General features: G+C 37.8%; 5 protein-coding genes and 1 pseudogene across 11 annotated transcripts; 2 read left to right on the top strand and 4 right to left on the bottom strand.

The window, feature by feature from the left end:
- Positions 1-632: 632 nt before the first annotated feature.
- LOC140758554 (BTB/POZ domain-containing protein At1g67900) lies at positions 633-3,116 on the top strand. The gene is made up of 4 exons (XM_073094794.1): positions 633-874; positions 948-1,017; positions 1,107-2,282; positions 2,376-3,116. Exons 1-4 carry the CDS (start codon positions 816-818, stop codon positions 2,883-2,885), a joined length of 1,815 nt encoding a protein of 604 aa, XP_072950895.1. The 5' UTR covers positions 633-815; the 3' UTR covers positions 2,886-3,116.
- A 28,294-nt stretch (positions 3,117-31,410) lies between these two features.
- On the bottom strand, positions 31,411-80,236 carry LOC140763990 (uncharacterized). 5 transcript variants are annotated; one of them, XM_073102426.1, is made up of 17 exons: positions 80,096-80,236; positions 76,819-76,972; positions 76,574-76,695; positions 76,224-76,449; positions 75,866-76,117; positions 75,597-75,712; positions 73,856-73,951; positions 73,691-73,778; positions 73,118-73,347; positions 58,292-58,476; positions 57,894-58,093; positions 48,890-49,222; positions 48,525-48,626; positions 41,518-41,815; positions 32,799-32,947; positions 32,433-32,717; positions 31,411-31,941 (listed from the first exon to the last, which is right to left on the bottom strand). In XM_073102426.1, exons 2-17 carry the CDS (start codon positions 76,873-76,875, stop codon positions 31,753-31,755), a joined length of 2,928 nt encoding a protein of 975 aa, XP_072958527.1. In that variant the 5' UTR covers positions 76,876-76,972; positions 80,096-80,236; the 3' UTR covers positions 31,411-31,752. The 5 variants fall into 5 exon arrangements, with proteins under 5 accessions (XP_072958527.1, XP_072958504.1, XP_072958511.1 ...); XM_073102403.1 differs by adding an exon at positions 78,739-78,885 and having other exon boundaries at positions 76,574-76,972; positions 80,096-80,230; XM_073102410.1 differs by adding an exon at positions 78,739-78,863 and having other exon boundaries at positions 76,574-76,972; positions 80,096-80,230.
- Positions 50,215-52,802, top strand: LOC140759187 (uncharacterized; annotated as a pseudogene).
- Positions 80,237-88,658: 8,422 nt separating the features above from the next.
- On the bottom strand, positions 88,659-91,960 carry LOC140762924 (uncharacterized). Its single transcript, XM_073100913.1, has one exon. It carries the CDS (start codon positions 91,441-91,443, stop codon positions 88,783-88,785), a length of 2,661 nt encoding a protein of 886 aa, XP_072957014.1. The 5' UTR covers positions 91,444-91,960; the 3' UTR covers positions 88,659-88,782.
- Positions 91,961-105,904: 13,944 nt separating this feature from the next.
- LOC140761719 (protein PHLOEM PROTEIN 2-LIKE A1-like) lies at positions 105,905-107,966 on the bottom strand. 2 transcript variants are annotated; one of them, XM_073099167.1, is made up of 3 exons: positions 107,820-107,966; positions 107,040-107,125; positions 105,905-106,528 (listed from the first exon to the last, which is right to left on the bottom strand). In XM_073099167.1, the coding sequence occupies exons 1-3, from the start codon at positions 107,883-107,885 to the stop codon at positions 106,156-106,158; spliced, it is 525 nt and encodes a 174-aa protein (XP_072955268.1). In that variant the 5' UTR covers positions 107,886-107,966; the 3' UTR covers positions 105,905-106,155. The 2 variants fall into 2 exon arrangements, with proteins under 2 accessions (XP_072955268.1, XP_072955276.1); XM_073099175.1 differs by having other exon boundaries at positions 107,826-107,930.
- Positions 107,967-119,144: 11,178 nt separating this feature from the next.
- Positions 119,145-127,458, bottom strand: LOC140763285 (SUPPRESSOR OF GAMMA RESPONSE 1). 2 transcript variants are annotated; one of them, XM_073101410.1, is made up of 6 exons: positions 127,156-127,458; positions 124,913-125,051; positions 120,557-120,743; positions 119,973-120,475; positions 119,565-119,870; positions 119,145-119,476 (listed from the first exon to the last, which is right to left on the bottom strand). In XM_073101410.1, the coding sequence occupies exons 1-6, from the start codon at positions 127,161-127,163 to the stop codon at positions 119,423-119,425; spliced, it is 1,197 nt and encodes a 398-aa protein (XP_072957511.1). In that variant the 5' UTR covers positions 127,164-127,458; the 3' UTR covers positions 119,145-119,422. The 2 variants fall into 2 exon arrangements, with proteins under 2 accessions (XP_072957511.1, XP_072957519.1); XM_073101418.1 differs by having other exon boundaries at positions 119,565-119,861.
- Between the last annotated feature and the right edge of the window lie 16,721 nt (positions 127,459-144,179).

Here is a 144,179-nt window from a genome sequence, read left to right as displayed (position 1 = left end):
CTTTTTTATGTTTTTAACTTGTCTGAACATAAAAGGATTGCCTGCTTGTTTCTAAACTAAATCGCTAATTTCGACCGAAATTTTATATCGATGCATCTGACATGACATCCATATCAAGTTAAAAGCCAACCCATTCAGATAAATAATTTCCAACCTCAAGTCAAAGAAAGAAGAAAAGAAAACCAATCTTTCTTTTTCACCAAAGATGGTAGAAGCTCCACTCAGTCCTGTGATCCTTCTTCCCCTTACTTACTATTATGCAGTGGTTTGGTTAGAGGACAAAGAAGATCTATATCATTAGTTTTAGGCCTTATTACTGCTTCCAAGTATGGTTATTTCTGCACTTTGGATTGACCCAACTGATGAAGCTAAGATTTGTTTTGGTTTCTTGATCTCTTAACAAATTTGTCTTGCCTTTCACTGAAGCACTTCCATCTATTAGTTCATACGTCCAATCCGATTAGGTTTGCTCAGAAAAGATTGAAACTGACATACACATTCCATGGTGCATTTCAATTAATGCATCATTTACATATCACCTGGATCTCAACCAATTATATTAATTAAATTTTCACATTAACCCCCAAGCATGGCCCACCCAGACCTCATCATTCTATCTCTTCCTTGGATTCTTTCCTTTCCATGAGTTCCTCCTACTCAATTACTTCTCATATATCTTTGCTTTGCATCAAGGAATGAGGAATTGAGTGTGTAAAAAAGAAGCTGAGAGAGACTAGATCTCCACTTTTGTATGGAACTGAGAGCTCCTTGGTTATAATTCCCAGAGACTAAGAACAAGCAAAAGTGATCCAAAGATGAAGTTTATGAAGCTTGGAACTCGCCCTGACATATTCTTCACTTCAGAGTCTGTAAGGTGATCTCCTTGCTCAGTCCCTCTACTTATTTTTTCGCCAGCTTCTTATTCTTCAACTACTTTCGATATTCAGGACAATCTCTTCAGAAGTCTCAACTGATCTCAGAATCGAAGTTGACAACTCCCTCTATCATCTGCACAAGGTAAAAACAATATTCATCAAATCAGATAACCCATTTTGATAGTTACTAGCTAGTGTACTCAATCTTGTTTAAACTGTTTGCCACCGCAGTTTCCTCTCCTCTCCAAGTGCTTGCGCTTGCAAACACTCTGCAATGAATCAGCTGACACATCTGAGGCTGCAACCATCAAACTTCCGGCCTTCCCGGGCGGCGCCGAGGCGTTTGAGATCTGCGCGAAGTTCTGCTACGGCATTACAATCACCCTTAGCGCCCTCAACTTCATACCGGCCCGCTGCGCCGCAGAATACCTTCAGATGACCGACGACGCTGATCGGAGCAACCTCGTCGGCAAGCTTGATTCCTTCTTCAAGTCTTGCATCCTGCGGCGCTGGAAGGACACAGTGCTGACACTGCAGTGCACTAGGCAGTATGCTGCCTTATGCAAAGAGCTAGGCATGACCGGCAGATGCATCGATGCCGTCACTGCGATGATCGTAAACCACCCTGCGAAGGCTAACTGCTATCACAGAGGATGGTGGGCTGAAGACATATCTGAATTGGAGATAGACTTGTACTGGAGAGTCATGGTGGCAGTCAAGTCTGCTGGAATTGTATCAGAGAAGACAATTGGAGAGGCATTGCAGGTTTATGCAGTGAAATGGTTGCCAAACATGGCAAGCGAAGAAGGCCATCAGAGTGAAGAAGAGGTTGCAGAGGCTACCTTGAAGCACAGGTTGTTGTTGGAGAAAATAGTGAGTCTGATACCAATACAGAGAGGCTCTGTGACATGTAGTTTTCTTCTCAGGCTTCTCAAGGCTGCTAACATACTGAGTGCTTCTATGTCCACAAAGATGGAATTGGTTAGAAAAATTGGAGTTCAATTGGAGGAAGCAACTTTGAGTGATCTCTTGATTCCATCTCTGGCATACGGTAACGACGACGTTATTTACGACGTCGACATAGTTATGAACATATTGGAGGAGTTCATGCTTCAAGGACAAAGTCCTCCAACGAGTCCTCCAAGAGAAAAATTCATGAGCGAGAGGAGAAGGTCACGGTCCGCAGAGAATGTCGAATTCTTGGCGCAGGAGAATAGCAGGAGATCATCCTCTTCGTCGCATAGTTCTAAGCTGAGAGTGGCAAAACTCATTGATGGGTATCTGCAGGTGATTGCAAGAGATAAGAATTTGCCTATGGAGAAGGTGATTGCTCTTGCTGAAGCTATACCAGATTTCGCTCGGCCTGATCACGATGATCTCTACAAAGTTATCGATGCTTATTTTCGGGTAATGTAAAATCTACAACATTAGTCTTTCAAATTATTATCTTTTGATCCTTTTATCTTACTGAAGTGTTCCTTGTTTCTGTTCAACAACCAGGCACATCCAGAGATGGATAAGAATGCCAGAAAGCAATTGTGTCGTATTTTAGACTGCAAAAGGCTCTCTGTAGAAGCCTGTGTGCATGCAGCTCAGAATGAACTGCTTCCTTTGCGAGTGGTCGTTCAAGTCCTATTCTTTGAGCAGGCTCGTGCCGCCATGTCCGGTAGCCAGATGAGCGATCTGCCTACTGGTATCAAGGCGCTAATCGCTAAGTCTGCGATCGGAGATGAACAAAAGGATGCATCAAAGATCAGCAACTTTGGCAATGCGACGTCTTTGGACGACCAGTGGAGCATCTCAGGCTTGAAATATTCGAAATCGAAGATTGCAACTCTTAAGATGAAGCTTGCGGAAGACGAAGACATCGATGATGATTTCATACCTCGCGAGAGCCTCATGAGGAGCACTTCTTCGAGGTTCAAAGCTTTGTGCTCAATTCCTTCGAAACCGAAGAGGATGCTTAGTAAATTGTGGCCTATGAATAGAAGCATCAGTGAGAGGCACTGAAACCTTGCCTTGGCATAGTCTTTTAAGTAAATACAATGGTCATGTGTAAGTTTTCTACTATTTTCTATCAATTTTCTTCCTCTACTTAATCCATGAACAGCCTCCAGGTTCTTATGCTGTAGGTTATAAGCTTTTCCAGAGAAATGGGATGAAGCTTTTGCTGTGAAAATTGAGAATAAAAGCTCAAGATAGCTTACCGCTAGCAGTGATATCTTGTTAAAAAGGTCTCTTATATATGTGTGCATTGTTTTCCTCTCTGATGATTAATCTGACCTTATATAAGCCAAGCATTATTCTGGTCATTCATCGTTATCATGTTAACCCTTTCATTCTTTTCCTATATTTTTTATATGCATTTAAACCCTCTCATGTGAAGATCAACACTCATTTTCTTCTCTCGTTCAGATCATCAATTTAGTTTAAGAATACAAACACTATTTATTTAAAATTATATATAATTATTATACTCTTATTTCATAATACAAGTAAATATAAAAATTATTATTCCTTGAATAAATATTTTTTTTAAAAATAACAAATAAAAATATTTATTTTAAATTTAACCTAATTTCTATAGTAGGATACATTGAGAGAGAGAGAGAGAGAGAGAGAGAGAGAGAGAGAGAGAGTAACTCAAATGTTTCCCCTTGGTAACCAAAGATACCATCATATCTAACAATCATGGAGTGAGTATGATTTAAAAAAAGGTTAATATATATCATCCTTCTCTGATGTGACGAACCTCTCTATGGTGGAAAAAATAGCCATCAATTTATATTATAAACCCAAAATCAACGGGCACCGAAGGTACGAGATTAATGTGCTCGAATCTCCATGCGATCTCCCAAATGAAAGTTATTTAAAATTATACGTATATAAGATGTAAGAAGTGGAAGATGTCATCTTACATCATGCTTGTATAATATTGTATAATATCTTAAATCTCCACCCTGGAGTTTAAAGATGAACTTGCTACTTGTGCTGCAAAAGGGATCGTTTTATTTAGTTGCTGGGAATAGCTAGCAATATATATGTTTGCTACCCACCCGGGGGGCCAACCGGCAAAACTCTGCCCCACATCTCCCAAAGGCCAGACTTTTCCCTAGTCTTTCCACTTCATATGGTCTCTCCACTCCAACCACCTCTTCAGAAAATATATATATACTTTTCTAAAGGAATTTTTTTTCTATTTTACACCCTGCATTTTAACAACTTTAATGCTCACAACCTAAATCCAGTGTTTAAATTGAGCTCTTTATTTATTTATTTTTTTAATGTTAGGGTCATTGAACCATTGGCTCTGATAATAATTAGTATACATAGCATTATACCTATTATCAGAAGTGATTTTGCTCTTCTTAGGTGGTTCGATATTGCCAAATTGTAAAAGCGAATAAATCAATACAAAAAATATGCGCACAAAGATATATGTGGGAAGGTTTGGGATTTGGCATGGGCCAGTCTTGCTTGGGTCGGTTCGGACGAGCTATTAGATATACATTAACGCATTAATTGTACACATTCAATAACTTCGATCACACTTAATCAATTCCTTTGCCCCATGTATTCGTTTGGAATGCAATTGGAGCCATTGGATGTATGTATTCAATACGTTATTACACATTCAACAAACACTCGAATTGACTCAAGTAGATCAGCCTATATCAAAACTGCACTAAAGTGAAAAAACTTTCAACATGAAAAGAAAAAATAAGAAACAACCATAAGTTTAAAATATATAGTACACAAGCTCTAAATCATCCAAGAAATAAATCAATTCATAACCAAGATTATCACCCACTTATACAACATAGTATAATATATACAATAAATCATGAAAGAATTTTCTCTTATTGCCTTTTCATTACTATCATACGCAATTAGGTTATAGATCTTAAAATGGCGGCCCATTAATCAGTGCCCACATGCCTATCTTGCACCACTAATATCTTTTGTGCACTCTATTAGTCTCAACTTCGTTTGTGCATCTACTATGTAGCTCTTTATACACAATTTCATCTCTATATGCCTAGCGCATAGCCGCTGCAAGATCTAAGATATTTCTAGGAGCCTTTATTTACTTCAACGGGCCTCTGCTTGTCTCTCTATTCAGTCATCTTGAAGTAAAAAAAGAAAAAGAAAAAGAAAAAAAGTTAACTCTGTCTTCATATAGGTATTCAAACCCTATGTTCTCCGCTTAGTTAAATTAAGATAAAATTTTTGATAAATTTAGACACAATAGAAGTATCATACTCAGATAAATAAGTTTAGATTTTAACTATTTGGTACATTTTCTAGTATGACTAGAAATTTAAAAAAAAAAATTGAATTGACTATCCAAAGTATCCGTGCTCAAACCTATAGCTAAAAGATGGTCTTTGCTCCTCTTCCATTATAATTGTTATTGCAAAATTGTGCTAGTAGTAAAATCGTAAACAAATTAAAGTACTTATATTGAGACGTGGGTGATCCAAGTCAAAGGGCATCAATTAATATATAGTTCTGAGTATATATTAGTAGATATTGTAAGTAAATCTTATACCTATATTATTACTGTAATAAACTAATCCATGATTGAATCTTGTGGTAATTTTCTTTCTAAAATGACATAGGGTTTTCATGTAAAAATTATTGTGTTTGCATTGTGTTATTGTGTTATCTAATACTTTTTCTTTCTTATGATTTAGATCATACACATGATAATTATCATAATTAACTAGTACAATTACAATATAATTTTTTTGTTATACTTGTTAGTTGTTGTTAATGTAATTGATATTTTTTTAGATTTACATACATTTTTGAGAAAAATGGGTAACTCTACCAGTGAACTACTACGAGTTCCTGTGTCATTTCTGGATCTTATCTTTTGCCCCAAATTTTACCATTATTTATAGAGGTGTGGGATCACTCTAATAGATTTTGAGCCGGTTTTAATTTGCATTAAAAAGTTCATTCATTCCTCATCGAGCTGATTTAGCATGAACTGTTATGAGTTTGTGCGCCATTTTAATCTTATTTTTTACCCAAACTTTGCTAGTTAGATAAATTTGAGCAAGTTTAATTTTGCGTGGAAAATTCATTCATTCCTCGTCGAGCTAATTCAGCGTGAACTGCTATAAAACATAAAATCATAAAGGTAGGGTGTAAATTGAAATTCTTCCACACATAAAATAAAAGCAGCAGCTTCTTAAAAAAATTGTGAGCTTCTTGCCTTTCAGTAGACAACCTGAGTGAGAATCCTCTCTACTTTACTTCTACCAAATTGCATGCAGATCAGCACAGTGCTCTAGATATGTATATAATATATATATTTTGGAATGTTGTTAAGAGTAAAATAAGATTAATGGTCATCTAGCTCCTGACTTACAAAGCTTGTACAAAAAGACATGGATTGCTGGTTGGGTATGCACCAACTCTGGGGGCCAGATCATGACAGGCAAAACATAAGATCCAGATCTGCCTTTGAGTGATATCACTTGCGGATGATCACCACCCCATATATATATTAATTCTAACGCATGCATGCTCAATCAGCATGAGGATTCTTGGGAAAGAATAAGGCATCTTCCACTGCACACTGAGTTGGTAGATCAAACAAACACCAACCTATTAAGTCAAGGCAATATGTTGTGGATTGTGTATAAGGATGTTAAATAAGCCATCTAGTCCAACAAAAAGTTGCACGGCATGCAGTGGCACTTCTACTTGTCCAGTGAGTGGTCCTTCTCTTAATTACTCCACTAATAGAGTATACCACCTGGACTTCCTCAAGTTTTTCATCTATCTACTCATATAAAATAGTAGGTTATTGTCTGTAACACCATGTAACCTTGTCAGTGGAGGGTGGTGTGTGTTCCCCAGTCGTATCAACGGGCCAAGTTGGGATTATGTTTTCCTAGTAATATATATATATATATATATATATATATATATATATATTTTATGAACTGATAGAGCATGTAGGTTTGCCAACTCAATGGGAACAGGATACAGTTTTTTAGAGTTGGATTAGGTTATCTAACCTAATTATTTGGTGGCTGTCTTAGTTCTATGGTTTTAATAGTTTGCTATTTGATTTCCATGATCGTAAAATTTTATTTATATTTATATAATTAACAAATTATGCTTCAAATTGATTTTTATTTATATAATATGTCTAATTTTTATGTACGAGTTTTAACACAAGTTATAAGGTATTTGAAGACATAATGATCAACCATAAAATTAAGAAAATTATAAATTTATTATAGGAAGCAGTGCATCTTGGGTTCTTGCAGGCAAGACCTTACATATTTAGTCATAGGATCAATGGGCAATTTGTATATCTATCTGGTAACTACTACTGTTATTTAGTTATTAGTTTGGTCTACTTTTATAACCATAAGTTTTACCCAGGTTTTTTTTTTCCACATAGTATTTCTTATTTTTGAGATTGCTTATTTGCTTATTAAATATTCTGCACTTTTATTATAATAAGTAAGTGTTTGGGACATCATGCTAGAGTTATTTTATTAGTATTAGAATATTTTCTTCTAAGATAAATATGATAATTTATCTTGGAAAAATATGATGCATACTTTTCCATACTCAGATGAGACAGAAGATATTGATCCTAAGTTGATGACTCCTTTTGTGAAAATGATTAAAAAAATTTAAAATTTTTTAAAAGTGGTTCCAACAAGAAGCCTAAGAGCAAATATTAAAGAGAAGTAATTTAGTGTCAGGAATGAATACTAAGATTATAGACATATAGCTCAAGAGTACTCAAATCACATAAACAATGGCAAGATTGTGCAAGCTTCTAAGGTTAATACGTCTAAGGATGATAAAGTAAGCATCTTGGGATAATACTTCTGTTAAAAATTGGCTCAAATTCAATTTCAATAAAAATTCAGCATGTATCAGCATTTCTGTGCCGTGCGTTCGAACGCGCTCTTAGGGCGTTCGAACGCGGGCTCAGACAGAGAGCAGTCTGTGAAGCAGGCGTTCGAATGGCCCTAGCCACGTTCGAACGCGAGCCAACCCGAGAGCAGACTTTCTGCAGGCGTTCGAACGGCCCCAGCCGCATTTGAATGCGAGCCAACCTGAGAACAGCTGTTTCTGCAGGCGTTCGAATGGACCTCTTCTGCGTTCAAACGCCCCTTGAGTTTTGCTGTATTAACATTGGGCGCGTTCGAACGTGCCCCGAGTGCGTTCAGACGCGACACTAAAACTCCCCAAATCTGATCCTGACTATAAATACTAAAGGGGGTTTTTTAGGGTTGGTAGTTGGAAGAACATTAATGAGGGTTGAGCCACCATTGTATTGAGAGTGATTAGAGTTGTCAAACTCTTTGTAAGTGAGGGATTTGCATAATAAAGAAGATTGCTCTGCCCGTGGATGTAGGCACATCACCGAACCATGTAAATTTTGTCTCTCTCTCTCTATTATCTCCATTGTTATCTTTGTTGGTGTTTGCTTATATTTGGGTGTTAATCCATGATTAGAAGTTGCTTAGGGCTTTTCTATCACCATTAACATCCTTTCATTGGAGTTTTCAAGCTTTGCATTGTGTTCTCTTTCACTATTCTCATTTTGAGATATTTGGGGGTGAAGGTCTTGCTTCCGCTTCCTTCACCCATTTGGTAGTTTTTGCACAACAAATTGGTATCAGAGCCATTGGTTTCAAACCTAGGCTATTGAAATTGGGAATAGTGAGGATTTGAAGAAATTTTAGCAAAATAGGGGAATCATCCAAATCGGGCAAACTTATCTCAAATGCAAAGTTTGAAGTTGAAAAGTTTGATGGCACCAACAACTTTGGAATGTGGCAATGTGAAGTTATGGATGTGTTGTTTCACCAATAATTAGACATCACCTTGGAGGAGAAGCCCGAAGATATATTCGAAAAGGATTGGGAGAAAATGAACCGGCAAACTTGTAGTTCCATTCAGCTTTGTCTAGCAAAGGACCAAAAGTATTTTGTGATGAGGGAGAATTCGGCAAAAGGCTTGTGGAAGAAACTGGAGGACAAATACATGACCAAGAGCATTGAGAACCGGCTCTATTTGAAGAAGAAGTTTTTCAGATTTCAATACAAGATGGGAATGCCGATGGCGGAGCATTTGAATGCCTTCAACAAGTTACTTGCGGACTTACAAAACTTGGATGTTGAAATTTCGTATGAGGACAAGGCATTGGTATTATTGAATTTCTTGCCGGACACTTATGACCACCTCACCACTACCCTACTGTATGGAAAGGATTCAATCCATTATGATGTTGCAAATGCATTGATTAACAATGAGTATCGAAAATTGGACAAGCAAGCTACTCATGAGTCATCTTCAGATGCATTGATGGTGAGGGGTAGATCTGAAAATAGAAAATTTGGGAAGAGAGGTAAATCCTTCTCAAAGTCAAGGGGTGCATCCTCAAATAGGAAGTCAATTGCCTAAGACCAATGTTCCTATTGCCGCAATAAAGGGCATTGGAAGAAGGATTGTCCTGTTTTGAACAACAAGGACAAGAAACCCTAAAAGGCAAATGTGGCACATTCGGATGATGAGGACTCGGAAAGCGCCTTGGTAGGCTCAGCTCTTGCATGTAGCACGGATGAATGGATCTTGGACTCTAGTTGCACATACCATATGTGTCCAAATAGGAGTTGGTTCTCCACTTTTGAGAAGATCTTCGGTGGAGTTGTGTTTATGGGCAATGATAGCCCTTGTAGAGCTAAAGGCATTGGCACTATTCATCTGAAGCTCCAAGATGGGTCCGTCAAAGAGCGGAAGTTCGGTACATACCGGATTTGAAGAAGAAACTCATCTCCCTTGGGGTTTTGGAATCAAAGGACTTCACTGTTACTTTAAAGGGTGGAGTATTGAAGGTGATTTTGGGGGCATTAGTGGTGATGAAGGGTATAAGAAGAAGCAATTTGTACTTCTTACAAGGCTCTACGGATTTGGGAAGAGTAGCGACCGCCTCAAGTAACACGGTTAGTGAGGCTGACTCTTCTAGACTATGGCACATGAGGTTGGGGCACTCAAGACAGAATGTTTTGCAAAGTCTATCAAGTCATGGTTTGCTAAAGGGTGTGAAGAGCCTCAAGCTGGAATTTTACAAACACTATGTTTTGTGCAAACAAACTAGAGTTAAATTTGCCACTGCGGTACACCGAACAAAGGGGATCTTAGATTACATTCACACAGATGTTTGGGGGCCTACCCGGAAGGCCTCATTGGGAGGAAAACACTGGTTCGTCACCTTTGTTGATGATTATTCTAGAAGGTCTTGGGTATACACCATGCACCATAAGAACCAAGTGCTTGAAATCTTTCAGAATTGGAAGAAGATGATTGAGAATCAGACTGTCAAGAAGATCAAGAAGCTTAGATCAGATAACGGTGGAGAGTACACTTCAGATTCGTTCATGAGGTTATGCAAAGAAGAAGGGATTGAAAGGCATTTCACCATTAGAGAGACACCTCAGCAAAATGGCGTGGCAGAACGTCTAAACCGGACCTTATTGGAGAAGGTTCGGTGTATGTTGTCCAATGCTAGATTGGGCAAGGAGTTTTGGGCTGAGGTAGTCAACTATGCATGTCATCTCATCAACCGGCTACCTTCATCTGCAAATAATGGGAAGAGCCCATTAGAGGTATGGTCTGGCAAACCTGTTTCAGATTATGATTCCTTACATATCTTTGGTTGTCCTGCATATTATCATGTCAGGGAAAGCACGTTGGATCCTAGAGCCAAGAATGGGATCTTCTTGGGCTTTAGCACTGGGGTGAAGGGATTTCGGGTTTGGAGGCCAGAATTGAGGAAATTGGTAATCAGCAAGGATATTACATTTGATGAATCATCCATGCTGAAGCAAAGTCAAGCATCAGATAGCCCGGTTGATGACAGTGCTGAAGATGTTCCACAGCAGATGGAGTTTGAGACAGATTCAAGTCCACCACAAGATACACCTTCAGAAGGGGCAAATGAAGAGGAAGATCCTAATTTGCAAGAAGATGACAGTGTGGAGCCAGAAACTGATGATCAAGACTCCATAACAATTAGAAGGCCAAGGAGAGAAATCAGAAAACCGGCACGCTATTCTGATATGTTGGCCTATGCTCTTCCGGTGATTGATGAAGATCCCGCTTCTTTCAAAGAAGCTATGAAGAACACCGAAAGAGTAAATTAGAAAAGGGCAATGGATGATGAAATGAAGGCCCTTGAGAAAAATAAAACTTGGAACTTGGTGGAGCTCCCTAAGGGGAAGAAGGCTATTGGGTGCAAGTGGATATATGCCAAGAAGGATGATCCTCAATCAAAAGGCGGAGTTAGATTCAAGGCTAGATTGGTGGCAAAAGGGTATGCTCAAAAGGAGGGGATTGACTATAATGAAGTGTTTTCTCCGGTGGTGAAACACTCCTCTATTCGAATTTTGCTAGCCTTGGTAGCTCAGTTTGATCTTGAGCTAGCCCAGATGGATGTGAAGACCACCTTCTTGCACGGTGATTTGGAGGAGGACATCTATATGATACAGCCGGAAGGGTTAAAAATCAGTGGAAAAGAAGACTTGGTTTGCAAATTGAAGAAATCCTTGTATGGCCTGAAGTAGTCTCCTAGGTAGTGGTATAAACGATTTGATCAGTTTATATGGAGGCACAAGTACAAGCGAAGCCACTATGATCATTGTGTGTACTTTAGGAAGCTTCAAGATGGATCCTTTATCTATTTGCTCTTATATGTTGATAGCTTCTAAGAGCAAGGTGGAGATTCATAAATTGAAGCTCCAACTGAATAAGGAGTTTGAAATGAAGGATCTAGGAGAAGCAAGGAAAATACTTGGCATAGAAATTAGGAGAGACAGAAAATTGGGGACAGTATGCTTAACTCAGGAGTAGTATTTGAAGAAGGTATTGCAGCGGTTTGGAGTTGATAGCAAAACAAAATCAGTGAGTACACCGTTGGCACCTCATTTTAGGCTCAGTGTAGCTATGTCACCCGCTTCAGATGCCGAGAGAGAGTCTATGTCCAAGGTACCATATGCAAGTGCAGTTGGAAGCTTAATGTATGCTATGGTGTGCACTAGACCAGATATTTCACCAGCTATTAGCATTGTTAGTAGATATATGCATGCTCTAGGAAAAGGGCATTGGTAGGCTGTGAAATGGATTCTGAGATATATTCACGGTACTGTGGGTGTTGGACTAAAATTTATGAAAGATGATAGATTTGGTCTACATCTTACTGGATATGTGGATTCGGACTATGCAGGTGATTTGGATAAGCGTAGATCCACTACGGGATATGTTTTCACACTTGCTAGAGGGCCGGTGAGTTGGAGGTCTACCTTATAGTCGACTGTTGCTTTATCTACCACAAAGGCTGAGTATATATCAGTGACAGAGGCTATAAAGTAGGCTATTTGGTTGCTTAGTCTGACGGATGACTTGGGTATATACCAGGAGAAGGTGGAGGTACATTGTGATAGCCAAAGTGCAATTTGTTTGGCTAAGAATCAAATTCATCACACAAGGACAAAGCATATTAATGTCCGTTTCTACTTTGTGAGAGAAATTTTGGAAGAAAAGGATATTTCACTTTGCAAGATTGGAACTGCTGATAATCCGGCTAATATGTTGACAAAAGTAGTGACCAAAATCAAATTCCAACATTGTTTGGATTTGATTAATGTCACTCACTATTGATCAAGTTTGGTTTGGCGTCTTAGGACGCAAATTTGCAGGCAGAGCATTTTTTTTTGGATGATTAAGTCAGTTTGGAATGGTGGAGAGTGATTTGCTGAAGTTTTGAGTTCTTCGCCAAGGTGGAGAATTATTAAAAATTGGCTCAAATTCAGTTTCAGCAAAAATTCAACATGTATCAGCATTTCTGCGCCGCGCGTTCGAACGAGCCCTTAGGGCGTTCGAACGCGGGCTCAAACAGAGAGCAGTCTGTGAAGCAGGCGTTAGAACGGCCCTAGCCGCGTTCAAACAGACCCCTCCTGTGTTCGAACGCCCATTGAGTTTTGCTGTATTAACATTGGGCGCGTTCGAACGCGCCTCGAGTGCGTTCGAACGCGACACTGAAAATCCCCAAATCTGATCCTGACTATAAATACTAAAGGGGGTTTTTTAGGGTTGGTAGTTGGAAGAACATTAATGAGGATTGAGCCACCATTGTATTGAGAGTGATTAGAGTTGTTAAACTCTTTGTAAGTGAGGGATTTGCATAGTAAAAAAGATTGCTCCGCCCGTGGATGTAGGCACATCGTCGAACCACGTAAATCTTGTCTCTCTCTCTCTATTGTCTCCATTGTTATCTTTGTTGGTGTTTGCTTATATTAGGGTGTTAATCCATGATTAGAAGTTGCTTAGGGCTTTTCTATCACTATTAACATCCTTTCATTGGAGTTTTCAAGCTTTTCATTGTGCTCTCTTTCACTATTCCCATTTTGAGATATTTGGGGGTGAAGGTCTTGCTTCCGCTTCCTTCACCCATTTGGTAGTTTTTGCACAACAACTTCTACAGATGATAATTTGTCATTTTTCTATTATTTTCTATTAGTTCCTGTGATGCGTTAAATTTAGGAGAGAGAAGTTAAAGAGATTCCAATAACCATGACGTGATAGACATTTAAGCCACTTATAATGCACTATATCAAGAATCCTATAAACCGAAAAAGACAAATGTGAAGCTTATAGAAAAATTCAAAGTGGCGATAGATAAAAAAAGGCCAAGATGGTGGAGCAATATACGAACATGTTAAAAGATTTGGACACTTGATGCAAGTGAAAAAAAAAAAACTTTGAGAAACATTGGATAACTCACTTTTATCTCTCAATCTTTAATCTCTAATGATTGTTCATTAAAATTAATTTTTAGAAGTTATTTCCATGAGGTTTCTTTGAGAGAAAATTTATTTGAGAAAGTGAACTTTCTATACTCGTAAGTTGCAAAAACCTAAGTCAGCATTTGATAAATTTGATGCAAGTTCAAACTTGAATCAACTTCTTGAATCTCAAAAGAAGAAAAATAAGAAGGAAGGGCTAGGATTGAAAGGTAAAATATTAACTTCCTCTTCTACAAGAAAGGATCGTAATTATCACATTTTGTAAAATTTGTTCGTGATGCACATACTTCGCATGTGAATGATATTACTAGTATTAAGAATATTAATGTTGAACAAAATGATACGTACTCCAACATACCAACGAATGATTTTAATGCTAAATTACATATTCCTACATGTAAGGTTTTTTAATTGTTGGCAATTGTGTACAAAATATTCTAAGTGTATATGAGCTTCATACAAGTCTAGAATATCTCTGGTTTGAAGAATTGCAAGATTATTGGAGAAAAGCTGTTGAGTTCACATCGCGTTCACAAATGCATTCGAATGCGGGTACTGCGTTCACACAGACCGAGAGCAGCGTTCACAAACGCGTTCGAACACAGGTATTGCGTTCACATAGACCGAGAGCAGCGTTCACAAACGCGTTCGAACGCGGGTACTGCGTTCACACAGATCGAGAGCAGCATTCACAAACGCGTTCGAACGCAACCTGAAGAATTCAAGCTGTCACGTTCGAACACACTTGGGCCCGTTCGAACGCACCTGAGATTAAGTCAGGCCGTTCAAACGCACCCGGGCCGCGTTCGAACGCACCTATGAAGTTTGCAATTTATTGGATTTTCGTGAGTATGGATAAGACTTAGATTTGGCTCTATCTTGGAGATCATATATAAAGATTGTGATGCCCTATCTCTAGTGTGGTTGAAGAAGCATTATTGAAGGAGACTTCTTGAGGCTACATCTGTTCTTCAACGAATAAGGTCATTCTCATCTAAAAATCTGAATCTTTCATCTTAAGGGCTATCTAGACGAAAGATTAATCTCGAGGGCTACTGAGGTTGGACATCAATCACGAGATGCAGTGAATCGTGGGTTCTAGCGATCAAGATTGAGAAGAACAAAATTGTTTTGATCGACGGGTTGTTTTGTGAGTCAGTCTTGTAACTGCTACTATCATAGTGATTGGTTTTGATTCGAATTTGGATCCGTGGTTTTTTTTCTGTTTTGGGTTTTTCCACGTTAAAATCTTGGTGTTCATCTCTACTTTCGTTTTTAATATTTCTTCCGACTTTTACTTAAGCGAACGAACGATATCATTACCTAAAGGTTAGATACATACGTGTGTCTAGGGGTTTTTTCAATTGGTATCAAAGCAGGTTCTCTCACCCTTTGAGAGAGATCAGATAGGCATGGATTTTCATAGAGATGGACCATCATCTATTAGACCTCCTATTCTAGATGAATCAAATTATGGATATTGGAAAGCTAGGATGAGATCTTATTTGAAGTCTATAGATGAGCGAGTATGGTTGTGAACGGTATGAGTCCACCAATGTACATGGTGAATGATAAGTTTATTGAGAAACCGATTAAGTCATGGGATAAGACAGATTATGAAAAAGTTGGCTGTAATAGCAAAGCAATAAATGCAATTTTTAGTTGTGTTTCCTCGAAAGAATTTAGAAAAGTTTCTATTTGTGAGATAGCAAAAGAAGCCTGGACGATCTTAGAAATAACTCATGAAGGAACTATGGCTGTAAAACTTTCAAAACTTTAGAGGTTGACTACTAGTTTTGAAACTCTATGTATGGAAGAGAATGAGACATTTGATGAGTTCTATGCAAAATTGAGTGATATAGTCAACTCTAGTTTCAACCTGGGAGAAAAAATTCCTGAAAAACAGAATTGTCCGTAAGATCCTTAGGTCTCTTCCAGAAAGGTTTCAGGCAAAAGTTACTGCTATTGAGAAAAGTAAGGACATCGATTCTATGAAAGTTGAACAATTGGTAGGAAATCTACAAACATTTGAGTCCAGTCTTTCAAAACCGAGGAAGTCCAAAGGGATGGCCCTATCCACAGTTAAACAAAATTTAGAGGAATCTGATGATGAAAGTGATTTAGATGTTGAGATGTTGGCCATGTTTGTCAAAAAGTTCAATAAATTTTTCGGAAGCCAAAAAGTTGAATGCTGAAAAACTTGAGAAAAACAAAGCTTTTGTAAAAAAGAAGAATACTATGAGTTTGAATACAGGTGGTAGCAACAACAATGTCAAACAGAAAAGAATTCTGAGAATAAAGTTCGATGTTTTGAATGTTCTGGTTTTGGACACATCGCACAAGAATGCCCTAATCATCTTAAGAGGAAGGGTAAAGCTATGAAAGTTACTTGGGATGACTCAGATGAATCTGATGATGATTCTAAAAAAGACAAAGAAAACTTTGTAGCCTTTGCCTCTTCTCTGCTTAATACTAACTCTATTGTTGATACTGATAGTACAGATGATCTTGATATGCTACCAGCTGAGGAAGATAAATCTAAAATTCAAAAGACATATAATGACTTGTACCTAGAGTCATTTAAACTCAAGAAAAGCAATTTTAGACTACTTCAATGACTCAAGGTAATCGAATAGGAAAGAATTCAATTTGAGGAGAAGTACAAATTGGAACTTGAACATGTCAAAGACCTTTCTGAACATCTTCACAATGCGAAAAATAAAATGAAGGTTGATAAAATTGAACTAGAGCGATTGCATAAGGAAGTGACATTTCTAAAAGGGAAGAACAAGCTTGACAAGATTCTAAAAGCTCAGATTTTTAGAAAAGACAGGTATGGTGTTGGATACACTGATAATTCAAATAATAACAAAACTGTCTTCGTTTTGTAGATATACAAAAGGAAGAATACCTGAAGTCATCAACCGTATTTACAAAGCAATCCTAGATGAATGCTTCTAAACTGAAGTTGAATCTACAACCTGGTGAATCTTCAATGGCACCAAAGGTAAACTTTAGTCACACTCCTATCATTGCGGCATTTTGGGGCATATTCGACCTTGTTGCAAATTTTTGCAAAAACGTAGAAGTGCTTTCATTTATGGGATGAAAACAAAGGCCATATGGGTCAAGAAAATTAATTTGAAATGTTATGTTGTGCATACAGCCTTGAAAGCTTTAAATTCTGATTTGTGGTATTTAGACAGTGGCTATTCAAGACATATGTCGGGTGACAAGTCCTTGTTTTCTAATCTCGAAAAACATGAAGGGGGAGTTGTGACATTCGGAGATGGTAATTCATCAAAGGTAATAGGTAAAGGAAAGATAAGTACTCCAGGGATTCCTAGTCTCGAAAATATTCTTTATGTTAAAGGCTTGAAAGCAAATCTACTGAGCATCAGTTAATTTTATGATGAAGATTATGAGGTAAAATTCTCCAAAAATGATTGTACTATTTTAGATCATGATGGTAATGTTATATGCTATGGATCTAGAACATCTGATGATTGCTACTTTCGACATTACAGATCTTTGGCATCAACGTCTTGGACATGTGAATCACAAGGAATTGTTTAATCTGTCCAAACAAGAAGTGGTAACAGGAATACATAAGATGATGAAAATGTCGAAAAAAGTGTGTGGTTCGTGTCAAATTGGAAAACAAATTAGGATCTTACACAAGAAGGTAATTGCAGCTACCACTGACCATGTGCTACAATTAGTCCACATGGACTTAATGGGTCTAACAAAATCAGAAAGTCTTGGAGGTAAACGCTATATATTCTTAATGGTCGATATTACTCCAGATTTACCTAGGTTGCCTTTTTACGTGAGAAGTCTGAAACCTTTGAAATTTTTAAAACATTATGCTTGAAATTACAGAATGAAAAATCTACTACCTTAGTTAGGATTCGTTCTGATCATGGTAGAGAATTTGAAAATGAAAATTTTTCTATATTTTGTGATTCTCTTGGTATTCAGCATGAGTTTTCAGCTCCTATAACTCCGCAATAGAACGAGATTGTGGAAAGGAAGAATCGAATTGGGTAGAGGCGGTCAATACAGCGGTACATGTTATAAATCGTGTTTATCTAAGACCAGGTACAAAAATGACTGCTTATGAAATCTAGAAAGGTAAGAAACCTAGTGTTAAATATTTTCGAGTATTTGGTAGCAAATGCTATATCTTGCGTGATCGAGAACATTTGACAAAATTTGACACTAGGAGTTGTGAGGGTATCTTCCAAGGGTACTCTAATTATAGCAGAGCCTATAGAGTATTCAATCTTGACACTTCGATTGTTATGGAATCAGCTAATGTTGTTATAGATGAATCCACTGCTAATATAATTGATGCTACTCCTATTTTTGTTTCTGTAGGTACACATGACGAAGACATTGGAAAGGAGCTTGAACTGGAAATTGAGAAACAAGACGAGGACAGGATTGAAATGAATAAAGATGACTGCACCGTACTAGAACCATCTGCCAGAGTAAAACTAAATCATCCACTATCACAAGTGATCGGAGATGTGAATGAACCAATGAAGACAAGACAACAAATCCAAACTGAGGTATCATTTACTTGTTATACATCCTCTTTTGAACCTAAAAATGTGAAGGAAGCATTGTTAGACGATTCTTGGGTTAATGCTATGCATGAGGAATTAGAGCAATTTTCTAGGAATGATGTATGGTATTTAGTTCCTAGACCTAAGAATGTGAACGTAATTGGAACAAAATAGATATGTAAGAATAAAAGTGATGAACATGGCAGTATAGTTCGAAATAAAGCCAGACTAGTAGCATAGGGACACACTCAGGTTGATGGTATAGATTTTAATGAGACATTTGCTTCTGTTGCTAGATTAGAGTCTATTCGTATATTGCTTGCCATTGCTTGTCATTTAAAATTTAAATTGTTTCAAATGGATGTTAAAAGTGCCTTCTTGAATGGTATCCTGAATAAAGATGTTTATGTGGAACAACCTAAGGGTTTCGAAGATCAAAAATTTCTTTATCATGTTTTTAAATTGAAAAAGGCTCTTTACGGGCTAAAACAAGCTCCAAGAGCTTGGTATGAGAAGTTGACCACCTTTTTAGTAGATGCGGGGTTCACTCGAGGGGGAGTGGACAAGACATTGTTCATTAGATGTGAAAACAAGAGTTTAGTGTTGGTACAAATATAAGTGGATGACATGTTTTTAGGGCTTCAAATTACTCAATTGGAGAGAGGAATTTTTATCGCTCAAACCAAGTATGCTAAGGATCTTGTGACTAGATTCAGTTTAGAAAATACAAAACATGCTAGAACTCCTATGAGTACAACTACCAAACTAGGTAAGGACATTTTAGGAAAAAGTGTTGATCAGACACTATATAGGAGCATGATTGAGAGTCTTTTGTACTTAACTGCTAATAGACCTGACATTGCATTTAGTGTCGGTGTGTGTGCTAGGTTTCAGTCTGAACCTAAGGAGACACATTTGTTTACTGTGAAACGTATCATAAAATATGTCAGTGGCACAGTTGATTTAGGTATCTGGTTTACTTATGACTCGGGTGCTATCATATCGAGATACACGGATTCTGATTGGGCAGGTTCATGTGATGATAGAAAAAGTACTTCAAGTAGATGCTTTTATGTTGGAAACAATTTGGTTGCTTGGCATAGTAAGAAACAAAACTCGATATCTTTATCTACTGTGGAGGCCGAGTACATTGTAGCAGGGAGGTGTTGTTCTCAGTTACTATGGATGAAACAGATGGTCAAAGATTACGGCATTAAACAAGATAGTATGGTACTTTATTGTGACAACATGAGTGCTATTAATATTTCAAAATATTTTGTTCAACACTCGCGTACAAAACATGTAGACATCCGATATCATTTTATACGTGAGTTAGTTGACGACAAAATAATAGCACTGGAACATGTTGAGACAGAGAAACAGTTGGGAGATTTGTTCACAAAACCTTTGGATATACAGAGATTTGAGTATCTTCGTACTTCTTTTGGGATTTGTGCTTTGGACTGATTTTATTGGAATTTGTGTTCTTTTTAGTTTGCGAGTTTCTTTTTATTTCGTTTCGTTTTTTTTAGGTTTTCTTTTACTCTGAATTTCTTTTTAGGTTTCAGATTTGTCGAGAGTTTTATTTTGTTTATAAAAAAAAATTGATGCACTTCTAGATTCAAAAATATATTCTTGACATATAAGTATGATTTTTTTACTTGATTATGAGTTATTATAGTCAATTTTGTTATCTTGAAGTATATTGTATCAATTTTGATTTTGTCACTCCCTCGACTTTTATAATAATGAAACCAAATTTAATATACTCATAATGTATGTATATTCTTGAGTGAGCATGATATCATGAATTATTTTTTAAATAGCTCACTATTAACTTTGATTTGCACAGTTTGACCTTATGCTTAGTCATCAAAAATTTATTCATAAAAGATCAATGAAAAGGGCTACAATGAGTTAGTGTGAAAGCTGTCTTGTTTAGAGTACATTATTTACAAATTAAAAAAAATGATATATGTGAATTTCTTCTTGCACATTGTTTAATTTGTACTACAAGAAAAGGGTTACCTACTCATGTGTGAAAGCTATCATTGCACCTATATGTTTCAGTAAAAAAAAATTATAGGAAAAATTCCTGTCATGTTATGGAGAATAAGTCGAAAAGTGCAAAATTTTCTATACTAAGTCGGTTTGACTACTGTGTTGCATCATTGTTAAATAGGAAAGTTTGTTTAAGATGATAGTTTCATGTTATCTATGCTCAACTTGTATATACTTATTGTTATGATCAATTAAGATTAATTTAATTTTGAGTGATGCATTAGAATTGATTATAATATTCTATTGATGATTTGATTGATCTGTGTATGACTTATTTCATTTGATTGTCATATTCTATGTCTTGAATCTATTTTGAATTTTTAGAAGTGCATCTCCATAAATATTTTTTGTGTTTTCTACTGATTTAAAAAAAAAAATTGGCGTTCGAACTCAGCGCGTTCGAACGTGCAGACTAGTGCGTTCGAACGCACTCGGGGATTCTTTAAATATTGCATCCGAACCCAAGGGTTTTCATCTTCCATCTTCCAACCCCTAAAAACTCTTCATTTTCCCCCTCTCAAATCTTCAAGATCTTGCTCTTTTTTGTCAAAATTTTCACTTCAAATCTTTTTTGAGGGTGGTTCTCCTCCGGATCTAGTGTCTTTCGACCGAATCTTTGAGTTTTTCTTCATTTTTGCGAGGTATGATCATCCATTAATTTTCCTATTTTTTATTCAATAAAGTCTTGATCTTGATTGATTTTGTGTGTTTTTGAGTTTTGATCACATTAATGTTAAAACTTTGATGTTTCATGTGCGATTGAACGTGATATCTTTGAGTTTTCAAGAGAAAGATGGGTTTTATTTAGGGCCTTCATGGTTTCTAAAATTTTTTGGTATTCTTGGTTTTTTTTTTGTTTGCTTGGGCATGTATTGAATCTTGCAACTTGTTTCTTTCTCAAGAATGCCTAAAAAAGCTATAGTGACCAAGAAACCTAGGTTGCCTTCGTCACCATCTTCGGCTTCAAAGTTTTCTACATCAACGGTTGCAGGGCGATACAAACATAATTTTGGCACTCGACCTGTTATCTGTGAATGGCCCGTGGTTATTTCTGATTTTTCTGAATTGGGGATCGAACAGATCTTTACTGAGCGAGGATGGTTATCCATGTGTCGGATGAGCGGGACTGCATATGTGGAAGTTGTTAGGGAATTTTTCAGTAATGCCACGATTTTAGATCGATGTATACGTTCTACTGTTCGTGGGTTGTCGATATACTTGGACTCCGATGTTATTCGCGCTGAACTTCGTCTTCCTGATGGTGAGTTCCAGTATACATCGTTTGCTCCACTTCCTGATGTCAATGAATATGCTGGCACCATGCTGATAAAAGGGGAACGTTGGAAGGGAAACATGATGCCACATGCGAAGCTGACATCAGTGGCTCGCATGCTATACCTTTTTTGTCTGTACAACGTCACCCCCAAGACTCGACATTCTAGTATTAGTTTGGATCGTGCCTTCCTTCTTTATGTAATGTTGTCGGGAGTTTCTGTTGATTTGGCTGCGGTGATCTATGATTCCATTCTCACAACTGCTCAGAAAGAAGCACCTCGTGAGGGGTTACCGTTTGGCATATTTATTACAAATTTGTGCACTCAAAATGGGGTGCGTGTGGATGCCTCGGAACCTTCACTTATTTCGCAAAAACCGTTGGATCGGATAACTCTTAAGCAAAGTCAAGCTCACGATCAATCGTCTCCTCTCAAGCCGTCCTCTTCCGCCGCTGGTCGTTCATCTCACCTCGCCAGTTCTAATGACAGTTCTGACGATGACACATCTCATACTGAGGGGGAGTTACCACAGTACTCTGACCATTTCAATCAGCTTAGCACTCAAGTGCAGGATCTCCATTCGGTCGTGAATGATTTACGAGCTGAGCAAGCTCGTCAGGGGACCGTACTTGACTTTGTGTTGACGATTCTTCATCGTCAGCTCCCTCCGAGTTCCTAGTCTTTGGCATTTGTATCAAAAAGGGGGAGAGTAGTGTCTAGTGTGTCATGTGTGGTGCGAGTTTAAAATTTTAGGAGTTTACTGGTGTAGGGGGAGTGTTGGCATATGGAAAGTTTATTAGAGTCTTTATATCTTTGTTTATAATTTTGCTTAAAGTAACTGTGAATTTTGTCTGCTTAAGTATTTTTGAACTTATGCTCCCTTGATAACTTGTGTTTAGATTGTTATTCATTTCAAGTTATTTTTCACTTGATCTTGGTTTGGTATATTTTTATTTGCAGGAATTGATGTGCTAAAAGTACTAGACTTGTTGAATGCTCATTTTGAATTCTTTATAATATCTTGTAAACTAGATGTTTTGTCACAAATTGCCAAAGGGGGAGATTGTTAGGTTTTTTAATTGTTGGCAATTGTGTACAAAATATAAGGACTGTGATGCCCTATCTCTAGTGTGGTTGAAGAAATATTATTGAAGTAAACTTCTTGAGGCTATATCGGTTTTTCAACGAACAAGGTCCTTCTCATCTAAAAATCTGAATATTTCATCTTAAGGGCTATCTAGATGAAAGATCAATCTCGAGGGCTACTGAGGTTGGACATCAATCACGAGATGTAGTAATCGTGGGTTCTAGCGATCAAGACTGAGAAGAACAAAGTCGTTTGGATCGACGGGTTGTTTTGTGAGTCAGTCTTGTAACTGCTACTATCATAGTGATTGGTTTTGATCCGAGTTTGGATCCGTGGTTTTTTTCTTGTTTTAGGTTTTTCCACGTTAAAATCTTGGTGTTCATCTCTACTTTCGTTTTTAATATTTCTTCCGACTTTTACTTAAGCGAACGAACGATATCATTGCCTAAAGGTTAGATACATACGTGTGTGTAGGGGTTTTTTCACTACATATCATCGATATGGTACCAAAGGTCATATAAAAAAATGATGTAATTTGCGACTCTTGAACCACACAAACTATTATGTTCCTAGATACAATAGTTTGCATGTTTATAATAGGTTTAATGCTTTGAACTATACTTGTTCTTGATTATTTATATGCCTCTACATCTATACTTTAAATAGAATTTATAAAACTAGATATTTCTTTTTCACCCCTTAATTACCACCGGTTTACATAATTACTCACTGGAAAAAAATTTAGTACACAATGACCCTCTAAGCTATAAAAAAATATATTACTTCACTTATTTTGTTAGGATTCTATTAACTATTTTCATCCATAAGTTATCATGTGATAGTCATGTAATAAAATTATGACATATTTACTTATCATATGCATGTGCAAGTCAAGAGAGAAGTTTATATTGACCAAAATAGAGGTGCAATTTAGTTATTTCTTTGATCTCACCTACCACATTAACACGATCAGGTATTTTAGATAGTTCAGAAGATTATTATGTAGGTCGTTATGAAAAATAGTGGTAGTTTAGGGTGGTAAAAGAGAATTATCCCTTAAAAATGACTTGAAAGTTAAAATAAGAGTTGTCTGGATTAAAAAGAGAGATATCTTTGCACCCCTTCAATGTGGTGTTTTTGGGTGATCCCTTAATTAGATATTTTGCTAGGGAAAATTTGCATGATTATTTGTATGCTCTAGCAGTATATCTTTGTGAGTGTGTGTGTATATATATGTATATATTTGTATTTCAAGATTTGGTTTTTTTTTTTTATTATTTGTGTTTACTTTAATATCTTTAAAAAAATGAGAAAAATGAAAACTCGGATGCACTTCTCATATTAAGAAGTTTTTGGAGTGTCGGTCACATGTTCAAATATAAAGTATATTGTCTCTAAATATCAAGTTTACTCTTGGATTTATTTTATCTAATTTTATCTTTTTCCATTGTAATTGTAGTACCACAATACTTTCACCAAAAACAACTCTTTTTTAAGCTAGATTATCAATGATTTACCTAGACTCCCATTTGCATTTGCTGATGTACAATTATATGCAGTATCAACTATGATACCTTGATATATTTCTCATAATTATAATAAAATGATAATAGTTTTTCTCAGGATAGTAGATTGGCCAAGAACTCCTTAGTATTTAGCCTAGTGGGGCGATTTTTTTGACCCAAATAGTCCACCCCTAATTCCCTAAAGTTAATGCCAAGGGTTTGTTTTAGACAGGTTAGCTGCCACCTCATGGTCCCCGTAAAAGTACTCTAAATTTGTTAGCACTTTATGTAAATTGTAACCCACCGAAGAGTTCAACATTTATCTTAAACATAAAATATTGATCTTTTGGTGTTTTATTCCTTTTCATGTTATGGGGAACTCTTATAAGTTATGCACTTTCTACAAACTTTGTCATGGCCTCTACCACCCCTATGAGGGCAACTTGGTTTGTTGGGTTGACGCTGCATGGAGGAAAGATAGCTCCAGAAGTATTGGCATTATCCTATATTAATATCCCAACAAATTCTGCATCGCCAAAAGCTTGTATATGGATCATTGCCCAAGCCCCCAATATGGAGAGGCCCTAGCTGTTCTTGAAGGTCTGAGAATGATGGGAAATTATTCACAACAGGATCCCGGGTGGATGTTAAGTGATTGCCTAGCTATAGTTAAGGCTGTTAACAGGTATGAGGACAACATGGATTGGACTGTCTACCCATTAGTGCTGGAATGTAAAAGGTGAATTTCGTTATACCCAAAGACTAAGGTATGTTTCACGAGCCGTGCCAATAATGTATAGGCTCACAGTTTAATCAGTCAATCTTCTCAAGTTTGTAAGATTAGAATATAGACTGATCCACCACCAGTCTTTAATTGTAATGCACTTCAAATGAAATACTAAATGTCTAAGGACCTTTATCAAAAAGAAAAAAAAACTTTGTCATGGTAGATCTTACTTACCAAGGATGTTGTTAGACTTGGTCATGTAGTAAACTTTAATAGAAGGGACAACAACAAAAGTTAAGCATTCCTAAGACATGTAACTTACACATATTAATCTTTTTACTAAAAAGAAAAACTTTAATGATATTACTATCAAATTTACAAGCTTTGCCATAATAGATCTCACTAGCTAACTCATGAATCAGGATGTTGTTATACATCTGGTCATTAGCGGAGCTTAGTAGAAGGGAAGAACGATAAGTCTTGAGCATTCCTAAGGCATGTTAACTTACATAGAGATTTCTTCTTTTAAAAAGGCTTACATTAGTTATACTAGGATTAACTTTTAACTCATCTGTACAGGTACTATTTATTAAGCAAACTAACATCATCTTATTTTAAGATCTTAAAAGAATATTGTAAGATATTAATGATAATAGAAAAAATCTATGGTATTTTATAGGGAAAATTTTATTTCACTCCCTCCTTTTTGTCTTATTTCCTATTCGGCCGCTCCTTTTTATGCCTGCCTAAATCGACCCCTGCTTTTTATAATAAGTCTTTAAAAAAGCCCTTAGGGTTAGTTTTAACTTGACGGAACATGACGGAATGCCATTTTTTAATTGGTTTTTAAGACATAACTTTTCAAATACCAAAAATGCCCATCATAATTTACTAATATCTATCATGGGTCATCCCCAATTTCTCACTAGATCTCCATGGGTCTCTCTGTGGGGGCAAGGAAGAAGATCATCTCTATCGTTGGTCTCTCTAGAGCAAGAAAAAGGTTATCTCCATTTTGATGAGTTGGGGAAGAAAGCTTTTTCTTAAAGAATGCCTAGATAAATCTTAAGATTAGAAGAGAAACAGAGATTAGGGAAGAGAGATCGGTGAAGAGAGATTGGTGAGATGGGGTTTTGGATGAGAAATGTTGGGTTTTCAAACGAGAGATTGGGAAAAGATAGGGTTTAACTAAATGTAAATGGGTCAAGTTTACTAACAGGTATGGATATGAATGTCCAAGGGTATACTAGTAATTTGAGCATTGTGGGTTAGTTTAACCTGAAGACTAGTTAGTTTCCGTGAAGATAGTTAATGCCAAGGGGTTTAGTAAATAGCAAATATAAAAAGCAGGAGTCGATTTAGGCAAGCATAAAAAGGAGGGGTCAAAATGAAAATAAGGCAAAAAGGAGGGAGCGAAATAAAATTTTCCCTATTTTATAAATATTTTCACAATTTTGTTCAATACCCATTCAAGAAAGATATGCTAGCCCAGTGTCATGCCCCATCAAAATTTTGACTCAAACCTAAGTGCTTAGTGTGCCCAAAGACCTAAACTCAAAATGTGAATAGGAGTAATTTGACCTTCAGAGATGCTAAGATAATTTAAAAGGACACCTATTTGTCTACTGCTAGATTGCTACTACAGTGATGATGGAAAGAGCAACTTGTAGTAGCTTTCTTCGACTTTAGGGACAACCAATCACTTATTTACGACCCTCTTTAACTAAGAAATGACTTTGCTGCTATGGTGCACTAATGAAATTTTGATCATCAATTGCAAGAAGTGAGGAACTTGCTCCATCTTTAGTAGATTTTTGGGGAGCAAACCAGCAATATAGCTTCACTACATATTTTACATTTGTACTTTTGTCCATTCTATCTCCATATAAAAGGCTACCCTAGTGAAATGTAATGAATCTAATTTTGAGTTTTTATAATAGAAGAGTATATTTACAATTCTTATAATATTTAAGAACTCTTGCAACCACCTTTCTCTTCTCTTAACACTACTGCACTCTAATTAGGAGAAGGTTGACTCTAGCTTGTGAAGAAAGTAGAGTGCCTCACAAACTTATAAGCCTTGCAATGGTTAAGTTCATGATTATATCATATCCTAGTTGTGATTTGCTGGGGATGTCGTCTCCTGAAGCTGTCGTCATCAATATTGCACCTAAAAAGAGGAAGTACCTCAAGTATGACAAGAGAAAGGAGCCTTAAAGGGATTATATACCCTTGGAGGATTGCTTGTCTCTATTTGATGAGTACTATGGTGCCTATATGACTATGTGGAGCTATTGGAGAACCTCAACATCTGCTTTGAAGAGAATATGTGAGCTATAGAGGAAAGCATCCAAGTAGATATTGGTGCTTTCCTATGTCAAATCTGTGAGATTAGAGTGGTGCTCACTGGATGAATTGATGAAAGAGTTGCTAAAATAACCAATTTATAAGAGATACCAATCAAGGTCGAAGAGATGGACATCTTTATATCAAAATTGCTCTCCTAAAAAAGACATCGATACATGAAGGAGCGTCCATAAGGGATGTACTTAGGTTGTGTGCCCATGAACCTCGTAATTTTATAAGCATGTGTTAAAAAGGTTGAGAAGTTCTTTGTAACATAGAGCTCCACATCAAAATCATGTGGCTTGGACATGAAGATGAGAAGGTCCAAACATCTACTATGTACTCCATTAATATGATGGTATCGACGAGTGGCTAAAATCAAGAAAGGCCTTTGCCAACTTGGTTCTTTGGAGGAGTTAAAGTGTGAGATTAAATCATAGTTTTTTATGAAAGTATTGATTTATTAGCCTAGAAAACATGCAAAAGATGAATTATAGAGGGACCCTAAAAAACTGTCAAGGAGTTCTTGTTTAATGTTGTCCGTCTCAAACACGACAAAGAAAGATTGCCTATTCTACTTGTTTGATCGGTCACAGTAGTAGTGCACAAAAAACTAGTGGTATGACGTGTTACAACCTCAATCTTCATTACTTAGGAGCTTTTTGAATATGAGAAAAGCAATAGCCACTTCATCAAGCTAAAACCGTCAAATTTTGGCCATGGCAAAGACGAGGGAGACAACCATAAAATTAATCCCAATGAGGCATCTAAAGGACATGATAAAGTATTGACGACTCAGTCACAAAGAAAACAAACGTTGTCCTTATAGGTTATATCGCTACAAAGGCAGTCTGACTCTTTATCACCAATGTCATAAAGCTTTGAGGCATCCTTAAAACTAGCATAAGTGATAGGGATCTCTAGTTTATCGGCAAGCTTTAGACCAAAGTCATCAAGATTCTTGAGATAAACTTGCAGTTATCAATTAGCTTTTATTCACATGTAAATAAGTAAATTAAGCAAATCAATGTATTACTCAAGGTTTACTTGTGTTACTATGTGAGTGCCAACTAGCGAGACTAGGTACATTACCTTGATATAGCCTAGTTTTGTTACAATATGCAGAGCAGCAAGTTGTCACATCACAGCCCATTTGAGCTCGCGACAAGCGATAATCACTAGTTGCTGTAGGAGAATCCTGTCACAGCCTAAATGCCACTCAATTCACCTCTAACCTCAGAGGAAAGAATGACATTGCAAATATATTACTAGAGAAAGCCATGCCGAGAATGCAAAAATAGGGCGACATCAAATGGAAGCCTCTAGAGTTCGAAGTGTAAGATCTTAGACTTAGTTCGACTCATTCAAAACATTATGGAAAGTTCACAAAGGGCTAGTTCGTAATTATAAAAAGCCCTTTTTGATGATCAAGAAAGCGGCCTACAAGTTGCACCTGGCCCTAGATCTTAAAATTCACCTAATTTTCTATTTTATTTGCCTCAAGCCTTATCATGAGGATCTAGAAGACCCTAGCAGAGGAGTGCCTTCAGCATGCTCCTACAAGGCCGACCTTCACCATAGATAGAGGTAGAAACTATTCTCAATACTAGCACGGTATGACATCGCCACCAACAACTAAGTATCTAGTGCAGTGGAAAGGGTTGTTACATGGAGAAACTAACTGAGAAAAAGCTGCCTTGCTGTGGTGATGCAAGAGCCTTATTGAAGATTTTTCACAACCAGCACATAGCTAGGATGTTTGGCATTAGGTGAGGAAGAATGTTATGTCCTATCAAAATTTAACCCAAACATAAATGCTCGAGGTGCCCAAGTACTTAGACTAAGTTATGACTAAGTCGGCACACTAAGGTATTTTAGAGTGACACCTAGTTATCTACTATTGGACTGTTGTTGCTGTGATGGTGAAAGGAGCAACCTACAATAACTTTCTTTGAATATATGATAGACCTAGGAAGTGACCTTGCTGTTGGGTTGAACTAAAGAGACCTTGCCTTGATCACAGGTTGTAAAAAAGAGAGGAGCTCACTCCACCTTTTATGTGCTTAGATTTCTAGGCAATCGATCTGAAAAAGCAGACGACTTGTCTTGAGTGCTCGACCTTACCTTTGACCTCTATGTAAAAAAGCTAACTCCTCCACAAGTAACACATCTAAGTTTAGTGTAACTTAGTGAAGAGAACTGACTTCATAATTCCTACGCTATACTCAAAGACGACACATGAACTCGCGAGTCTAACAAACGATTGAGTCGGTGAGAAAAAGGAAAATATAATTTCAAAGTCGTCGCTTAAGTTGGGAGGCAGAGTTAATAAATACAGAATTGACAAGACGTAACCGTGGGGGAGAGCAGCTTCATGGGTCCTTCCTTGTCAGGAAGCACCAACTTGGTGGGTTGAAAGAAGAGGATACTCCATACAACGTAGCAATAAGTGGCAACAACGAAGAAGAAGAGTCGCAGCCTGGCCTACTAAAAAGACCGAGCAAAATTTATCATATATCATATTGGTTAGGTGGTACTGCACCCAAACGTGAGGGTTACTAAATAATTTAATTGTCCACTAGCTGTATGATGCCTCTTTCAGCATGGCACATAATAAGTCTTCAAAAGCTACAGGCCCCACTGGAGTATTTCGCCAAAACTAACTAGCTCTTCTCCTCATACTTTATTATTTACCTAAATATCTTCGTTCTATATCCATCCTATCTAAAACGATCTATTGTTTTAGATTGTATAAGCTCAACGGAAAACTATTAGATTTATATAACACCACTTTACGTAAGATAGTCGTCCTCTGCGAAATGTAATAAGTAAATCTTTTATGGATGATCACCATCACCATTTTAAAATCTCTCTCTCTCTCTCTCTCTCTCTCTCTCTCTCTCTCTCTCTCTCTCTCTCTCTCTCTCTCTCTCTCTACGTATGTATATATATATACTCTTAGAATTAAATTTCCCACGCGCCTGTGGATGCGCAGCAATTAAGCATGTCCTTAATGCCAATGCCCAACAGTGCAAGGTGGGCTCTCTTTACAGCGAAGATTTCAGAATTTATTTATAGATTCATTGGATATATGATTGTCAACAGCTCTAATCGTTCTTTCTTTTTTTTCTTTTTTTTTTTAGGTTAAAATGAAATCAACATTATTATAATGGAAGTTGTGACAACTCAGGAACAACAATACTAGAATCATGCTGACATAGAAAGAGCAAAATAAAGACATAAACCACCAAAATTCTACTGTGAAGAATTTATTATATGTGGGACGGATGTAGGTTTTGATTTTTTTTTTGAGTCAGATCTAATCAAGTTTTCAATAAAAAATATATATAATCAAGTTCGTAGATAATAGAAAACAAGTGAAATCAATACAAACATTTCGTTGAAAAACTCTTTATCAGTAAAAAATTATGGATCCTTACTAAGAGCTAAATCTACTACACTCTAAAATATAAGTACAAGATAACTTGCAGCTCGCTCCGATAACTTACAACTCGCTCCACGACAATTCCTTGCTTACTAGACTCCGCGATAAACACATACGACAGTTTTTGTCCTATGTAACATGAAGTTGAATACTAACTGAAAGACAATATTCCAACATGATCTCGATAAGATAGTGTCAAATGGTCCTGTTTTTTAGCCTGTCCAAATTAGACACTCTGGACCCATGAAAACCAATCTACTTGAAGCGGAAACACAAAATTTCTGTCAGCTTTAAGTTGCAAAATCCAGTGGTCCAAATATAAATCTTCTATTCATCCTGACAAAAGTAACCAGCAGACATACTTCAACTGGAATTTGAAGTGGTTTGCTGTTGAGGGGACCCCTACCAATCTTCGTTTGGTCGCTTCACTTTCAATGGGCATTGGCTGCATAGATTATGTCCATAATCCCGTGTTGGGTTCTCTGTCAATTGAGATGGAGAAGTTGACAATATTTCACCATCAGATGTACGGATTTAAGAAAGAAGAAACTTTGATCCGTTACCATCTTCCAACTTGACACTAGAATCAAACAATGTTAAAAAGAAAAACTCTAAAAACGGGAGAACTATTGCAAGTGTTGAAGATAAGTACACTTTAAAAAAAGAAAACAATCAAACGTAGTATACACCATTCTTCATATGGAATCATTTGAATGGACTTTTGACATGATCAAGTAACTAAGTAATATGTAGTAAATATACTGTCCTGAAAGAAACCATCAAAATTATCATCAATCTCAGTCACATACAACACACTGACTAAAATAACTACAAAAAATTAGACCATTAAAACTAGCATATATCTCAGTGACACAGCATAATGAATGGGTAAAGAGAAGCCTACCACTTAAAAATTGCCAATCTAGAAATTTTCCTTAGGTCTAATTGCCAATCCATAAATAGAGCAGAATATTTAACCTTTTAAAGAAAAAGAACACTCCACTAGAAACTATTCAACAGGAGTCTAGTGGAGAGTCTTTAGTCCTTTGAACAACAAAATGGTCAACAATTCTCACAGCGGTAACTGGGTCAGGAGATGAAGCAGCTCTCCACTTGCTAGGGTATCTCCTGCAATGGCTCAGGTGTTGTGGCCCTTTTAGTTCTTCATACCATTCAGGATCTAGCTTCCAATCCTTGGGAACCTGTTCATGGAGGTTATTGTAAAGAATATTCAATTCTTGAAACATGTGGAAAAAATTGCTTTGATAAAATTTCAACAATTTAAATATAAGGCAGGAAAAGGAACATGACGAGGGATGATTCTTTGCTTTCTTTCTTCTTTCAAAGCTTCGCTTGTCCACAGATGAACATATAGAACTGAGCCATCCAAAAATTAAATAATTTTCAACTAAGTCTCATGGAACAGTATGCTACTTAAATCAGCTTGTCGTGAATCCTGGTACAAACTCGTGCATGGTCATAGCTAGTAGATTTACATAACTTGCACATTGGGATAGGGAGATTTCATGACTTTTCTATCTATACTGGCATAGATTACTTTTGCTGTTCTGCAAGATTCAGCTTCTTGGTTGATATTCAAACAAGTTGTTGGACATAATATATTTCCAAATCTTGAAAATCAAATTCCTCTATCAGGGTTTGTTTACAGAGGAAGCTGGAGGAGATTCATTACCTTGTCAACTGCTAGGGTGAAGACTTCGAGGTCACCATCCACAGTAATGTGAAAACGGGTAAATGCTTTGTAGTTTGCTATGCGGAGTGAAGAGAAGGCTTCATCAAAGTGTATGTTAAACCAATTCACGCAGATGTAAAGATAACTGCCAAATATTAGAGATACAACTGGAGTAGAGAATACCCAGAAATAGAGAAAAAGAGAACTATAATATATAATTGAAATGCTTCGGGACAATGATTGCATCCCTTGCTTGCATATGTTAGTTCTTGTTACTGCCATGACCTGTATAAAAATATTTGCAAATGAACAGAGTTACAAAGGAAAAAGAAGTACAAAAGGTAAAATTACTATGAATAACTCTACCTCAGGAACATCAAAAGCTGACATGAGATATTTTATGCATGCAGGGTACAGTCCAAACGTCCATTGCTCCATACGGACCCGAAGTCCAGTTGGATCTGGAAAGTGCTCACTTTCCATAGACCGATACCAATCATAAAGGGTATGATAACCTGAAAAATATTTGTACATGCATTTCTCTGTTAAAGTTAAATACACAACTTGTGACAATTAAAGTATTTTGCGAAGAATAAGAGCTTCAACAGAAAATGATTATGATTCTAGCAATATGAAGATGATAAAAATGTTACATGAGCTTTCTATCCTCACTTATCTACCTTGTCAGAAAAAAATTCAAACATATCTTTTGCAGACTTCCACTGAAAATGCTTTTTCTTCCGGTGATTTTCTATCGTTTTATTATCCAATAGCACCATTTCCTTGCCCATCTAAAATAAGGTATTTATGTCTTTGTTTTCTACCCATTTGGTTGTGGGACAAGAAAGAACAATGATAAGAGTAGGGATGTAAATGAGCCAAGCTTGATCAGTCTTGGCTCAAATTAATTTCAAGCCTGGTTTAAGCAATCAAGCTTGATTCGTTAATTTTTTATTTGAGTCTAATTCGAGCATATATCGAACTCGAGTCGAGTTTGAGACTAAATCAAGCCTTTGGTGAGGTGGAAGATGAAGGCACTATCAAAGTGGTCAGTGGACGACGTTCCAAGGGTCGTACACATAACAAAGCAGATAGAAGTGGGTTCACATGGGAGTAGCCGACAGATCTAGAACTAACCCTAATACTTAAAATACTAACTATTGGATTTATATCCGAAGACCAAATACACATATACTTGAATTGAGCCTAATCAAGCTGAATTTGATCGAGCTGACCTCTGATCTTATGTTATCAAGCTTGGCTCAATTGGATTTGAGCCGAGATTAATTGAGGTGGATTCAAGCCGAGCTTGGATATGGAGAAGGGATGAAGATAAGAGGTTTATTTGAGAAAGTAAGAGAATACTGTATATAAAAATTCCATTTTCTTTCTTCCAGCCAAAATAAAGGAATAAAGGTCAGAAAAGTGTCACCCGACTAATATGTGACAATTTATGGACAGAAAATCTAATAAAAAATTAATAGAAGGGGCATTTGAGAAATTTTAAATAGGTCAGGAGGTCAATGTGATGAGGGCGGAAAAATGGGCAATAGTTTTGGCCATCTTAGTGAAATTAATCCATAGTATAAAGGTTAGAAAAGTGGTCACTTGACTAACATATGACAATTTATGGACAAAAAGTCTAACAAGAAACTAATGGAAGAAGCATTTGTGAAATTTTCAATAAGTTAGGAAGTCAATGTGTCTCAAAAGAAAAGGGCAATAGTTTAGGCGGTCTTAGTAAAATTATCCCAAAATATAAAGGTCTGAAAAGTGGTCATGTGACTAATATGTGACGATTTATGGATGAAAAATCTAATAGAAAACTAACAGAAGGGGCATTTGAGAAATTTCATAGAGATCAATATGTCAAAGAAAAAAAAAAGATGAGGGGTGAAAATGGGGCAATAGTTTAGAGGGTCTTAGTAAAATTACCCTAAAATATTATATTATCTACTTGTGGTTAGCTTTCGAATTCATTTCCAAAAAGTAATTTGACTAAATTCACTTTAATTTATATACCATCACAAATATATGTAATTAAATGGGGAGCATATATCAAAATATTTTCACTACATATATATTGTAAAATATTACTTAGGGAGAGATTTTGAGGGCAAACCTATCATTTGTCAAAAGTTAGGATGACTTCCCCTTTATTCTAATTTTCTCATCCCAACTTAGAACTCGGACAAAAATATTATGATAAATCCCCTTTATTACGTTTCCTTACCCCAAGTCAGTCACCATCTGTTTGGTTGGCATTTTCTAAGATAAGGGGGCTAGGGATTTAACTTTATCACAACAACCAAACACCACAAAGATAGTTGGTTCCCACTTCATCCTAGCTATATACATCCATATTCTCTATTTATTCGTACATCCGTATTCTCTATTTATTCATAGTTATAAGTTTTGGCTGATCCCGATTGGGATCGATAGTCGATCCCAATCCATGGCCTAAATTAGTCACTACTAATCTACTGACTAGTTTCAGCTAGATATCAGCCGATCCCACTTGATACGGGTTCTCCCTCTCTTTTTTTTCTCTCTTCCCTCTCGTAGATCTAGATGATTTTGATGTTCGGAGACGCCCTCTGACTGTATCCGACGACCTCATATTAGTATTTTTTTTCCTTTCTTCTCTCTCCAGTGCTCCATCTCTTTCATTTCTCTCATTTTTCTCTTTATTCTCGCCAACTCCAGTGAAACCCCTCTCTACTCTCTCTTTCTTCCTCTCTTTCTGTTCTCCGATCTCTTCCTCTCTCTCTCTCTCTCTCTCTCTCTCTCTCTCTCTCTCTCTCTCTCTCTCTCTCTTTAATGTTTGTTACTGCAGCAGGAAATCTACCGCAATAACAGAGTGTGATAGGGAGGTGAGGAGAGAGTGAAGAGAGAGAAAGGGAGAAAGAGATTGAGATGGAATAATAGAGAGGGAGGTAGAGAGAGGGAAAGAGATAGAGGAGAGAAGAAGTAAAAATAAAATTATAGCAAAAAATTGCCTTGCAGCAATAAGAGAGTGGGAGGAAGAGAGAGAAAAAGAGAGGAAAAGAAGAGGAAGAGAGAAAATGAAAAAAATAAAATCAGAAAAAGTAAATTTGCCTTCCAATAGTAGGAGAGAGGGAGGAAGAGAGAGAAAGAGAAGAGAGAAGAGAGAAGAAAGGAAAAAAAAATCTTTTTTGCCTTGGCAAGTAATAGAGAGGGAGGATAAAAGAGAGGAAAAGAGGAGAGCTAGCTTAGTATTCATCAAACTTTTGAATAAGTTAATGCATTTTTTTAGATTTTAAACTTCATATATAAGTAATTATTATTTTCTTATTTCTTATCATTTTTTTATATTTTTTAAAATTTTCTTATATTTTTAAATAATATTTAGAATTTCTTTAATTAAAAAATAGTCAAATCTGATATGGTTGGTCAATACTGCCAATAAATATTATTTTTTCAGATGGCCGATCTAGATCCTGATACTAAGTTTTGAATCTTTATTTATATCTAATCTCATCTATACGTAGAAGTGATGATGATCATAATGATAATAATAATAACTAGAAAGGAAAAAATGAATTGAGGGTCACATGCAGTGCACATGCACTTTTGTCCCTCCTCGCCGGCTTCTTTCTTCTTCTTCCTCTTCTTTTTCTTGAGTGCATGTCATCAAATTGGCAAATGGAGCTTCGTTGCAACAAGCAAAGACCGCATCTCAACTCATCCATTGAGTCACTTCTATCCCATATATTTAATTTGACTTCAAAAGATTAAATAGTGTAGTACCTATTATCGTGTTTTCAGATTCCTCGTGAAATTTGCTGCCCAGTGACTTTGGGTCATTGCTGTTCTAGTATAGGAAGCTTTGCCACCATTAATGGGTTCCCAAAGCTCTCGATGGAGACTACACTCTATAACCTCCCTCCATCGGCTTCTTGACTTGCATCTGATATTGTCGTCAACGTTAATCATGTCCAACTTGTCACGGCCAATTTCGAAATCATGACTGGCCATGTAAGGTAATAGGCGTAAGATATGTAAGCCTTAACAATAGCTATCAAACTCTATAATATAAAGAAACACAATTTATTTAATAACTCCACTTTAAATACTCCCCGAAGCAATGATGGTTATGCCGATGCAAATGTCATGCCATGCCACCATCGGCAAGGCACGTGTTCAACATGCCTCGATGTGCCACTAGCACACCTTTAACATATTTTTAATAAAAAGTTTAAGATAATTTAGAGATATTTTTATTAAAGATATATAGGAATTGTCAAATATAAATAATATTCAACACATAATATGATTCAATAAATTTATTAAAACTAATAACGATTCAACATTCTATATTAAGATTAGAATATATAAAATATTTAACATATAATATTAATTGATAATAGTTCAATAACTAAAACTAATATCTAGTTGAATGTAGAATGATGGAGAGGATCAAAGAATTTATTTGCTGACGCAAAATAATACGAGAATGTTACATTAAATATTGTCGATAATTTTCAAAATTCATCCATTATGGTATAACTTATTGTAACGTCTCACATAGTTTTCATTATGGATGGCCGTGCCGATCGGCACTTGCTGTGCCAATAATGGCACGACACTTGACACGGCCGACCCGTGTTACGCCATGCCGACTGTCACGCGTGCCGTGCTGTGCCGGGCTAGCATGGCTGTGTGCTGTTCCACACAGCCCTGTGCCAATCATTGTGCCATGTGGAGCTATTTTTTTTCTTATTTTCATCAGTCATTATCAAATCAATTGATCAATTAATTATTCAGAAGGCTTAGATAAAATTAATGATAATGAGATTAGAGATGATAATGATAATGATAATGACGATAATGATGATGGTGATGGTGATAATAACGAGACTTAATTTAGTAGCAGTGATAATGGAGATGAAACATGCCTCCCTATTACACAATCTTCTCAGAGAGGTATTCTTTTTACAGAGAACTTGAGTTTGTAAGTAGCAGAATAAGGTGCACCTACAAGATGATATGAGTTCATCATAACTACCATCATATCAATCACACCCATTATTATACTCTATATCTACAATCTGCATATGCTTATAGTGTCTGTGCTTGTACTGGTATCGTTTATTTCCGTGCATGTCCAATATTTATAGCATATCATAAGAGAATTATAAAATTTCTATTTGTATAAAGACTATGTGAGATATTACGAGTAATATTATTAGTAAATGAGTTTTGAAGAATATCGACAGTATTTAATACAATATTCTCATGTTATTTTTATGCCGACAAATAAAGTATTTGATTCTCCTCATCATTTTACATTCAACTAGATATCAATTTTAATTATTAAACTATTATTGATTAATATTATGTGTTTAATTATATTATAGAGTGTTCAATCATTAATATTAGTTTTAATAAATGTCTTCAATCATAGTATGTGTTGAATAATATTTATATTTACCTATTGCTTTATCTTTAATAAAATATATCATTTACAAAAATAATCTAAAGATAAAATATTATAATGTCGGTTTTAAACTTTTAATACATATATTTAAATCAAAAACTAAATATTGACATATCGAAGATCGAAAAATATCTTTAAATATCCTAAAAAGTTTATTAAAATATTTTAAACGCGTGCCAATGGCACACAGGGGCGTGCCACTAGCACGGCGGGGCGTACAAATGGTGGCACGGCTATCGTTGCTCTTTATACAACTATAAATTTTATAATTCTCCTATGATATGATATGATATGATATTGATATTAATATTGAATATACGTAAAAATGATCGGCACAAGCACACTATAAGCATATACAGATTATAAATATAGAGTATAATAAATGTAATTCATATGGTGATAATGATGATAAATCCATATCATCCTGTAAGCACAGCTCTCTTAATATATACTAAATGTGATTTGATTGGTTACTCTCACTCATCCGACAATTTGTATTCAACACAACAACCTCGGCGAGGAAGGAGGAGCAAAGGAAAGGAAAGGAGGTGGTTGTATCAGGGAAAGAGATGAGAGGTTAGGAAATGGAACAATGGCCGAGTTTTCTTCAAATATTACACAAGCTCCCAATTGAGTTTCCCTTCTCGAATCCTTTGGCATCCTCGGTGATTGTCTTTGTAGTCTTATTCGATAGATAGCTAAACAACCATGGCCAACTGTCATGGATGGCTCTTCTCATCGTCGACTAACCCAGTTGACCTCCTACTACCTCGAGCGGGTGGCATTGGTGATGAGGAGCCTTCTAGTGCGGTCGGCGTGGCTCATCGACAACAAAGACTGTCGAGAACTTCCTCTCTTGCATTTACTTTTTTCCTCTCTTTCGAGAAAGAGAAGGTGAGCTTGGGATTGTTTTAGCTCAAACCCATGTAGGTTTAGGTGAGCTCGTCAATTGGCCTTTCCCTGGCCCAACCCGTTGGTTTTGTTTGGGCCTTGGCCCAGCCCAAGTGTGTTAAGTGATTGGATTGCAGGCTTGCAACCCAGCCCAAGTTCTTGAGCTTCTTTTATCCTAAATTAAGTTAGTTTTAGTTCTAGAAATTCCATATTAAATTAAATATCTATTTGTTTATTATTAAAGGTGGACAAGAGATTGGAATATTTTACTTAGACCACAAGTGAGTGGACTCACTCATATTTTATTGGTCTTGTGTTTCATGCTACTATGCTGACATGTTATTTTATGCAATATAATAATGTTATCTTCATGCTATATATCATGTTGTCTTCGTGCAATATTATTTTTAGTGTATTGTTAATCCTCGTGCAACAAATATTGATCATGAATAACTAGAACTTAAAACTGTGAGAGGTATAGTTAGCGGACAATATAGATTGATTGTTCCCCAATTTTTTGTGATGACTCGAGTCTACCTAGAAGTCTAGAATAACAATCCTATTGAAGATTATTGTGGTGACTTTTTTCGATGACACTGGAGGGATTAGAGAATAATCTTAGACTAGATTGAAAGACTTCCTATGATGACTATAATCTCTCTTAAAGTTAGAGAGAAAAGATGGTATGTTATCACATAGTGACCCTAATCAGCTATGAGAAAAAGACTCGAGCATCATTTTGAGGATGACTTCTAGTTGATATAGATCTATGGGTATAAATCCAAATGAAAAATATCATATTTACTTGATATTGAGAAATTCTGTATAACAAAATCTTAGAATAATTACACTTTCACCCCCTAAACTATTACTTTATTTTTTCACTTTCACCCCCTCATTTTTCTTCCTTACAAAGTGACCCCCTAAACTCTTAAAAATCATCAAAGTGGTCCTTCTGTTAGTCAGCTATTAGGAATTCTATTAGAATTATAGCACATGTATGTCATGTGCCCATTCTTACTTTCATAATGACACAATTGCTTTTATTTTGAGAGAGTAAATCAATCCATGCTGATAGGGTACGGTACCAAAAGATAGGCTTTGATACCAATGATAGGCTATGGAACGATTCCTTCAAGATCTGAATTTATTGTAAGAAGCAATCCGCACAACTAAGGAAAAATATTCACCAAATATTCTCCCGTAATCAGAATATTATGAAACCAAATGGAATCGATCCGTAACTCCCTGATCTACGATTTTCGTATTTACACCTTTCGCAAATTTAAACTGCAATTGGGACAAAAACACGATATAGTGCGGATGATGATGGTGGTGACGGGTGGAGTGGAAGTTAGGGTTATAGATGATAATGGAGATGAGGGTGGATGTTAGATGTTGTTTAAGTGATGAAGATGAAGGAGAAGAAGTGGTCGATATCCTAAGAAAAAAGGAGGACTCGACAGACGAGAGAGATTAGAAGTTAGGAAAAACTTTGCCAACGGTAGAGGTGGTAGGTTGATGAAGAGGAAGGAGAGAAATTAGGGTAAAGAGAATAGAGAAAAGATAGGAGGCAAGAAACCAATAATCCAATAGCATAATGATTTTGGCTGCCATCCACACCTTTATAAAGACTAGCCAACAAATCAAAATAACAATTATTAATCCTAATTCTAGAAGATTCTTGCTGATCGCGTTTTAACGCGCCCGATCACGTTCGAACGCACAAAAGCCGTTCTCTGTCAATGCGAATGCGATGTAGGCGTTCAAATGCCCCCGACTGCGTTCAAATGCGCCCGACCGCGTTCAAACGCACATTTCACGTTCTCTGTATTTGCGAACCTAATGCAGGCGTTCATAAATGCGTTCAAAACGCGCCCCTAACCGCATTCGAACGCGACCTACAGAAAATTTATTTTAATGAAAATAATACTAATACAATAAGAAAAGACCCTAACAAAATGTATCACATGCCTTTTTTAGAGGGGCAAAAATGACATTTTGCCCTTTTCTTTAACGTTATTTAATGTTTGATAATTTCTAAGAGTTCTAGGTGTCAAAAGTGAGGTGAAAGTGAAAAAGAGTAATAGTTTAAGGGATGAAAGTATAATTATCCCTAAAATCTTAAACATGTTAGTAGTTATTATTCACATTATCGTCAATTGTGCCTTATTATTTTTGTTGAGCATGCTTAGTATTACCTATGCACTATAAATTGTTGATTTTGGATAAAATCATACTTACAAATAATGGACTTTATTGACTTTTCGACGGATTCACCCTACTGAGCTAAAATTGCTAGCCCATAAAATTGCTCCCTCGCTCCCTTAAGAATAAGCACTAGTGACACCCAAGGAACATATTTTCAAAAGAACATTTTGAATATCATAAAGGATCAAATGTTTCTAGCAACCAGGATGAACCTTGTATGAGCTTTGACCAAGACGGTATGCATTACTCATGGTGGCATATGTACTAGCATGTCTGTGACACCATAGGAACATATTTTCAAAATAATAATTTGAGTATCAGAAAGGATCAAATATTTCTGGCAACCAGAATGAACCTTGTAAGAGCTTTCATCAAGATGTTATGCATCACTCATGTTGGCATATATACTAGCATGTCTACTACAGTTTTAGAGATGAAAATTGGCTCATCACGTGAATTTATTTGCAAAGCTTATAGTTCTATGTTCAGTAATTCATAGTAAGAAGAGATGAGATTGTGTACCTGAAGTTGCTAGTAGATGATTCCGAATACAAATCTCGATACCCAACTCTAGCAGCAGCATTAAAATTAAAGCTGCGGTCATATGTACAAAAACATGAAGACTCCCAATAATAGCCCGTCTTCTTCGTGACAATTTTGATGGAACAAATGAATATGATGCCATCAGCAGTGCTAGACATCCTACTGAAGATACGTAAGAGTGTTCCAACATATAAAGGAAAGCACCCAGTATTGTATGAAGGAAGCTTTTTAAGCGGCCAGACCAAGATTCCTCATTCAAGATGTGAGCAAGGTTGCACTGCAAAATGAAGGAGAAGAATAATTCTTCCATATCGATTAACTTCCTTTACCTAAATTAACGTTGGTCGCAGTTCAAAATGCAACAAAATAATTACTACAATTGATCTTCAAAAGCAACTGTTCAACTTCATTTCTTCTCCACAAAATCAACAATGATGAAATGGCATAAGCATTATTCTTCCTTTTTATAGTGAAAAGGAGTTTGAAAGATCACAATGCATAGGGGTTAGTAGAGAGATTAGCTTTTCCTTCATGACTTGTTTGCCGCATGTGCTCTTTTACCATCAGGCTGCTTAGACCATATTTGATGGCCTTGGGCCTGACAAAATAATGATTACTTTGTAATGTATCAAAAATTAAATATTATTTGTTCTTCAAGTGCTTTTGTATCACCAAGACATAAAAAAACATGTTGCCCTAGATTCTGTCAACAAAGGAAATTTAGGTGACGTCATGCCTAATGGGACTTGGTCATGAAACATTGAAACTTCTGCTTAGTTGTGTTTCATTAGCTGACTAGCTAACTTTTCATCTGAGTAAGCCTGTCTCAAGAGTTCCAGAACATTGATTTAGAAAAAAAAAAAATTCATTTAGCTGGTCACTTCTGTTAAAAAATATTTGGACTGTCCCATCTAACCCCATTCATTAGGGTCTCACCAGTATTCATTTCCCTGATCCTTTTTCTCAGCATTTGAATGATGGTTCAAAGCTCTTAAAGAATTCTTTCTGTTGACTCTTGATTATTAGCAGATTTCTGGAATTTATTGATTAGCCTCTAAATGTTCTTCCAAAGTAATATTTAGTTTTCTTCTGGTTATGCAGCCTTCAAGCAAAACCCAGCAACTAGATTGCATCTAGAGTTACATCTAAATGTAGGTTGCATGCATTAGAATTGAATCTCTGCATATTTATACATCCTCATATTCGCTGCCTTGCTCCTTGGCTGGAATTCTGCAAAACTATAGACCTCTTAGATCCATCTGGGATTGTAAATCATGTAATTGAGTAATTACTAAGTCATGTAATTGGGATTCCATGAAAGGTTCAAGCAGGGATTTTCATTCCAATAACAAAGTGCCAGTTATCCATCAAGATATATGCCGACTAACAACTTTTTGTGCTTGAATCATCTAAAAGATCCTAGAAAGGAGGAAAGAAACAACAACATGAGAATTCAGATATCACAATAATAAATGATAAATAACAAACTTATTTCTCTGCACTATAACGTATGAAGTACGAATATGGATATAGGATACGGATATGTCAATACAACAAATCTTAAAAAATAAGGATTTTGATACATTTAGGATAAATAACTCACATATGTATATATTTATGTCTATACACACACAAATATATATATATTCAATGATAGCCATGCCTTGCCATGCCACCTTTAACATATAATTAATAAAAAATTTAAAATATTTAGAGATGTTTTTGGGTTTTCGACACATCAATATTTAGTTTTTGTTTGAATATATGTCTTAAAATCTATATTACAGTCTTTTATTTTAAGATTATTTTTATAAATTATATATTTTATTAAGTATATAAGAATAGTCAAATAAAAATATTATTCAACACATAATATAATTAAATACACTCGTCAAAATAAATTTTATTGATTGAATACTAAAATTAATATTAATGATTGAACATTCGTAATATGATTGCATACTTCATAGTATGATAGAACATTTAATATCATTCGATAAATAATATTAATAGACAATAGCTCAATATCTAGTTGAACGTAGAAAGAAGGGAGGAGGATTAAAGATTTCATTTGCTGGCACAAGAATAACATGAAAATATTGCGTTAATTACTGTGCAATTCTCCTATGAATTGATGTAGATATTAAACTTACATGGAAACAATTAGCATCGACACAGGTATACCATAATTATATACTGATTGTGGATATAGTGTATAACAAGAGTATTTTAGCTCTGGTGGATGATTGATATGATGTGTCAGAATCAAAAAAAAAAAAAAAAAATTTGAGGATGAGAGAGGAGGGTGCACGTGCAGCCCCTCTGCTCTCCCTCTCCAGCACGTGACGAGGCACTGTTAGGGGGGGGGATTTCATCTAATCTGAATCGGATTAGATTTGATCCTCATCTAATCTATAAATTAAACCCTAATCTCTTCGCTCTCTCTCTCTGCTTAACGATCTCAGCCCTCTCCTCTCTCTTTTCTTCCTCCTTTACCGACTGAGTCACGCCGTAGAATCGGTCTGCCGGAGCGTCGTCGGAGCCAGCGAAGACCACCACGTGACTCCTTCGTAAGCCTTCTCTCACCCCTCAAAGTTAATTTAAGAATAATAGGGTTTAGTGAAAATACCTAATTTGGGGGTTCTTCGGCTTTATCGGCAAATCTGGCCGGACGGCAGCTTCGAGTCGCAGCCGGTACCTCTGGAAGCACCTTGCCGTTGGCCTCGTGCCGTGGGCAATCATCGTTGGAGCCCTCGTGGCTCCGGTTGCTGTCGATCATGGGATCGACCACCGTTCGCGGGTTCTCCTCCACCTCGCGAGGACGGCGGCACCGTATGGGTGTTGGGGAGCTAAGGGTGTGGCCGGCGAACCTTCGCCGCGGCGGCCGCCGGCATCTTCCTCTTTCTCTTTTTCTTTCTCTCTTTTCCTCTCTTTTTCTCTCTCTCTTCGGCTTGGAGAAGACAGACTCGGGTTGCCCAAGTCTGATCTTCTCCCTTTTAGTGTTTGGATTCGGGTCGGGTTGTTTGGATTCGGGTCGGGTTGGATCCGAATCCAAGGAACCTGACCCGATTCCATTATCTAATTGGATTGGGCCTTGGCCCAATCCATTTAAGAAATAGTTGGGTGGGCTGCGGGCCAACTGCAGCCCAGCCCAATTGATTTGGGTTTATTTTAGCCCAAATTAATTATTCTTGGGTTAAATTGTAGAAACAGTTTTAATAATTGTTTTAATTAAAAATATTATTGTTATTTATTATTTAAGGTAGTGATTTTTAGTACGTGAGCTAGAGATTTAAGATTTTGGTTGTCTTGCCTAGACTCAGGTGACTAGGTTCACTCACATGTTTATTTTATTGTATTTCTTATTTTTGTCAGACCATGTAAATTTTCTGTGTGCAAATTATTTATTTCACCCTTATATGTAAAAATTAAATTGTTGTAATTTCTGTGTGTAAATCTATTTATTTCATCCGTACGTGCGAAAATTTAATTGTTTTATTTTCTGTGTGCATTTAATTATTATATTCAGTGCATCACCATACTTCGTGCAAATATTGAAATTTGTGAAAAGAAAAATGAGACTAGTATTGATACGACTTAGAGAACAGTCCCGGTATAAATCGTTTGTGATTTTCCGTGGTAACTCAAGTCTATTTGGAAGTCCAAGGGAAAGTCCTAAATTAGATCACTGCGGTGACTTTCTTAGGTGACTCTGGCGGGGTTAGGGAACAGTCCTAGGATGAACGAGAAAATTTCCTAGGTGACTAACTTCTCTCAACGGTTAGAGAAAAAGACAGAGTGTATTAATCACAGGGTGATACCCTCTGATGACCCTAACCGGATTAGCTATGAAGAAAAGTCCCGAGCGTCATCTCAAAGTGATTTCTAGTTGATGTGGATCCACAGGGTTTAGACCCATTGAAACATATGACAGTATAAATATCAAAAGATGTTAATATGTTAAAAACGTGCAAGGTTACAAGTTATGACTTCTCTCTATTATTATCATCGCTATTATTTAGAGAGCATGCCTATTGCATATTGTGATGGATATTATTGTTTTTAGTTTAATTTATTCAGTATTAATATGAATTAAAATTTATTTGGTTTTCGAGTGGATACCACTCACTGAGCTATAATTGTTGGCTCACAGGTTTTATTGTTTTTGTATTGTTATTTATTTCAGGTAATAGTCAGCAGGGCGACTGAGCGAGATGTACCCGGACTCCACCTCCACTTAGTATTCACCTATTTACCTTTCCGCTCTTTTAGATTTTGTGCTTTAGATTAGAAGTTTTATTTATTTTATTTAGAGACTCAAAAACATTAACATTGTTTTTATCTTCATTGCAATTAGTTATAAAATTTAATAAAGCGCATTCTCATTTTATTTATTTATTTTGTCATCGTACACGTAGAGAGTATTAATAAGACTTCGTACATCTCAAGCATATTGAGATGCATGGCCGGTCATGATTCCTATTTTGGGTCGTGACATGATGGTAATACGGGTAAAAATAGGTCGGATTAATTCCGACTCAACATGTTATCCTACTCGATTTGGATATCATTCGGATAAAAAATTCCTACCTGACTTCAATCCAAATTCAGATAAGGTAGAATTTTTGGAAAAAAAAATCCGGATACAAATAGATTTTTTTTTAAAAAAACTTGGATCAGAAACGGATATAGATATGGGTCAGATATAATATTCTAGATACGGATATATATATCAGATATCCGTTTACCTACATATTTTTTCAATGACTAACAGTTTTTAGTTTACTTATTTAAATAATGAATATTAATATTGTTACTAATAATATGTTATATATTGATTGTAGAGATTAATTTTGCTAACTTTATATATATTTAACATGCAGGAATTATTTTTTACTCTTAATATTTTGTGTGAATTGTCACCAAAAGAAAAGTCATAATTCATTTAGAATTTGATTCTCTATCTGAAAATTATTTGATCCGTATCAAAAAAGTATGTGTCTTCATTTAATTAAGATATGTAAATTTTGCTATCCGTCCAATAATCGTATTTGAATTCGTATTCGGATCAAAAGTATAGATCCAAATGTGGGTTAAGTACTATCTGATCTGTATTTGATGATAATAAATGTGAATCATTCTGTGAGCTCTCCTCATCACACCTAAAGTTAATTAATGAAAATAAGAAAAAGTTTAAAAAAAAATGGGCTCTACATAACATCATGTTTGTCACATTATAAAAGAAAAGGCCTTATATAATGTTTTAGGTTTATCACTCTAATGGATCAATTTCAGATCAATACAGTCTGCTTCGGACTTCATACGACCTATGTCGGAGAGACACAAGTTGGCACGCTCTCGTACAAGCTAGCATTGGTTGGCATAGCTCAACAAGGGAGTGTGATACAGGTACACCCCATGCTAAGTGTCGTGCCACCCGAGGTTCCACGTATCGGAATCGGGATCAGGATCGGGATCGGCCGTCTGAAAAAATGATACGTATCGGCCGTATCGGCGATATCGACAGTATCGACGATCCGTATCGGCCTGTATTTTAAAATAATTTTTAAAATATAGAAATTTTTTTAAATTTTTAGAAAATTAATAATAAGATATAAATATAAATTATTCATATATAAAGTCTAAAAACTAAAAAATAAATACTATTTTTTCAATTTCTATTTCTCCCCATTTCTACCACTCACTCTCTCTCTCCCATGCAAATTAAAAAAAATTCTTACCTCTCCACTAATTATTTTTTTTATCAAACTCTCTCTCTCACTAACTCTCTCCCACTAACTCTCTCTTATCAAACTCTCTCCCTAATTAATTATCTCTCCTACTAACTCTCTCCCTTAAAAACTCTCCCTCACCGACTACCACCTCTTTCCCTCTTTAACATAGTTTTTTAATTTTTATCTTCTCTCCATGTCTCTCTCTCTCCTCTTCTCCTCTCTCTCTTCTTCCCTCTCCCTCTTTACTGCTGCAATCCACAAACTCTATCTCTTTCTCCCTATCTCTCTTTCCCTCTCTTTTTCCCTCTGTTTCCCTCTCTCTTGTTCCATCTCTCTTTCCCTCTCTCTTTCCCTCTCTCTTTCCCTCTCTCTCTTCCTCCCTCTCTTTCCCTCTCTTTCTCTCTCTCTTTCCCTTTATCTCTTACCCATGCTCGTCTCGGGCGGGGTCGGCCAATACGGCCAATCCCGACCTGAAACGAATCGGACCAATACCCAACCAATCCAATCAATAGATTGGTTTTGGCCATATCCCACTCGGGATCAGCCGAAACTAGGAACCATGGTGCCACCATTGGCACGATAAATGTTGGTCGGCACGAAGGTGAACTTGTAAAATTGCATTTTCTTAATTAAGGAATATACTATTGTTCCATATGATAGTTTATATAAGGAAACCTCCAAATCATCCATTATAAGAACTACCATTCAATAATTCAAAATAAAGGTCCAGTATATTACATTGTATTTTACTAACTAAGATGTAAGATAAATAGGCAAATTCAATCTCTAAGTCATAATAATTTGACCATTGTAATATGATTTCCTGATATAGATCACAAAATAAGCAAGAGACCTAATCTTTTCACAAAGAGAAACCTTTCAGTTTAATATGAAATAAAAGACAATAGTTTCCTTCAATTTGACTCATATTAATAGGAATCACAAAAGTTCCTAAGAAATATCCAGAAGTATCCACAACAATTAGAAATCAAATAATTTAAGGAAGTATCTGTGTCTCCAATGAGTATCATATCTGATACAAATTCAGAGGCATCCATGTTTGTTAGATTAAATAAATGGTTTTCTCTAAGAAGTATTGATGCAAAAGCATAGTTTTTATCATATGTTAGTGCAAAAAACTCATTCTATGTTAAGAAGGAGGTGCTTCACCATATCTGTAAAGTTAAACTATTATATCAAGCAAACAAATAAAAATTAAGAAGAAAAAATTAACATAAAACTAGAACTCACCTGTGGAAATATTGAAAAGACCAAGATAAAGTAGATGATACCACCAATAATATCAAATTGCCAATTCTTTTTGCGGAACTTTAAAATGTTACCTAAAGCAATCTGATAAAGAAACCATAAATTTGTGAAACAATTGTCAGTTTCTAAATGTAAGAAAGACGAAGAAAGTTGGTAAAGGGATAAGTTAAGCACAAAGAATTAGAAATATGAACGTGAATCATGGAAGATGCATGTGAGTCATACATAGATTTAAGAGCTGGTGGACCTGGATAGCATAGTATGATTGTGAGGCCATATGAGATAGCTCTCATCAAGATATATGTCTTATATTTTCTGCATAATATGAAAAGAAAAATAGAATTTACCCTACTAGAATCATCATAAGATGGGTAAGTAGCCATTGTCTCATAGGATGTTCCATCAAAGCTCGTGAAGTTTCTAAATACATGAGTAGGATGCAAAAAGGCCCCACCACAACCATTGACAAGCAAGTGTTGTACATGTACAGGCTTTTCTGACAAAACAGCAGAATGACGCATATAATGGTGCAAATCCCCCGCCATGCGAAGCTTACATCTTCCCTTCAAGTAATCGCATATTAAGTGAGATACATTTTTTCCAGTAGTCTCATTCCAGTACCAATCAAGAAGCCAATTCGGTTCATGGGTCATCACAATTACAGAGTCCTTACAGCCAACCTGCAGGAAGTTTCACAAGCTTTAGATAACTAAAATTAAATGAAGCAACTTCAGTAAAAAAAAAACTTCTACCTTGTCAAACAAAATTAGAATATTTTTAAATCATCACCAAGGAAACCAACTGAGACAGCACCTTCATATCTGGACAGTGATGAGGTCAAGGCTCATATGTGTTGATTTGAACTCAAAATTTATAATTTTATCTAAAATTTTTGCATAATTAGATTTTCCCAAAAATGTTGCCTAATTTTTAAATATTCAAAATTAATATGTCAAATTAATTGAAATTAGATAACAATTGGTATAAGAGCTCGTTAGATTTACTTCATATGAGTTGATCTGAACTCAAAATTTAGAATTTTATCTAAAATTTCTGCATAATTAGATTTCCCCAAAAATGTTGCCCAATTTTTTAAAATCTGAAATTAATATGTCAAATTACTTAAAGTTAGATAATAATTAGTATAAGAGCATATTAAATTTACTTCATATGAGTTGATTTGAACTCAAAAGTTGTAATTTTATCTCAAATTTCTGCATAATTAGGTTTCCCTAAAAATGTTGCCCAATTTTTAAAAATTCAAAATTAATATGTTAAATTAATTGAAATTAGATAACAATTGGTATAAGAACATGTTAGATTTATTTCATATGAGTTGATTTGAACTAAAAATTTATAATTTTATCTAAAATTTCTGCGTATTTAGATATCCCCAAAAATATTGCCCAAATTTGAAAAATTCAAAATTAATATGTCAAATTAATTGAAATTAGATAACAATTGGTATAAGAACATGTTACGTTTACTTCATATGAGTTGATTTGAATTCAAAATTTATAATTTTACCTAAACTTTCTGCATAATTAGAAATGGAGAAATTAACAAAAAATTCTAAAATTCTCAAAAAGAAGGAAATTAGCAAATAGTATTGTCTACTCAATTTTTTTCATTTTAATTCTATTAAAATAATTTTTATTTTATTTGTCTCTAAATGACTGACTCAAAACCTACTCAAGAACCTGATATTGGGTGGAGACATGGGAAGATGGTGGGAGGGAATAAATTTTATTGGCAGTGTTACTATTGTAAGATGATTGAAAAGGGTAGAGGGGTAAGTCGTTTGAAGAAGCATATAGCTGGTAACTTCCTATAAGTGTCTAAGTATAAGAAGGTGCCACAAGAGGTTCAGAGGGCAATGAAAGCTGATCTAGACAGTGTTTTGGCAACCAAAATAGCTCCAATGCAGAAGCAAATTGATATTGATAGACGAACAACTCAATGACACATAGTCGATGAGTACGATGAGGGAGATGATATAGATCCGGATCTTCAAGCTAGGATATGGGCCTCACGAGAGAAACAATGGCAGCAAGAGGATGTGGATAAGCATAAGAGACAATTTGGGTCTTCCCACTTTGAGGAGAGTGTCGGCAGTGGCAGTAATAGTAGGCGTGATCGTGTTCATAGTAGACAAGCCTCTATCTTGGTATGTTCGGCTCAACCATGATTCCTAGTTTCGATCGATCCCGAGTGGGATTGGCCGAAACAGATATCTCGATCTCTGGCTGAAACCAATTGATTGATTTCGGTCGGGTATCAGCCGAATCGATTGATACCCGATCCCAATTTCGATACTTGGAACCTTAGACTCAACAAGGAGGTCAGAAGTAAGGAGAGGAGGACCAAACATTAGAGACATAGACCCTAAAGCATACCTTGACCCAAAATCTAAGCAAAAAAGGATTGATGCTATATGGAAGGCAGATAAGAAAAAGGACATTGGTCGATCTATATCCAAATGGTTTCCTTTTAGCCATATACCACCATTTGTTGTAGCAAATACTTATTTCAAAAGCATGACCAGCACAGTGCAAAAGCACGGATCAGGCATTGAGCTCCCAACACGAAAAGAGATTGCAGGGAAGTACCTAGATGAGAAAGTGGCAGAGCTACGATCATGGATTTCTTCTTTCAAAAAACAATGGAACCAATTTTGGGTGACTTTGATGTGTGATAGTTGGACGGGACCTACCAGAATGAGCATCATAAATTTTTAAATATATTGCAATTGAAAAATCATCTTCCATAAGTCAATTGATGCATCAGATTAAATTCGGATGCTTACTATATACATGATTTGATAGATAGAATATTATCTAAGATTAGGGAAAAATATATGGTTCAGATAGTGAATGATAATGATGTGAACTTCAAAAAGGTCGGTGAGATGTTGATGGATAATTAAGAACATTTATTTCAGACCCCTTGTGCAACATATTGTATTGACTTGATAATGAAAGATATTAGAGAGCTTGACAGGGTTGAAAAAATAATGGAAAAAGCTCAATTTGTTTCCAAATTTATATATAACTATCATTGGGTGCATGCTCTTATGAAAAATACCAATGGAGAACTTCTTCGGCCTAGGCCAATAAGGTTTCATACAAATTTTATTACATTAAACTCTATGTTGCAGAAGAAAGTAGAGCTTAAGGCCATGGTTACTTCCGAAGAGTGGAATGACTTGATATTCACATTCAGAAAATGAAATGATGGTTAAAACTCTGAGTCACATTCAGAAAATAAAATGATGGTTAAAACTCTTACTTTAACAGCTAAATTTTGGGATATAATTTAAGAAATTATTCATATAATAGAGCCTCTCTATACTATTTTAAGAAAAGTTGACAAGGAGAAGAGACCGCAAATGGAATATGTCTACTACTTCGTATAGCAAGCAAAGGAAGAAATTACGAGGATTGCTGGAGTAAACAAGGCAAAGCCTTATATTGATATAATTGAGCAACGATAGGATTTACAGATGGGCAAAGATTTACACATGGCAGGTATATGCAATTATGCATTGCATAAACTATATTTTCTTTTAGTATGTTAATGATTAATGAATGTCTACTTACAATTTTTATTTCTAAAATATTGGCAAGTTATTACTTAAATCCAGCATATCAATATCGATATAACCTTGCCATTGCAGATGAGTTGCTTCATGCACTACGAAATTGAATTTTTAGACTAGAGAGCGATTCTAATGCTAGCACTCTAGCTATAAATGAGGGACGCACATTTAGAGAGGCCAATGGAAGTTTTGGAAAAGCATCTGCAATCAACGGGAAATATAACACTGATCTCGGTAATTACTTAAATAGAAAAATCTACTCAATAATAATCTTTTAAACCACTACTAACTCTTGGGTGAATTTTGATGGCACAGCTGAGTGGTGGTTGCAGTATGAAGGATCTGCCTCTAATCTTAAGAAGGTTGTTGTTCGCATCCTTTCTCAGACAACCTCATCTAGTAGATGTGAGCGTAATTTGTCAACTTTTGCATTGATTCATACCAAAACTAGAAATCGTCTCTCATATGCACGCTTAGAGAAAATAGTATATGTCCACTATAATATGAGGTTATATCTACAACACATAACTGAGGATCAAGAGAGAGATGAGGGAGATTTTGACCCTCTAGACGTTGATTTCTCTCAGTATGAGAATAATCCTATAATGGAGTGGATGCAGACAATTGAGAATCAGGACCTATTGCTTAATGCAGACAGTTAGAGAAAATGGTATATGTCCACTACAATATGAGGTTACATCTACAACACATAACTGAGGATCAAGAGAGAGATGAGGGAGATTTTGACCCTCTAGACGTTAATTTCTCTCAGTATGAGAATAATCCTACAATGGAGTGGATGCAGACAGTTGAGAATCAGGACCTATTGCTTAATGAAAAGGGAGATCCTCCTCGACCATATAGATTTATTTTCGAAGAGGCTAGAGTGACAGATGTAGAAAGTTGGGCTGCAGAGCATGTAGGCGAGACTCGGTCTACTAGGGAATTACAATTTGGACGTAGGGATACTCATATGGAACAACAAGAAAACTCAGATCAGGAGTTTGACCGTCTCATGTTAGGTCGAGCTCATCAAAGCCAAACAAGGAGTCAGACCTCTAGAGGTCGAGCTAGTGGTGGTCATTTAGGTATTGAACGAGGACGACAAGCTACTAGTCAAGCTGGACCTTCACACCTAGCTACTGGTCGAATTAGATCATCTTCACAATCAATTGATTATTTAAAAGGCTTAGATAAAATTGATGATGATAAGACTAGAGTGAACAGGAGACATATGTCCCTGCTACACAACCTTATCAAAGAGGTATTATTTTTACAGAGAAGAAAAACTTCACACATGCCATCCAAAATCAAGACCATGGGGCTAGATCTATATAACCACAAAGCCGAATTTATCAAAGACAAAAGAAAGGAAAGGAACCATCTCAAACTCAATATGATTACAGTCAGATGAGGAAAGGACTTGAGTCTGTAGGTAACAGGACATCATGAAAGGTGCGCCCACAGGATGACGAGTTCATTATCATTACTATCATATTAATCACACCCACCAGAGCCACAACACCCTTATTATACTCCATATCCACAATCTGCATATACTTATAGTGTGCCTGTGCCGATGCCGGTCGTTCCTATGCATATTCAATATCCATATCATATCATTGAAGAATTACAAAATTCTTATTTGTATGAAGACTATGTGAGACGTTATAACGAGCAATATTATCAGTAAATGAGTTTTGAAGAATATTGACAGTATTTAACGCAACATTCCCATGTTATTCTTATGCCGGCAAATGAAGTCTCTAATCCTCCTCATTATTCTACGTTCAATTAGATATTAATTTTAATTATTGAACTACTATCAATTATGTATTGAATGATCAATTATGCATTGAATGTTATTATGTGTTTAATTATATTATAAAGTATTTAATTATATTATGAAATGTTTAATCATTAATATTAGTTTTAATGAATGTATTCAATCATATGATGTGTTGAATAATATTTATATTCAATTATTGTTTTATCTATAATAAAATAGGTTAGTTACAAAAATAATCTAAAGATAAAACATTGTAATGTAAATTTTAAATTTTAATACATATATTTAGACAAAAAATTAAAGATTGGCATACCAAAGACCTAAAAACATCTCTAAATATCCTAAAAAATTTATTAAGAATATTATAAATCTGTGCCACTAGCACGCCCCGTGCCATTGGCATGGCCATCATTGGGGATCGGGTCCAAGCATTCGAACGCGCAAGCCCAACAAAAGATGAGTTAAGGCATTCGAACGGCCCTTCTAAGCGTTCGAACGCTAAAGCCCGAGAGCTGAAGAGTACTTAAGGTGTTCGAACACCTAACTATTAGGCCACCTCGTATTAGGTTGTGTATTGGGACTTATGGCTAGCCTCTAAAAGGTGTGGAATGGCAACCACTTTGGAATTAGTGATATTTGACCTATCTCCTCCCTCTCTCACTCTTTCTCCATAACTCACCCATCTTCTTCCTCTAGCCATTGGTGCCCAGCCCTAAGGCTTCCACTTCCTCTACCTCCAATTGTCCAAATTCCTTTGCCCATAAGGAACGACTCCTCTCCCCTACCTCTTCCCATCTTGATCGAACCCATCACCATCCCCCAATCATTATCCAACTACAACCACCATTAACCTACCTCAAACTCCATCTTCCACCACCATCACCTTCATAATCTTCTGTTCAAGGCCATAACAGTAATAACTAGAAAATTTTTAAAAAATAATTAGTAGGCACATATGCTAGACAGATAGGCCATTATTCATCTTCTCCTCATAAACGGATACGAGAAAGAGTGGGTTAGTTTGCAAAATCCCTAATGAAATCATCGAATGAGATCATGGCAAACTCCAGGATTGATCCATCTCTATGAAAGCCTCACTCCACTCTTCTCCCACACATCATCATCACTCTCTTCCTCATTTTCTTCTCCTTCATCCTAACTTTGTCAAAGTAATAGCTGATGGAATCGACTATTGGAGTGTCGTCGGAATGAGCAAAGACCATCCCACAAGTCGTCAACAAGTCCTCTTCCACCCCACAATGTTAATTTCATCTTTATCAAGACTTAGCATGCTTTTACTATTGGTTGGGCTTCATTAGAGTGGTTCAATGGCCAAAGACTTCGTGTCAATGCCACACCGGTCCAAGAAGATTCTCGTTGGCCTCATGTTGTGACTGTCCATAGGTTCTAAAAGCCCCTAGCGGAGGCTAGACCTTGTAGCCTTCCATCGAGCTTTTTCAGTAACAACCATGACTGCTGCCAGCTTCCTCAGCTACATCTGGCCCTCATACATTTTATCCTCCTCTTGTGGAAGCTTTTGATGTCTTGTGCGGGCTCGTATGATTTTGTTTGCATGATAGGTAACTGCCATGGCCACCAACCATGGACAGCACCAACATTGTCATCGGTCACCTCAATTGACCTCTTTCTACCTCGTGTGTGTTGCCTTGACTGTAAGGATTAGTTTGATGCCGTCGCGCACTAGTAGCGGAGTACTAGCAACCACCTCTCCTAACCATAATTTTTTTCCCTTTTCTTTTGCCCTTCCTTTGTAAGAGAAAAGAAGCCAACCCATAGTTTTGTGGGTTATGGGCTAGCTTGTGACCGGAGGTGGGTTACGGACTAGCCCGTGACCCGAGGTGGGCCAACTAAGGCCAAACCTACTTTCTTCTCTATAATTGTTGGCTCATGGGATCCTTTTTCTAATATTGTCACTGCGGTGACTGAGTAAGATGCACCAAATCCTTATCTCTACTTAGGATTTCATTATTTTATCCCTCAGTTGTATTAGACATTTTATTCTAAACCATCTGTTATTTTAGTTTGATTAGAGACACATTAAGGATGACATTTGGTCTTTTCTTTATTGAAGAATTATATTTATTGGAATTAGATATTTATAATTGAATTCTGGTTATTTTGGACTTAGATAATTAATTTAGGCTTTGTGTATTTCAAGTATATTAAAGTATACGCACGGACATGATTTTGATTTTGAGTCGTAACAAGAGTTGTTAATTATTGACTTGGAGTTATTAGTTCATATGAGTTCTTTTATATTGTAGATTGGGAAAGTTATTGTTAAAGCTTCAAATATCTCAAGCCTATTAGGGTACATAGACCGGTCATAATTTCGATTTTGGGTCGTGACAATATTATTTCCATACTTAGGCTCCATTATAAGTATTAGGTTCTTAGATTGAGGAGTCTTATTGAATGTAATCAATCTCTACATTCTATATAATGGGAAGGGACGCCATAGGATAATTTTTCCAACTCTTGTGATGCGAACCGGGCCAGATCGGATCACATCAAGAGAAGATTGGACTCAATAGATTGAGTCTAGTTATCTTATCTGCTTATTTGCTTTAATTAGAGTATTATTAGATTAAAATTTGTTAATTAACTAATTCAACTCTGCACAGTTTCGGAAAAATATTCGAAGGATATTCCACAAACGACCAAATATTACGAAACTACTTAAAAAAGATCAAAGACATCCTGATCTACAACTTTCGTATTCAAGGTTTCTTCAGATTAAGACTCTATCTGTGGCAGAATGAAGAATCAATCCGATAAAGATAAGGAAGGCTGATTTAGCTAAGTCATGTTTATCTCTAGATTATATTTATCTCTTATGTAGGCATTTAAGACAAATCTAGTTAAGTCATGTAAGTCACTAAGACAAATTCAATTAAGTAATGTAAACCTCTGAAACAAATCCTGGTTCGAGTCATATAAGCCTTTAAGGTTAGTCTAAGGCAAGTCCTAGTTCGAATCGTATAAGCCTTTAGAGTTAGTCCGAGTAAGACTTATTGTACCCGACCTTTATATAAAGGCTGGGCTTCTTTGTTTAGAATGGAATTGAATAGAAAGAATATTGAGTTAAGTTAAATTTATTTACCTTGCATTACTTATCATCCTTATTTTTTACCGTAGCCATTAGATTGTCGTTATCTTTCTAGGAGTTGATCTAAATTAGAAACCCTAATTCTACCTCTAACCCATAGCTATCATCACCTCCAATAGCCACCCTATCCTAGGGCCGTCCACCACCACCTTTGGCCGTCGGCCACCCTTCAACGACCACCGTAACGTCGGATATTTACTATTCTGTCCTATTTTGATCTTGCTCCAATATTTTAATTATATCATTCTATCCGAACATCCAATTGACATGAAACTAAAGCCATTAGAACCCTATCTTGTGAGGCTACTACCATCTAAATTTTCATAATCATCCTACAGACGAATCGTTCCAGATCTAATCCGTAACATCTTGGTTTTGTCACAGGTAATGCTACAAGACTGAAATTATAAGGGATGCCACTAGTCCTTAGATTTTGTAGTGTATTTCCTAGTTTCTAATTATTTACTGCAGGATAAGAGACAGTATGTCATACAATATAGAAGTATATCTGCAAAGTACAGCAAGTTTATCCTTCCACACCTGAACAAATCAATCTACAAAAAGATTGGCCTATACCTAGGAATAGAAAGTAGAGCAACGTCGTGGTGGCATGGCCTCTATAGAAAAGTTGTGTGACCACATGATCCACACTTTTCCTCTTAAAATATTACCAATCATATTTTGTATAGCTAAACGCCTAAACCTAACCATGATCATTTAATTCATTCACCAGGTTATATTCATTGAAACATAGAAGCAACCATAACCATATTAATAAAGTGAAACTTCAATCACAATAAACAAAATCAAGTGACTTGAGCAAACAAAACTCACCTTGTTTTGACATAATTCAGCAAAATACTTGAATTGATACACATCAATGTCCCCATGAAGAGCTAGATCAAGACCAAATATCCACCAACCCCCTGGGAGCTTCAAAGCAAAATAACTCTTCTTCTGGGGAAGGAACCACCCACCCAACCAACTCTTATGACATATATACCTCATAAAAGTATGCAGACCATCAAACCAATCTGTGAATAACAGGAAAATCAACTTAGACTGGAATTGGCTATTACCTTTGCAAGTAAAAGTGTAAAACCATGGATGAGAGTGTACATTAATAAGAACAAGAAGTATATTAAAGTACCTTGGATACTTAACTAAGTAACAGATAATGAAAAATATCTTAACATTTCTATACTCTGTAATATTGATATAAGAGAACAAACCATGGTTTCCAGGAATTATAAAGCACTGTGGTCCATCATATTCTTTCAGCTTCAATAGTCCTTGAGGAACCTCTGGTTTGTCCACCGCAATATGTTGAGCCTTATACCAGGGGGGAGGCTGGAAAGCACACTCAAAAGGGCTAAAGAAACGCCTTTCATATGTAAATGAAGAAGGGTTTGGATACCTGTTCATTAACTCGACAGTGGTGACAACCAAAAAAAGAAAGTAGTTCAATAGCAATATGATACTTCCTCATGCATGATATGGTCTATTAATGTGGACATCTAAGTAAATGGCAAAGTAAAAGAGATAAGTACTTATTTTTGCAAGAATATCTATCAAATAGTCAAGATCTACAGATACATACTTTCACAAGATTTTCACAGTTCGGAGGTCATTCTCTGAAAATGAGACATAAGAGCATTCATCATGAAAGATTCGTAGAAAAATTACAAAAGTAGAGAGTATCCTTAGATTTAATACATATTTTAAGCAGTCAAATTTGTGCATGTGGTAGCTTGGTAGCACAAAGGAGAATCTACCGGAGCTATCTATTGTGAAAATTTAAAATAACACCTTGAAAGATGCAAATCTGTACAAAGATGCAAGTTGCCGCCATAGGCCAACATGTATCATGGTGATGGGGTATCACTAGATGGCACGGTGGCAAGCTAAAGAAACCCCACGCATATATTGATCTAAATTCAGTAAAATTAAGGGAAAATTAGGGACAATCACAAAATTCAAGCTTCATTCTAGTAAGATTCATGTAGGTCTACAACACATGGGCTGATCCCAACCAAAATCTTCCAATTTTTTTTTTGGAACTTTTCAAGAAGAATACAAAATACAGGTTTCCCAAATTTTGTACCTAACCTCAAAAATTCTGAAAAAGAGTGGCAAAATAATCAAATTGGACTCTATTTAAAGTATGATTCAGCTACATCTACCTTCTAGTGTTGGTCTACTTTAACTTACCACAATTTTGTTGTCCAATTTGAAATAAAACATGTATGTAAGTTATGTCTTTAAGATATCTCCTCTTGACAATAACTTATATTCTTATTTCTATGCAAAACTATATTTCCTACACCAATATAGATGGCCAAATGTCTTCAACTTAGCCATTACAAGCTATTTTAGGCATTAATAAGTCTTCAAAACCTGTTTTAGGCTATGCCAAGGCATACTAATGTGCCAGCAGCATGTCAAGCTATGCCCATACACAGCAAAGCACATACCCTGTCGAGCCTAGTTTGGCATGTCCTATAGCACTAGCACGACAATCAATGAACATATACACCATAAATGTTTTGTATCTACATAGTACAGATCCTATTAATAAATTGCATATGCATCTATCAATGAACTCACCTTCTACATATGCCCTATGAAGCCTTATTTTTGCTCACTTATCCTACCCATCTTTTTCTGACCACTAGTTCACTAGGCTCTCATGTTGAACTCGAAGTCAAAAAATTAAAAACCAAATTATCAATCTTCAATCTACTGTGTCCAATGGGAGCCACTCAAGAACATTCCCATAAATATGATCCATTTCTTCAAGTTAAGTATTAGTCAAAAGCATTAGACAACAATTCCAATCATTTCTCTTGGTATGTTCTATTATTCCACAAATCAAGTATGTCTCCAGAATATCCCATGCAAGCCTCCGAATGCATGTCTACCAAATAATCTAGGTATTGCAAGAAGTTGAGAATACCTAATTTCATCCACTTTACCGCCTATGACCTATTGGATGAAAAATGCCTAGGTTTTGGTTAGGTCTAGGTGATAGCCTCATAATCTTTTATCATGTTTTAGTCATGGATGGCCGTGCCGGTTGACACGCTCCGTGTTGACAGACACTTGTGCCAGTAGTGGCACGGCACTTAAAACGAGATACGCACCATGCAAACCCGTGCCAAAAGGCATGGGTGGGTGCCATACCAAGCCGTGCCGATCATTGTGCCATGTGAACCTTTTCTTTTTTTACAATTTTTTCTATTTTTATCAATCATTTCCAAATCAACTGATCAATTGATCATTTAGAAGACTTAAATAAAATTGATGATGAAAGACAAGAGATGATAATAATGATGATGATAATGATGAAACTTAATCTGGTGACGGTGATGATAGAGATGAGATATACATCCCTTTTACACAACCTTCTCAGGGAAGTATTATTTTTACGAAAGACTTACATCTATAGGTAGCAGGACATCAAGAGAGGTACACCCACAAGATAATATGAGTTCATCATCATAAATCACACCCAACAGAGTCATAATATTTTTATTATACTCTATATCTACAATCTGCATATACTTATGATGTACATTTGCCTATGCCGGTACTGCTTGTTTCTGTGCATGTTCAATATCCATAAATAAAATAGAAGAATTATAAAATTTCTATTTGTACGAAGACTGTGAGACGTTACAACCAGCAATACTATTAGTAGATGAGTTTTAAAGAATACGACAGTATTTAATGCAATATTCTCGTATTATTTTTGTACCGACAAATGAAATTTTTTATCCTCCTCATTCTACATTCAACTAGATATTAATTTTAATAATTGAATAATTATCAATTAATATTATGTGTTAAATGTTATTATGTGTTTAATTTTATTATAAAGTGTTCGATCATTAATATTAGTTTTAATACATATTCAATAATAATGTGTGTTGAATAATATTTATATTTAACTGTTACTTTACTTTTGATGAAATTGATCATTTACAAAAATAATGTAAACATAAAGCACTATAATGTAGGTTTTGATATATATATTTAAACCAAAAATCAAAGATTAACATACCCAAAACCTAAAAGCATCTCTTACTATCCTAAAAAAGTTATTAAAAATATTATAAATGCATACTAGTGGCATATAGGGGTGTGAGCATATAGGGGTATTGTCACGACCCAAAATAGGAATCATGACCGACCATGCATCTCAATATGCTTGAGATGCACGAAGCCTTAATAATACTCTCTACGTATACGATGACAAGATGAATAAATAAAATGAGAATGTGCTTTATTAAAATTTTATTACTAAATGCAATTAAAATAAAAACAATGTTAATGTTTTTGAGTCTCTAAAATAAAATAAAATAAAATAAAATCTTCTAATCTAAAGCACAAAATCTAAAAGAGCGGAAAGGTAAATAGGTGAATCCTAAGTGGAGGTGGAATCCGGGTACATCACGCTCAGTCGCCCCGCTGACTATTACCTAAAATAAATAAACAAATACAAAAAAAAAAACAAAAGAACCCGTGAGCCAACAACTATAGCTCAGTGAGTGGAATCCACTCACTAACCAAATAAATTTTAATTCATATAAATACTGAATAAATTATACTAAAAGCAACAATATCCATCATAATATGCAATAGGCATACTCTCTACATAATAACAATGATAACAATAGAGAAATGTCACAACTTGTAACCTTGCACGTTTTCAACATATTAACATCTTTTTGATATTTATACTGTCATATGTCTCAATGGGTCTAAACCCTGTGGATCCACATCAACTAGAAGTCACCTCGAGATGACGCTCGGGACTTTTCTTCATAACTGATCCGGTTAGGGTCATCAGAGGGTATCACCCTGTGATCAACACACTCTGTCTTTTCCTCTAACCATTGAGAGAAGTTAGAGTCACCTAGGAAATTTTCTCATACTTCCTAGGACTGTTCTCTAACCCCGCCAGAGTCACCTAAGAAAGTCACCGCAGTGATCTAATTTAGGACTTTCCCCTGGACTTCCAGATAGACTTGAGTCACCACGGAAAATCGCAAACGATTTATACCGGGACTGTTCTCTAGGTCGTATCAATACTAGTCTCATTTTTGTTTTCACAAATTTCAATATTTGCACGAAGTATGGTGATGTACTGAATATAATAATTAAATGCACACAGAAAATAAAACAATTAAATTTTCACACGTACTGATGAAATAAATAGATTTACACAGAGAAAATTTACATGTTCTGACAAAAATACGAAATACAATAAAATAAACATGTGAGTGAACCCACTCACCTGAGTCTAGGCAAGACAACCGAAACCTCAAATCTCTAGCTCACGTACTAGAATTCACCACCTTAAATAATAAATAATATTCAAATTTTTAATTTGAATAATAACAATATTTTTAAATTTTAAAAACCAAAAATAATAAAATGGGTTTAAAAAATACCCATTGGATTGGGCTGGGCTGCTGGCCCGGCCCAATCCAAAAGAAATCAACTAAATCGGATTGGGCCGAGGCCCAGCCGAATTAATCGAATTGGGCTCGGGCTAACCTTCAGCCCACCAGCTTAAGTGGTTCGGTCCGGGTTTGTGGATCCGAAATCCAAACCCGAACCGAACCCGACTTAAAAAGGAAAAGGTGGTTGGCTCGAGTTTCACCCGAGCCCAGCCAACCCTTTTCTTCCCCCCCTCGCGACCGACGCGAGAAGATGACTGAGGGAGAGGGCGACCGCCGGCGACCTCTCGCCGGCGATCCCTTCACGACCACCTTCAACCTCTCCTCTCCCTCTCACCCTTCCTCTGTCGTCCTCACGAGGTAGAGGAGGACTCATCACCGACGACCGACGCGGAATCCAACGCCGATCAGAGCCACAAGGGCCTCGTAGAAGACATCTCCGACACCAGGCTCGGAGCACGAAGCCTCCGGTGATGATGCGGTTGCGACTCGAAGCCGCCGGCCGGCCAGATTTGCCGACGAGGCCGAATTCCGCAAATTAGGTATTTCGGATTTACTTATTTAATTTTAAATTAAACTAGAGGGATGAGAGAGGGCTCACCGGGGAGGAGTGTGGTGGTTCCAATTTCCTCCGACGACGCTCCGGCTGGCCGATTCCACGGCGACGACTCCGACGGTGAGGAAGAAGCGAAAGAAGGGAGGAAGGAGAGAGAGAAGAGGGCTGGGGTTTTTTTTTTTTTGAGAGAGAGGATTAGGGTTTAATTTATAGATTAGATGAGGATTTCATCTAATCCGATTTGGATTAGATGAAATCCCTTCTTTCCCGCTGCGTACCGGAGAGGGAGAGGGGAGGGGCTACACGTGCAGAGCACGTGCACCCTCCTCTCTCAACTCCTATTATTATTATTTTTTTTTTTTTTTATTCTGGTTTTGACAGGTATGCCACTAGCATGCCCCGCCAACCGACACGCGCTGATGGTGGCACGGGACGACACATGCCACTAGTATGACTATTGTTGGTTTTAGTAAATATTAATAAAAATGTGTGGATTTGAATGGCTTAGTATGGGTCATAAAAGAAATTTGTTAGTTTATTTTCTTGATTTCACAAATCACTTCAAATGATCGCCTAGGCACTTATCTAGATGACCTATTGTTTGCCAATCTATGATTTACAGCCTTTTAAAATTTTGCCTAATTTGCATATAGTTTTATCAACAATATATTGAAGTCGTATTCAATAACTAGATGACCCATTGTCTAGTTATTCATTTTTATTTTTCCACATGGCTAGGATTTAGGAGAAAATAATTGAAGTCATATTCAGCTATAAAAAGTTTGATGATCTCATTAGCAATAAATGAACAGATATTACTCAACAGATAGGTACTATTTCAATGCACAATGTTGCTATAAACATAGATTGAAGTTTCAGCCAATCTCAATCTGCATCAACATAAACGGATCGAGATGGCCAAAAAGGACTAGTATTAATCAATGTTTTGAAAGGCGGCGGCGGGTGGTGGGCGGCCACCCCACCGCCTAGCGCCTAGGCAGAAGGCGGGCGACAAAGCGATCTAGCATTTTTTATATAAAAAAATAAATAAATAAACATACATAATACAAATATATAATATACATTATATACTTAATATAGTATATACAGAAACTTTGATAGTGCACTAAACCAAAATACTAAATAACACTAATTCAACAGAAATGTCAGAAAAAGAGTAATACTAAAAGTTAACTCACTGTTAATCAACAAATTAAGTGATTAACATTTAACAGTATGTTACAAACGGGACTAATGAGAGAGTTAGATTGAGTATTTGGATTTAAGGGAGTTCTTGATTTGATGAAGGGATGGAAGAGGGATGATATAGGGATAAGGATACTTACGATTAGAAAAGAGAATAGGACGAAGGGAAAGAAGGGGTCGCTCCTAAAAAAATTAGGGCCGTGACAGACGAGAAGGATCTAACCAATGTAGGCTAGGGGACGATATGAAGTTAGGATAAGAAGAAGAAGAGAGAGAAAGGGAGATAGGGAGATAGGGAGAAAGAAGATGGATTCATAACATAACGCAACTAGGATGTACTTCACAATACTTAGAGACTATCCTTTAGACCCAAACAACAAAAGTAAAACTCTAAAAACCAAGCATTCTCGCCGCGGCGCGTTTGAATACACCCAAAGCTGTTCAAATGCGCAAATTCTATTCTCTGTCTTTGCGAATGCATGCAGGTGTTCGAATGGGCACGTTCGAACGGGCCCAAGGGCGTTCGAATGGGCACGTTCGAACGGGCCCAAGGGCGTTCGAACGCACAAATCTCGTTCTCTGTTTTTATGTACACGTGCAAGCATTCACATAGTGCGTTCGAACGCAGTCCCAGGCGTTCGAACGCCCCCCAGCAAAAAATCTTATTTTTCAAAGCAAATTTATTTCTTCCGATACAACTTTCTCTAGCTCTAGTTGTATCAATTGTAACACATTTTCCTTCAAAAAATACATTCAATAGAAACAAAGAAAATTAAATAATTAACAATCTTAATTTTTGAATTAACTAGAGGAATTAAGTAATAAGAAACAAAGAAAACATATTATCAGATAATTATTGAATAAATTTCTGAATTAAGTAATTAACAATCTTAACTAATACAAACAAAGAAAAAACATTCAATAAAAATAGAAATATTCAACAGATTAGCAGATAATTACTTCTCTAATTGAAATGTTAGAAACAAAGACAGTTAGACAGAGAGTGAGACTGTGAGAGAGTGAGAGAGAGAGAGGGAGAAAGTGAAAGAGTGTAAGATTGTGAGAGAGAGAGGGAGAGAGTGAAAGAGAGTGTAAGATTGTGAGAGAGAGAGAAAGAGGATAATGGCCCATACCTCTACTGCCGATTGTGGAAAGGAGAGCTGGAGAGGACGTTGCCGCAGCCACCGCCTCAACCGCCTCGTTGCTCGCTGCCGCCAGTCATGGAAGGGAGAGCAGGAGATGATGGGATTGGGGATTTAAGGATTTAGGGATTTAGATAGGAGAGCAGCGAGAGAGAGGGGCATAGCGAGAGAGATAGAGAGTTTTAACTTTTTATATAATGGTTAATGGGTTAGTTATTTTTAGTGGATATCTAATCCGTTATAAAAACCCGATAAGGCTGGTTGGCGGGTCGAAACACTAGCCCACCTTATTGGGCCACACGGCCCGTCTTGTGCCTTTTGGCACTCAGGCGGCACGCCAAGGTGGCAAACCGCCTTCCACGAGCACCAGGCAGAATAACGGGGTGGCCAGTGTGCTACCCTGCCATGGCGGCCGCCTTTTCTACTTTTCAATACACTGGTATTAATGGTTCAGACTAGGCCATATCGGGTTGGAATCAGCTATATCAAGCCAAAACAAACTGGTATCAATGGTTCGGATCTAAGGCAAATCAGAAACTCATATAATTAAGTAATAACTTTATCTAGTCTCTCTCTCACACTCTCAACTCTTTTCTCATGTTTTTCTCTCAATGCATCCCTCCTTCCAAATCTAATGATGTCAAGCAATGCCATAGATCAATAATTGGTAAAGATGATTGTGCCAAAGGCACGTGCCATAGCGATCCCCAATCAGCACGCTCTTGCCACACCTTTGGCACACTTTGAATAAATCATTTAGGGTATTTACAAGATATTTTTTGTCTTTGGCATGATAATTCTTAGCATTTTATTTGAATATATATTTATATATTAAAACCTACATTAAAGTCTTTTGTCCTTAGATCATTTTGGGAATTTACGCCAAAAACACAATTTATTTTTTTATTGTCACTCAGGCCCATTTTCAGTTTTCTTTGTAGATGAGCCATTCCCTTTATTTTTTCTAAGTTTGGCCTTCTATCATTTAGTGCTCATTAAATACTGATAGGACAATATAAGAATAGAGAGAAGTGACATATACTCTTTTTCATTTTCTCCTTTTCTTCTACTTCTTTTTCTTCTTCTTCTTCTTTAACTGCTTCTTCTTTAATCTCTTAATCCATCTTTTTTTTCTATGCCAGTCTCTCTAATCGCTCTTTAATTAATAAAGTAAGAGATTAATCAGAAATAGTGGTGCAATAATTAAAATTAATGAGAGAATAATTATCTCAGCACTAATTCTAATTAATCTCTTATTTTATTAATTAAAAAATGATTAGATGACTTGTATAGAAAAATAATAATTAAGAGATGGGAGAAGAAACAACAATAGCAGAATAAGAAAATAAAATATTAACAACTTTCGCACATATAATAACTTCCGCACATATATTAATAACTTTCGTTATTTTTTCTATACACTATAGAATTTACAACAAAAAATAGGTGCACAAAGCAACAAAACTATTATAACATCACAAAATATATAAGAGTCTATAGTAACTAACAAATAAATGAGTGACAAAAAACTCTAGTTCCATCACAAAATACAATAAAGAGTTCAATAGGTAACTTCATTCTTCGGTGGGTGTCTTCTTGTTCTCATTCCATTCATCTTTAAATACTAATCTTGGCTACTTCTAATATTCCATCACCATCAAAATTATCAAATCCATCTCTCCTTGTGTCCCACATTTTGGTTTCTCCTTCCAAGTATTCTTTAGAATTTATTGATAAAAGGTGAAGATTACTATGTACAAATACTAAATCTTTAGCTCGTTGTGAAATTATCTTGTTTCTTTTCATTGAAATTATCTTGTTTCTTTTCGTTGTGGAAACTTTTATACAGTGCTACACGATTTGAATCCTCTCCAATCCATTTTGAATTATAATACCTATTAAAATGATTTACAGAATATGATTATCAAATTAGTAAAAAAATAGATAGTCATATAAAAGAAGGATGATAATCACCTTGAATTTAAAAAATGTGGTAAGAAGTGGAATGGTGTATTACCTTTGTCTAACCTATCGACTAGAAATCTTATACACCACCGAATAAAAAGAGACTCCTCGCTTTCCATCTTCTATTCATACCTATAAATGATTGTCTTAACACATTTTATTATTAATGATTGTCTTAACACGTTTTATTATTGTATCCCACATTTCATATATCATATACAAACAAGGTGTATCAGTATCTGCAAATCTCAACATGTTATAAAGAGGCTCTGTGAAAGCAAGTATATAGTTAATTTTATCCCACCAAATGTCACGAAGAATTCATCCTTTAACAAACTGTCTTACCCAAATCATCATCTCTATAAGAACTCAATCTACCACTGATCACCATTGATTGAAAGCCTTGTTTGATTATCCTGAATCTCTTTCAGCATTATAAATACTGAGGCAAAGCGAGTGTTTACAATGGCAAGCATCTTCAAATTCATTAAAAATGGTCAACCTCATTGAATGTTGCATGATAAAAATTTTGATGCATATCACATCTTCCACTACTGAAATCCAGTTCCACTCGTCAAAAACAATTTTATTCACCTTAATATTATTCGCTACACATACTTTTTAAAATAGGGTTAGGAGTATGAACTATACATAGGGTCTAAAAAATATTTGGAAATTGATCCTAAAGTATCATCCTTGCTGCCTTGCAAATAGGAGGAGCATTGTCAATTATTACCTGAATTACATTTTGAGACCCCACTTCTTCAATGACTTCACTAATCAACGTAGAAACTAAAAAAAAAATTCCTTATACTCTCCTTCACAATTAAAAGCCTTCAAGAACATAAGGTTACTCTCAGTTACAGCTGAAAGTTTATGAAAGGTTTTCTCTATGCATCACTTCATTCATCACATACAATAGTAAGCCCTTTCACCCTCCATATGCTCTTGATATGTTCTAACCATCCCTGAATATACAATCTTTCTTGTTGAAGGAGCGTAGTTCTCAGTATATTGTATCCAGGAGGCAAATACCTTAAAGGTACATTATTTGCTACAAATGAATAGGCGCTAACATAAAAATGGTTCCTTGCTAAATGAAAAGGCAACCCTATTGAGTAAAACATCATTGCAATCCATAGTGCAATTGGTTACACACATTAAAGTTAAATGCCTTTTCCATAGCTGTTATTACTCTTCTTTGGCTCTCCCTTTCTTAATGTTTTTGTCATAACCAAATCTTGGATATGTAAAACTACTAGATGATGAAACTTGGATACCTTTCGGCAAAGGAACTAGCTTGGGCATTGCAATTTTTATTCTCAATTCAGCCTCCACAATTTTTTTCATTTTCATCATACGTTGGTCATTCACTTTTAGGCAAACCTTAGTTCCATGTCCAATTAGTCTCATCAAATGTGTTTTTACCCAATATTATATTCCCTTATAAACTTGCTAACAACAATTGCATTAAAAATTTAAATTGCCTCCGCCTTATCTTAAGTTTTGTAATTTAGTTACATAATCATACAATGGAGCACTATCATCTACATTATCATTATTCGCACTTCCACTAGCTCTACTAAATTCCAAACTTCGGTTGTTCATTGTTTCTCCTATCATTGCATTCACTATAATATTAAAATAAAATAATTAACAAAATAAATGTCACCCACTAACTGTGTTAGAACTGAAAAAAAAATGAGAGTAAAGGGTTGCACGTGTATTAACATTGTCACAACCCGAAATCGAAATCATAACCGGCCATGTACCTTAATACGCTTGAGATACACAAAACTTTACTAGTACTTCCTAAGTATACAATGACAACAAGAATAAATAAAAAGAATTTACTTTATTTAATTTAAATTTTTATTATTATTTATTATTAAAGATAGTGATTTTTAGCACGTTGACTAAAGATTAAAAATTTCAGTTGTCTTACTTAGACTCAGGTGAATAAGTTTACTCACATATTTATTCATATTATACTTTGTACCTTTTATCAGACCATATATTTCTTTGTGTGCAAATTTATTTATCTGTGCAAATTTATTTATTACATTTTCTATGCAATTTAATTATTATAATTCAATGCATCGCTATAATTTGTGTAAATTACAAATTTTAGTAGTAAATAATATAACTAGTATTGGTATGACTTAGATAATAGTCCTAGTATAAATCACTTGCAATTTCCCATAGTGACTCAAATCTAACTGAAAGTCCAGAAAAAAGCCTTAGTTCTACTCACTATGATAACTTTCTTAGGCAACTTTATCGAGGCTACAAAATAGTCCTAAGATAGATCGAAAGGCTTACTGAGGTGACTCTAATCTCTCTCAACAGTTAGTGAAAAAGACATGATGTATTTGTCACATAGTAACACCTCTTAATGATTCTTACCAGATCAGTTACGAGGAAAAGACTCAAGCGTTATCTCGATATAGCTTCTAATTGATGTGGATCCACAAGGTATACTCGAGTGTTATCTTGATGTAGCTTCTAGTTGATGTGGATCCATAGGGTATAAACTCATTTGAGACAAATGACATTATTATTTTTTAGAATAATTTTAATATGTTGAAACTGAGCACGTTATCAGTTATGATTTTCTATTATTAATATTGTCATTATATTAAAAGCGTGCTTAGTAGAAATTGTCATTTTATATCACTGAATTTAGATTTTTTTTTCACATAAATTTTAGATTGTTGGCTCATGGATTTTTGCTCTTCTAATATTTTAAGTAATGGTCAGCGTAGCGACTCAGCGAGATGCATCAGGACCCTACCTTCACTTAGGACCTACCTATTTACCTTTCCATTCCTTTCATCTTATGTTTTAAACTATTTGTTAATTCAATTCATTTAGAAACACATCAATCATGACATTGTTTATTTTCATTACATTTAATTTTAAATTAAATAAAGCAAATTCTTTTTATTTCTTCTTGTCATTGTATACTTAAGAGGTATTAGTAAGGTTTCGTGTATTTTAAGCGTATTGAAGTACATGGTCGGTTATGATTCCAATTTCGAGTTGTGGCAAACTGTATTTACTATTTAGATAAAAATAAAATAAAAATTAATGTGACCCAACTAAATCATGGAATTACTGTTTAAATAAAACTAACATAGAATTAAACAATCAATAAATTAACTCACACTCTCATAGTTACTATAAATACTATTTAAATAATACTAAAATAAAATTTAAATAAATCACTAACTCAGTGTGTTTAAATCACTAAATAAAACTAAACTTTAAATTGGTATCACTATTCAATGTTATAGTGACATATAAAGAAAAAAAACCCCACCTACACCATTAATCAAAATAAAAATCCACCTACCCACCCCATCTACCCACTCCTCAACTCAGCTAGAGAGAGCCCTTTGCAAGAGTGCAGAGTGTCAATGTCAGGAGAAGAGGAGCTTCATTGTCGGTAGCGAGAGCGTTGTCATCGAGAGAGGAGGAACTTGTCGACGGAAGAGTCGTCGAGGGAGGAGATCGGAGGTAGGCTACAACTTGGGAATTTTCTGGTTTTAGGGTGAATTTGTGGGTTTTAGAGATTGGATTATAGTTTTACAGGCTATTGGGTTAGGGGAAGGAAACAAACCCTAAACCAAAATCTGTTACCTACGATGTGTCCACAGCATGTCCAATTTTCCTTTAATTATTAGATACTCGTCGGCATATCCAATACATGTCGATGGCTTATCAGCCAGATGTATGTGTCCTTGATGCGGACACTGCCACGACACTCATTTTGCGTGTCCGTGCTTTGGAGCACCTAGTTGAACATAGTTAATCTAACATGTTCCTATTTAATTTTGACTCAATTTGTATGAATTTAACATATTAGTTTCAGATTTTTTTTTTTTTACTTTGAGAGAAATCTAATCATGCTAAAACTGCAGCAAAATATTACAAAATTTGGGCTCAAATCAATTCATATGAAATTAATCTAATATATTCCAATACTAATTTTGACGCAATTTGACATTAATTTTTATTTTTAAAAATATAGGAAGACTTGTGGAGCAATCAAATTTTTTTTCTTTGATTTCTACATTTTTAAAGAGTATTTTTCATAGATTTAACACCAAATACTAAATCTGTGAAGAAAGACCCTTACAAATAATACAACCCAAATTAGTATGTGAAGTGTAAATAAATTTTAAAAAAAAAAAAAGAATACGTGTAGACCAATATGGGTTGGCACAAAACTGTGCCGGTCTAGCACACACCGTGCCGATCAGCAAGGGTCGACACACCTTGGCATAAGGTTGTGCCAGTAGCACAATTCGTGTTGGGTGCCAATACTCCATTGGCATAAGGATTCGAGTTTCGGCCGATCCCGAGTGGGATCGGCCGAAACGGATCGGGATCGGCTAAACCGGTTTCGGCCTGCTGCAGGTGGCTGCAGAAGACAGCTGTCAGCTGCTGCTAACAACTATTGCTGTCAGCAGCAGCTAGAGAGAGAGAGGGAGAGAGAGGAAGGGAGAGTGAGGGAGAGAAAAGGAGAGAGAGAGAGAGAGAGAGAGAGGGGAAAAAGCAAGAGAGAGGGAAAAAGCAAGAGAGAGGGAAAAAGCAAGAGAGAGAGAGAAAATGAAAGAGAGAGTGAGGGAGAAGGAAAGATTAAAAAAAAGGGTATGAGAGAGGAAAAAAGGAAGAGAGAGTGAGAGAGGGAAAAAGCAAGAGAGAGAAAATGGAAGAGAGAGTGAGGGAGAAAGAAAGATTAAAAAAAAGGGTATGAGAGAGAGGAAAAAAGGAAGAGAAAGTGAGGGAGAGGGAAAGATTAAAAAAAAAGTTGAGAAAGAGAGAGAAAAAGATAAAAAAAAAAGAATGTGGGAGAAAATGAATTTTTTACTTTTTAGGCTTTATATGTGAGCAATTATTATTTCTTATTTTCTTATAATTTTTTCTAAATTTTTAAAAATTTCTCTAATATTTTTAATAATATTTAGAATTTTATTTAATTAAAATAGTCCGATCCGATACAGGCGGCCGATACGGCCGATACGTATCGTTTTTTCGGACGGCCGATCCCGATCCCGATACCGATTTTTGGAACCTTGCGGTCAGCACAGGGCATGCCGACTAGTACAACAATCATTGAACTGATTACTTTCTAATTTCTACTACTCAGAGCATTCCCAGCATTCCCAAATTCAATGGATAATCCTATAGATAACTATAGGATTTGTAAAATGCATGAAGGACATAATTTAGAAAAGTTGAATTATGTGATGCTTGGAAAGAATTCTTGTAGGCTTGTAGCATGTCCAAAAGCAAACACTTGAATTGAATGTGAATTCAAAATAATAAAAGGAAAAGAATGTGCAATATAGACGGCTTTATAGCATAAACATATTGTGCTAGATACTTAGTTTGTATATCATCCCTTTGTCAGACTTAGTAAATAATTCGGAGCCCTCCACAAATGCACTTAAGAATTATTATACGTCTCAAAATAGTAAAGATAACAATGAGAAGGCTACAAATGATAATTTTACTTTTTTTCCTGCATCAGAACACAACAGAACATGTTGTAGAAGCTTCTAATGTACATTATATATGGTAATTACTGAGAAAACAAACAAAAAGAGGAAGCAAGAAAGACAGAAAAATCCATTCCTTATGATGGGTTCAATATCATTCTCAGTTCAGAAAATCAGCATTCTAGTGCACCACAGATCAAAAGGAAGGCTAGCTTACGCAAGATCCCCTCCGATAAGAAGCAAATCTCCACGAGGAAGCTTACACATGGAGCCATGAACTTTTAGCTGAATGAAAGGTTGGGCCAAAAGTCGAGCCACTGCATAGGATGAATTTCCACCATCACCAGTATCAGCAATGAAGTCAAACCACATATCTTCTCTTTCATCAAAATGATCATACAAAAGATCGTGATTTTTAGCTTCATCTGGAACCTTGTTCATTGCGGCCTTACAGGAGAATGTAGAAGATTAGAAGAGGGACAAGAGAAAATACAGTCTCAAAGTATGAGTAATGAGTATAGTCACGGCTCACGAGATATTGAAAATCACTAGAAGCAAAGTATTTTCAAACATTTACTGAAAAATATATATGAAAATGGGATTTGCTGATCTTTATTTTTTGATAATGTCAATAATCATCTGGTTATTACGGTAGGTACAATAAGTTATAGGAATCAAGTTATTCTACTAAGCAAAGTGGGAAACATAAAGTTCAGGGTAAGGAAAAATAACTTCAATGGAACTAATAGAAGCATATACAGGCTTGAGGTGATATATTCTAGCAGCTAACCTGCATCATGCGCATATCAAATCGGCCAAGGAAAAGTGTTACAGATACCAAGAGATCAAATACTGTCTTAAATAAATCAGCTGATGTCCTGTATCATGCAAATGAATGAAGATGTAAGCATATTTTCTAATCTGATCAAACTTCAATAGTTACTAGAATACCTACCCAGAATACCAAGGAACCATATCCAAGAAATCAGGTTTCATCTGTTTTTGCAATTTTTCATGCTCCGATAATGATGAAGGGTGAGTTAGAGCCCATCTGTAAGGTTCAGAATGCATTACTAAAAGTATATTGAGACAAGGAAAGATCAGACTGAGCTGCATGCAACACTCAGCAAGCATGAAAAAACAACCAGACTGGACAGGATAATTGGACAGGTGAACTACCAGACCAACTACTAGGCCAGTTTGGTTTCATCAATGAACCCAAGAAGTCATTGAACTGACAAACAATGTACAACCTGGCAGTTAATGTAGCCAAGCGGATTGTTAGAGAACCAGTTGGTTTCTTCATACTCTCTCAAAGACCTAAGTGCCCTTACTATATTCATTAAGAGTTCTCCTTATCCTATAAGCATTTTGGTCTTGAAGGATTAGATCTCCTTAAGAACACCAGCCCTCTGTAAGTTAAAATAACACATCTATGAATATAAAAACTAAATAGCTAAAACTTACAAATCCATGAACATGTTAACATAGGATTGATTACATTACTATTAGATCATTGCTAGACATGTTGATGGTTTTGAAAAGGTTAAGATAAATTTGTTAGCATGAGCAACTAGTTCCTTCTCTTTAGTTACATCCTTTACATTCACATTAAGCCTTAGTATTAATAAGTGATATAAGCAAATCTGTCAAGTAATGCACTCAAGTGTTTATGATTAGTTAGAAAAGGGTTCAGTAGCTGAAGACATCATATATTGTGAAGTAGTGTTAGAAAATGGTTCAGTGTCAAATAGAGTGAATCTAATAGTATAATTTGATCTAATTAATGTGAATTAGTCTAATAAAATTTACATACAATATATATTATATCATATATAAGTATTTTTAAAAAATTTATATTAAAAATACTAGACCATGTTGTCATCTATTTTGGCACCTGCCTTCAGCCTAGGCACAAGGCATAGGGTGACTGTCTGTAATCCGTAATCACCTTTCAATACACTACTCAGAAATACCCTACCCAATCCAAAACTACTCTTACCAAAATATCTTACCCAAGAAATATTATCCAAGCTAAGAAACTAGATTGAAAAATTGTCGAATCCAAGTTGTTCCATCTTGCTTTAAGATTAGATGTTGGAGAAGATGAAAACCATTGTGTTCTAAAAAATAGATAGAGGCATTTATGGCATTATAGAAAACAATTGTTTCCAGTGAAAGAAATATTTCCATCTACCCAAATGGTAGTATTAAGCTAACCCAAGTTGTTTTCTATGCATATTTGGTAAAAGAAGGCTCAATTTGCAAATATTGAAAATACACCCGTACACCGCAAATAGATGAAAAAGCAAGATATTAAATGCAATTTTCCCTTAAGAAATTACATATTATATATGTTTTTTTTATTTTTACATAGATTAATGCTCCGACTGGTTGACTCAGTGGTTGAACTACTGAACCAGTGACCCCGGCATCTAACTAGGTTAACGTCTGTTTTAGTTCTAACAGCTATGTTGAAAATTCCCTACATTGAAATTTCCAAATTGTCAGAAAAAGATGATCTAGTGGACAAGCTCTGGCAAAGCAAAGACTATAGAGAGCAGGATGTACTTTTCCCTGTTGTTATTTTGATGACTCAAACTTGTGACAACAGTGCTTATTGAGTTCACATCTTTTCAAGGAACTTGACATGCTAAAGATAATATAGCAAAGCATATGCAGAGAATTATGCATACCCTGATGACCGCTCCACAACGTAGTTAGCCATGTAAAGGCCAATGAAAGTTGCCCATAATGAATATAGGGGAGAAATTTCATCTGAAGGACCAGCACAGGATCCACTGCAGACTAACTGGAGAGTTGCATGATCAGAGCAATAAAAGAAAATTATATGGGTATATCGGTAAAAAAATTATAGGGCTTCAAATGCAAAGAAGAATAAGAGAAATAAAGAATCACAAGAAAGAAAGGAAGAAATCAAATCAAATCAAAGGTAACATCATACCTCCCCATAGATGACCCATTTAGACAAAAGCGGATAATCATTAGCAGATCCAACCGGGGCAAACCAAGATGAACATATCTGATCTTTCAACTGATACATATGAAGAAATCTTGATATCCAAGTGTTGCCATCTTCATTTTCCCAAAGTGAAAACAAGTAAGTAATGGAATTCCTCCGGTCAAAAGATTTTTCTCTCTGTAGAGCACGATTACCACAGTGACTATAGAATACACAACATGCTATACTTATCACCTGCATAAGATGAAAGAAAGCAACCAGTCATGGAGAATTTTGACAAATAAATGTAGTTCTATTCCCCTAGTACCCGAAAAGCCTCAAACATATGTAACAAACTTACAGTGCAATTCTGAATGATAGCCAATATTTCTGGTATCTTTCCCGCCACACGAGCTACTAGCCCAATGTACCAAAGGCCAAGAAATACAATATGAAAAGCAATAAGAAAAAGGACAGATGAAACATATATTGTTAGAAATAAAGAAAGATTCATCCTCATGTCAACCCCCATTGACTGAAAACTGGGAAGATGATATAAAGATGCCACAAATATCCAAGCGACGTACCTGCATATATTTAATATTTATTTTACATAACAATGCTTTATTTCCTTCGAATGATTAAATATCAGTTGCTTCCAAAATATCAGTATGGAAACAACATTAAGGTAGGTTCAGAAAAATTACTCACCAACGGTTAAAGTTTGAATAACTTGGTTTAATTGTCTTCCCCAAAAATGGTGATGAGAAGAAATAAAAGAAACCAATCAAGCAAAGGTACATGGACCACCACTTTATGTTGTTGTCCAGCTTCTGTATAAGGGTATGCATATTGTCGGATGAGATGAAGAAAAGACATCCAACTATTACAGCAGTCATAATATGCCTTGAATGTTCATGAGGATAAGGGTATGTATGTGTCAAGATCGTCCTAACCCTCTCTATTTTAAGGGTGTCCAACAATGGACTAGCAGTCTGTTTGTCAGAACCCATCCAGAAATCTCTAGCAGTTCATAATACTATTAAACTCAATAAAGGTACGAAGTAAGCTCTATCTTCGCCAGACAGGAAACTTCAATATGCATATAATCTGCATAGATATAGTCAAATATGTGATGATGTTAGTTCACGGAGTCTTTGATTGGGAAAGGAACACATATATCTTTAAAACAGACAAGATGGAGCTAGAATAAGTTCGTGAAAGGAACTCTTAATGTCATAGCTTAAATGATAACAGAATATTAAACAAGTTAACTAGGAAGACAAGGTTCAGCGCCTCTATAATAGTAACACAGACCTCCAACCTCAACACGGGTGACACCTCTTCTCTCCACCACTTCATTGTGCAAACTAATGATAAAGGTTTCATAATTTAGGCTTATTCTACCAAAGAAAACCAAAGTAGGAAGGAGAAAAAAAATCGTGGTGAGGATTTGCCTCTCATAATTTAGCTGCACCACTTCAATTCACTACCTTCTACATTTCAAAGATAAAAACAAAGCCTTGGACTCCTCTTTCTCCAATCTAACATTGGAGTTGTTGATGACAGAGGTCGAGCTACCATCATCATCTAGGGCATTTTCCAACAATATGATGGTTGCTATGCAATAAATTAAATGGATGGGAGAGCTGTAACAGAAATGGTAGATTTCCAGGACTGTCAACCTGATATCAACTCTCTAAATACTTGCTTTATGTCTTTTTCTGTTTTCTGGTATTTTCAGGTTAATTTCAAGGCCATTAGCTGTTGGGTCTGCTTTTTAATTTGGTTTGGCCTAGTTGGGTCATGGTTTACTTAGGGTTTTATGTTGGCACTATAATAGTTAAAGACATTGTGTTTAAAGAGTTTTGATGAAATAAAGACGGCTTAAGCTTCTCCAAGGGTTTCAGGAAATGTAGGGTCTTTTTCTGTAGATCTACTATCTTCTTTCATTCCTTATGTGTCCTTCGATATCTCCAGGACATCGCAACTTCATTGAAAGCCCAATCTCAGATATCTTGATCCAAACATTGTCGGCTTCCAGATCTGATCCTTCAGATTAGATTTCAAATTTCATCTTTAACTCCAGTTTCAGCACAGGCTTACAATCCTGGATCAGATTTCTTCTTTCCATTGTTTCAGATCAAGAGATGAGTATAACGATTGGTAACATCTTTCAAGACCTCATATTTAACTTCTTATTCTTAGATCAATTATTGCTGGTAGATTGATCCCTTGCGTTGACATATATGTTCTCACATTAACCTTTTATTACAATAGCATTTGCTGGAATTTTTTAAAACCTATCAATTTTCTGCACCAGAACCTATAAAATTGACTATTTGTTACTCTTAATCTACTTCTTTATTAGTGTTTTTATTTCAATTATGAGTGAAGGACCCTATTTAGTGAAAGTTTCCATGCTTCCAATGATCAAGTCAATCTCTTGAAACCGAGACACATTGCTTATGACCATAAATTTTAACAGTTTCATATGTTTATTTAGAGAATTTCTATTTTACTAGCTTCTCTTTATTTAAATTGTTCATTTGTTGAATTCTCTCAGTTTAGACACTTACATATTTGAGGTTATTTGAGATCATTTAAATCTTCGAGTCACTTAGTCAAATTTGGATTTAGTGTTTACTATTTAAGGAAAAGTTTGACGAAGCTATAACTCTAAACCATGAAGAATTAGATGTCATGGAAAGAAACATAGTTGACATATGAGTTCAGATATATCTCATGGATATTCAACTTTTATGATTTACATGATGTTCCTTTTCTGTCTACCCAAATTGGGTGACTTCTAGGGCTATCTAATTATATAGCATTCTAATATTCTATTAGACAAAAGAAATTGCTCAAAACCTTACTTTTCCACCATTATTCTCTATTTTCTTGGTCTCTTCTCTAATTTGTAGCATCACAGTGTGGAAGATTTGTGGAATTCACCTCCTCTCCTTTCAGATTATGTACTGATCTAATTCTTGCATCCATCCTAAGCAAATAAACTCCAAACCCTTCACATGTTTTCAGTAAACAAGAATGCAGCAAAGGGAGGACATGTCATATAAAAAGCATTGAATAAAGTAATACCTCCAGTAATAGTTTCGTCATGTAGCAAAGAGATCAACTTGGGAATTAAAAGAAGAGACAAGCAAGATCGATCCACACCTTCTCTGAACTTAAAGGTTTGTTAGTTTTAGTTATGAAACTTTTAACAAGGATGAGGTTTATTGACCAGTACTGCTGCATGAATCAACTTGGGAATGAGCAAAAGAGAAAAGCGAGATGTATCCGCACTTTTTCTGAACTTAAAGGTTTGTTAGTTTCTATAATGAAACCTTTTAATGGGGCTGGTGTAGTGCCTGTACTACTGAACAAATCTCTGCTTGGTCTCTAGTAGCATTTCATTCATTAGCTCCACATTGTTCATGACACATAGTTGAATACCTCCTTTTTCTAAGTTGTAATCTCACTTCTTATACCCTAAATTAGTGGGTTAATATTGTAAAGTGGCTAACAAATAGAAAACTTTGTTCAAAGCGATCAAGGTATGTTAATTCAAGGTAAATGATGAGATTAGGATTAATGATTTGACTAACTTAATCAATGATGATAAAGATATAATAATCGGAATGAGTGTCTTAATAGGATAAGGATGTTATCCAAAAAACTCTTCAGTGGTCCTAGAAGCTTCCTTTTAAGATTGTCACATGCTTGACATTTATAAAATAAATTTTAAAAAAAAAACTTATGTAGATGTCTTAACGAACAGTCAAGTACATTCAAACTGGACAAAAGTTACAAAACTAAGGATTGAGAGTTTCCACACAAAAAAAGTGCTCAGATATATGAGCAACTAAAATTCAGTGTATGCCCAACAGAATGCAAGTACACTCAAATGCCACAACATTAATTAGCCATTGCCAGGAACATAAAAACGTTGTAATTTTCCACAAGCATAGCAAGCCAAAAATAACTCCAAGTGCACTTCCATTTTCACTAGAATGACAACAGGCATTACTCTCTACCATCATTTTGCTTTTAACGTTCTTCAATCAAACATTACTATCAATTAATAACCCCAACCGCTCACCTTTTTCACAACATTGATCCACCAAGTAAAGAAAACCCAAGAAACAAGACCCACAAAGAAATTAATCCAAGAGACCAAGAGAGAGATTGACAAAATGAAACCTTTAAACAGAAAGGCGAAGAAAGAGATACCGGACTACAAGGGGGCAGAGACGAAAGAGAGCGGAGTTTGGGGGCAGAGACGAAAGAGAGCGGAGTTTGGGATCAGAAGGGGTTGCGTTGGCATCTGAAATGTTGGGGGAGGGAAGAAACGGCATATTCCCCAAAACAGACGCACCCACCTTTGCTCCTTTTTGCCAGGAAATTATATTTTTAATTTGAAGAAATTACATTTTACCACCGACCCGATTAAGCTTAAATTTATTTTACACTTGAAGAGCTTCATTTGTGTAAGTTTAACCCCTGTGATTAGATCCAAATTATAACCATTACTTTTTTTCTTCGTATTTGATTAAATCACACCTCAAATGATAATTAGACTTAAAATTATAGAGAATTTGAATAAACAATTTAAGGTGTTTAATATTGATCCGATTTCAGATAATAAAAATATAACATAAACATCTACCTATTTAATATATTTATCATATTATTGTTATCTAAAATATAATTAGTACTATTTTAAATGTCTTAAAAAAGTATTATCTAATTCTCTACAATTTTATATTTAATAAGTATCTTTAAATTCAGTCAGTCTAAGAAGTGATATAAATTTTATAGTTATACTTTCGTTTCAACCACAAAGGATTGAAATGATATAAATAAAATTATATTGGAGTTAAATGTAATTTTGTTTTCTTTTATTTATCTTTGCTTTCAAATTTTTTCAGTTCCGTTCTGCGTCCCTGAAAATGTGCGTTGCTCTTTCCTAGTTTCCGATAAAAGTGCGAATTATTTTCGAAATAACAGCCTACATTTTACTGTATTTACCTTCAGTTTTGAACTAATTATGATTTCACCCTTCTTTTCGTATAATTTCATAGTGCACCCTAACCTGGCCCAATCTCTAACAACATTTACAAATGGATATCTAAAAAAGAATATTCTGTTAAGATACTACGTTTACCTTTTAAAATATTTTTCTCTGCAATAACTTATATGTACTAATAGCATCAAAAGTACAATATTAATAAACTAATATGTCATCAAATAAATATATGAAAGTGTAAATATTTTAGTATCATTAATAATCTCATTTTTAAATAAAATAAAATATAATTCTCCATGTAGAATAGAATTGTATTACTGTTCACTACAAAAATAATATTAAAATATTTTTTGTTATAAGCACTAAATATGTAGGACTAAACTTTAAAGAAATAGAAATATTAATAAACAGTTTTTACAAAAATACTTCTATATTGTTTTAGCCCTTTAGGTAATATATTAGAAGGAATTCATATCACTCTTCTTTATAATAATAAAAATATTATACCTGTTTACTCTAAAATATCGTTAATGTACGAAAAATAGATATTTTAACATTATTAATATATTTAAGTATTTTATAAGATAAAATGTATTTTGTATAAACTTTTTATAATGGTCGAATATATAATTAGAAGATTTAAGGTATCCATAAAAAGAAGAACCGGCTTGATCTGATTCGTAGTGATTGAGATTTAGGTCTACACGGGATTTCGGATCCTTAGATGGAGGCACGGATTCCTAGGTATAGGATGGAGATGATGATAGAGGGAAGGGTGAGTAGTTGATGGAAGTAGCTCAACAATAGATAATGGTGGTGGTGGTTTATAGATACGGAAACAATAGATGGTTAAAGATTATGATTGGCCTAGGTAAAAATCGTATGGAAGGTGGAGATGGTTAAGATAAAGAGATGAAGGGAGAGAAGTAGGCCTACCCTATGGGAGTAGGAGGATCAGCAGAAGAGGGAGATTAAAAGTTAAACGAAACCGTGCCAACAGAAGAGGTGGCACTAGTTGGTAAAGGAGGAGGAGGAAAATGTAGAGGCCGATGGCCTGATGTGATTCAGACTAGATTTGATCACCTCAAAAGACATTAGGCTTGATAGATAAAGTCTAGTTATCTTATTTATTATTCTTATGTAGTTTAGTCAAAGTCTTAGTATGTTAGAATTTTATTTAATTAGCTAAATTCAGCTCTGCATAGTTTTAGGAAAATATTCACATAATATTTTACAGATTATTAGAATAATATCAAACTAGTTGGATAAAATCGCCAACCTCCATATCTACAAGTTTTCAATTCATGACTTCTCTAGATTCAGAATCTATATGTGAAAAAATAAAGGGTTAATCCGAGAAGATAAGGAAGAGTGGTTTAATTAAATTTGTTTTAGACTTTTTGATTTAATCTTTATAAATAGGTCCTTATGGCTTGCATCATAGGCATGGAATGAAAGATTAATTAGCTTTTGCCCTAGCATCTGATACACTTAATTAGAGTCTTTTCTTATTGCATTAGTTATTTATTTTTATTAAAATAAATTTTCTATAAGTCACATTCGAATGCGATTGGAGGCGCGTTCAAAAACCTTTGTGAACGCCTACATCATGTTTGCATCGACAGAAAACTTCTTTTGTGCATTTGAACAAGGAGATCAATAGAGAGCACATAGACAAAAGAAGACTCAATCCATGATAATCCTAATCGAGAGGTCGATTCCCTTGAGGCAGCCACGCTAGGACCGAGTCAACCAACGTCCATGGGTGTGAACATAAGCTTGGTAGATAAACTTAGGGGCATGTTCCAGACATTGCTACATAGGGTGGACGCAATGCAGAATAATCATAATGCCTTGAAGGAATATGTCATGAACTGATCAGCTTTGTCATCTCATCGACGAAGATTGGTGTCTCAAGAAGGACCAGCAGTGGGACCACACCGAACCGATACCCCACAAATCCAGGTATGATATGTTAATGTCAATGATCATCTATTACCTATTCATAAACATCATCTCCCACCTCCGATACACAACCCAAGGCCAGCGGTGGTGGAACCCGAGAGACGTGCGGCAATGTTGTAGATCTGTGGAGGTTGATGATCTTATTCAATTGGTTTGATATTATTCATACGTCTATAGAATATTCTGTTAATATTTTCTCAAAACTATGCAGAGCTGGATTTAGCTAATTAAATAAAATCATAACCTACTAAGGCTCTAACTAAGCAAATAAGATAACTAGACTCAATCCATTGAGCCAATGTTCCCATGATGTGATCTGATCTGACCTAAATCACATCAAAATGGTCCAATCAAACTCACTAATTCATTTATTAACCAAACAATGACTTAGGTTAGAAAGTATCTTAAGAGTACTTTTGTATCTTTATTGATCGAGTTAAATAAATAATATTACAGTTAAAAGTAGTTAGTTAAAATATCAGTACAATGTTTTTTTTTCTGAAAGAAGGTCCATAGACCGTTGCCATACATCTAGAAAGGATTACAAGTGGCAAGAAGTTATTCATTTGTCCAAAGGTTAGAAGACTCTCTACAAATGGCTTGCTTGGCCAAATTGTGTGCGTAGACATTGTTACTTCTGCTGGTAAACCCTAATTTGAGCTAAAGGTTCCTTTCTAGCAGAAGTTTATAGTAAAGGACTACATGATAGATCTCCTAGTCTGGATTTGGCTCCAGAGAGTTGATCCAATTGACTGAAGTTTGACTATCACTAAACAACCATGCTTCGATTCTCAACAAGAGCTGGCAGAACTCCAAAAGGCTAGCTAGAATGGCCTAGCTTCCCCTATTAACAGACTTGGGCAGTGGCTAGGATACACTAACTTTGCTAGAGGAGAACATGGAGAGCCAGGCCCGATGATTATGCCGATGCCACTTCGAAGACTGTTGCACCAAGCAGCATCGACTCAACCTACGTAGTAGAATGTGGGTGCCTCTAATCTGAAGAGTTGAGCTAGTCGCCAAAAAAGCTCGAGAATAAGATGTTTGGGCTAAAGACTACCTCTCTTGGTGAGGTGTTTTTGTTTTTAAGGTATTTGTCTTTGTCGATTTTGTAACTCGATCCTTCCTTATTCTTTATAATTCTTATTTAACACCATAATATTATTTTGAACTAATATCGACCAAATTACTAAAATACCATCACCACTATTTTTCCTCCTCTTTGCCCCTCTTCTGATGAAGACATGGGTAATTTAGATATTTATAAATTATTTCATACATGATAATAGAATATTTCTTTGCTGGTACTATTTAAATTAACCGAGGGTGTTAAATAAAAAGTATAAGGAAAAAGTAAGGGTTGGGTTACAAATATCTTAAAGACAATGTGTGAATCACAAAATTTTTAAAATATAGGGTGTGATTTATAAAATTTTATTATTTTTAAACACCTTCTTGCATCTTGTTTTCTAGATGGACAACGGGATGGAGAAGCAATATCCTTAGCCTGAAAGTTAGAGTAGAGAGATAGGATCCAATCTACTAGAAAAGGGGTTGATATAAGATCCTCAATCCAAGATAACAGGAGAGCCATGCCGCCCTTGCAAAAGAGCAACTTAGGAGGTTGTGGTCAACTGTTTCACTGTCAGCAAAGCACATTCAGCAAACTTCATCAACCTCTTAGATCCCATGGTGGAGAATTGACCTTGTAGGAATAGCACTGACCAAGCAACGCCATAAAAAGATTAAAACTCTTGGCAAGACAAGTTTATTCTGCTAGATAATGGACCAAAGTTTTCTGGAAGTGCTCTCTGATGAATAATGAGCCACTCCCCATGAGAGATAGCTTCAAAAGTTGCTTCGGCTAAGAACTTTATTGGCCTAGCTGGCACCTAGAAGAGGTTGTCTAGCATGAGGGTTGATTGGGGACTAATGAAGGTGTTGAGAATAAGCAAGGCCGCTAGCACCGGAAAGATACTAGAGATAAGTGGCTGATTCTAGCTACCATCGCAAATGAGGTCACTTACTTTGCTTTATAAAGATGGGGAGGTGGATATTCTAAGATAAGACTGTAGGTAGCCAAGGATCATTGAGGATCGAAATGGACCTACCATCCCCCATTGATACGATCTCCCATGGATTAGGTCTGATCTATCTCGCTTTCAAATATGGGCAGGATCTTGCATGGAAATTTAGAAGGAGATTCTTGAAGATATAGTCGTCAGATCAATGTGAAATTTTAATAGGTAGCTTTGGAAAAGAGCTTTCTAATGAATCTAATTTTAGGTGAATCGGACAGCGAGATCCGGAGATATCTTCGGATAAGTGGGCAAATGTTAGGCAGTTTTATCTGCAAGTTTCAAACTAGAACATGATTGTGGATCCGTAGATGGAGGCACGGAATCCTAGGTGGAATATGGAGGTGGTAGACCGGTGGTAATGGGTGGCACTGGCAAGGAAGGTGATAAGGAAGGATTATGGATGGTGAAAATGGTTAAGGCAAAGTTAGAGGGAGATTTGAAGAAGGGGGAGCAGTGGGCCGCCCCTAAGGGACTAGGGTGAGTGGTCGGTCGAGGGAGGCTAGAGGCGGTGGAGCGGTGGGATGAGGGAATGAGAGAGAAGGAGAGGAAGAAGATTAGGGCAAAAACTCAATTCATTAATCATCCCCTTTTTGGTTGCCATCCACACCTTAAGAGGCTAACCAAACAACTAAAAAATAACAATTATTAACCTTAGAAATAGTAGATTTTTGCCAATCGCGTTCGAACGGGGTCGAATGCGTTCGAACGCATAAGTTGCATTCTCTATCGATACGAACGTATGCAGGCATTCGCACGTGGGCATTCGAACGGGGTTGAGCGCATTCGAAAACACAGTTTTCGTTCTTTGTATTTGTGAACGCCTGTAGACGTTCGCAAGCGCGTTCGAATGCACCCACCTGCATTTGAATGCAACCTACAAAAATCTTATTTTTCTTTAAATAAAATACTAACACAATAAGAAAAAGACACCCATAAGGTGTATCCATGCTCAAAACGACATTGGTGAAGTTTGAATCGTATAAATCCACCATGCTTTTGCCACTTTGTCCTCAAGGTGTAAAATTGGGGAGACAATCCATGATATCTCACTCGAGCTCCCAAGTAAACTTGTCAGTGGGCTTGCCTAGCCACTCGATCAACACTTATGTCTCCAATTTGGATCCATGGCGTCGCCTCCTACAGCTTAAGACTTGGACCAGTTCAGCTAGGTTATTTTCCTCTATTGGTTCGGGTAAGGCCGAACCCACCACATGATTAAGCCCGATTTGGGCCTTTAATGCCGACACATGGAAGCCCCAATGGACCCGTGTTCCTTTAGGTAGTTCCAACCGGTAAGCTATTGGATTGATTCGTTGTAGCACTTGATACGGCCCATAGCACTTGTGACTCAGCTTCTGGTTCAAAATTGGCCTCAATGTGGATTGCCGATACGGTTGGGCTCGAACGAACACCAATTGACCCATCTCAAACTCACGCTCACGCTGGCCCTTGTCATGAGTCTGCTTCATGAAGTTTTGAGCTGATGTTAGGTGAATCTTGAGTCGTCTTAAGGTTTCATCTCGGTCCACAAGTTCCAAGTCGAGCTTGGTCCGATCCGACGCTGCAAGTCTATCGTAGGCACGCAAAACAGGGGGAGTGCATCCATAAACTGCCTCAAACGCCCGATCGCATTCGAACACACTTTTTGTGTTCTCTGTTTTTGTGAACTTATGCAAGCATTGGCAAATGTGTTCGAACGCGACCTATAAAAAATTTATTTTAATAAAAATAAATAACTAATGTAATAAGAAAAGACTCTAACTAGGTGTATCAACCCACCACGCTTCCCCCACCTTGCCCTCAAGGTGTAAAATCGGGGAAACGTTCCAAGATGTCTGTCTCTAACTCCCATGTCGCCTCATCGGATGACTTACCAAGCCACTCAACTAGGACCTCCATCTCTAATCTGGTACCATGATGTCGTCAGTGCCTAGCAAGTACACGAACTGGTTCCACGATCTCTATCTCCTCCAATGGCTTCGGTAGAACAAATCCAACGACCTAATGATCTCCAATTCACTCCCTTAGTAATGAAAAATGGAAGACAAGATGTACTCTCGTGATAGGCTTTGATACCACTTGATAGGCTCTGTTACCAATTGATAGGCTCTGATACCAAATGATAGGATCTAGAACCAAAGGTAGGCTACGCTAAGATTCCTTTAAGATCTGAATTTATTATAGGAATCAGTGCATGCAAATTATGAAACTAATTGGGTTGGATTCGTAACTTCCTAATATACAACTTTTGTACTTATGCCCTTCATAGATTCAAACTATAGCAGAGACAAAAATATGAAATAAAGTATGTGATGGTGGTGGTGACGGGTGGAGTGGATCTTTGGGTTATAGATGGGTATGGAGATGAGGGTGGATTGTGGAAGTGATTAAGGGAAGTAGATGAAGGGAACGAAGTGGTCGAGACCCCGAAGAGGAGTGGCTCGATAGTTGAGAGAGATTAGAAGCGATGAGAAACCTTGCCAACGGTAGAGGTGGAAGGATGGTAAAGAGGGAGGAGGGAGGAGTCTAGAGAGAAGAAAGGAGGCAAGAAATCAATAATCCAATAGCATAATGAAGTTGGTTACCATCCACATATTTATAGAGGCTAGCCAACAAGTTCTAAAACAATGTAAAACCCTAATTCTAGAGGATTCTCGTTGATCGCGTTCGAATGCACCCAATCCCGTTCGAATGCACTAAAAAAAGCCCCCTTCTTTGAATTTGCGAACGCGACACAAGCGTTCGAACTAGCCCGACCGCGTTCGAATGCGGGCATTCACAAGGGCGTTCAAACGCGACTGTACCTGTGTTCGAACACGACCTATAGGAATTTTATTTTAATGAAAATAAACACCTAATGCAATAAGAAAAGATCTTAACTAAGTGTATTATCTCGACTCTTCAAGCAACTCCAAACGATATGCAACTGGATCGATATGCTTTGACACCTGAAATAGACCGAAGTAGCGATGTGCTAACTTTTGGTTTTGCATCGGACTCAAGGTCACCTATCGATACGGTTGCACTCTTAAGAACACCCAACTGCCAATGTCGAACTCCTGCTCCCGATGACTGCGATCTGTTACGATCCTTCCTCGGCTATAGGCTCTGATACCAGATTGATACGAACCCTCTTTTGGTGCTATGGCTCTGATTCAAGATTAATACGATCTTGCACGGAACTTTGAGATCAGATCCCGAAATATCCCGCCGTTGGATCGCTGTGAAATTTTGATATGTTGTAGGCCCGGAAAAGAGATTTCCAACGGATCTAGTTTCAGGCGAATCGGAGATGGGGATCTCGAAATATCGTTCGTTTAGTGGACGAACGTCAGGATACTCTGTTTTTGGATTCCGTGGATGAAGGCACGAAATCTTGGGTAATGGTGGATTGTGGAGGGCCGGTGTTGATGGGGTGGCACCGGTGTAAAAGTGATGGTGGAAGGGTTATGGATGATGGAAAGGTTAGGGATAGCGATGGATAAATTGGAAGAAGGGGGAGAAGAGGGCCACTCCTAAGGGACTAGGGTGATTGGCCTGTCGAGGGAGATTAGAAGCGGCGTTGCCGGGGAGATTGAGGGAACGAGAGCGAAGAAGATGAAGGAGGCAAGGCAAACTCAATTCTCAATATTCAATAATAATTTTGGTTGCCCTACACATACTTTTATAGGCTAACCAACAACTCAATCTTATCCTAAAACACAATCTTATCCTAAAACTCAATCTTATCCTAAAACACAATCTTATCCTAAAACTCAATCTTATCCTAAAACTCAATCCAAACTCGAGACGACGTCGGTGAAGTCCGAATCGTATCAATCCACCACGCTTCCGCAACCTTGTCCTCAAGGTTTGAAATTTGGGAAGCGATCCATGATGTCTGTCTCTAGCTCCCATGTAGACTCGTCAGTAGGTTTGCCCAGCCACTCAATCAGCACTTCAGTCTGTAATCTGGATCCTTGGCGTCTTCTCCTACGACTTAGGACTCGAACCGGCTCATTGGAGCCATCTTCCTCCATTGGTTCGGGTAAGGTCGAACCCACTACATGGTTAGGCCCGATCTGGGCCTTCAATGCCGAGACATGGAAGACGGGATGTATCCTGGTTCCTTCAGGTAGGTCCAATCGGTAAGCTACTGGACCGATTCGTTGTAGCACTCGGTACGGACCATAGTACTTGTATCCCAACTTTTGGTTCAAAATTGGCCTCAATGTGGATTGTCGATACGGTTGAGCTCGAACGAACACCAATTGATCCACCTCAAATTCTCGCTCACGTCTGCCTTTGTCATGCGTTTGCTTCATGCGGTTTTGTGCTGTGGCTAGGTGAGTCTTGAGCCGTCTCAATGTTTCATCTCGATCAGCAAGCTCCAAGTCAAGCTCAGTCCTATCCGTCGCCGCGAGTCTATCGTAGGCACGCAAGACAGGGGGAGTGCGCCCATAAACCGCCTCAAATGGGGTCATGCCAATGCTTGAGTGATGAGCGGTATTGTATGACCACTCAGCCCAGGGAAGAAATTTGACCCAATCCTTTGGTCGATCCGCCACAAAGCATCGCAAGTATTGCTCTAGTCCACGATTCACCACCTCGGTTTGGCCATCCGTCTCGGGGTGATAAGCTGAACTAAGATTGATTTGAGTCCCTTGCAATCTGAAGAACTCGGACCAAAACTCACTTATGAAGATGCGATCCCGGTCTGACACGATCGTCCTAGGCATCCCATGCAAGCGTGCCACTTCCCGAACAAAAATTTCAGCAACCCTTTTTGCTGAAAACGGGTGAGACAATGTTATGAAATGTGCGTACTTGCTCAGTCTATCCACCACAACAAACACCACCGATTGTCCTCGAACTTCCGGCAGCCCCTCGATGAAGTCCATGGAGATATCCTCCCAAATACGCTCTGGTATCGGTAGTGGTTGCAGTAGCCCGCTAGGCTTGAGTGCCTCCGATTTGACTCGTTGGCAGATTTGACATTCACGCACATACTTCTTCACGTCCGTCTTCATCCCAGTCCAAGTACAGTTTTGGGCCAGCCGCTTGTAAGTACGTAATACCCCTTCATGACCTGCTATAGGAGTATCATGGAAGTGTGCCATCAATAGCCTCCGTAGCTCTTCGTTTCGGGGTACCTTAATTCGCCCGTGCTCTAGTACTAACCCATTGCGCTCCTCGTGCTCGGGGTTGCTTGAGGGGTTCTCTCTCAACTCCTCCATGAGTCGGACCAGATCACTATCCTCTGCACTGGCTCTTCGTAGATCTGAAAAGAAAGGAAAAGTGGGTGCCGAGAAAGAAGCGAGCTCCCTTTCTTTTGAAAGTTCAAGCAGCGGTTTACTTCCATCCAACAACACTCTCTGATCATCTCTCCAAAAGGTCAATGTGAGGCTTATAAAATCAAAGGTCACGGGCCCCAAGCTCCGAAGCCATTGGGTCCCTAAAACAATATCGGCACCTTGCAAGGCCAATGGATAAAGATCCAATGTGAAAGTTTGGCCTTGCACCTTCAATTCTGCACCTCCACAAATAGAATCTGCTCGCAAGGTGGTGCCATCTCCAATCGTCACATCGAACCCTTCCGTGGGTTCCGACTCGAGCCCAATCTTCCTAAGGAGCCTCATGTCAATGAAGTTGTGGGTGGACCCAGTGTCAATCAAGATTCTCACTGTGGTTTTCTTGATTACACCGTTCACCCGCAAGGTCTTTGGCGCGGCTGTCCCCGAATAGGCGTCGAGGGAGATTTCGGCCTTCGTGTCCTCCACGTGTTGTTGCTCCTCAACTTCTTCTCCTCGATGTCCAGCCACATCTGCACCTTCAGCTGCCATGGGTGGAAGATCGTGGCCTTTTCCTTTGAGTTGTAGCTTGGCAGGGAGCTGCAACGTCATCACCGGTGACGAAGCTGTCGTGGTCGACTGTCGATTGACCGAGGAGAATGGTAGAAGATCGCTGGAGGCCATATGCGATTTCTTCTTAGTTGCCGACTCACGGTGGTTGCAAAGGGAGCTGGTGAAAGGCCGCCCAAGTGTCGAAATTCGCGGTTTCGGATCATCTCCTTCACCACCGATGAGGATTCCTGATGAGGGATATCCAGCGACCAGGTGTGGCGTAGCCAGCACTTCGCGGTTTGTCGACGAGGTCTCCGGTGCATGGGAAGATGTGGAGGTTCCGAGGGCTGCTACAATGGTTGAGGATCTCATTGTAGCCGGTGGCAGTTCGTTGCGGCTGACCATAGGTCGAGGTGTAGAATCTCGCTCTTGCTGGATAGCCGAACTTTCCCCTATTTTTGTGATGAACGGGGAGGCCGTGGAGGATGTTGGGTATGTTGTGGAGGGTTCCCAATGCTGTCTTGTGATTGCCTTGCTTGTTGAAAAAGGTTTCGTCCATGCCCGTATTTCCTGCATCATCTCCATCATTATTTGCTTGTTGATGGCAATCTGTTTGGAAATAGACCCCAACATGGATAGAACGCTAGGTTCTTCCGTATTCCTATTAGATCGAGTGATCGTCATTGGAAGCGCTTGTCCGAGGAACGGTGGCTCTGATACCAGCTTGTTACGATCCTTCCTCGGCTATAGGCTCTGATACCAGATTGATACGAACCCTCTTTTGGTGCTATGGCTCTGATTCAAGATTAATACGATCTTGCACGGAACTTTGAGATCAGATCCCGAAATATCCCGCCGTTGGATCGCTGTGAAATTTTGATATGTTGTAGGCCCGGAAAAGAGCTTTCCAACGGATCTAGTTTCAGGCGAATCGGAGATGGGGATCTCGAAATATCGTTCGTTTAGTGGACGAACGTCAGGATACTCTGTTTTTGGATTCCGTGGATGAAGGCACGAAATCTTGGGTAATGGTGGATTGTGGAGGGCCGGTGTTGATGGGGTGGCACCGGTGTAAAAGTGATGGTGGAAGGGTTATGGATGATGGAAAGGTTAGGGATAGCGATGGATAAATTGGAAGAAGGGGGAGAAGAGGGCCACTCCTAAGGGACTAGGGTGATTGGCCTGTCGAGGGAGATTAGAAGCGGCGTTGCCGGGGAGATTGAGGGAACGAGAGCGAAGAAGATGAAGGAGGCAAGGCAAACTCAATTCTCAATATTCAATAATAATTTTGGTTGCCCTACACATACTTTTATAGGCTAACCAACAACTCAATCTTATCCTAAAACACAATCTTATCCTAAAACTCAATCTTATCCTAAAACACAATCTTATCCTAAAACTCAATCTTATCCTAAAACTCAATCCAAACTCGAGACGACGTCGGTGAAGTCCGAATCGTATCACGATCATAAACTTACTTCATACAGTTTTGAGCAAGTTTAAGATGGGCACGCAACCTCTTCAATGTGGCATCTCTATCCATCAAAGCTAAGTCCACCTCCATATGATCTATAGATGCCATTGGGTCATAGACACGTAATGTCGGAGCCGAGCGCCCATACAACACCTCAAATAGAATCATGCCAATACTGCTGTGGTGGGCGGTGTTGTAAGACCACTTCGCCCATGGTAAGAACTCCAACCATCATCTCGACATCTCTCCAACAAAGCATCACAAGTACTACTCAATGCCTCAATTGACCACCTTGGTTTGGCTGTCCGTCTGTGAATGGTAGACCGAATTGAAGTTCAATCGAGTCCCCAATAATTTGAAAAACTCCATCCAAAAGTTGCTCATAAATACATGATCACAATCGGAGACAATCGTGCGTGGCATGCCATGCGATCGAATGACATCTCTAATAAAATTTCAGCCACTAATTTGGATAAAAAGGGCGTGACAATATAGAAAAGTGCGCATAATTGCTCAATTTGTCAACCACCATAAAAATAACGGAATAACCACATACCAACGGAAGACCTTTTATGAAATTCATAGAATGTCTTCCCAAACACTGTCCGGTATCGGTAGAGGCTGAAGTAATCCAGCCGGTTTCAATGTGGCTGCCTTAGCCATTTGATAAACTTCGCAAGCACGAATAAAACTCCTCACATCTCGCCTTAGTCCTGACAATGTGCAGCTCTGTGATATCCTTTTATAAGTCCTTAAGACACCCTCATGACCAACCTTTGGAGTTTGGTGAAAGTGCTCCAATAATTTCTATCGCAATCCGTCATTTGTGGGCACCCGAATGCAACCGTGATCTAGAAACAAATCACTTCCGTTCTCCAATTTCGGATGGCGCTCCGAATCATCCAATGCCTCTTGTAACAATCTCATAATATCTGGGTCAGATGTAGATGCATAACTCAGCTCGTTAAAAAAGGAAAAGTAGGAGAAGAATAGGCTGCAAGCTTGGTAATATCGGGTTGACGGGATAGTGCATCCGTCGCTCTATTTTCCGTTCCCTTCTTGTATTGAATTTTATAATGATACCCCAACAATTTTGTTCCATCTCTGTAGTGCCGGAGTGTGAATATGCTGTCCCATAAAATATGGAAGGCTCATTTGATCGGTTCGGATAATGATCTACTTTGTCACCGCATGCAGAATTGCCAACATCTCTCTCTCGTAGGTTGATAATTGCTGGGATTTTTATGATAAAACCTTGCTAAGAAAGGCAATGGGACGTCCTCCTTGCATTAGTACAACTCCCATGCCAACTATCAACTTATCACATTCCACAACGAACTCTTTAGTGAAGTTCGGTAGAGCTAGAATGGGCACTATTGTCATTATTGTTTTTAGTTTTTCAAAGACTATAATGGCTTCATCCATCCATCTAAAAGAGACTTTCTTTAGTAAAAAAATGAGAAGAGCAGTGATCTTGCCATACCCGGCGATGAGGTAGTACCCGATCAGCCCTAAGAATCCCCGCAATCTTGTGATGGAAGTAGGGATCGACCAAGCGGTCATGCACGCCACCTTTTGAGGATCCGCCGCCACTCCCTCCGCTGTGATGATGTGACCTAAATACTCCACTTGTGGTACTCCCCATAGGCACTTGGACTTCTTAATCTTCAACTAGTTTTACTTTAATAAATTCATCACATCCTCCAAATGTCACCAATGCTCCATTTCAGTCCTGTTGTACATCAAAATCTCATCAAAGAATACCAAGACATACCTTCGCAGTAGAGGCCAAAAATGGTCATTCATGCCGTCTTGTAAAGTAGCTGAAGCATTGGTGAGACCAAAGGGCATCGATGAAACCAAAGGGCATCACCCGGAACTCATAGTGCCCGTCCGGAGTCCGAAATATAATTTTATATACATCCCTTGGGTGAACTTTAATTTGATGATACCCAGCCCTCAAGTCAAGCTTGCTAAAAATGGTCACCCTTGCAAGCTCGTCTAGCAGCTCCTTTATGATCGGAATGAGATACCGGTCCTTGACGGTGATAGTGTTTAGTGCTTGGTAGTCGACATAAAAACGCTATGTCCTGTCATTCTTCCGCACCAATAGCATGGGCGATGAGTAAGATCTATGACTTGGTTATATAAGTCATTTTTCCAATATCTCAACTATCATCTTAGAGATAACTTTCCTTTGCACATATGGATACCGATATGGTCTCACATTCGTTGGTGTAGCCCCGGGCATAATTTCTATGCGATAGTCCACCATTCGTCTGGCAACTCCTGTGACTTCTTAAACAGTCCAAAAATTTTATCTAATAAATTAGACCAATCAATTGTAGTACTTGGACTCATTTGAGGCTCATCTTATGCTAGTCTTAATTGAAGAAGATAGGCTCAATCACTCACACAAGGCAGCCCCACCATCGGCTACATTGCTTGAATCGATGGGGATCGAACACCATCAAGCCGCACCTCTTTGTTTTCTTACTTAAATTTTATCCACATGCTCTAGAAATCAAATGTGAGAGGTTCCAAGTTTTACAACCGCTAAGTGCCTAGCATAATATCCGCTCCTTGTAGCGCCAACGGATATAAGTCCACAATGATGTCATGTCCTTGCATCCATATATCGACCTGGCGAACAAGCTCTCCACTCAAAGCTTCATGCCATCTCTAATAACAAACTCAAACCCCGCGATCAGTTCAATGTCCAAGCCTAATTTCCTCACTAACCTCTCATCTAGAAAGTTGTGTGTACTTCCGAAATCAATGAGGGTGTGCACATTATGCTTTCTAACGAGTCCGTCCACTCGTAATGTCCTCGACGCGGAAGTACTCGAATATGCATGCATTGATATTTTAGCTTGGAATCTTCCTTCGCACCCTTCTCCACGGCCTCCTCATGGACTTCCTCTGGATACTAAATTGTTGTGTTGTGAGCATTATTGCATTCTCCGATTCAACATAGTCATTTTCTTCGATATCCTATAGCTCTTAAAATTCATGGAGAACCTTCATTTGGATACTCCATTGGATATCCCATAGCTCTTAAGATATATGGAGAACCTTCATTTGGATTCTCCATTGGTTATAAATCTTCCTAGTGAAGTAAGGAAGTTGGATTTGCAACAAGCTATTGAAAGCCATGGTATTTCGAGGAAAGCTCGCTTTGAAACCACTTTGTTAGGACATAGTGGTAGAAAAATTCAAGAGAAGAAGATTGTCCTCTTGATACTTAGCACAAGATAAAGTGGATAAAAACTTTAAACTTTTCTTACTTCATTTGCTTGCTATTCCATAGGATAATACCATATATTAATATAGTGGCTTATACGACTCTTCATTATTCTATATAACTCTTAGTTATAGTATAAGATTCTTTATTTTCCAACTTTGGAGAACCCAAAAGGTTGTAATAACTCCAAGGTATGGAGAAGATCAAGAGTCTTCTTAAAACTAAATCACCAATGTCAAATTACTTTTGAATTCTACACTACTTTGACTAATCAAATGAGCTACCTTAATATTTCAACAAATAAGAAGATAAGTCACATTTTGATAAATTTGATAAACCTTGGATAAACCTGATGGAGCTATTAAGCTAAGTCACATTTTGATGATTTACTGATGTTTTCCTTTGGCAATCTGTTGTGATTGCCTTTGGTGAAGATGATTGTCTATCCGGCTTGTTAATCTAGACGGAACTCAAAATGGAACTTGTGAAGGCAATAATTATCAATCCAATTATTAGAACAATCTAAGATTCGGATATGTTATTCATCTGGAAGTTAGAAATCTAACGCAATTGGAATGTCATCGATCGGGCTAGTAGATAGAAAGTTATGAAGGAAACAATGACCAAAGGTCAAAAGGTGATGAGATGGACGTGGATTATTTGGTTAGGGTTATGGGAAATGATGATGGCTATGGAGGATGCGTTAATGTCTTCAACAAGATGACGTGGGAGAATGGAACTTCTAAGTATGTTTGGTTGCTAGAGGGAGGAAGGAAAAGTGACGGAAGATTAACCTCGCCCATTGACTAGAGTTCGGGTTGGATTCTGAGAGGGAAAAAGGAGGAGGGAGAAATTGGCTCAAGCCTAGAGGCAAAGCAAGTTCTAATAATCAATAATTCCAAATTAGCTACTTTTCCACATATTTGAAGGCTAGCCAATCATCCAAAAACCCTAAATAAATCCTATTATGACTCAACTTATATGTTGCATGTTCGAACGCTACCCCGATTGTATTCAAATGCCCCAAAATAGGGCTCTGGATGTGCGAATGTGAAATCTGGCTTTCGAATGGACAAAAACTATTCTTTGGATGTACAAACGCAAATTAGGCATTCGAATGCCACGTTCGAACGCCATCCATTTCCATTCAAACACATTTGCCAAAAGCTATCTTATTTTCCTAAAATATAAACATAAATTGATACAAGTTAAAGCGGTTTAATCATGTCCACTATATATCTAATTCAAGAACCGCAACAACCCACCACGCTTTTCTTACCTTGTCCTCAAGATCCAAAGTGAGGAAAACGGTCTATCAATCCATCCTCCAACTCCCATGTCACCTCGTTAGTGGGTCGACCCATCCACTCCACCAAGACCTCTGTCTCTAATCGCTCATCATGTCATTGTCTTCACTTGGTCAAAATCCAAACTAGCTCATTAATATCTTGTTATGCAACCGGCTTAGGTATGTCAGTTCCCACTATGATATTAGATCCAATCTTCGCCTTCAGAATTGACACATGGAACACCAGATGAACTCGTTACCCCTCTAGTAAGTTTAATAAATATGCAACAGGTCCAACCCTCGCCTTGACCCTATACGGTCCAAAATACTAGAAAGATATCTTTTGGTTCAATACTTGCCTTATAGTGTGATCTGCCGATAACGCTGTGCCCGTACATAAACTAAATCGCCCACAGCAAACTCTCACTCAATCATAGACTTGTTTCATACGGTTTTGAGCTGTTGTGAGATGCTCCTTCAATCTCCTCAAGGTTTCATCCTTGTCAATCAACTCTAAGTCCACCTCTGATTGGTCCGCTACCGCCGCTCTATCGTATGTCTACAACATCGGTGTTGTCCATCTGTACACTGCCTCAAAAGGTGTCTAAATGGAATGACAGTATGCGGTGTTATAGGACCACTCTACCCATGGAAGATACCTCTACCACTCATTTGACTTCTCTGCAATAAAACATCTCAAATACTGCTCCAATCTATGATTAACAACCTCCGTTTGGCCGTCAGTCTATGGATGATAGGCTGAACTAAGTGTCAACTGTGTACCTTGTAATTTAAAAAATTCTGACCAGAAGTTGCTAACGAAAATACAATCTTTATCGGATACAATCATCTTTGGCATGCCATATAATTTAGGAACATCCTGAATAAAAATTTCAACAAACCCCTTTGTTGAAAATAGGTGTGCTAAAGTACTTGCTAAGACGATCCACTACTACCAACACTACAAAATATCCTCTAGCTTTTGGAAGTCCCTCAACGAAATCTATAGAACGTCCTCCCAAATCTACTCTAGAATAGGAAGAGGTTGGAGTAATCCAGTGGGTTTCATCGCTTCGATTTTAGCACGTTGGCAAATTTGACATTCATTGACGTAGCACCTTTCTTCAGCCTTCATTTCTCGCCAAGTGCAACTTTGGGACAACCACTTGTATGTTCTCAACAATCCTTCATGCCCAGCTGTAGGAGTGTCATGGAAGTACCCTAATAGTCACCGTCGGAGCTTGGTATTGATTGGTACAAGAATGCGGCCCTAAAAAGTCAACAATCCATCTCTCTCTTTGGTCGCATGCTGCCTTAAATCTACCTTCATTTCTTGTACCTTTGTCGCATATACAGGGTCAGCAATACCTATAAGTTTCAATCTAAAAAAAAGGAAAAATAGGTGTGACTACGCCACCAACTCCGCTGATTTTGATAGAGCATCAATAGCCCTATATATTTTTTTTGTCCCCTTTTTGTACACCATTTTGAAGTCATATCCCATGAGTTTGGATACTCATATTTGCTGTGCAGGTGTATGCACTCATTGTTTCAAGAAATAAAGTAAGCTCTATCAATCCATTTCGATTGAAAAGCGTCGATCAATGAGGTAAGGTTGCCACATGGTGATCGCATACAAAATTGCCAACATCTCACGCTCGTACGTCGACAAATGCCTTAAGCTATCAGATAAGGCCTTGCTAAGATAAGCAATAGGTTGTCCTTCCTTCATTAACACGGCTCCTTTGCCAAACTGTTTGGTGAAGTTAGGCAATGTGAGTCTAGGAGTTGCGGTCATGGCGATCTTGAGGGCTTCAAAAGCTATTGTAGGCTTCTCACTCTAGATGAAGCTGTTCTTTCTCAACAACATAGTTAATGGAGTAGCAATCTTCCCATATCTCGCCACAAATCGCCTATAGTATCCTGTCAAACACAAAAAAATCCACACAGTTCCTTGGGATTCTTTGGAGTCGGCCACTCCGTCATGCAAGCTACTTTTCCTAGGTCGGTTGCAACGCCTTGGGCTGAGATGATATGCCCAAGGTACTCCACTTGTTGCTCCCCCCATAGACATTTGGACAACTTGACCTTCAACTCATGTTGATGCAACAAATTCAATACATCCTTCAACTACTATAAATGATCTAGCTAAGTTTTGCTATAAACTAATATGTCATTGATGGGTTCTTGTACTAAAAAATTGGCTACAGAATAATTCCTTAAAATCTGAATTTATTGTAGGAAGTAGTCCGTATAACCCTGGGAAAATATTCGTCAAATATTCTCCAGTAGTCAGAAATTTATGAAACTAAGTGGATTAGATTCATAACTTCCTGATCTCCAACTTTAGAATTTATGCCCTTCGTAGATTTAAACTGCAACTGGGATGAAAACATGAAAGAATGCGGGTGATGGTGGTGGTGACGGATAGGGTGGATGTTAGGGTTATGGATAGGTATGGAGATGAGGGTGGATAGTGGATGTGATTAAGAAAAGTAGACAAAGGGAACGAAGTGGTCGAGATCCCAAAGAAGACGGGTGACTCGACAGACGAGAGAGATTAGAATTTAGGAGAAACCTTGCCAATGGTAGAGGTGGAAGGATGGTGAAGAGGCAAGAGGGAGAGAGTCTATAGAGAAGATAGGAGGCAAGAAATCCATAATCTAATAGCATTATGAATTTGGCTGTCATCCACATATTTATAGATGCTAGCCAACAAGTCCTAAAATAATATGTAACTCTAATTCTAGAGGATTCCCATCGATCGCGTTCGAACGACGAAAAGCTCTATCTCTGTATGTGCGAACGCGATGCAGGCGTTCGAATGCGGGTGTTTGAACTTGCCCGATCGCATTTGAATGCACAATATGTGTTCTTTGTACTTGTGAACCTAATGTAGACATTCGCAAGGGCGTTCGAACGCGATCATGAGGGAGGTGGACTTGTGAACCTACTCTCTATGGCTACGATCATAAACTTGCCTCATGCGGTTTTGAGTAAGTTTAAGATGAGCACGCAACCTCCTCAATGTGGCGTCTCTATCCATCTACGCTAAGTCCACCTCCATCCGGTTTGCAGATGCCACTAGATCATAAGCATGCAACGTTGGAGCCGTGCGACCATACACCACTTCAAATGGAGTCATGCCAATACTACTATGATAGGCGGTGTTGTAAGACCACTCCGCTCACGGTAAGAACTCCAACTATTGTCTGGACATCTCTCCAACAAAACACTTAAAATATTGCTCAATGCCTCAATTAACCACATTGGTTTAGCCGTCCGTCTATGGATAGTAGGCCGAACTGAAGTTCAATCGAGTCCCCTGCAATCTGAAACTCAGTCCAAAAGTTGCTCATAAATACACGATCACGATCCGAGACAATTGTGCGTGGCATGCCATATAACCGAGCAACATCTCTAACAAAAATTTCAACCATCGACTTGGTAGAAAACAAATGTGATAATACCAAGAAATGTGCATACTTGCTCAATTTGTCAACCACCACAAAGATAACAGAATAACCACGTACCAACGGAAGACCCTCTACGAAATTCATAGAAATGTCCTCCCAAATACGGTTCGGTATAGGTAAAGGATATAGTAATCCAGCTAGTTTCAATGTTGTTGCATTAGCCCTTTGATAGACTTTGCAAGTACAGACAAAACTCCTCACATCCTATCTCAATCCTAGCCACGTGCAACTCTGAGATAAACTCCTATAAGTCCTCAAGACACCCTCATGACTAGCCTCTGGAGTTTGGTGGAAGTGCTCTAACAATTTTTGTCGCAATCCATCATTTGCGGGCACTCGAATGCATCTACGGTCCAGCAATAAACCGCATCGATTCTCTAAGTCTGGATGGCACTCCGGATCATCCATCACCTCCTGCAACAATCTCAAAATATGTGGGTCAGATGTACATGCATACCTCAGCTCGTCAAGAAAGGAAAGTTAGGAGAAGAATAGGCTGTAAGCTCGGCGGTATTGGGTTGGCACGATAGTGCATCCACCGCTCTATTTTTCATTCCCTTATTGTATTGGATTTCATAATCATATCCCAGTAATTTTATGACCCAGCTCTACTGTGCCTGAGTGTGTATGCGCTATCCCATAAAGTTTGAAAGACTCCTTTGATCAGTTTGGATAATGAATTGTTTACCAATCAAATAAGGCCTCCATTTTATCACCGCATGTAGAATTGCTAACATCTCTCTCTCATAAGTCGATAATTGCTGAGATTTTTGTGACAAAGCCTTACTAAGAAAGGCTATGGGACGTCCTCCTTGTATTAGTATAGCTCCTATGCCAACACCCGATGCATCACATTCCACAATGAACTCTTTGGTGAAGTCCGGTAGCGCTAAAATGAGTGCCATCGTCATTGCTGTTTTTAGTTTTTCAAAGGCTGAAGTGGCTTCATCCGTCCATCTAAGAGAGTCCTTTTTCAACAAAGAAGTGAGAGGAGCATCGATTTTTCCATATCCGACGATGAAGCGTCGATAATATCCGATCAGCCCCAAAAAATCCTCTCAATCCGGTGGTAGTAGTAGGAATAGACCAAGCGGTCATGCAACATTTTGAGGATCCGCTGCTACACCATCCGCTGAAATTATGTGGCTTAAATACTCCACTTGTGGTACTCCCCATAGGCACTTGGACTTCTTAATCTTCAATTAGTTTTGCTTTAACAAATTCAGCACATCATCCAAATGCTGCTAATGCTTCAATTCAGTCATGCTATACATCAAAATGTCGCCAAAAAATACCAAGACATACCTTCGCAATAGAGGCCGAAATATATTATTCATGAGGCCTTGAAAGGTAGCCGGAGCATTGGTGAGACCAAAAGGCATCACTCGGAACTCGTAATGCTCGTCCGAAGTCCGAAATATAGTTTTGTGCATCTCCACCAAGTAAACTCTAATTTGATGATACCCGGCCCTCAAGTCAAGCTTACTAAATATAGTCACCCCTGCAAGCTCATCCAACAACTCCTCAATAATCGGGATAGGATACCGGTCTTTGACAGTAATAACATTTAATGCCCAACAGTCGACACAAAAACGTTATGTCCCGTCCTTTTTTTGCACCAATAGCACGGGGATGAGTATGAGCTATGACTTGGTTGAATGAGGTCTTGCTCCAACATCTCGGTTACCATCTTTGAAATAACTTCATTTTGCACATGTGGATATCGATATGGCCTCACGTTTGTCGGTGCAGCCCCTAGTACAATCTCTATGCGATAGTCCGCCGCTCTTCTCGGTGGCAATTCTTGTGGCTCCTCAAACAGTCCAAAAAAGTTATCTAATAAGTTAGACAATTCAATGGTAGTATTTGGACTCACCAAAAGCTCCATCTCTATATGTGATAGTTCGAACGCACCAAAAGCTCCATCTCTCTATGTGCGAACGCGATGCAGGCGTTCGAACGCGGTGCAGGCGTTCGAACGCGGGTGTTTGAACTCGTCTGACCGCGTTCGAACACACAATATACATTCTCTATATTTGCGAATCTGATGCAGACGTTCGCAAGGGTGTTCGAATGCGACCCCTCCTGCGTTTAAATGTGACCTACATGAATTTTATTTTAATGAAGATAAACATATCCCGACGAAGAAAAGACTTTGTTCAATAAGAAAAGATCCTAACTAAGTGTATTAGTCATCGAAAAAGACAAGCACATATCGATGAAGAAATGGTCAAAACACATTGTTCATCAAGCCTTGGAATGTCGCTGGAGCATTTGTCGAGCCAAAGAGCATAAGTTTAGAATATGGTCTTGTGCACATTTACTGGGTGCATTCAAATCTGATGGTAGCTCGCGTAAGTTGAGCTTGCTGGAATATGTAGCCCCTGCTAAATCATTAAGAAGCTCCTCAATGATCGGAATAGGATACCAGTTCTTGATGGTAATGGAGTTCAGTGCCCTATAATCGACATGGAATATCTAACTCATGTCCTTCCACACCAATAGAACGGGGGAAGAATATGCGTTGTGTCTAAGCTGTATAATCTCTTGGGTAAGCGTCTCCTTCACTATCCCTATGATCTCCTCCTTTTGCATGTGAGGAAACCTGTAAGGCTTCACGTTCGCTAATCCAACTCCTGGCATGGTCTCAATGTAGTGATCGACATCTCGTACTGACGGTAACCCCTTTGGCTCTTCGAAAAGAGCCGCAAACTCCTGCAGCAAACTCCTCAAATTATATGGTGTGCTCGATATCTTCACCTCAGATGGATTAGTAGGTTTCAGCTGCATCATCATTGTGGCTAGGCAACCCCAAGAGAGATTGCAAGGTGGCGCCTTACTGTTAACACGCTCCATCTAATCAGACCCGTCTACCATTACTCTCACTAAAATCAAAGGTCACAGGCCCAAGACTCTGCAACCACTATGTCCCCAATACGATGCCCACACCATGGACTGTAATCGGATACAAGTCGATGACAAAGGTATGGCCCTAAACTCGAACCTGAATTGCACTGCATATGTTGTCAGTTCTGAGAATTATACCATCTCCAATGGTGACGTCGAACCCCTCCATCGACTTGGAAGTGAGTCCAATCTTTTGAACTAGCCGCTTATCAAGGAAGTTGTGTGTGCACTTTGTGTCAATGAGAATAAGCACTGTATGCTTCCTTGTCAAATCGTCCACGCAAAGGATCTTCGGAGGTGTTGTAGCTCTGAAGTAGGCATGAAGGGACATGCTCACTCTAATCTCCTTTGTCTTAGTCTCCTCTATCTCGATCTTCTACTGCTCATCTATCATGCCCTCTACAACACCCTCATCATCTATATGATCATCCTCCTTAGCCTCCCCATAAGCATCACTGAATCGGTTTGTGTGCACAACGATGTCTTGGAGTGAACTTCTCATCGCATCAAAATATAACGCATTGGTCCTTTGCTCCTTCACTTGGGCAGGTGTGAGAGTTTGTATAGAGGCCCTAAGAGCTATCTCATATCTAAAGAGTGTGAAAGGTAGGCTATGGTCTAGTTGTACTCCTTGGCGGGTAAACCGGGTCGCTGGGGCCACTTGGTTTTATCTTTTGCGTGTTAGCCCATAGGTGCTTCATATGCCCTCTGAATGCTTGATGTTTGTCTTCCATAAGCAAGGCATTATCTTTGCTTATTATAAGTTCAGAGGTCACAAGGCACATACATCAGCTTAAATTTCTTCCCTTAATCCAGTAATAAAAGTGGCTTTGAGTTGCCAGTTCATCCAAGGTGGTACACAACAACTAGACACCCACTCAAACTCTTCTTGGTATGCCCTTACCATCATCAACATAGCATCAAAATCCTCATACCCCAATAATCCAAATGGTTTGTAGATCAAACGGTAGAACTCCGCCCAAATTGCTATTCCTCTATGCATCGTCGTCGAGCAATACCATCGCAATGCCACGTCTTCCAAATGAAAAGATGCAAAGAGCACCTTTTGATCTTCTCCGGTGCCATGAAATTAAAAAAATTTCTCAACGTGGTAAAGCCAATTCAGTGGGTCACCTCCTTTAAATTTTGGGAATTCCAACCACATCGTTCACCTACAGATACTGGCATCATGGTTTCGATCGGAGCAAGTTCCAGATCTAATTGGGGGAGGATGCTCCTCGGGCCATTCCATCTCTCTATGGCGTCCTTTTGCTACAACCATGATGTTATCTTCTTCTTCTTCCCTCTCAATTTAGGGATCATCATCTTCTTCGTCTATAAACCATGCTTGTCGGCAAGGCTCACCTTTCCTCAGTTTGGGCATTGTCTCTCTCCGTGGTCCTTGGTCAACCAATGGAACTATCATGTGGGGTTTGGGTGCGGAAGACCTGGGTACCTCTAGTTCTTGACTTGGCTCTTCTCAAATTGCCTGGAATAACCTACCATTTTGTTGCGCGATTGTTACGCTTAAGGTTTCGATGGTTTGGGCAAGGATGGTAGAGAAGGTTTGTCCCAATGCTTCAATAGACCTTAATAGCATCTCTATGTTTGGGTCAATGATGGAGGATGGAGAAGGTAGCGTTGTGTGCGTGTGCTCCTCTTGCCCTTCATTGCCCGATGATAAAGTTGTAGAATCCTTCTCTCCCGTGCATGTGGATGTCTCCCTTTCCTCTTTTCTTCTTCAAGCTGCCATGGATCTAGTGGTTGACGTCATTGCAGATACGTGCCAAAGAAGGCTAGCTTTGATACCAACTTGTTACAGTCGCCTTTGGTGAAGGTGATTATTTATCAATTTATTAATCTGGACAAAACACAACACAAAATTTGTGAAGGTAATAGAGATTGATCCAATCGCTGGAACAATCTGAGATTTGGATATGTTGTTTTTTTTGAAGTTAGGAATCTGACACAACTAGAATTTCGTCAATCGGGCTAGTAGGTTGAAAGTTATGAGAAAAATTGATACAACTTGAAGCGAACACGAATTAGGCATTTGAACATCATCCATTTGCGTTCAAACACGCCTAGTAGAAGCTATCTTATTTTTCTAAAACATAAAAAAAAAATTAATACAACTTGAAGCGATTTAATCATGTTCGCAAGCGCAACACAATCCCATTTTGTTCAAAAGTTACGGACATGCAAGGTGATGGTTAATTAGTGAAATCGGAAGTCACCAAATTGTACATACAATTGAGATTGGCGAGCATGTATGCTTGCTAGTATATTGATTCTTACACATGGTTTGCATTGTGTGTATATATATAGCTGGATACTCTCAATCTGAAATGTTCCTACTTTAACATGATTGAAATTTAGAAATATTCCACTGTGGGATGATCACATATTAAGCTTTTTTTTTCAAATAATACATATGCATGTGCTTGCTTCTTACTGAAGCATAGCTGTTGGTGTAATCCTATCACATATACATCAATACAATCCTTGTAATGTGAGGAGTTTCCAAGTCAGTTTTACTATAGAAAAAATGACCAAGCTAGCCATTAGCTTAAGCTATACATGAAGTAATACAACAGCGTAGGAGCAGAAGAGCAAGCTAGCTAGTTATGGTGTATAAAGTGTTAGGAGAAGGTAGAAAACTCAAGAGAAAAAGATTGTTCTCTTAATATTTAACACAAGATGAGGTAGATAAAACTTTAAACTTTTTTACTTCACTTGCTTCACTTATATACCAATATATAAGATAATATCACACATATATATTAGTTTATATGACTCTTAGTTATACTACATGACTCTTATATTACATGACTCTTTGATTTCCATCATCTAGAGAACCTAAAAACATACTATAATTTAAAGACATAAAGAAGACTAAGAGTCACCTTAAAAACAAAGAATCAATATTCTTGATTTTTACACTAGCCAATTAATCTAATTGACTTAGTAAAATGGGCTAGCTTAATATTTCAACATTTAGAAGGAACTATGGCTTCTTTGGGCGGAAAAGGATGCCCTTAACCACAAGTCCTCTCTTCCACTGTCCACCTTCATACTCAAACAAAGATATATCCATCTCTCCCTCTTGTGCAGCTTGTGTCCTAAATTCGCCAACTTTAAGTTCCATCCATTTCCCTCTTGGCTTTTCTTGCAAACTCTCCTTGCGTTCTTGAACACTTCCGTCTGGTAGCTTGATTCTAAGATTCACAGGAGTATTCCACCCATACATCGGCTCATTCATCATTATTATAAAGAAAACCTCGTATGTAATTCTCGGTGTAAGATCAGAAATGTTAAGTTTTCCATGAATTTCCAGCCAGCAGACATTCAGTAGTAATGCCACGTCAATCTCCTCATTTCTAGCAAAAAAAAAGAAAAAAAGTTACAGAAAGAGTTAGTCAACTTGCTTAAATGACTACAGCGCGCAACAATGAGAGAAGAGTAGAAACTTTTGAAAGATATAAGAAATCATCGTGCCAAAAAAAAGGGGAAAGATGTACCTATAAATGGACTCTCGCAAGCATTAAGATTTATTCTTTCGTGCTTTAATTGTTCTTATGTTGCTTTCTAAGTTTTCTTGACATATATATATATATATATTTCTTCTAGGTTGATGTGTTCATTGGAACAGCAGCATAAAGTTATCTGAATCAGTACTTTTTTATTAACTCTCATTTACCTTCAAGAACATCTACCACGCCATAAAATGAATTCGTTTTAACAGCATTTCTCACAAGTTTAAGTTGATTGCTTTGGTCTTGGTCTGCTAGCTCTTTTACTACATCGTTTTGTTCATCATCTAATGCTCTCTTTTTTATTCAAGTTTAATTTCCTGAAGAAATAATATTCAGTCGTAGAATTTAGTTTTACCTCTTTTCTTTTAGTGGAAACCAATACCAATATGCTGGCTCTTCGCTCCATGTAATTGACAGGTCCCTTGCAAACAGCATGACAGGCTGCATCAATCCAAGCATGAAGCATGAGAGTTAGCAAACAAATTATGACAAAAGGCCTACTAGTCATGAATAATAGAACAATTTTGTCCAACTTTTCTGTGAGAGTAAGCTCATTTTTTCATTTCCAGACATCAAAATTTTAGGGCAACAATTACATGAGATTAGCCTCACTCATGACAGATCATCAATTCAGAAAATATTGTAACTTGTCTGTGTTGTGTACTAACAAATCCATCTTCTGAAAAGAATCATAATTCAGACGGCAAATTGTACACTTTTACTATATATTCTAGAGTGTAATGTGATACTAAGTAATATAGCCTAGAAAAAAAAGTTAAGAGAACCTTTTTGAGACATTCCTTCTGGATTGCATGAGATAAACAGTGGTAAAATTACAGAGGCTTTCATGACATATTCCTCATTAACATGATAATGTTAAAACTATATTATCTATCTGAATTGGAATATTAGAACCTGAGAATACTTATCCAAGAGTTAAAACCATAAGATTGGAGTAAGTTCAATACCAACTCACATTAACTGCAAAATATGTGAACATATAAAATTGCTAATCTCAAAAAGTTCTTATGTAGATGTGATATTATTGCATTTGAACATATTCTACTGTGGCCAGATATGGTGACAATTGAAGCTCACTATATTTTCTTCATGAAAATTTCATCGTCGAGGCTACCTTAACTGCTTCCTTAGGATTTTCTTCAATCTCAGGTGGGTTTGCCGTCGGCAGCACACCTCCCATTGCCTTCTACTAAATCCTTCTTCCGGGTTTAGAACTCATAGAAGAACTACTGAGTTAGCTTTTATACTAGACTATGATGATATAAAGTTAGTGATGTCTTTGAATACACAGCAAAAGAAGCTTTTGATCTTTAATAGATATAAAGGAATAAATGCAAGTTGATTGACATCTTTCTAGAATTTGCATATGTTCTTTGAACTTTGAGTAATATTATCACGGGAAATTAAAAAAGAAAAAACTACTTCTTTTAAAGAAATCATTTACGTTTTATAAAAGATATCTGATATTTAACACCCTATCATTACTTTAGGTAACCATACTTGTAAAATTACTACATTCTTGCTAGAGAAAACCTATTCCATGTGAGCTCATTGTAGGCACTAAAAACTGTAACCTAGAAATTTCAAAAATATCACTTTAAATCAATTAAATTTTTTTCCCTATATTCTTTTACTCAGATGAGTTAAAAAATTATTCAACAAGGTGTTAAATATACACATATGTGAAAGTCAGGAGCATTTTTATGGGGTTTCTTTTTCACCAACTTCCTTTTTATTATTATTTAAGGGAATCTACTTTTGATCTGAAGAGAGAAGTGGAAAAAGGTGATCAGATGCTACATTACAAGTTGGTAGCTTAATTATACTGCAACTTGCATTTACAATTCAAGGGTTAAACAACTGATCAGATGTTGTCTTTGTAGTGAGCTCTGCTTTTCTCTTGTTAACACCAAAAGAGCTTTAGTGACAAATATGCAGGAAGGAAGACTCTTGGCTACAACTTCTCCTCGTCTTTTCAAGAGAATATGTTCTATTTGGGAATGAATTCCTCCAGAATATTTCTCTTTTGTGGACATTTTGGGAGGCCTATGTGTAAATTATTTGTGAACGAAAAAGAAGGTTTCTAATAGAAGGTTGCGAAATTTGTATAAAAAAAACACAATAGATTTTTATTTTGTCACTCAATCATATTTTCGGTTTTCTTTGTAGATAAAGTTTATATTTTTTCCTTTCAAGTTTGCCCTTCTGTCATTTAGTGTCTCATTAAATTCTAATTAGACACTATACAAAAAAGAAGTTATCTTATTCTTCTCCAACTTATTTCTTGTTCTTGTTCTTGTTCTTATTCTTGTTCTTGTTATTGTTCTTATTCTTCTTCTCGGTTACTACTTCTTCTCTTTTGACCTTTTTTTTCTTCTTTTTCTTCTCCTTCTTCTATCTCTTAATCTTTCTCTTTCTTTTTTCATACAAATCATTTTAATCACTATTTAATTAATAAAATAAGAGATTAATTAATTTTTTTTAAATTCTTAGATTAACTGCAAAATTCGTAAATTAACTATGAAATTTATAAATGAACTAATATCCAATATGAAATCATACAACAAAATAAATATTTGTTACTTCCTTTTAGCTACTCATACTACCAATATTCTCTCTTTCTAAAATGTTGATTATAGCATTTTATTTTTTTAGCTCTTTCAATTGGAATAAAATCTCATGTACACTTAAAAAATTGTGTTAGAATAAATATAGTGTTCATAACTATTAGAAAAGTATTAGTAATTATGATATATTTCTAAAAGTTTGAATGTGGTAGTATACACACCTTTTACTTCTCCTCATCCTCATTTTTATGACTATAATTCATAGTTTATATACAAAATATAGTTTAAAGAATGACTTTTGCATACACGTGTCTGTCCAGGTAAGTCACATTATCTTTGGGTGAGTTGTTGGCAACGTACGGAGAAGCTCCCTACACCTTTAGACGTAAAAAAGAGTGGTTATTGAGTCAAATCTCTTTCCAATCCATGTCAACTAACTTACCATACCCTTAGGAACCAGAAGCTTTGACAGCCTAACTTCTAATATTGCTTCATCTATGTCAACAGCTAACAAGAATATCTTCCTTTCCCCCAATAATTCTAAAGACAACGTTACTACCCAAGCCAAAATCCTAACTAGAGCTACCCCCAAGCCTAATAAATCTTATGGGCAATACTCCCCTCTTAGCTAATAACTCTCCCCCAAGTCATGGCGAGAACTCTCTCATTGAAATGAAGGCTTCACCTGAGGTCAATCCCACCTTTTAGTGCTACACTCCTTATATGGTTAGCCACAATAGCTCAAGGTAGTGAAAAAATTACTCTATTTGCTTCCATGAAGGCGGTGAATTTGACTCACCATTGGGTGCAAATCAATAAACTTTCTTACTTGGAACTATCACAATGGGGAGCGAGGGGTGGGGAAGGAGGCCCTACAATAGTCTGTAATTTGCACAACATCCTCCTTAACTCAACATCTAGTGTTATATATCTTTTGAAAACAAAATGTAAGGATAAGAAAGTTCATTCTATTATTGACACTCTTCCTCCTAAAAATTGATTTGTAGTTACCACGATGAGTTTATTGGTGGTCTCTGACTACTTTGTGATGATGTCAAGATTGAAGTCCTTATAGCTTGTGATCTTTATATTCTCGTGCTTGTGAACAAGGATATCCCTACGCAAAGTTGGGCTCTTTGTAGTGTGGATGGTGACCCTCATGGCACTGAGAATTTTGGTCTCTAGGTGCACATTGCCTACTATTTAGATAATAACATTCCTTTGTGCTGTTTTGGGGACTTTAACGCCATTGTAGCTCTAGAGGAGAAAGAGGGAGGTGCAAAGGTTAGTTCCTCAAGATCAATGGACTTCTTGGACCAGGTAAACAAAGTTGGCCTAATCGATTAGTGTTTTGTAGGACCAGCCTACACTTGGAGTAAGAGGAGGTTCGATCTTGGCCTAATTAGAGAAAAGCTTAATAGGATTCTCACCTCATCGTCCTTGTGCTACTTCTTTCTAATTGCTCGGGTCATACACCACCTGGCTATGTCGAATGATCACAATCCTTTTCTCTTGATCACTAGACTTGCGGGGAGAAGAAGTGGTTGTCAATTCCCTATTGAAAATTGTGGAGTCCTTCATTCCCTCGTATAAGGAGTCTTAGTATTGTGCTTCTCAGGCAAATAAGCCTATCTCATACAATCTAACTTCCTTCACACATCGTTTAAAGCCCTAGGCATGTTCTAATGCAGCCAGTTTGAGGAAGCAGTTGAGAGCCACCGAAAGAAAGAATGTAAAGCTCCAAGGAGGTAGAGGAACCAAGGAGGTAGAGGAGGTGCAATCAGCCATTTTCTTGAGCAAACTCTTTAGAGTAAACATGAAAATTTATTTTTGAAAATTAAAGTCAGTAGCATCAAAAGGCTAGAGCTAAGCACCGAACTTGGGGGCATCATAACACAAGCGATTTTCACTCTCTGACAATAATTAACAAAAAACTGTTAAGGTTATTAACTCTCTCATGGAATAGGTTTTTAATAGCAAAGTCATCAACACTGAGTTTTTTTGCCCTATTTCAAATCCAATAACCTCCTTCTTTGAGAAGCATTGGTTGGTCTCAACTGCCTAGGTTGTCTTAAACAAATATCAAAAACTTTGTGTTGGCACTTCAAATGAGAAGATTACAGCTACTTTTAATACATTGGGTCTAAACAAATCCCTTGGACCAGATGGCTTAATGGCCTGCTTACTTTAATGATATGATTAGTTAGGATTTTTCTTATTACATTAGTTGTTTATTTTCATTAAAATAAAATTCCTGTAGGTCGCATTCGAACGCGACCCCTTTCGAACGCAGGAGGGGTCGCGTTCGAACACTTTTGCGAATGTCTGCATCAGGTTCGCAAATACAGAAAACGTATATTGTGCGTTCGAACGCTCTTGCGAATATCTGCATCAGGTTTACAGAAAACGCATATTGTGCGTTCGAACGCGGAACGCCTGCATCAGGTTTGTAAATACAAAGAACGCATATTGTGCGTTCAAACGCAGTCGGGGGAGTTCGAACGCTTGTGTTCGAACGCCTGTATCACGTTAGCACATACAGAGATAGAGCTTTTAGTGCGTTCGAACACGATCGGCGGAAATCCTCTAGAATTAAGGTTATATATTATTTTAGAACTTGTTGGCTAGCCTCTATAAATATATGGATGACAGCCAACTTTATTATGCTATTAGATTATTGATTTCTTGCCTCTTCCCATCTCTCTAATCTCTCTCCCTCCTCCCTCTTCACCATTCTTCCACCTCTACCGTTGGCAAGGTTTCTCATAACTTCTAATCTCCCTCGTCTATCGAGTCACCTCTCTTTTTTGGGATCTCGACCGCATTGTTCCCTTCATCTATATCCCTTAATCATATCCACCATCCACCTTCACCTCCATACCCATCCATAACCCTAACATCTACTCCACCCATCACCACCACCATCACCAACGTTATTCCGTATTTTCGTCCCTGCTACAGTTCGAATTTGTAAAGGGTGTAAATACAAAAGTTGTAGATCAAGAAGTTATGGGTCTAACCCAATTAGTTTTGTAATTTTCTGGCTACCGGAGAATATCTAACTAATATTTTTTCACGGTTGCGCGGACTGATTCCTATGATACCTTCAGATCTTGAAGGAATTGTTGCATAGCCTATCTTTGGTACAAGAACCCATCAAATTAGTATCAGAGCATATCATTTGGTATCAGAGTAGGCGAACCTCAGACCTCCATTAATGGTTGAAACAAGGAAGATGACATCAACAAGGAGACCTAACTGTGAGGTCGATTCCTTTGGAGCTACCACGACAGGACCGAGTCAACCAACATCCATGGGTGCGAATATGGATGAACTTAGAGACATGTTCCAAACATTGCTGCATAGAGTTGACACAATTCAAAAGGATCACAATGAATTCAAGAAATATGTCGTGAACCGATTGGATTTATCATCTCCTCGACGACGATCGGAGTTTCAAGAAGGACTAGTGGTGGGACCTCATCGAATTGATACCCCACAGATCCAGGTGTGTCATGTGAGTGTCAATGATCCCCTCTTACCTATGCCTATACATCATTCCCCACCTCCGTTATAAAACTCAAGACTAGCGGTGGTGGAACTCGAGAGGCGTGCGGCACCGGTGCGCTTTGTCGATGAGGTTGATCCCTTAGGAGATGGTGATGGACATGCTTGAAGATTTAGAGAGGGTGATCAACATGCACAAAGATTTAGACCTGAACCAAGGATCTTTCGCGAACTCGACAACGCTATTCAGGGGATAACCGCACACTTGGACTTTCCAAAATTCCAAGGCAGTGATCCAACAAATTGGGTGTTTCAAGTTGAACAATATTTTGATTGTCAAGGTACAGCGAAAGATGCAAAGGTCCAGATGGCAAGCTTTCACCTCCAAGGAACGGTATTGCATTGGTATAGATCGGTTATTCGTGATGGTAGATTTACCGGATGGGCTGATTTTTGTAGGAGGATTACATACAAATTTGGATTAACAGTATATGAAAATTTTGTTGCCATATTAAGTAAGATGGTCCACAGGACGACTGTATTAGAGTACCAAGCTGAGTTTGAAAGAGTTAGTAGTCGTTGTAAGCCACCTTGGCCTGAACAGACATTGATGAGTACATTTATTTTAGGGCTGTAGGATGAGATATAGACAGATGTTCGTGCTCTTTGTCCTACTATTCTTGAGGAGGCCTTTGAGAAGGCCGTGAGGATGGAGTAAAAGCATAAGGCTCTAAAGATGGCAGCGAAAACCAATTGGGGCAACCGAGATGGGCGGTTTGCACCTAGAACGCCGGCTGAAAATTCTGTGGGTTCAAAGACAGTGGCTACAAGTATTATACCACGACCACCTTTGAGATATTCTTCCAATATTAGAGGAGGCACAAGACCCCCTATTCAAACTCTCACACCTGCCCAGGTGGAGGAGTGAAGAGCGAAGGGCATTTGCTTTCAATATGATGAGCGTTTCACCCCCGGTCATCGGTGTTCTAAACCGATCGGGAGTGTGATGCTTATCGATGGTCTTGAGGAGGATGATGAGGTTGTTTATGATGGAGAGTGTCCAGAGGAGGTCCATAAGGAGACCATTGAGGAGGGCGTGGAAGAAGATATCCAAGCTGAAATATCGATACATGCATATTTGGGTACTTCCACGCCGAGGATATTATGAGTAGACGAACTCATTAGAAAGCATTGTGTGCACATCCTCATCGATTCGAGGAGTACACACAACTTTATAGACAAGAGGTTAGTGAGGAGATTGGGTTTGGATGTTGAATCGACCATGGGATTTGATGTTGCTATTGGAGATGGCACGAAGCTTAACGCGAAAAGCTTGTATCATCAGGTCAGTATACGGGTGCAAGGACATGACATCATTATGACCTTGTACCCGTTGGTGCTGCGAGGAGCGGACATTGTTCTTGGTGCTCAATAGTTATAGAGTTTGGGACCTGTTATATTTAATTTTCGGAGCATGTGGATGAAATTTAAACAAGAAAACAAAGATGTGCGTCTTGATGGCGTTCGGTCTTTGCCGATTCCTGCAATACAACCTATGGTGGGCTGCCTTGTGCGTGTGATTTGGCCGATCTTCTTTAGTTAGGACTAGTAGGAGATTGATACGATTCGGACTTCACCGACGTCGTCTCGAGTTTGGATTGAGTTTTAGGATAAGATTGAGTTTTAGGATAAGATTGTGTTTTAGGATAAGATTGAGTTTTAGGATAAGATTGTGTTTTAGGATAAGATTGAGTTGTTGGTTAGCCTATAAAAGTATGTGTAGGGCAACCAAAATTATTATTGAATGATTGAGAATTGAGTTTGCCTTGCCTCCTTCATCTTCTTCGCTCCCGTTCCCTCAGAGCCTCAAATGAGTTCAGACACTACCATTAAATTGTCTAATTTATTAGATAACTTTTCTGGACTGTTTGAGGAACCGTAGGAGTTGCCATCGAGGAGAGCAGCGGACCATCGCATAGAGATTGTACCCGAGGCTACACCGGCGAACGTGAGGCCATATCGGTATCCGTATTTGTAAAAAGAAGTTATCTCAAACATGGTAACCGAGATGTTAGAGCAATGCCTCATATAACCAAGTCATAGCTCATACTCATCCCCCGTGCTATTGGTGTGAAAAAATGACAAGACATGACATTTTTGTGTCGACTATCGGGCACTAAACGCTATTACCGTCAAGGACCGGTATCCCATTCCGGTTATCGAGGAGTTGCTGGACGAGCTTGTAGGGGCGACTATATTTAGTAAGCTTGACTTGAGGGTCGGATATCATCAAATTAGAGTTCACCCGGTGGATATGCACAAAACTTCATTTTGGACTTCGGATGGGCATTATGAGCTCTAGGTGATGCTTTTCGGTCTCACCAATGCTCCAGCTACCTTTTAAGGCCTCATGAATGATATATTTTGGCCTCTCTTATAAAGGTATATCTTGGTATTTTTTGATGACATTTTGGCGGCATTTGGAGGATGTGCTGAATTTGTTGAAGCAAAACCAATTGAAGATTAAGAAGTCCAAGTGCCTATGGGGAGTACCACAAGTGGAGTATTTATGCCACATCATTTCAGCGGATGATGTAGTGGCGAATCCTCAAAAGATTGCATATATGACGGCTTGTCCTATTCCTACTACTACCACCGGATTGAGATGATTTTTGGGGCTGACCGGATATTATCGACGCTTCATCGCCAGATATAGCAAGATCGCTACTCCTCTCATTTCTTTATTGAAGGACTCTTTTAGATGGATGGATGAAACCACTTCAGCCTTTGAAAAATTGAAAACAGCAATGACGGCGACACCTGTTTTAGCGCTACTGGACTTCACCAAAGAGTTCATTGTGGAATGTCATGCTGGTATGTGGTTATTCCGTTATCTTTGTGGTGGTTGACAGATTGAGCAAGTATGCGTATTTTTCAGTATTGTCACATCCGTTTTCAGCCAAATTGGTGGCTGAAATTTTTGTTAGAGATGTTGCTCGATTACATGACATGCCATGTACGATTGTCTCGGATCATAATCATGTATTTATGAGCGACTTTTGGACTGAGTTTTTCATATTGTAGGGGATTTGATTGAACTTCAGTTCGGCCTACCATCCACAGACGAATGACCAAACTGAGTTGGTCAATTGAGGCATTGAGCAGTACTTGAGGTGCTTTGTTGGAGAGATGTCGAGACGATAGTTGGAGCTTTTACCGTGGGCGGAGTGGTTTTATAACACCGCCTACCATAGAAGCATTAGCATGACTCCATTTGAGGTGGTGTATGGATGCATGACTCCGATATTACCCACTTATGATCTAGTGGCATCTGCAGACCGGACGGAGGTAGATTTAGCGTTGATGGATAGAGACGCCACATTGAGGAGGGTGCGTGCTCATTTTAAACTTGCTCAAAACCAAATGAAGCAAGTTTATGATCATAGCCATAGGAAGCAGGAGTTTGACATCGGTAGTTGGGTGTTCGTGAGGGTGCAACCGTATCGACAGGTGACCTTACGTCCAATGCGAAACCAAAAGTTAGCACATCGCTACTTTAGTCCGTTTCGGGTGTTGGAGCGTATTGGTCCGGTTACATATAATTTGGAGCTGCCGGAGGGGTTGAAAGTGCATCCTTCTTCCATGTTTCATTGTTGAGGGAGCGCATTGAAGATCATAAAATCGTTGGATCAGTTCTATTGGAGCCATTGGAGGAGATAAAGATCGTAGAGCCAGTTCGTGTACTTGCTAGGCACCTACGATGACATGGTACCAGATTGGAGATGGAGACTCTAGTTGAGTGGCTTGGTAAGCCATCTGTTGAGGCGACATGGGAGTTGGAGCGTTTCCCTGACTTTTCACCTTGAGGGGTAAGGTGGGAGAAGCGTGGTGGGCTAATACGCTTAGTTAGGATTTTTTTTATTGCATTAGTTGCTTATTTTTATTAAAATAAAATTTATGTAGGTCGTGTTCAAACGTAGGAGGGGTCGCGTTCAAACACCCTTGTGAACGCCTGCATCAGATTCGCAAATACAGAGAACGTATATTGTACGTTCGAACGCGGTTGGGCGAGTTCGATCGCCCGCGTTCGAACGCCTGCATCGTGTTCGCATATACAGAGATGGAGCTTTTGGTGCATTCGAACACGATCGGCGGGAATCCTCTAGAATTAGGATTACATATTATTTTAAGACTTATTGGCAGCCAACTTCATTATGCTATTGGATTATTAATTTCTTGCCTCCTATCATCTCTCGAATCTCTCTCCCTCCTCTCTCTTTACCATCCTTCCATCTTTACTGTTGGCAAGATTTCTCCTAACTTCTAATCTCTCTTGTCTGTCGAGTCACCTCTCTTCTCTGGAATCTCGACCACTTTGTTTCCTTCGTCTATATCCCTTAATTATATCCACTATCCACCTTCACCTCCATACCCATCCATAACCCTAACATCCACTCCACCCGTCACCACCACCAACACCCATGTTATTCAGTGTTTTCGTCCCTACTACAGTTCGAATCTACGAAGGGCGTAAATACGAAATTCGTAAATACATTCACCTTCATACCCATCTATAACCCTAACCAATTGGTTTTATAATTTTCTGACCACCAGATAATATCTGACGAATATTTTCCCACGATTGGATGGACTGATTCCTGTAATACCTTCAGATCTTGAAAAAATCGTTATGTAGCCTATCTTTAGTACAAGAACCCATCAAATTGGTATTAGAGCTTATCATTTAATCTATTTGGCCGGTCCTTAAAGAAGGTGTTTGTGAAGGTGTTCGTCATTTTTTCTGTCACTAGTTCTATAAATAAAAATTTGAACTGTTCTCTCATCATTCTTATTAGCCGAAAGGAGAATCCGATCAAGTTGGTGAGTATAGGTCAATCAGCTTATGTAATACTATTTACAAGCTTATTGCAAGGTTACGTCCTATCTCAAAGCCTTTCAAAAGTAAAAAAAAATGGTGCTTTTTGTTTCTTAAAGATGATCTATAAAAAACTTTTGATAGTATGGAATGGGCTTTTTTAGAGCATTGTTCGATGATGTATGGATTCCCTACCAAATACATCAATTTGATCATGCAATGCATAATAATACAAGCCTAGCTATTGAGATTATAAGCAAATGAAAGGATACTAGTATTATCTCTTATCTTCTTAACTAAGAATCTAGAGCAAACAACCTTAAAGAGATAAAGATAGCACATGGCGGCATGTCTAATAGCCATCTAATGTTCGCAAATGATCTTATCTTTGCTAGATAAAGCTACCAAAAATAAAGCTTTTATTCTCTCACCAACAATCTCACTATACAGACATGTTGAGACAATTTATCAATCTAGAAGAATCTGCTATCATTTTAGTAGAAATACAAGCTAAGTGAAGAAGTGTGATATCTTTGATGCCCTACGTGTCAGAAGTTATTTTTGAAATTTACTCTTTAAGTTACCTCTGTAAACTATAAGGGCCCGTGCACCGAGCAAGCCATCCTTCAGGTTAAAGGCTACTTTCGATCTTTTAAAAAAAAAAGACTATTTTTGAAGCAATATTCAGTGAGTGGTTCGTAATGAGAGTCTATAGACATCTTAAATGATCTCTGACTCCCAAATTGCAAGTTTTTCGAATTGCAAATCTGCTTATAAAATTCTTGCAAATAGGAATTGGTCGAGCTCTTCCTCCTCTGATCTCTTGTCAGGCTTTGGAAGGCCATTTGGAAAAAACTCTCATTCCTCCTCATGTCAAAACATTCATTTAGCGAAGTCTAATGCCCACTCTTCCTATAGGAATTAAGCTATCCAATTTTATTCACCACTTAGATGAGCTCTGCCCTACTAATTATGAGGAGGATGAAACCATCGATCATTTTGCCTGAATTTTTAGCGACTCACTTACTATGGCAAAGTTGATGAATGGATAATGAAGAATGTATATGGGCAGATTCACTCCATTATTAGGGAACTTAAAGATCTTCTAAATTTATATCCCCTGGTTCATGTTTGTTAGACATGCAGAGGTAACAACAAATATGCTCATAACTTGGCTAGTAGTTTTGCATAAACCACTCTTGTGAACCTTGGTCTGGGCAGAAATTAGACGTCTTTTGTAACTTGGGCAATTAATGAATGCTTTTCATCAGAAAAAAAATAATTGTCATTCTTCTCAACTTCTTCAGATGCAAGTTTTTTAATTTTCTCTTAGATGCATGAATCATGCAATTGAGCCACATTCAATCCAAAGAGTCAGGATCCCACAATTATTAGCTGATCAAGAGATTGGTCAAAACTTCCACAAAATATTTCCCCTCTTTAGGTACGCCATTGGCAGAAACGATACCTTTTGATATAGTTTATCCCCTCTGGACTTTCACTTTAAAGAAGAAATTTATCAGTTGCATTGTAAGAAAGAGCACAGAATAAGAAGTTTTACATGCAGAATTTTAATGTTCTCAAGTCACAAAAGTTAGACTATCCAGAATTACACAGTTGTTGGATGATACCCATATTATCATCATATTTCTCATCCTTCTATACAATTTGAGTCACTAGAGGGCAAGACTTCATTGAGACCCGAACAAGCTCAAAATTGGGTCCTGATGCAGCTCTGCTGGAGCATTGTTTTCAAACTATTTCGTTCTAAAGTCGGTCTAACCAACTTGAGATGCTTTCTTGTGAACCAAATTGCAAGTCCTGTTACAAGGTATAGGAAAATTCTCATCATATTTATCATAAAAGCCAGAATATTGGTGAAAAGGACATAGAACCACAATAATCTTACAGAAAGCTGTAAATCAGGAGGTGTGCCCAGCTCTATGTTATCAAGATCAGAGAATCCATAGCCTGTGCCTGTATTTGTATCAATCGTCTCATGCATCCCATGGATTAAGTTTGGAAAGTCGAAGTGCAGTGATGTTTCAAGAGGAAAAGAATCAAGGACTTCATGGCACAGCAATGGATCATCCAAACATTTTGGATCTAGTTCTTCCACAGCTTGAGATTCTCCAGCTAACCAGGCAGGGTTCTCACCTTCATCCTTTAAGCAAACAATAGCCAATGTAGGTTCTTCATCTGGACACTGTACAACCTGAATGTTAAGTAAAAAATATAGCTGAGTTGTGTGCTAGAAAAGTACATTGTTCAAGCATCAGAAGGACCAACTAGTCTGACTAGATTATTCTCAATTTACCTGGCTTTGCAAGTGCATGCTATTTTCATTATGACCACTTGCTTTATGCTGACTATTCTTCTTCGGGCGTGGTGGCTCTGGAGTATTTGTTTTTGGAGTTGTAGGACCAATCCGGACAGCAAACATGTCAGTCTCTGCATTGCCTGGATCCATGTCAAACATGTCTGTTGGCTTTGTCTGCAGTTGGTAGAAAATTTTGGAGACCACAAGTTCACCATCTTTTTCATCTTCTTCTGTCCCAAGATGATACTGATGCATCACCCAATTGGCTTTGCCTGGTTTGCTACCCCTTTTCGAACTTTTGTATAGAACCATTATTTTCTTCCAACCTTTTTGAACACCATTCTCAATAATTGGTTTTGTCTTACCAGTCTTATGCCATCTCACATGCTTTCCAGGGATACTATCATCACTATTGATCTTCCTACGCTTGCGATGACCTGTAGTGTATGCATTTGATATTCTGTGAAAGAAATGAACACTACTGCCATCCTTCTTGATACCTGATATGTGAAAATATTATGTGCCTAAGAAATTTATGACCATGAATTTGGAATGATATAAAAAGCCAAAAGTATCTTTACCAGGAAGATTTTCAGGATGTGTATAGCAAATTCCCTCATACTCCTCCAGGGTTGGAATAAATTCATCTATAAACATATGGGATGCAGAATTTCCCAGACCAACTTTTCCCTCTAAATGTTCTAATAGTTCCAGATCAGATGGATCAAACTTAACACCTGCAGGTAGTCCAGGCCATTCTAAAGTAACCTGCAAAGTGAAGAGACCAAAAAAAGAAAAAAATAGAACGCTAATGTTAAGACTAAAGAAAGCAACAATATGCAAGTCTTGCAGCAAGAAATCTAAATATAGATAACTTTAATATGAGTTATACTGAAAGATTTATCACACGTAAAAAGAACTTGTAAAAATGATTGTTGGTGAACTTCACCTTGGTTTCAATTTAAATGCTCCAAATGAGTTTTGGTTGATAATTCTAAAAGTTCTAGTAGTATTTTCTCTTTTAGAAAAAAAAGAGAAAATAAACAAGGGCAACTATATTTTCCTAGAGGTGTATTTAATCTAGGATATTCTGGCTAATTAGTTCCTCTTGAAGTAGTTACTGTTAAGGAATTAATTATTCAGAAATCGGATCAGATTTAAGCTATCTGAATCCTCACATGCAAGAACTTCAGTTAGAAAGAAATTTACTGAGATATCTGATATTTGCTTTCAAATTTATAGGAAAAACTTCAAATCAGGGAAAAAAATATATCTCCATTATTTGGAAATATAAAACTGAAGGTGATCTGTAAACAGCTTTGAAGAAACAAAGGAGCCTCATTATCACTTGTGAGCAGATTCACATTGTTATCAACCCTGCAGTAGTAACTAAAATAAAAGCTATTCATTCCTCTTCTAATATCTAGGTAAACCTAGATAATGCAGTATGTAGTCTGGTTTCAATTAAAATAAACTTGAATTGAATGCACAAATTTATCAGTTGGGTATTTCCAAGTTAATGTTAAATTTCCCTGCTGAGTAGCTTTATCTCAAGTGCAATAATAATCCTTCCCATCCTTTACAGGTTACCAGGCCACCAAATTTGAAGCTTTTCCTCTGGACGGACACTGATAGTTATTTACCTTAATCATTTCAGATTTTCCAAGTTTCAGTTGACAAACTTTGCCCCTAATTTTACCTGATATTTGAGCATAAGGCTTAACAAATAGATACTATAGATAGTAGATCTACTAGCTTCTATCTCCCACCCTAAAATCATGCAAAGGAGATGGAGTACTTGTGAACTTAACCAAATTATTGTTTTTCACTTAATACACAAAAAGGAGAAGAATCACATTCAGAGTACATGGCATCAATGACAACTGATTTATATATAAAGGAGGCTTGCCAATTGAAATGATTTTTCTACCCTGTCATGGTATTGTTAAGATTGAAACGCTTTAAGAGATTTATGAAATGGTAAATCAATTACTAATAAGAAGTATTTTCTTCATCACATCAGCATCACGTATGCACATGTTTAGCATTTACAACCACGAAACCCAACGCATGTACTTAGGAGATGCTCCCTGTTTCTTAATACTTAATCTTGGGATATCTTGGTAACCGCCTATCATCCAATATCCAGATTTCAGTCCCACATGTCAAATCTGGTATACCCTCTAAAGCAACATTCATGAGATCATAGAAGAGTCGAGTCATTTACAAGCTTGACAAACAACCTTAAACTTACTTCCTGCATTTGATCAAGTATGTGGCTTTTAGGCTCAATTTAATTTTAAAACCATATCTACCATCTCAAGAAGCTTTGAACAAAACCACTTCTATAAATTGGCCAGCACTTAAATAGAATCAAAAACTGTAAAGACAAATCAGCACTTAAAACTGGTTAAACCATCTCTAATGGACAAGCTTAGTACATAACTGGTTGCATTAATAGAACTTACTGTAAACTACCAGTCATTAGGAAACAAAGTAAAAGTACATAAATAAGAGAATAGATACAAAGGTTTATTTTCTTTTTTAGTTATTTGTTTCACACGTCATCCTGTGTCAGTGATTGTTCAATGCAAAATTCCTTTCACATTCTGTGAAATAGCAAGTGATATTCTACTCAAAACAGAAACATCTTCCAAAGTTTCTTCCAAATTGTTTATGTAATTGATTTCCCTGAGTACTCCAAAAGCAAGTGACCTGAAAACCTTTATCTTCCAGAACATATCAATTCCAGTTCAATATGCAGTATTTTACTATTTATCAGACTCGCTGCGCATAATAACAGCAATTATGACACCCCAATGCATTTCTTCTACCAAAACGAGGTCTAGAAGTTCATGATGTGATCAGCCTTGTTCCCATTCCAGAAACAACTAATTCCAAGGCAACCACTTCTATGAATGACACGGTTTATGATTTTCATCAATTAAGGAAAGAGAAAGAGAAGATTGTGTTGATAATAACACTGCAGATGCATGTGTCAGTAGCAACACTTATAAAGAATTGAGTCATCATCAGCAATTTTTATATTATGCAACTTGTATCCAAGTAAACATCAACTAGTCCATTTACTGCCCACAGATTAGCTTTATATATGTCAGCAAGTAGGAGATGTTTTCAAGATGACTCAATGTAAGAGATATTTTAGGTAACCACAACAACAACAAATAACAAGCCATGAATCCCAGTGGGACCGACTATATGGATCATTTTCCTCCATGCAACTCGACATTAATGTAAGTTTCTCTGCTAAATAGAGTGCTGTCTTTTGTTACTAGTTCAAAGTTCAAACCACGTCATTATTTTGTCTTCCTCACCCTTTTACGGCCCCTCTGTCTGAATAATATCTCTTGACCACATGGCTTATTCTCTATTGGATCTGCCCTTAATTTATTTTATATAAACACATTTCTTGTCCTATCTTTCATAGTAACCCCTTGATCCTCTCAATCCTCCTTAAGTTAGCAACCCTGAACTTCAATATAATGTCCCAAAGCTGCTAAGCTTTCCCATCCATCAAGCATGGCTGGAATTATAGACATGTAATGAAATTTTACTTTCAACTTTCAACTTAAGGGGTACATAACATCACACAATACACCAAATGCACTTTTCCAAATTTAGCTATCCTACACCAATTTTATGCACAATCTTCTCATCAATCTCACCTTCTTCTTGAAACGTTGATCCTAGGTAACAGAAATATACTTTCTCAGACATTCTCCCATTAAGTATTATTTTTTTGCTATCTTGTTGTCTGGATTTACTAGTATTGCTTTATATGTACTTAGTGTTAGTATTTGACTTTTAATTTAGCCCATGTTCACTTCCTAAATAACTTTTTTCTTATTATAAAATACAACTTCTTATTCCAAACTAACATATAAAAATCATAATAACTCTATTCTAAAATACAAAGTTACAAACATTATTCATCAAAATTACATCTTATACTACACAATAACCCAATTACTAATTTACGTTAATATTTATCCCGTCAACTTATTTTATATCAAATCAAAAAAGAATTATAATAATTTTATTAAAAATAGCATTAAATATATTTTACCACCTTGTACTTATGCCAAAAATCATTTATCTTTCTGTACTTTAAAAAGTTTTAAATTGGTCTATGTATTTATGATTAAAATGAAATCGTTAATTTTTTTTATTAAACTTAATTAAACAATGCCAAAATAAGTAAAATACCTCTATCGTATTTGTCAAACAAGACATGCAGATTTTTGAGATAATGCCCACTAAATGGTGCTCAGTTATATTTGACAGAAAATCTAATTTGTCATAAGCATAAGAGGATCAAGTAATATTTGATATAAGTGATAAAATGTATTTAACTCTAAAAAAAAAAAATTCTATCTTTTTTCTTCACTGTATATAACATTAAAGATATTTATTACATCCGTATTCTAGAATACAAGTAAATACAGAATAGTTATTCCTAAAATAAAGGCCTCATTCTAAAAATAACAAAAAAGAATATCTTTTCTAGAATTGACCTTAGTCATAAAGTATTCGAGGCCTTAGTGTTCTAACTCCTACCTAATTTATGAATTAGAACAATAGTATCTACAAATGAAATACACCATGGGTCCTCATCTTGAGCTATCCCTAGTTAATTTAAAATAACCAATGGAACTTAATAATTACATAATGTTGAACCTTGATGCAAGCTTATTGTCATAGGAAACTTGCTCATCTCCCTTCCGATCATTTGTCCCGTTAGTCATAACTCTAGATAGAGTGCAGAATATAATGTTAAAAAAAAAAGGGTTATTTCAATTCAAAGAACTATGTAATATCAAAAGGACTGGAATATATGAAACTCAATATTTTCCAATCAATGAACTTGAATTTATATATAAAGCAGAATGACCAATGAATTATTCATAAAAACTTACATCACTGTTATCAATGATGTGTTTGCAATTGGGGCACTCCCTATTTGCTTCCAATCCAAAGTCATTGATCTGATTGTTAGAAACGCGAGAAGCACTTTTTATTTTCTTTGCAATTCCCCTACTAGTTACAAGCCATGCCCTGCAGGAAAAGTAAGCAAACAACTTAGCTCCATGAAATCATGAAGCAGGTCTCAATAAGGACAAATTTTGTCTATATAGATACCAGATTGCAAAACAAATCAGAGTGAATCACTAATAAGGAAGAGCATTTGGTGAAAATACTAATCATAATTGCACTCATAAATATTCAAATATGATTCAACTTAAAGCTTAAGCATGTAATTTCTGGCCCAATATCTTATGTCAACCCTCATCAACCTTATCTTTTATTCTATATCAAACAAAAATCATATGTGACTCTAATAATCTCCCTTTTCTCCATGCTAGCTAATTAAAGAAGCAACTACTGCAGTTTTTGGCTCTGATCCTACCAACTATCTAACGGATACAGCTGGGTCAAGCCAGAAATCACGGTTCTTTGAGATACCACATATGCTAACTAGACCACCTAAGCAACTTCTGAGTTCTGACAAATGTAGTTTGTGTGCTAATTTACATTACTTCATAAATGGGACACATTGAACTTTATGTTTATACTAGAGAGGGTAGAGTTAATCACAGCTGAACCAAGAGCTAGAATCCCAAATTCCAACAGAACTAGAATTTTATCTGTATGTTGGAATCCCATTCAATTTGAACGCTTAAGCAAGTAGGTTGCTAACTCATATCTTGAGTCAATCATTCTCAACTTTATGTTTATTCCATGTGCATCAAAACACATGTGCCTCCAATAGCATTAATCATATAGTTTGCTTTCTGTGTAGCTTGTCTTGGTTTTGGTAGTGATTTATACAACTTGTGGAATAAGAAAATAGTGCCTAAGGTATCATAGATCATTCTTGCTATTTTTCTATACATCTTTTGGATCTTTTCTTCTAGTTTTCCAAGAATTGATAGGGTAAGGTTGTATAGAGGTCTGAGAATGAAAGATCCGCTTTGCATGATCAAAACAAGAGGATAACAACCGAGTTGGGATAAAATTGCTGAATTGTTGCCATCACCAAATACCATGCCTCTAGAAAAAAGTCCACAAGTCACTATATCTGATTTGTCGACAACATGGAGAGAGCAGAGGAACTGCTGCAGACTGCGGTAGAAGGGGGTGCGGAAAAAAGGGAGGAAAGTGGTTATGATTTGGACTATGTTTAAACCTTGCTGGAAAGGGTTAGATCCCCTGACTGATTGTTAGATATTGGTAACTCCAAGTATATGATTAACAACTTGTGACTATGATTAAGATCCATTGGACAAAGTACGGTAAGGTAATTTAAGCAGACTTCAATAATGACGGAAGGGTGAACTGCAAATATTGATGATGTAGTTCCAACGGCAAAAAAGCTTAAAAGGAAGTTGTTTAACTACAAATTTCTCTAAGCTCAATAATCTCATGCCCATTTGCCAATTGCAACCTAGAGCCTAAAACCTTGAAATGTTTTCACTTCTTACAATCCTAAACACCTTTTTCTGAAATGATAAAATCAAACATAAATTCCACCGATTACGCAAATGTCCAACAACACTCTAACTACATATCTTCCACATAAAAAACAAAAGGATAGCTAATCAGCAACTAATACAAGTAAATACTAGAAGGGCAAAGATGGCAAGAAAATCAATAGAAACTACAGAAGCCCTAGAAACAGATGAAAGGCGGCCAATAAAGAATGTGACTCGTAACAGATTCCGGGGGAACTTGAAAACTTCTAATACTATGAAAAGAAAGGGATTGAGCTGAAAGAGCAATGAAAGAGGAAAAGAGATGCAAAGTCCTGCGAAACTCGATAGTGAAGCTTCCGACGAATTAGTCCTTCGAATTTAGAGGAATCTGCTACGCCAAGTGAGAGCAGCAATAACCTTATTAGATCCCATTTCTGCAGTACCACCAATGTATTATCCTGGGCAGCAATCTCCATGGAGAAATCAAACAAGGGAAGGAAAACAAAAGGGCGATCCGACAAACCAAATCTGAGAAAAATTACCAATTAATCCTCTAAAACCCTAAACCCTGTCTCACTACCACCAATTCTTCGAACCTACCCCCTCCCAAGAACAATCCAGGGTAAAATCTCCTATAGCTTCCCGCAATATCACCCCCAAAAAATGGATTTTAGAAAGATAAATACCTCGCCATCCTCCAAGATAAGTGGGGGGAATTCACAGCACATCAGCTGAGTGGAAGAGAAGGAAGGGGGGAGGGGGGTTTTATATCATTACAATGGAAAGAAGAGAGTCAGTCACAAGTCTCAAGTCTCAAGTCTTCGAAGGAAGAGGACTCGCTCCAACCCCTTGTCTCCACTATACGAAGTAATCTCGGCGGGAAACGAGACCTCCCCTTCAGGCTCGGACTGGGGCAGCGGGTCTGGCTCGGGTGGAGACAAGACACGGCTCGAGGACCGAGCCGTGTGGCTCGGTGTTGGTGCCTCGGGATGGGGGGACACTCAAGCAGTGCTGGCTTTCTTCCTGCCCAAGCTAAGATTGTTTTGATAATGTTTTTATTTTTTTAATCTTACGTAGTACTATAGTAGCCAATGACGTGCAGGTTTGTAACGGCTATGGCTTTTAATGGTACTATGAATGGAACACATGAGTTTTTTTAAAATATATAGAAAGTTTTTAACCCAATTAGCCCTCCCAAACTTTTACCCAGAGCGTTCACATATATTTTTTTTTTCAAAAAAAAGAGCTGAAATTTTTTATTGATTAACTGCCACGGTTACATGTAGCACTACTAATATCGGCAACCAAAAGAGTAATCAATAAGGAAGGGTAACACCCATCCCACGTGACATTGAATTCCATATTTCTACCGTAATTTGAGAGCCAGTCTGCAGACTTGTTAGCCTTGCGATAGATATAGTAAATAAACAAAAATGGGTAAACAGATAATAGCTGTCTATAATCATTTATGATTGAGAATATAGACCATGGTGCATCATGCACACCATTTATAATATTGACCAGGAGCTGAGAGTCCATCTCTATCTGGAGGTGAGTGATTCAACTATTCTGAATGCAAACCAGAGCCTCGCGGAGACCCGCAGCTTCAGCAGCAAGCAAAGAGGAATATTCTCCATAGTAACTGCCGACCATAATCAAGGAGCCTAGTGGGGAGTGCAAGATGAAGCATGTCCCCACCAGGCTCATTGGAGCCCAAAAATGAGCCGTCAATGCTTAGTTTGAGGAAGCCGGTGGGGGAGGTTCCCAATGGATAAATCAGAGACTAGAGGGGATTTGTTTGCTTCGGTGGAGCTAGTTGCTCAAAATATTTGTAGACCAGTGACATGCTTTTTTCCTATATGATCTTCGGTCGTTCTTTCACAGAGTTAAATAGAAGGTTATTTCAATAATTTCATATTTTCCATAGTAAAATAGCAATTACCATTAGAATCAGATGCTGATTTTGGGACGGCAGTAGGGCTTTTTCAGTGAGCTAGGACCCCTCAGCCCATTTGGGATCCGATGGTGCAATAGGCCAAAAATCACCGAGAGCACACCAAAGGATTTGAGCAAACGAGCATGTAAAAAAGAAGTGGTAACTGGACTCAACCTCGCTGCCATAAATAGGGCAATCCTTATCAGAATCCAATCCTAGCCGACTTAGAGCCAGTTTGGTTGAGAGTCTGTTTCAACAAAATTTCCAAAGAAAAACCTTGATTTTCATAGGAACTCTCAGCTTCCAAAGAGATTTCCAACCCTTCCAAGGTGACAGAGGGGGTTGCTCTGTTTGCTAGAGGAATTGATAAGCAGATTTGGCTGTGGCCTAGCTTGAGGGGTTCGGAGCCCAAATCCAATAATCGTTAGTATCCCTAAGAGGGATGTGGATACTCTAGATTCTCTTGTAGAGCTCATGGCTGAACAACTGATTAAGCTAGTTGTCATTCCAATTTCAGTCTCTGAAAAGATCAGGCACCTTAGCTGAGGGCGAGGAGATGTGGACACTAACAAAAGTAGGCCACTTGTCCAAAGAAGTTCTCGAGACCTAGGGATTCGAGAGGATAGAGGTGTTCTTCCCATTACAGATAATTTTAAGGTAACCCTCACGAGTTTGATTCATAACATTTGAAATCAATTTCCAATAATATGCATGCTTAGGCTTGAGAGAAGTCGCCCAAGATGGGCACCCCTATACTTAGCCTGAACCAGCCTAACCCAGCAGCTATTATGACCATTAAGGAGCAGGAGAACCCGTTTAGCGATCAAGGAGATATGCATTAAATGTAGGTTCCTAATAGCGAGCCCATCATGGGACTTAGGGAGGGCTAGAGTGTCCCACCCGATCAAATGAAGCCCACGGTGACCGAAGCTTTTGGACCAGAAGAACTGTCTATCAAGCTTAGTGATGCGGTCTAGCACAGCTAAGGGAGTCCACGAGGAAGACAAAAGACGAACATGTATAGTATTTAGAACAGAGTTTATCAACGTGAGACGACCAGCCTGGGTCAAATTTGCTTTTTTCCACCTCGCCAACTACTCGTCAATACAAGTGAGGAGAGCTTCATGATCACGAATTAACAGGAGGCTAGGGGAAATGAGAGCAGCGAGATACTTAAAAGGAAAACACGTAGTACACATACCGAGGATGTCCACAATAGTTTTTTCTACAGTATTTTTCATAGACTATGAAAAAGAAATATCAGATTTGCCAATATTTATCCTCAAATTTGTAAGGTTTTCGAAAAGATTAAGCACTAGCATAAGTTCTCTATAGGATTTATCATCAGCTTTGTTAGTAACTAGCATATCATCAGCATATAACATATGACTAAGCTTAAACCTTCAAATAGAAAATGGGGTAATCCTTCCTTGATTAACCACATTATTTATAAAAGAAGATAGCACTTAAGCAACCATAATGGAAAGATAAGGTGACAGTGGGTCCCCTTTCCAAACACTAGAGTGCCCCTAGAACCAAACCAAAAGAGAACTATTTATGAGGGCAACAAAGGACACGTTGGTAATACAAGCCCAAATCCAAGAAATAAATTTTGATGGAAGATTCATGAGTTTAAGAGTATTAAAAATTGTGTGCCAAGATATGCAATCGTAAGCTTTTTCCAAATCAATTTTGAGAACCATCAAATCTTTCCCATTTTTCTTTTTTAACAAGGACATCGAATGCACAACTTCTTGGGCAATCATAATGTTATCATGAATGTGCCGACTCGCCACGAAAGCAGACTACTCAGGTCCCACCAAGTTAGGCAACAACGGTCGGATCCTCCCAGCTAAGAGTTTAGCCAAGTGGTAGGTCTACGAAACGATTCCTTCAAAATCTGGATTTATTACATAAGGTAATCCGCGCAATCGAGGGAAAATATTCGATAAATATTCTTCCTTAGTCAGAAAATTATGAAGCAAAATGGGATTGATCTATAACTCATTGATCTACATTTCTTGTATTTATGCCCTTCACAGATTCGAACTGAAACTGTGACGGAAACATGATATAGTGCGGATGATGGTGATGGTGACAAGTAGAGTGGATGATAGAGTTATGGATGATAATGGATATGAAGGTGGATGGTTGATGCTGTTTAAGGGATAAAGACGAAGGGGAAGAAGTTGTCAAGATCCAAAGGAAGAGAGAGGACTCGACAAACAAGGAAGATTAGAAGTTAGGAGAGACTTTGCCAACGGTAGAGATGGCTAGTTGGTGAAGAGGGAGGAGGGAGATTAGGGTAGAGAGACTAGAGATGATAGAGAGATAAGAAACCAATATTCCATAAGCATAATGATTTTGGCTGCCATCCACACTTTTATAGAGGCTAGACAACAAGCCAAAATAATAATTATTAAACCTAATTCTAGTGGACTCCTGCTGATAGCGTTTGAATGCACCTAACTACATTCAAACGCACAAAAGGCGTTCTTTGTCGATGTAGACATGATGTAAACGTTCGAACACACATTTCATGTTCTCTATTTTTATGAACCTGATGCAGGCGTTTACAAAGGCGTTCGAACACGACCTATAGAAAATTTATTTTAATAAAAATAAATAACTAATACAATAAGAAAAGACTCTAACTAGGTGTATCAGCCCACCATGCTTCCCCCACCTTGTTCTCACGGTGTCAAAGTGGGGAAACACTCTAAGATGTCCGTTTCCAACTCCTATGTTGTGTCATCGGATGGCTTGCCAAGCCACTTGACTAAAACCTCCATCTCTAATCTGGTACCATGACGTCGTCGGCGCCTAGTAAGTACATGAACTGGCTCTATGATCTTTGTCCCCTCCAATGGCTTCGGTAAAAATAATCCAACGACCTCATGATCTCCAATCCGCTCCCTCAACTTGGAAGACAAGATGTACTCTCGACCCTTAGACAGCTCCAAACGATATGCAACCAGACTGATATGCTCTAACACCCGAAACAGACCGAAGTAATGATGTGCTAACTTCTAGTTTCGCATCGGATGCAAGGTCACCTATCGATATAGTTGTACCCCACCAACACCCAACTACTGATGTCAAACTCCTACTCCGGATGGCTGCGATTATAAACTTGCTTTATGCGATTTTGAGCAAGTTTAAGATGGGCATGCAACCTCCTCAATGTGACATCTCTATCCATCAAAGCTAAGTCCAACTCCGTCTGATCTACAGATGCCACTAGGTCATAGACGCGTAATGTCGAAGCCGTGCACCTATACACCACCTCGAATGGAGTCATGCTAATACTGCTATGGTGGGTAGTATTGTAAGACCACTCCACCCACAATAAGAACTCCAATCATCGTCTCAGCATCTCTCCAACAAAGCACCTCAAGTACTACTCAATGTCTCGATTGACCACATCGGTTTGGCCGTCCGTCTATGGATTGTAGGACGAACTAAAGTTCAATAGAGTCTCATGTAATCTGAAAAACTCCATCCAAAAATCACTCATAAATACATGATCATGATCCAAGACAATCGTGCATGGCATGCCATGCAACCGAGCAATATCTCTAACAAAAATTTTAGTCACTGATTTGGCTAAGAATGGATGTGACAATATAATACACATACTTGCTCAATCTGTCAACCACCACAAAAATAACGGAATTACCACAAACTAGCAGAAGACCTTCTATAAAATCCATAGAAATGTCTTTCCAAACACGGTCCGGTATCGGTACAGGTTGTAGTAATCTGACCGATTTCAGTGTGGTTGCCTTAGCCCTTTGACAGACTTCGCAAGCACGAACAAAACTCCTCACATTTCGTCTCAGTCCTGACCACGTGCAACTCTATGATATCCTTCTATAAGTCCTCATGACACCTTCATTACCAGCCTCTTGAGATTAGTGGAAGTGCTCCAATAATTTCTACCGCAATCCATCATTTGCGGGTATCCAAATGCACTCGCGGTCTAGCAGCAAACCGCCTCGATTCTCCAACTCTAGATGGCACTCCGGATCATCCAATACTTCCTGTAACAATCTCATAACATCGGGGTCAGATGTACATGCATATCTCAGCTCATCAAGAAAAGAAAAAGTAGGAGAAGAATAGGCTGCAAGCTCAGCGGTATCGGGTTGGCGCGATAGTGCATCCGACACTATTTTTTGTTCTTTTCTAGTATTAAATTTCTTAATCATATCCCAACAATTTGGTGACCTATCTCTGCTGTGCCAGAGTGTGAATACGTTGTACTATAATGAACCGTCTACCGATCAAATAAGGCCTCCACTTAGTCACCGCATGCAGAATTGCCAACATCTCTCTCTCATAGGTCGATAATTACTAGGATTTTTATGATAAAACCTTGCTAAGAAAGGCTATTAGACGTCCTCCTTACATTAGTACAATTATGGGACATCCTCCTTGCATTAGTACAGCTCCTATGCCCATTCCTGACGCATCACATTTCACAACGAACTCTTTGGTGAAGTCCGGTAGAGTTAGAATGGGCACCGTTGTCATTGTTGTTTTCAGTTTTTCAAAGACTATAGTGGCTTCATCCGTCCATCTAAAAGAGTCATTCATTAGCAAAGAAGTGAGAGGAGTAGTGATCTTACCATACTTGGCGATGAAGCAGCGATAATACCCGATCAGCCCTAAGAATCCTTGCAATCCTATGGTGGAAGTAGGGATCGGCCAAGCGATCATGCATGCCACCTTTTGAGGATCTGCTGCCACTCCTTTCGCTATGATGATATGGCATAAATACTCCACTTGTGGTACTCTCTATAGGCACTTGGACTTCTTAATCTTTAGCTAGTTTTGTTTCAACAAAAGGCTCATGAATGCCTTTTGTGCGTTCGAACACGGTTGGACATGTTCGAACATGATTGACAGGAGTCCACTAGAATTAGGGTTAATAATTGTTATTTTGGCTTATTGGCTAGCCTCTATAAAGGTGTGCATGGCAGCCAAAATCATAATGCTTATGGAATATTGGTTTTTTGCATCTCTATCCTCTTTCTAGTCTCTCTACCCTAATCTCCCTCCTCCCTCTTCACCAACCTACCACCTCTATCATTGGCAAGGTCTCTCCTAACTTCTAATCTCCTTCGTTTGTCGAGTTCTTCCTCTTATTTTAGATCTCGACCACTTCTTCCCTTTCGTCTTTATACTTTAAACAACATCAACCATTCCAGTTACAGTTTGAATCTATGAAGGGCATAAATATGAAAAATGTAAATAAGAGAGTTCTAGATCAATTTTCCCTCAATTGGGAGAGCATTTGGTGAAAATTTTCCTTCAATAATTATGCAGACTGCTCCCTATAATAAATTTAGATCTTGAAAGAATTGTTCCGTGACCTATCATTGGTATTAGAGCCCGATTAACCTCGGACCTCTATTAATGGTGGAAACAAGAAAGATGGCACAAATAAGGAGATCAATGGAGAACACACCGACAAGGGAAGACTCAATCTACGATAACTCTAACCATGAGAACGATTCCTTTGGGGCGACCACGGCAGGACCTAGTCAACCAATGTCCATAGGTGTGAACATGGGCTTGGTGGATGAACTTAAGGGCATGTTTTAAACATTGCTGCATAGGGCTGACGCAATGCAGAATGATCACAACGCTTTAAAGGAATATGTCATGAACCGATCGGCTTCGTCATCTCCTCAACGAAGATCGGTGTCTCAAGAAGGACCAGTGGTTGACCACATCGAATCGATACCCCACAGGTCCAAGTACGATATGTTAATGTCAATGATCCTTTTTTACCTATTCATACACATCATCCCCCACCTCAGATACACAACCCAAGATCGACGGTGGTGGAACCCGAGAGGCATGCGACACCAATGCGCTTCATCGATGAAGATGATTAGTGCATAGAGGATGATGTTGATCCCTTTGAAGATAGTAATGGGCGTGCTCGAGTGTTCAGAGAAGGAGATCAATAAGCACAAAGGTTCAGACCGGAACCAAGGATCTTTCGTGAACCCGACAATGCTATCTGAGGAAGAACTATACGCTTGGACTCTCTAAAATTCCAAGTCGGTGATTCAACGGATTGGATATTTCAAGTGGAACAATACTTTGACTATCAAGGGTCAACGGAGGACACAAATGTCCAGACGACAAGCTTTCACCTCTAAGGAATGGCATTGCATTAGTATCGATTAGCTATTCGTGGTGGAGAATTTACCGATTGGGCTAACTTTTGTAGGAAGACACGTAGATTTGGGGCGTATGAAGATTTTGCTATCATATTAAGCAAGATGATTCAGAGGATGACCGTATTGAAGTACCAAGTAGAATTTGAAAGAGTTAATAGTCGTTGCGAGCCATCTTGGCTCGAACCGACATTGATAAGCACATTCATTTCTGGGCTGCGGGAAGAGATACAGGGGGATATTCTGATACACTTAGTTAGAATCTTTTCTTATTGCATTAGTTATTTATTTTTATTAAAATAAAATTTCTATAGGTTGTGCTCAAACACAAGAGGGGTTACGTTTGAATGCTCTTACAAACGCCTACAATAGGTTTGCAAATACAGAGAACGCATATTGTGCATTCAAACGCGGTCAGGCAAGTTTGAACGCCCGCGTTCAAATGCCTGCAAAGCGTTTGCATATACAGAGATGGAGCTTTTAGTGTGTTCGAATGCGATCAGGCGCGTTCAAATGCGATAGACGGGGTCCTCTAGAATTAGAGTTACATATTGTTTTAGGACTTGTTGGCTAGCCTCTATAAAAATGTGGATGATAGCCAACTTTATTATGCTATTGGATTATTGATTTCTTGCCTCCTATCTTCTCTCTAGACTCTTTTCCTCTTCCTTCTTCACTATCCTTCCACCTCTACCGTTGGCAAGGTTTCTTCTAACTTCTAACCTCCCTTGACTGTCGAACCACTCCTCTTCTTTGGGATCTCGACTACTTTGTTCCTTTCGTCTATATCCCTTAACCATATCTATCATCCACCTTCATCTCCATACCCATCCATAACCCTAACACCGACTCCACCAGTCACCACCACCATCACCCACGTTATTCCATATTTTCATCCCTGCTATAGTTTGAATTTGTGAAGGTCGTAGATATGAAAGTTGTATATCAGGGGAAGTTACGGATCTTACCCAATTGGTTTTGTAATTTCCTAACTATTAGAGAATATCTGATGAATATTTTTCCACGGTTGCGCCGACCGATTCCTGTAATACATTCAGATCTTGATGGAATTGTTGTGTAACCGATCTTTGGTACAAGAAACTTATTAATTTGGTATCAGAGCTAGGCGAACCTCAGACCTCCATTAATGGTTGAAACGAGGAAGATGACATCAACAAGGAGACCTATGGAGAGCACACCGATAAGGGAGGACTCAATCCACGATGATCCTAACCATGAGGTCGATTCCTTTAGAGCGACCATGGTAGGACCGAGTCAACCAACGTCCATGGGTACGAATATTGATGAACTTAGGGCATGTTCCAAATATTGAAGCATAGAGTTGACACAATGCAAAAGGATCACAATGAATTCAAGGAATATGTCGTGAACCGATTAGGTTCGTCATCTCCCTCGATGACTATTGGAGTTTCAAGAAGGACCAGCGGTAGGATCTCATCGAACCAATATCGCACAGGTCCAGGTACGTCATGTGAATGTCAATGATCCTCTCTTACCTATACCTACACATCATCCCCCACCTCCGTTATAAAACCCAAGACCAGCGGTGGTGGAACTTAAGAGGCGTGCGGCACCGGTGCGCTTCATTGATGAGGAGGATTGACACTTTGAAGATGAGGTTGATCCCTATGGAGATGGTGAGGGACGTGCTCAAGGAATTAGAGAAGGTTTCAACATGCACAAAGGTTTAGACCTGAACCAAGGATCTTTCGCAAACACGACAACGCTATTCAGGGGAGAACTGCATGTTTGGACTTTCCAAAATTCCAAAGCGGTGATCCAATGGATTGGGTGTTTTAAGTTGATCAATATTTTGACTGTCAAGGTACAGAGGAAGATGCAAAAGTCCAGATGGTAAGCTTTCACATCCAAGGAACGGTATTGCATTGGTATAGATCGGTTATTCATGGTGGTGGATTTACCGGATGGGTTGATTTTTGTAGGAGGATAATACGCAGATTTGGGGCAACAGCATATGAAGATTTTGCTGCCACATTAAGCAAGATGGTTCAGAGGACGACTGTATTGGAGTACCAAGCTAAGTTTGAAAGAGTTAGTAGTCGTTGTGAGCTACCTTGGCCCGAACAAACATTGATGAGCACATTTATTTCAGGGCTGCGGGATGAGATACAAACGGATGTTCGTGCTTTTTGTCTTGCTATTCTTAAGGAGGCCATTGAGAAGGCCGTGAGGATGGAGCAAAAGCATAAGGCTCTAAAGATGGCAGCGAAAAATAATTGGGGCAACCGAGATGGGCGATTTACACCTAGAACGCCGGCTGGAAATTCTGCGGGTTCAAAAATAGTGGCTGCAAGAACTAGACCACGACCACCTTTGAGACCTTCTTTAGATGTTAGAGGAGGCACTAGACCTCCCGTTCGAACTCTCACACCTGCCCAGCTGGAGGAGCGAAGAGCGAAGGGCCTATGCTTTCGATGTGATGAGCATTTCACCCCCGGTTATCGGTGTTCTAAACTGATCGGGAGTGTGATGCTTATAGATGGTCTTGCGGAGGATGATGAGGTTGTTGATGATGGAGAGTGTCCAGAGGAGGTCCATGAGGAGGTCCATGAGGAGGTCGTTGTGGAGAGCATGGAGGATGATATCCAAGCTGAAATATCGATGCATGCATATTCAGGTGCTTCCGCACCGAGGACGTTACGGGTAGACAGACTCGTTAGAAAGCATTGTGTGCACATCCTCATTGATTCGGGGAGTACACACAACTTTCTAGACAAGATGTTAGTGAGGAGATTGGGTATCGATGCCGAACTAACCACGGAATTTGATGTTACTATTGGAGACAGCACAAAGCTTAGGGCAAAGAGCTTTTGTCGCCGGGGCGGTATACAGACACGACATCATTGAGAACTTGTATCCGTTGGCGCTGTGATAAGCTCTGATACCAATTGATAGGATCTGAAACCAAAGATAGGTTACGAAACAATTCTTGAAGATCTGAATTTTTTATAGGAATTAGTCCACGCAACTATGGGAAAATATTCATCAGATATTCTCTAGTAATTATAAAATCACTAAACTAATTGGGTTGGATACATAACTTCCTGATCTATAATGTTTGTATTTATGTCCTTCGCAGATTCAAACTGTAGTAAGGACGAAAACACGGAATAATGTGGGTGATGGTGGTGGTGACGGGTGAAGTGGATGTTAGGGTTATGGATGGATATGGAGATGACGGTGGATTGTGGAAGTGATTAAGGAAAGTAGAAAAAGGGAATAAAGTGGTCAAGATCCCAAAGAAGAGGGGTGACTCGATAGACGAGGGAGATTAGAAGTTAGAAGAAACCTTGCCAATGGTAGACGTGGAAGAATAGTGATGAAGGAGGAGGAAGGAGGGAGAAGTCTAAAGAGAAGATAGGAGGCAAGAAATCAATAATCCAATTCCATAATGAAGTTGCCATCCATAGAGGCTAGCCAACAAGTCCTAAAACAATATGAAACACTAACAAACCAACTAAACCAGTATTCCTTATCTTCTTCGATTACCTCTCATATTAAGCTTTCATTTGTCACATATAGATTCCGAATCTGGAGAAGTCATGGATATAATAGTTGTAGATCTAGAGGTTGGCAATCTTATCCAACTAGTTTGATATGATTTGGATATGTGTAGAATATTCTACGAATATTTTCCCAAAACTGTGCAGAGTTAGAGTTAGCTAATTAAATAAAATCCTAACCTACTAAGACTCTAACTAAACCAAATAACCAAATAAGACAATTAGACTCAATCGATTGAGCCTAATCTCTTTCTGATGTGATCCGATTTGATCTGATTTGTATCACGCTGCGAGGAGCGAACATTGTCCTTGGTGCTTAGTGGTTACAGAGTTTAGGACCCAACATATTTGATTTTCGGAGCATGTGGATAAAATTTAAACAAGAAAACAAAGATGTGCGACTTGATGGTGTTCGGTCTTCGCTGATTCCTGCGATATAGCCAATGGTGGGGCTACCTTGTGCGTATGATTTGGTCTATCTTCTTCAGTTAGGACTAATTGAAGATGAGCCTCAAATGAGTTCAAGTACTACCATTGAATTGTCTAATTTATTAAATAACTTTTCTAGACTGTTTAGGAGCCACATGAGTTGCCCCCAAGGAGAGCGGCGGATCATCGCATAGAGATTGGACCCGGGGCTGCACCGACAAACGTGAGGCTATATTGGTATCCACATGTGCAAAAAAAAGTTATTTCCAAGATGGTAGCCAAGATGTTGGAGCAAGGCCTTATACAACCAAGTCATAGCTCATACTCATTCCACGTGTTATTGGTGTGAAAAAGGACGGAACGTGGTATATTTGTGTCGACTATCGGGCACTAAATATTATTATTGTCAAGGACTGATATTTAGTAAGCTTGACTTGAGGGCCGGGTATCATCAAATTAGAGTTCACCTAGCGGATGTGCACAAAACTGCATTTCAGACGCCGAAAAGGCATTACGAGTTCCAGGTCATGCCTTTTGGTCTCACCAATCTCTAGCTACCTTTCAAGGCCTCATGAATGATATATTTCAGCCTCTCTTGTGAAGGTATGTCTTGGTATATTTTGACGACATTTTGGTATATAATATGAATGAATTGGAGCATTGGCGGCATTTGGAGGATTTGCTAAATTTATTGAAGCAAAACCAATTGAAGATCAAGAAGTCCAAGTGCCTATGTGGAGTACCATAGATGGAGTATTTAGGCCACATAATTTTAGCGGATGGTTGATCCTCAAAAGGTTGATCCTCAAAAGGTTGCATGCATGACCGCTTGGCCTATTCCTATTATTACCACTGGATTGAGAGGATTTTTAGGGCTGACCGGATACTATTGCCGCTTCATTGCCGGATATTGCAAGATCATTGCTCTTCTTACTTCTTTGTTGAAGAAGGACTCTTTTAGATGCACGGATGAAACAACTATAGCCTTTGAAAAACTGAAAACAGCAATGACAACGGCACCCGTTCTAGCGCTACCGGACTTCACAAAAGAGTTCATTTTGATATATCATGCGTCGGTTGTTGGTATAGGAGCTGTACTAATGCAAGGAGGATGTCTCATAGCCTTTCTTAGTAAGGCTTTATCACAAAAATCTTAGCAATTATCGACTTATGAGAGAGAGATGTTGGCAATTCTGCAAGTGATGACAAAGTGGAGGCCTTATTTGATCAGTAGACGATTCATTACCCGAACTGATCAAAAGAGCCTTCCATACTTTATGGGACAGTGTATACACACTCCGGCATAACAGAGATAGGTAACAAAATTGCCGGGATATGATTATGAAATCCAATACAAGAAGGAGCGGCAGATGCACTATTGCATCAACCTGATACCGCCAAGCTTGCAGCCTATTCTTCTCCTATCTTTCCCTTCCTTGACGAGCTGAGATATGCATGTACATCTGACCCAGATATTTTGAGATTGTTGCAGGAGGTGATAGATGATTCGGAGCACCATCCCGAGTTGGAGAATTGAGGCGGTTTGTTATTGGACCGCGAATGCATTAAGGTGCCTGCAAATGATGGATTACGGCAAAAATTGTTAGAGCACTTCCACCAAAGTCTAGAGGCTGGTCATGAGGGTGTCTTGAGGACTTATAGGAAGATATCTCAGAGTTGTATGTGGCTAGGATTGAGGCAGGATGTGAGGAGTTTTGTCCGTTCTTGCGAAGTCTGTCAAAGGGCTAAGACAACTACATTGAAACCGACTAGATTATTACAGCCTTTACCTATACCGGGTCATGTTTGGGAAGACATTTCTATGGACTTTATAGAGGGACTTCAATTGGTACATGGTTATTCCGTTATCTTTGTGGTGGTTGACAGATTGAGCAAATATGTGCACTTTTCGGCATTGTAACATCCGTTTTCAGCCAAGTCAGTGGTTGAAATTTTTATTAGAGATGTTACTTGATTATATGGCATGCCACATGCGATTGTCTTGGATCATGATCGTGTATTTATGAGCGACTTTTGGACGGAGTTTTTCAGATTGTAGGGGACTCGATTGAACTTCAATTCAGCCTGCCATCCACAGACGAACGACCAAACCGAGGTGGTCAATTGAGGCATTGAGCAGTATTTGAGGTTCTTTGTTGGAGAGATGCTGAAACGATGCTTAGAGTTCTTATTGTGGGTGGAGTGATCTTACAACACTACCCACCACAGCAGTATTAGCATGACTTCGTTTGAGGTGATGTATAAACGCACGGTTTTGACATTACGCGTCTATAACCTAGTGACATCTGTAGATCGGATGGAGCTAGACTTAGCTTTGATAGATAGAGATGCCACATTGAGGAGGTTGCATGCCCATCTTAAACTAGCTCAAAATCGCATGAAGCAAGTTTATGATCGCAGCCATCCGGAGTAGGAGTTTGACATCGGTAGTTGGGTGTTTGTAAGGGTACAACTGTATCGACAGGTAACCTTGCATTCGATGCAAAACCAGAAGTTAGCACATCGCTACTTCGGTCTGTTTCGGGTGTTAGCATGTATCAGTCCGGTTGCAGATCTTTTGGAGCTACCTGAGGGGTCGAGAGTGTATCCTGTCTTCCATGTTTCATTATTAAGGGAGCAGATTGGAGATCATGAGGTTGTTGGATTATTTTTACCGGAGCCATTGGAGGGGACAGAGATCATAGAGCCAGTTCGTGTACTTGTGATACACTTAGTTATGATCTTTTCTTATTGCATTAGGTGTTTATTTTCATTAAAATAAAAGTCCTGTATTTCGCATTCGAATGCAGGTGGAGTCGCGTTCGAACGCCCTTGTGAACGCCCGCGTTCGAACTCCTTGTGAATGCTTGTGTCGCGTTCATAAATCCAAAGAAGGGGCTTTTTGAGTGTGTTCGAACGCGATCGACGGGAATCCTCTAGAATTAGGATTTCATATTATTTTATGACTTGTTGGCTAGCCTCTATAAACATGTGGATGGCAACCAACTTCATTATGGGATTGGATTCTTGATTTCTTGCCTCCTATCTTCTCTCTAGACTCCTCCCTCCTCCCTCTTCACCATCCTTCCATATCTACCGTTGGTAAGGTTTCTCCTAGCTTCTAATCTCTCTCGTCTGTCGAGTCACCCCTCTTCTTTGGGATCTCGACCACTTCGTTCTCTTCGTCTACTTCCCTTAATAACTTCCACAATCCACCCTCATCGCCATACCCATCTATAACCCTAATATCCACTCCACCCGTCACCACCACCATCACCCGCGTTATTTCATATTTTTGTCCCTAGTACAGTTCGAATCTACGAACGGCATAAATATAAAAGTTGTAGATCAGGAAGTTACGGATCCAAACCAATTGTTTCGTAATTGTATGACTACCGGAGAATATTTGACGAATATTTTCCCACGGTTATGTAGACTACTTCCAGCAATAAATTTAGATCTTAATGAATTGTTCCGTAGTTGATCTTTTGATTCCAAATCTATCAAATTGGTATCAAAGCCTATCAATTGGTATTAGAGCCTAGCAATTGGTATTAGAGAAGGCAAACCCTAGACCTCCATTAATGGTTAAAATAAGGAAGATGACATCAACAAAGAGAGCTATGGAGAGCACACCGACAAGGGAGGACTTAATTCACGATGATCCTAATCGTGAGGTCGATTCCTTTGTGAAAAAAATTCTTAGACAGACGTATGTATCTAAACACTAGGCAATGATATCGCTCGTTCGCTTAAGTAAAAGTCCGAAGAAATATTAAGAACGAAAGCAGAGATGAACGCCAAGATTTTAACATGGAAAAACCCAAAATGGGAAAAAACCACGGATCCAAACTCAGATCAAAACCAATCACTATGATAGTAGCAGTTACAAGACTGACTCACAAAATAACCCGTAGATCCAAACGACTTTGTTCCTCTCAGTCTTGATCACTAGAACCCACGATTCACTGCTTCTCGTGATTGAAGTCCAATCTTAGTAGCCCTCGAGATTGATTTTTCGTCTAGATAGCCTTAAGATGAAAGATTAAGATTTGTAGATGAGAAGAACCTTGTTCGTTGAAGAACCGATGTAGCCTCAAGAAGTCTCCTTCAATAATGCTTCTTCAACCACCCTAGAGATAGGGCATCACAATCCTTATATATGATCTCCAAGATAGAGCCAAATCCAAGTCTTATCCGTACTCACGAAAATCCAATAAATTGCAAATTTCATAGGTGCGTTCGAACGCGGCCCGGGTGCGTTCGAACGGCCTGACTTAATCTCAGGTGCGTTCGAACGGGCCCAAGTGCGTTCGAACGCGACAGCTTGAATTCTTCAGATTGCGTTCGAACGCGTTTATGAACGCAGCTCTCGGTCTGTGTGAACGCAGTACCCGCGTTCGAACGTGTTTATGAATGCGGCTCTCTGTCTGTGTGAACGCAGTACCCGCGTTCGAACGCGTTTGTGAACGCGGCTCTCTATATATGTGAACACAGATTTCGCGTTCGAACGCGTTTGTGAACGCGGTGTGAACTCAACGGCTTTTCTCCAATAAACTTGCAATTCTTCAAACCAGAGATATTCTAGACTTGTGTAAAGCTCATATACATGAAAAAATACACTTAGAATATTTTGTACACAATTGCTAACAAATAAAAACCTAACACTTTGGAGCGACCACGGCAGGACTGAGTCAACTAACGTCCATGGTTTCGAATATGGATGAACTAAGAGGTATGTTCCAAACATTGTTGCATAGAGTAAACAACATACAAAAAGATCACAATGAATTCAAAGAATATATCGTGAATCGATTGGGTTCGTTATCTCCTTGACGACGAACAGAGTTTCAAGAAGGACCAGTGGTGGGGACCCATCGAATAGATACCCCACAGGTCCAGGTGCGTCATATGAGTGTCAATATTTTCCTCCTACCTATGCCTTCACATCATCCCCCACCTCAATTACAAAACCCAAGACCGACGGTGGTGGAACCCGAGAGGCGTGTGCGGCACTGGTCTGCTTCGTTGATGAGGAGGATTGGCACTATGAGGATGAGGTTGATTCCTTGGAGTTGGTGATGGACGTGCTCGAGGATTTAGAGAAGATGATCAACATGCACAAAAGTTTAAACCTGAACCAAAGATCTTTCGCGAACCCTGTCAGAACCAGAAAAAAAATTAAAAAAAAAAATAATGGTTGAGAGAGGAGGGTGCACATGCTTTGCACGTGCAGCCCCTCCCCTCTCCCTCTCCAGCACGCGTCGAGGCGCTGATAAGGGGGGATTTCATCTAATCTGAATCGGATTAGATTTAATCCTCTTCTAATCTATAAATTAGCCCTAATCCTCTCTCTCTTCAACCCCCCCAGCCCTCTTCTCTCTCTCCTTCCTCCCTTCTTTCGCTTATTCCTCACCGTCGGAGTCGTCGCCGTGGAATCGGCCAGCCGGAGTGTCGCCGGAGGAAATTGGGACCACCACACTCCTCCCCGGTGAGCCCTCTCTCATCCCTCTAGTTTAATTTAAATTCAAAGAGATAGATTAGAAATACCTAATTTTGGGGGTTTTCGGTCTCGTCGGCAAATCTGGCCGGCCGGCGGCTTCGAG

Source organism: Typha angustifolia, chromosome 1, assembly GCF_048772165.1.
Source record: "Typha angustifolia cultivar Huaian chromosome 1, ASM4877216v1, whole genome shotgun sequence".
Lineage (NCBI taxonomy): Eukaryota > Viridiplantae > Streptophyta > Magnoliopsida > Poales > Typhaceae > Typha > Typha angustifolia.
This window is presented reverse-complemented; position numbering and strand designations above follow the sequence as displayed.

Excerpts from the sequence above, each read along its gene's own strand:
- LOC140758554 (XM_073094794.1), top strand. The coding sequence starts at position 816 with ATGAAGTTTATGAAGCTTGGAACTCGCCCTGACATATTCTTCACTTCA. Across the intron at positions 875-947 it reads TTCACTTCAGAGTCTGTAAG|GACAATCTCTTCAGAAGTCT; the intron begins GTGATCTCCTTG and ends TTCGATATTCAG. Across the intron at positions 1,018-1,106 it reads CCCTCTATCATCTGCACAAG|TTTCCTCTCCTCTCCAAGTG; the intron begins GTAAAAACAATA and ends TTGCCACCGCAG.
- LOC140763990 (XM_073102395.1), bottom strand. The coding sequence starts at position 76,875 with ATGGGTTCTGACAAACAGACTGCTAGTCCATTGTTGGACACCCTTAAA. Across the intron at positions 49,223-57,893 it reads CTGAATTATGTCAAAACAAG|GTTGGCTGTAAGGACTCTGT; the intron begins GTGAGTTTTGTT and ends AACTTCCTGCAG. Across the intron at positions 41,816-48,524 it reads TCTTTTCAATATTTCCACAG|TGCAACCTTGCTCACATCTT; the intron begins GTGAGTTCTAGT and ends TTCATTTTGCAG.
- LOC140762924 (XM_073100913.1), bottom strand. The coding sequence starts at position 91,443 with ATGACGATCACTCGATCTAATAGGAATACGGAAGAACCTAGCGTTCTA.
- LOC140761719 (XM_073099167.1), bottom strand. The coding sequence starts at position 107,885 with ATGGGAGGTGTGCTGCCGACGGCAAACCCACCTGAGATTGAAGAAAAT. Across the intron at positions 107,126-107,819 it reads ATCCTAAGGAAGCAGTTAAG|CCTGTCATGCTGTTTGCAAG; the intron begins GTAGCCTCGACG and ends GGATTGATGCAG. Across the intron at positions 106,529-107,039 it reads TTTCCACTAAAAGAAAAGAG|AAATGAGGAGATTGACGTGG; the intron begins GTAAAACTAAAT and ends TTTTTTTGCTAG.
- LOC140763285 (XM_073101410.1), bottom strand. Across the intron at positions 120,744-124,912 it reads ACATCATTGATAACAGTGAT|GTTACTTTAGAATGGCCTGG; the intron begins GTAAGTTTTTAT and ends TTCACTTTGCAG. Across the intron at positions 119,477-119,564 it reads CTCCTGATTTACAGCTTTCT|GACTTGCAATTTGGTTCACA; the intron begins GTAAGATTATTG and ends ACCTTGTAACAG.